Raw genomic sequence first — 143,387 nt, 5'->3', positions numbered from 1 at the left:
CGATGGGTGAAGGTGAACTTTGGAAAAAAAGGTCTTTCTAAATCTATTTTGTAAAAATGGACATTTATTTGAATTTTAGGATTTCATTATTTGGTTTGATGAATCAAAAAAACACAGAAGGAATGAGGAGAACAAATGCCAACTGTTCTGTTCATGTTCTTAGGCAGCACAGAATTACAAACATTCAAAATAAAATAAAAAAACAGTTTCATTTCTGGCACACAAGACTTACTGCTGGAGAGCATTTCTAAACACGGTCACGCTGTTGCCTTCTCCATTTTCAAGTTCATTTAGATAATTTAAAATGTCCTGAGATTAAATTAGCCATTGGAAATTATCTGGACTTTCTGACTTCCTTTTAGTCCTTAGGTCAAAAGGCGATATGTTGATTTCATTAAAGTGTCAAAAGAAACCAATAATGGAGACTAAATTGTGACTAGAAAATGCTGCCTTCCAGATGTTTTTTTTTTGGTGTGACAAGCAATTTGTCTAAAAATAAAAATCAGTAAACATAAATATTTTTTTAGATTAAAAAAAGCATGTTATTTTTGTATTTATTTCCTCATGATCTCAATTCTTAGGCCGTTTTTCCATAAAGTATAGAGTAACAAAAGAACAGAAAAGGGCTGACAAACCCTGATTTGTACAGATAATTTTTATTTGGTGTATTTACAAACAAGCACATGCAGGAAGTGGACAGTGACTCACACTGGCAACTATATGCAACAGTATATAGGCTACATGACACACCAAAGAGAGGAGGAGGAAGATGTCCACAACTCATGGCTAACCACACACACGGTGGAAGTGCAGACACGCACACCTCTCTGCTTTTAGCATGCTCACACTGCCACGTGTGCACACTCACACTTCCTTTAAAACCTCATTAGAAGGAGAGATAGCATACCCGCTAGATTTAGGAGCCTCCAAGCAATCATGTATGTACTGTAAAAAAACGGGTAGCACTCATTCACTAACATTATTTTCTTTGCCCTATTTCCTATTACGGTCAATATGATTTCACCATGATCGTTTCTTACGGATTCACTGCTACTGAACTATTGCCATAGTGCTAGTTATCTCATGCTTCATGGCACAACAACACAAACAAATCTGTTAAGTTTCCCTGAACTCTTGCCCTGATCAGCATCAATGATTCTAATCACTCAAATGGATGATTCTTTTTTTTTTTTAATGTGTTCATTTTTTATGCCTAATATGTCCATCAAACTGAAATATTGACTTAATGACATAAACATTTGAACATTTTTATCCATATGCATAGTAAAAAAAACAGAAATTAAACTGAGAAATAGATGACACAAAGAAGCACATTTTCAATATCATTACTACCAATATTTAGTTATTTATGATGGGACGACATGAAAGGAAACACAAAAGCTGAGATATGAGGTGAACCACCAAATCCACGGGCGAGTAGGAGTTACATCCATATGGGATTATCACATTAAAAAGGATTAAAAAGCTAGGTACAGTTTTCTTAGGTTTTCAATAACAAGATTAGCTGTAGATTTCATTTTTTTTGGCTTTATCTTCAGACAGGCTCTGACTGATTATGTGTATTTAGTCATTTATGGTAACTAAAACTCAAAGTGGAACTCTTTCTACTATTGTTTTGAATTTTGGGCAGTTAGGAGGGATGATAGCGAGTTTTTGTACATACTTTAAAAACATTTACTTATGCATGTATGAAACCCACTTGGGTGAGGCCACTTACACACACACACACACACACACATATATATATAGGGATCAATCCTCTTATCAGTCGCTTCAGACCTATGGCCAGTTTTCCACATCTCCTTACATCATCTGCGTACTCCCATCTTTTCCACCAGTCGTGACAATATGTATTTATATATCTATACATATATTTTATATATTTTTAAAGATGTATGTATATATATATTTATACAGGTAAATATATAGGCAGAAACACACATGAACCAGGCGAAAAGGAATGAGAGGTCAGTAAAGGTGAAAGGTCATTGAAACACAGATGTACACAGCTACAGTTCACTACATCAACTCCCAGGAGCTCAGGCTCACTACTCCAAAATGTTTTCTTCCCTTGATGAACTGCTAAGTACAACATTAAGGAATACAGAGCAGCTGATCTGAAAGAGCTCCAATCTGATGGAAGGAATCTGGTGGTAGAAACTGAGAAAAAAAAACACACAAAGGGATAATTCACTCATAGATCTGAAGGCTTCAAGTAGTCCATATGACTCAGGACATAATTCATATACTTTATATACCACCATCTGCTGCATTTTGACAGCTCCTCTGCTGAATGCTACCAGACTGGATTGGGATGGGAAAAATGCCCATGCAGTATTAAGAGGAGAGGGATGCAGATCGCTCCTGAGGAAGAAGAGCAGATGGCGTGATGTACCCAACTCCAACTGTAATCAAGCCTGAGTGAAATATCTCCTTTGGAGTAGTGCAGCCTTTCTGCTAACTCTCCGCAATCCCCTAAATATATATTTATACTCTTCATATGAATTAATTTTTTTTGTTTGTTTGTTTTTTCATTCATTTATTTAAGTACTGATTAAGTGCAGCAGTTATGGTACCAGTGTCACATTATAAGGGAGGTGTAGCCGATTGGTACCAGCCCTTCTCTGTCTCCTTGGCGACAACGAATCCAGTCTTGATCCACGCCACCCAACACCACCAGTTCCTCCCCTTTGCAGAAGCTGAGCTCCGACCCATTTCCAGTGTGGTCGCAGAGCGCTCGAACAGACCTGAGGAAGAAGGTCAGCAGCTCTTAGCAATCATTACAGCAGCCACTAGCACATCTGTCTGCAGGGGACGTAGGTGTGGATAAGTCACAATAAGTATCAATAACATTCAGACTGGTGAGTCCACGGTTATAGTATTCCAAAGTAAAATAAGAAAAGCTATTCTAGTCTGTTAACCCCCACTGGGGCTCCAAAAGGACCACATGCCCCAATTTACCATCACTTTCATTTTCTCCAAGTTATTAAAAAGTAGTGCTGTCAAAAGTATCAAAATACTCAAATATTGGCGATCTGTTCCAGAAAATTCAAGTACATGTATTTGTGATGTCCAAGATCGCCGATTCGCAATCTTTATAAATTTGGTAGTGTCAAAAATAGACCTCCAGCAATGTAATTATCTCTCTAAAGTGCAGAATAGTGTTGGATTTTAAGGATATAAACCAAAAAAAACAAATGTGCTACCATCACTGGAAGTAAAACAAATCTTCAAAGTAAAGTGTTGGTGAAGTTTCTCATTTTCCAAGTAAAACTATCCATTGTTTTTCTGAATTAGGTTCAGTTTCCTGAAATAGGGTCTGAAAAAACGACTTTGTTTTAAACGTAGTCGACTATTTGAATGAATAAATCTATAAAATTCGTGCAGCGGTAGGGCGGTCGACCCATGATCGGATGTTTACAGGTTTGATCCCCGCCTTGCACGCCCATGTGTCGAAGTGTCCTTGGGCAAGACACTGAACCCCACCTTGCCTCTGGTGGGAGGTTGGCTCCAGTGTTCAGCAGCGGAGCCGCCATCAGTGTATATATAAGTATACACCATAATTCACCATAAAATTAGGAACATTTGGTGATCACATTTATGTGACATCATGTGACTTGTCAGCTATCATGGCAGAGAAGCAGTTCCAGAAAAATGTTCATATAAATTTTGGTATTTTTTTGGTATTTCCACTGAAGGTGAAAAAAAGGAATTTATAAAACATGTTTGTTTGAAAAACTGTTGTCTGTTTAGATTACAGGACTGTGAGTGTTTGACATTTATGTTTAGTTCACTGCTGAAGTTGACAGAAAAACGTTTGAGAGTGACTTTGTTAAAAGTGGTAAATACTATTTCTTTCTTTCAAAGTCTGTTTTTATCTGTTATGTTTTGTTGATTCTGATCTAAATAAAAGTATCAATGATCGTGTTTAAATACATACTATGTTAACTGTCATTCATCTAGTAAAAAGACACACATATAGCAATCGTGGTTTGATCTCTTATCTTGATTCGTGAATCAGATGGGATCGCCACCTAAAGATCCACTGTCCTAGTCCCAATCTGTATGTCAAACAAAAACATTGGGACAAATGTTCCTCCATATTTACTTGTTTCTTCGTCTTTTAATACCTGAGCGGTCTGGGTTTGTCCTGCCTCTCTTGGGCGTCGGCATCCTTCTCTGGCGTGGGCGTTCTTTCCTCCAGAGGCTCGGGCGTCCGTCGCAGCATTGGGGTGGAGTTGCTGCTCACCATCCTGGTGAAAGCTGTGACACCAGGAGCCAACCACTGAGAGGGGCGTCTGGGGGGGAATGAGGAATTTTACAAACTCACACATAATTCCGGGTTAGCTTTAAAGCAAACCTGCGAGAATAAGCCAAATGTTCTGATTGATTTAGCTACAAAACGTGGCTACTTAGACTCTTTCTTAAAGCTAAACTCACACATCATGTGTTCACTGCTTTTAGGATAAAGCCACGCATGCGCAATTGCATTCTTAAACACCCATTTAGTCCATGGTGTTTCCACTGGACAAGCAGGGAGGAGCATCTTCTTTTTCTACAGTTCATCAGCGCATGTCCGCCACCCACAGTTAGAAGAGTCTTGGTGTGAATGTTGAACTAGTGCAAATCTGGTGAATCTTGCTCCAGGCTTTTTCTTTCACTGTTCTGACATATGAAAGACCTAATGTCATACATTTCTGGGCACAAACAGCAATGATTCATTTCTCCTTTATGATCAATTTTCAAACGGTTGGCACTTTTGTGAATTAAAAGTGTCGCCATCCAACGCACTAACAAAGCTGATTGATTAAATTTGGACCTATTTTAACTCTCAATGTAGTTCAATGGTTGGTTGTTTTGCACGTAGAGCCAGAAAACGGTCATAGAAACGTGCGTAGCTCCGCATGAATGTGGTTTTAAACGTGGAAGCCAAAAGCTCACGTTTATGCGCATTTCCTTAGACTTTTCTTTGGAAGTGGCCACTTGAATGTGCATTGACGAAGGCTCTGTGAGCGTAGCTTCAGGATTGAATATTCACAAAGAGGTGATATCATTTCAGTGATGCTGCACACAAGTCAGTGGCTGACCTGGTTGGGACTGTGTGACCGGTAGGGCTGCTTGGGCTTTTAGATGCTCCAAAGAGTCGTCCCAGGCCCCAGGGAACCTGAGCACCACTGCCAACAGGAGTGAAGTCCCCTCCAGCCTGAATGTCTGGGAGGTCAGTCTTCATCTCCTCCTTCTTCACCGGTGACAGGCTCAGGTCAGCTAGGTTTTGGCTCAGCTTGCCTCCCCAGCGCATCACAGTGCCCCACCCCTGCTGAATCACCTTTGAGGCAACAACATTATTGTTGTAAGTTCTTCCAATTATGACTCAATGGAGGTTAAAAGCAACAAAACATCCACGAATACCTGTCCTGCCTGTTGAGTGAAGCTATCTTCGTCAATATTAGGAGGGGGTAAATCTTCGATTTCCTTTGTCTGAACCCACAGCAGCTGAGGACTTGTGTGTGAGACCTCCACAGCTTCATCGGTGTGTGCAGACGTTCCTGACCCTTTATTCTCTAGATCAGCCAGAGATAAAGGCTCTGTCTCTTTAGTTGCTGGACTTTTTGAACTTCCAAAGTCCACTCCTGAGAGGCTCTCCATGTGTCTGTAGCCCCTGGTTTTGGTCTGGCTCTGCGCTGACAGCTGGATTCCTTCCTCCCTAAAGGGAGGGCTGGGGATCTGCGGCCTGTGACTGTCTGCATCTACATGATGGTGCTGGAAGAGCAAGTCCATGTTAAAGGTGAGCAGGCTGAGAGGTTGCAACACGAGAAGGAGCTCCTTGAACAGGGGCTGGCAGGCGGTAACTGACAGGCGCATAAAAGAGGTGGGGTAGTAATACATGTCCAGAACATCTGAGATGAGGAGAAAACACAATTAACAACACTTACAAGCCCACCGCTAAGCATTGAAAGAGCTGCAAACCTACCACTGCGAGACTGAAGATGAGACAACCAGAAATCAAGATGCTTGATGCTGAAAGAAAGAACAGAAGATAAATCAAAGTTCTATTGTTGTAAAATGACTGTGCTATTAAAGAAAATGAACCATTCTTACTTCAGCAGACCAAGGATGAAAGCATTGAATCTGTGTTTGCTTTGTTTGAGTTGAGGCAGTTCGCTGACACGGACTTGAAGGTTGTACAGGGCTTGAGTTTTAGGCGCTTCAACATTTGTTTGGAGGAAAACAGATATAAAGGGAGAAAATGAGCCGATAGAAGCAAGTGAAGAAGTACCGTAAAGCTTTGGACTTATCCGGCATTCCATATCTGCACTCTGTTGACTAACTGCACTTTTGATACTAAAATCCATAAATATAAATCGATGTGGGGGAGACTGCAAGCCACAGATTTACGGGGTTTATCAGTATCAGTAAAATCTACAAAAATGACAACATCCGCACCTTTAAATTCAAGCCTTTTATGTGTTTTATGGTACCTGGTCTCGTTGTGGCATGCACAAGACTCCAGGCAGAGTTTGGTCTCCTGCCTGCAATCAGATCGCTCTGGTGAGGTTTCAAGCCATCGATCAGCAAACTGTGGAGGGCAGGGCAGAGGCACTGCAGCACCAGACGACCCAGCGATGGATTTACAGTGCTGTCGCCTGATAAGGTCTGGGAAGCAGAAAGGACGGGGAGAGGAAAGAGGAAAGAGGAGAAGACGATGTGGTGAGGAAGAAAGACATGCAGTGATTGGGAGAGTTAAAGGATGACTCAGAGGAGAGGGATTGAAGGAAAGTCAGACAAGTAAGACAAGAGTATTTAGGGGAAAAGATGAGCAACAGAGTTGATGTCAGAAGATCAGGGAAATTTTGAGGGTGGGGTGTTTGTGTTAGTTTCCAGTTAAACTCTTTTGACTAAGAGATTAAATTTTATTGTACCTCCTTAACTAAAAATGACTGAGGAGACAAGAAAATGTATAGAGATTAAAAACAAGACAGGAAAAAAAGATTTAAAAAGACTGGCAGTAAATTTAAGGTAAAAAAATTACATCCTATTTCTTCTCAAATACAAAAAAAAACAAAGTAAAGTTTTCAGTCACTCAATGAACAGTCATCCATTAACTTATGTTCGCTCAGCAGAGACTAACCTTCTGCACTACGGTCCGAGAGGAACTAAACTGAGCTAAGATGGCCTCCACTGCCACGCTGACCGCACTGACCAGCGCTGTCGAGACAAAAAAGACAAGGAAGTATAAGGGCTAGACATGCTGAGAGGAAAAGAAAAAAAAACACTCACCTTTCTTTTCCTGCAGACACTGAGAGGACAGGTCACCTCTCAGCAGATACTTCACATCCTCGCCCATCCAGAGGACCTCGGTTTTCTGGACGGAGCCGCCAAATGAGACGCTGCGCACAGCTGACGATGGCGAAAGAAGTGATTAGTGATGGCACAAGGTACTCCTTCAGCAGGAGCTTGAGGCATCATTGCTGTAATGGTGCAGCAAATTAACTAATGTTATTAGTAGAAGTAAACAGGTGAAGCAGATGGGGCTAAAAAACAAGAAAGCGGCAAAGAAGCGCATCCTGTGAGGCTGGCTATGCAGGGGTGAGATGTTCATACCTGGGTCTGCAATGACATGGCTTAAGTGCAGAACAGCTAATGTTAAAGGTGATAAATACATTTCTTTTTTTGAATAACTCAGGAAAAAAAAGCTTTTTAAGAAAGGCGAACAATGCTATATTATTATCATTCTATCAGATATTTGGATTGCTTAATATGTGCAGCAAAATTCTGAATCTGACTACGATTGCATAGTTTTTTAAGTGTTTTTTGTCGTATTTCAGTACCACAGATGCTTTGAACAATTTAAAAGGATTTAAAGAAATTCAATATTTGAGGGGAAAAAACAAAATAAGTTTCCAAAAAGATTTTTTTAATACACGTAAAACAGACCTTTTAAAACAAGTTTTCAAGGTTTTAACTAAATTGTTTTTTGTCTTTTACCTGTGACATCAAATTACAATTTTAGGGATTTGGCACAGATAGATCCACGTACTTACAATACGCATAAGTGAAGTGGAGCAGTAGAGCTGGAATCAATACAATCTTTCAAAGAGGTAACAAACACACACAAAGTAGAGGTGTTCATATACGCAAGGTTTCTATAAACCTCCAAAGTACATCCAACATGAGTAAAAGACTGACTGTAGAAAGGTAGAGATTTTTTCACATAACTACAACTTGGGTTGTTGTGCATTGCATGAAAATCATGTGTCCATTTGTAAATCCCATGCACAAAAAAAGAGAAAAAAAAAACCAAGACACAGCAGACAAGACGGACACAAACACAGATGGAGGAAGACAGTGATGAGAGTGACTCCTGATGTCGTGAGACTAAAAACAGCTGTTTCCCGTCTGAAGGCCCTTTGCAGATTTAAAAGGACAGTGCAGATATGTTGACCTACACATGTGACAGCACCTGATATGGGAAAAATAACAGCTAAGGTTCATCAAATCACTGAAAAAGGCCAAGCTTTCCAGAGCTAAGAATGTGAGAGAAATGAAGACTCAGAGACAAACGTGCAAGCCAAAGATGTAAGACAAAGAGAAAGCATGTAAGATGTAGTGAAAGAGAGAAATCTTACTCGCCGCACGTGACTTTGGAGGAGCCTGGAAGAGTTTTGGGGGCAGGGGAGGTGCCCGGGGTGGAACGGGGGGGTACAGGTTGGGATAATAGAGGGGAGCAGCTAAAGCAGGCAAGGTGTGAGAGCGGGGGAAAAGTGGGGAGCTGAGGCCAGATCCAGCTACACCTGGAGGGGGGCCTCCGCAGCGCTGGGGTGGGGACAGCGCTCCGATGGGGGACAGGCGAGGAGGTGCACCTCGATGAAGAGGGCAGTTCTTCGGGTGGTGCAGGTAGTAGGTGGGAAGCGGGGGGAGTTCTTTGGATGTTCTGGCCTTAGTGCTGCTTTCATCCACATGTGCACACTTCTCTGAGTACAGAGAATCCACAGCACTCATGCTCTCTGAGTGTGCCATCATAACATCGATGTTCTTGTACGGCGTGGTGCAACATGACGCCTCCGTGGTGCTACTAACAGGTATGTCAGACTTTGTGTGAGTGTCAGAACTAATGCAGCAAAGAGAGTCGAGATTGGGGAATGAGTCAGACACAAAGTCCCCTCTGGTTGTTTTGGAGTCATTGTTCCATCCATACGCCAAGTGTGTGTTGTGCATAAGATCATCTGCAAAGTTAGAACGGTTTGCACCAAAATCAGCCAGAGAATCAGGATTAAATCCAGAGTTTTCAACAGAGCTGAAGTCATTTCTGTGGATGCAGGGGGAGCTGGCAGCAGAAGGTCCCCGTGTCTCTTTGCCAACATGGCTGTGTGGCCTGGGATCTGCAAGCGGTTGTGAGTTACAGAAGCCAGGGCGAAAGCGGGGAAGGGAAGGGTGCAGGAAATAAGGTTGGGAGGGTCGGGCAAGGGAGAGTGGGGGTGAGGAAACTGTTACGTTCAAGGGCCGAGGCAGAAAAGCAAAAAACGCTTATCAGGTGTGGGGTGGAGAGGGCAGACATATATGGGCAAGGTGAAGCAGAACCGTGGACAAAGGACGGAACAGCCCAGTGGGATGGATTGAAGGAAAAACAACAAAGCGGTTGGAAAAAACAAATGTGGCAAAAAGAATTGAGGAAGAGAAAGAGACGTGGAAAATGTTAGTGTCCATTAAAAAAACATCATCATTGTGTCACAGCATTGCTGAGAGCACATGTCTGTCAGACTGTTATTCATACATGACCTAGACATTCATGAACATTTTTTTTTTTACTTTCATAGGTTGTTTTGGAAACAATAAACACTTCTGTAACTATAAAGTGCACTTTCAGCCAAAGCCAAAAAACCTGTGTCGTTTTCTTGCAAGTAGCTTCTGCAGGGCAGCAGAAGTTCATTATGGGCTGGACTGTTGGCACGGGGCAACCCCACCCCCACTTCCCGTCACCCATCTGTTTACACTCTCCCACTAGCCTACAGCTCGTCACAACCCCAACCTAACATTACATGCTACAGAAATGTGAGCAATTTTGGAGCTTTTCGGCTGTACAGTTTTGAGCCGGCTTGGACGAGGAAAACAAATAAGAACATCGTCCAGTCGTCTGCAAATGAATGCAGCAGAATGGAGCGGAGAGGGGAGCTTGTGGCCCACTCAGCGTATTTTCTAATTCACAAATATGCTCTTTTTCAAAATGCACTGCACTGCTCCTGATCCACAACAATTTGAAAAAAAGAAATACTCATAAAAGCTATTTTAAAAACAAGATTTTCATTAGAGTGGGTCTTTAAACCTAACTTCTACCTTGAACCGAGCATGAGTCAAGTTTGCTTCCTTTGTATTTTGGAGTTTGAATGTTTATCTATCAGCCTCCCAATGGGAGAGCAGAGTTTGTAGGTCACATACACTGGTGGCTTTAAGTTTCATTATCAATAGAAGACGAACCGTTACTACAGCTGTTTACGTTTTATACGCTCTGTCGGGGGTAAACGTTGTCGGGCTACAGACCTCCAGCCTTTAGTTTACTGGTGTATGTCATCACCACCTCTGGATCACCTTCCCACTCTCATTTCTCTCCTGTTTCTTCCCCCCTCTGTCAGTTTAATGCTGAGTCAGCTGGCCGACACCAGAGCTTTTTCTGGAACTGCTTAGTCACCGTGCCCGGCCCTATCAACAGTAGTTTTCTAGGAGTCTATGGTCTAAAAAGAACCAGAGTAGAACCATACCTTCGATAGACTTCAGCTGTCTCTGTATTGTACTCAGTATTGATACTTCCTACTTCTATGGCACGAACTGTCAACTATTGGCCCGTTTTGCTAGGATCCTCCTCCTGAAGTCTTAAAGGTATACACACCCTTTCTTGGCTCAGTCCTCATTGCAGCAAATTTGGAATTTAGTTATTAAATTATTGCTATGTTTCAGAAGCAGAATACAGAATACATAATGTAAGTACATTTATTCAAATGCATTCTATAACTCTTTACCTAACTCTTAACCTACACTTTCTGGACCTGCACAACCTGATCTGGAGCTTCTTTACTGCCTACTGCTGCATCCCCATTAAATACGTAACTTGATCTGATCTGTCAGTGCTGCTCCAGAGCGGTGAAGCAGGGAGGAACCAGCGTAGGCAGAAAGCACATAAACATCCTGAGTTGACAGGATTTTAAACCAATAAATAGGCAGAGAGGCGGATAAGGGATGAAGCTCAGGACTAAAGTGAGGAAAAATAAATACAAAGAAAGAAACATTTAGGAAGTAGGAAAAATTAGACTGGCTCTTTGTGTACTTTAAAATTAGCCTGGATAAATAATTGAATAAGGTTATGATGGCATCACCATTTGATAACCAATGCAGGAAAGCCCTATTTTGTGTCCTTTTAATCCCTCCTCTATCCTCACTCTGTTTGTTTTCCTTCATATAGCATTCATCATCCTTCTCTCTGACTCATGCTCCATCTCTTTAATGCCACATATCATTACCGTTAATGAGTCTCCATTTCCACCCTTTTTGGTTTAACTTCTTCCAGCTGCATTATCAAAAGGGTATTACTTGCCTGAGTAAGTGAGTAAGTGTACTATATTTCTGTCTCATACCCAGCTGTTTGTCAGAGGCAAACAACATGTTCTTACAAAGATCTGCTCACCTGTAGTTCTTGATTCGACAGTTCTTCCTCCATCTGCCCTTCCTCTAACCTCCACATCCTTTCCACCTTGTTCCTTCCCTTCCTTGTCTTCATGTTTGTCTTCCTTCTTCTCCCACTGTCTTCCTGTGGTCAGCAGGTTGCTGTCACTGACCGAGAAGCCAATCTTGGGTGATGGGCACAGCTCTAGCTGTCCACCTTCCTTGTCAGCTCTCTGCAGCATCTCCTGCAGGGCAGCCATGGAGGTAAGAGCTGGTGGAGGCTGCATGAAGAGGGCCTGAGCCTGCGAGGTGTACTCCCATTGACTGCCATCGCTGCCAGCCTTTTCTTTTCTCCACTTCAGGTTGTACAGAATGTCTGGATCAGGAGTGATGACTGTGGGGTCGGGATCGGGTTCAGTGATTAATTTAGTTGGAGGAGAGGTGTTCTTGTTGCGGAAACGCAGCTCCTTAAAGGTTGTGACCTTTGGAGCGGACCCAGGAGATGAACCCGATGAGCTGGACTTCTTTGATGTGTCCACGTGAGATTTTGTTTCCAGCAACACATGCGGTGGAGCTTCGCATTCAGGTGTGAAAGCTATGAGCCAATCGAAACGCTCAGGTTGTTTGGAGTTGGCAGGCAGAGTGCTGACTTTAACAGGGGGCAAAGAAGGTGGTATTGGTGGTAAAGGTCGAGGAGGAGGAGGGGGTGGAGGTGAATCTGCTAACTCAGAAGGATAATGGAAAGCCTTAATGTTGGTGTTTCTTGAGACAGTTTCATGAAGGTTGCTAACAGGGGCCTGGAAGTACAGGTTAGATGTTTTCTTCCTTCTTCTTGCCATTTCAGTAAAGGTGGTGGTTCTGTGTTTCTCTTTGTTCTCGTCTTTGTTTCGGGCTTCCTTGGCTGCATCTGAATCTTCATCTCTTTCTGCCTTTCTTGTCCAGCTGATTTCATCTCTAGTTGTTTCAGACTTTTTGTCCTTCTCCCTGTCTTGCAGTCTAAACTCCTGCAACTCCTCCTGCTCGTCCTCCAACCCCCCAACGCAGACGCCCAGCTCTGGGCTGAGTTTGAGGAGCTCTGCTTGGGTCAGTCCTGCAAGCATGAGCAGCTTACGTATCTCTACATCGAGTGCATGGAATGAAGGGGGCGGAGGGAGAGTGGGTGGAGGTGGTATGGCAGGTGGAGAGGATGTAATTGAGATAACAGGGGGAGGCGGCAAGGGCGGAGGGCGTGATGTAGGCGGCGGAAGAGACAGTGGGGTTTTCTCTTGTTCAGCCTGAAGGGCGGCGAGACGCTGGGCTTCTTTTCTGGCGAGGTGTCGCCTTCGGGGGGGAGGGATAGGTGGAGTTGGGGTGGGGGCGGATGGCGGTGGACTGGGAGTGGTATACAGCGAAAGGTAAGGGATCGGCTTAGAGGTGGGGAGAGGAGGGACGGATGGTGGAGACAGTGGGAGGGGCTTCTCACATCTGAATGTGGTAAATGTGGGGGAGGTGGAATTTGGGGAGAAAGTGGACAGTGTTGGTGAGGTGGTGACAGCCATTGAGGTGGTCTCCCTGGAGATGTTTATGTAGGTGTGGAGGTCAGAGTTCACACTCTCGTGGCGTGCTGGAGGCTTGGGAGGTCTTGGTGGGGGCTCGATGGAGGATGGAGGGAGAGAATCTGGCAGAAAAGGTTCGTCAATGTCTGACAGAGCAGTGAGGTCGACCCCTGCATCAGAAAACTCCTGAGACTCCCCCATCGTTCCATCCTGGGTTTTATACAACTTCCATGAAACATCTATGTTCCCCATTTCATCCATGATATCCGTGAGGTTTTGCTCCTCCAAATCTCCAAGATCATAGCCTTTGTCGTGAAGTCTAGCAATATAAGCCAATTTGACCTCCCTGTTCACCTTTTCAAGGCGATCCAGGTGATCTAACCGATAGCGCAAAACATCCCAGTGTTGTTCCCCTTCTAGATCCCATCGAGCCACTTGAATCACCTGGCTGAAGCGCTCCATTTTTCCAAATTCCCCCACAGACTCTAGAAAGTCAAGGAGGTCAAGTTTGGCAACTTCAGAGTCACCTTTAACTCCCAAGTAGTCGGGAGAAGGAGAGTCGAGTGCGGAGGGGAAGCCTTCATCTGGGGAACAGAGAGCCACGTTTGATGGAAAGGAAAAGGGGTTTTTGCTGACAGGACGAGACGGAGGTGACCGTGTGGGTGGCTGGCATTCAGGTGCCTGTGTAAAAGAGGGGTCTTTGAGGGAATAAGCCAGAGACAGGCTGTCCTGGTCTTCGGTGGAACAGATAGAGGAACACTGATTCGTGCAGTCAGACTCCAGGTCAGAGCAGGAGCTTATGGAAGTGGAGGATGAGGAGGTAGAGGAGGAGAGTGAAAAATCCAGGAAGGATGGGGGACAGCCACAAGAGGATGGCACCAGGGTGTCATCATCCTCGCTGTCATCATCATCGTCGTCCTCATCGTCGTCCTCTTCAAAATCATCATCACTATCGGTATCTATGTTACTCACTTCTTCTGCATCGTTCTGCTTCCCTTCTTCCTTATTTTCTAGATTGACAGCAACATTTTCATCTGCACTCCTTTCTGCAGCTCCCAGATTGGCAGCAGGGTGGAGAGAAGGCTGCATCTGGACCTGTGCTTGGGATGGAGTCTGCTCCTTGGCTCCAGTCCCATCATGCTTCTGGGTTGATGGAGCTGGTGGAGGCGGTAGCTGCAACTGTTGCTTGAGAGAGATGGTGTTGTTGTTGTTGTGGTTATGGTTGAACATGCTGTTGTTGTCCTGTGGCGAGCGCCCATCACAGCACAGGCATGGAAGGCTCGGCTCATTGCAGTTTGGATCAAGAGGGAGAACATTCGGCAGAGGAGGAGGAGGAGGAGCTGCTGCAGTCGTGTTTGCTGTTGCGGCACTAGCACCTTTAGGTTTCGGTTTGGCCGATTTGCTGATGCTGGAGCCTGGTTTTTGGGAGCTCAGCCTGGACTGGATTGTTGGAGCTCGAGGCTGGATGCCAGGTTTGATCCTGGAGGGAGCAGCGGGACCTTTGGTCACCCGCCGTTGGGAGGACGCAGTGATGGTATTCATATTTTTGTCCTCCCTCTGAAAACCATTGGCACGAGGCTTTGGTCCAGCAGAGGTATTGGTCCGCCTGCTAAGGTCTACACGCCGCGGCTTTGAAGCCAGAGATGAGGACTGCATCGTGGGAATGGAGCTTTCCAGTGAATTTTTCTGTTGCTATGGTAACGAGTATTGTAGAGATAGGACCTATCCAAACTATGACGCACCGTGACAGTCACATCTTGGCTTGACTCCCAAGATCCTGCAACATCAAAGGAAACACACAGAGAGTAAAGACTAAGAAAGCCGTGGTGATTAAGAATCGGGTTCCTGGTTTACATATTAGTTTAGTCTTTAAAACTCAAATTAATCATGTTTTTTTCTGTTTTATATGTTACAAATCTTAGAAGATTGACATTAATGCTGTAGTCCTGTAGGTTTGGCTAAAAAAAAACATTGGAAACTATTCATAAGTAGAACACATATGTGTAATTTCTTAGATTATTAGCCATCATAGTACAGTTTACTCAGTAACGAGGATAAAATCTTTAAATTCCCACTCGGATTACCTTTTGATATATTTTAAAAGTGTTCCCAGTGGTCTTTTTTAATAACGGTTAAGTCATTTTTAGCTAAAATGAAAAAACTTCTAGGACGGAAGGAGTTCATCAGAAAGTTGTGGGCGTGGGTGTTGGCATGGAGTAAGCCTGTGCTCATTTCCCATCACGCCTTTGTTTACATTCTCTACCTTTAGCTCACAGCCCCTCAAATCCCAACCTTATATTATCTAAAAATGACAAGCAACACTTGAGCTATCCAGCCGTACCATTTTGAACCAGATACCAGCTCAGATGGGGAAAATGAAGACGTACATGAATCTATTTGTCTGCAAGTTGATGCATTGGAATAGAGCAGAGGAGGGAGATTGTGGCTTGCTGACAGTGGCACCTATGCCACTGCTATAAGCTTTTTCCAACAGAATTTTGTCATTTGATTTGAATAAATAAACACTCAAAATGCAATTTTAAGATTCTATTTCTTTACACTGTTCTCTATCATAAGTAAAATGCCACAAGAAGACGTTTAAAACAACAAAAACACCATTTCCATAAAAGTGGGTCCTTAAGGGGACATGTTTAGCCTGGTAAATGGGATTTGTCCCATTCCAACTTAAACCGCCACACCTGGCGTAGTCCTCTGTGTTAAAAACTGTCTGCTACTTTACAGCTGTCACTAATCATCTGTTCGCTCAGCTTTACATTTGTCTGGCTGACTCCATCTGTGCCAGTCCCGTCTTTATGATCAGACAAAAGGCGGTAAGATCTACAAAAAGCGGAAGGAAAGAAGGAGCCTCAGTACCCAGAGTGAAGACATTTAACTGGAGCATGAAATAATGAGCAGAGAACAGTGAGTGTGCCCGTTTTTAAAGCCCTTCCAGCAAGGGCATTTCCATTCGTCCACTGACTGAGAGCCAGCTTTGAATTCCTGTTTACAGTTAAAACATTAATGGAAAAGGAGCGCATCTTTGTGTAAATTTGAACTGCTGGCAGAGCTGTATTGATCCCACAGAGAGGATGGAGATAGGGGTGGATGGGTGGAGGGGGGAGGGGGGCAGCTCCAACCGCATATACAGGCCTTCACGCCCCATTTATAACACATTTACAAAAATATTATCAATAACCCACTAATGATAACAGCTGTTTTACATATCAACGCTCCAGTATAAGCCATTGTTAAATGTAATTACACGGTAATTAGACGACGAACAGGAATGCAGAAAATGTATCTTTTATTTTTTTTTCTCAAAGTAAACGGCTCGTTCAAGGTTCGAATAAAAAATATATGTAATTAGTCATAAACGATAAAGCTTTTTCATTTGGACTTACGGTCGGATTCGGGAAAAGATGGATGAAGGTCTCCATCACCTCGGGCTCTCCCCACATCTCAGTCTGTGGAAGGATGTGGGTCTTCACGACGTGAACAGCCGCAGCCTCTGTCTTCTCGCGAGAATACCACCCAACCGTCCTACCACGCCCCCTTTCACCCATCAATTCTTTCAAATTGGCATCAGTCTGTTGGTAATGTCAATGTCCCCAACTGTATGGCTCACAGCTGATATGTGTGGGCTCGTGCGCAGAATAGAATAAAACTTTATTGATCCATGTAAGGGGAAATTGCCTTTTTTACAATGGCTCTATTAAAAACAGCATAGATAATAACCCCAAAACACGCCTAAAAAGGCGATTATTTAAAAATTAAATGATTAAAAGTGTATGTTTACACAGAATTGCACCAAAAGTTAGTATGAAGTGTGAATTTATGGCATAACTTGAGTTTATTTTCCGTCATCTTTCTTATAATTATTGTTTCGTTACAAATGCATTGATATTTATCCTGAACATCAAAGTTATCTTCTTCATTCTCAGCTGCTCAACAGGACAAGTGGGGTAAAAATTAACATTTTTTTAGATCATTTTCATTCTTTATTTTTAATTTTCTCTTTTCTTGAATGATTTATTTTTGCTCTTTGCTTATAGCAAATACCCACTGTGTGCAGTGTGTTGGATTTACTTTATTACCAACATATTAAGCTTTTTAATTGCAAAAAGAATAACTTGCATAAACTTTAAAGTAGTTATATTTCTTTTGTTTAAGTTGTTTTGCTGTAGTGTAAATGTGCAAATGCATGATCTACCAGTCAAATCATGTAAATTCAGGCAATGAGCATCATACATTTAAAAAGGTTGTGAGTTATCATAATTTGGAGTGATGCACAAAATAGCAGGACAAATGAAAATGTCATAAATTATTTATTAGGAGGAGTAAAATCTAGACCGGAAAATACCCTATTACGCCAATGCAAAATGAAACGGTCTTAAATAATTAACAAGAATGCATTTATTTACACACTTTTACAAACCCTATTTTTGTCCAGGATACATTTTAACAAGTGCTTTAGTAAACAAATCAAACCATTTACCTGTTGAGCCCAGGTAAGTACAATCAGTCGATATAAACAATACACCAGCTTCAATAATCAGCAGACAATTCAAACTGCACACCCCTGTAGGACTCTGTGGCTTTGCAACATCTTACAATATTTCAAATGGACTCTCGTTGTGGACAGTCTAGCAAGCCATCACTTGTTTCTTTTGTATATCTTGTTTGCAAAATTTAGGAAAACTGTGCTGGGAAGGGTGACAGCGCAACGAGCGATGAGCTTCTGCAGCCGCTGATAGCTCTCTTCTTCGTATTTGTGATAGAGGGTTTGCATTTGCAGAGATTTGTAGAGGGCTTTGACCTTCTCCACACTGGCGTCATCTTTGCGTCCGTAACAAGCCTAAAGAAGACATGTAAAAATAAATGAACAAATAAAGTGCAATTAATCTGCTTCTGGCACAGCAGTGGGGCTAAAGAACAGTAGTTTTGAAAAAGGGGGAATCAAAGGATTTCAAGCAGTGACAAATTACCATGCATCTACTGTTCCATCTTTACAAAAAAAAAAAAAGTCATTATTTTTCTAAGTAAAAACAAGTAATTACTAGTAACTTTTCAATAGATTATTTTTGTGCAGTCAGGTTAGTGACTCACAGAGGTCTTATTGAAGTCAACTGGATTTTTTTTTACATAAAAAAAATGTTGATTCAACTTCCATCTAACAGACTATTGTTATGCAAGAAGCATGAAATGCCAAATATATTTGCTTTTTAATTTAAAAAAAAAACTATTTTTACAGTGTAATTACAGATTTAATTATCTTTTCTTCCTCTCCTGTTAAGCAAATTCGTCAATTTGGGGATATGGAAACAACAAACTCAAAGCAGACTAATTCCATATACAGAAATACTAATAAATGTACAATGTGAACTACAGATGAACATCGAAGCCATTAAAAATATTTTTACAACTGTAGAAAGGACAGTGATGAAAAGGAGAAAAGATGGTTTCTTGCAGCATCACCCAAAAAATCTTTGACAAAGCTCTACTACGGTGTAGTAACTGCTCCCCTGAGTACCACAGTTGTCACAGACGTGTAACACGGAATGTGAGAAAATGTCAGTCATGTATTTCTGTCAACATGCACGTCTCTGTGTGAAAGTCACTCTTTCAGCAGCTCAGAGTGGGGCCTGTTGAACTGATGAAAACCTATGCTAAGAAACAAGCAGAGGTGAGATTCTTTTAATGAATGGGCTAAAACTTAAAGACCCAATCTGATGAAAATCCTGTTTTGGGTGTTTTTAACATGTTCTTGTGGCACTTTTCTCATGATGTGGGAAAATTTAGCTTAAGATTAAATTTCTGAGTATTTCCTCATTGTAATGAATCTGTTAGAGTTTATGTAGTTGTCATTTGCCCACATGCTGTCATCACCCCAATATGATTATATCTCAATTCTGTCTTTCAGTGAGGAAACACTGACGTGCAAAGTCCTGACTACAGAAGATATGATGTTCCTGTTCTGCCTGATTGAATGACCCACTTTCATGTAATCAACCATAGCCAACAAATAAAAACTGACTGCATACACTGGGAAGACAGAGCTCCTCTGATGCAGTTTGCGCAGTGACAGACAGGCTTCTCCTTCTGCAGAAGTCTAACAAAAATTCTTGTTTCCCTTGTGGTTCTTCTCTTTGTTAAGAAATAGTCAAAACCCTGACAGAATCAGGAGCAGAGGAAAAAAATGCAGTTGGAAAAAAATCTAATTTGTGACGCAGAAAATACAGGGGGCTCCCTGCTCCGGGGAAGGGGGTTGATCCATGCCAACATTCCTGTCCAAAACTCAGAGGCAAAAAGTAGATATTTTTTCAATGATCTACTGCCGCTTTGCTGATACTATGTCCTAGAAAACTACACCTTTTTTATTTTGACTAAAAACAGCATAATTGTTATAAAAAGACCACTTGGAACACTTTTTCAATAGATGAAAAGATGATCAGAGTTTGTCTTTAAGGTCTTGAGATGAGATTAACCATCAACAAAACAGTTAACATTCAGCATATAAAAAAGCTAGTCACAGATGTGTTCTTTAGTTTGTATCCTCCTGCTGGGGCAATTTCTGGTTAGGAAGCTTTAAGAGTCTTACCTCCAGAACTGCTCTCTGCTCAGGAGACATGACCTCCAGAGCTTTCACTACCAACCAGCTGCACTTGTTATCCTGGATGTCTGTACCAATCTTTCCAGTCACTGCAGGGTCACCGAAACAGTCCAAAAAGTCATCCTGTGAACAAAAACAAAACGGCTGAGCTTCTGCTACAACAGAGTAATCTTAAATGGACTTAATAAAATGTAAGACAATTGGAAATGTTAATACTACTCAGATTTTAATGTTAAATATCCTACCTGACACACTGGACTGTCACATAAACCGACAAACTCTGTGTTTTTCACCATAATCAACAACAATTTTACATTCCAGTCGCTAATAACAATAATAATAAGAAGAGGAATCCTTACCTGTATTTGGAAAAACTCTCCCATTTCAAGTAAGATTTCTTTGGCGTGATTGTGCTCCACTTCATTAGTAATTCCTGCCTGCAAAAAAGCTCAACATGTTTTGTCTTGCTGTTCCGTTTCTGTCAAATCTGTGCCATACAGAGAAAAGTTACAATTCCATCTCACCATGTACATTGCTGCTGCCACTGGGAGGTAGAACGAGTAATACGCAGTCTTGTATTTCACTATGGTTTTATACCTGAAAGACAAAATCATTTTTGGTTTTTTTACAATTTTATTTTGTGTTGAAACAGTTTTTCTATAACTCTCTGTTTGGAGGGCTAAATGTAGGGTTAGGGAGAAGTTGTAGGGGTAGGAGAAAATTTGGATTCAGCATAAGTGTCTTTTTTCAGCTTGAATTTTCTTCTTACTTTTCCATGCTAAACCTGCTGAGGTCAACATCTCCAGGCGGAGCCGTCATAAGATCCAGAGTTTGCCCAAGCACCGTTTGAAAGGTGGTCTGGACAAAAGACATGCAATAACCCAGTTAATGTTAAAGACAGGGCAGTTGGAAAACTCCTTTTTTTTTTTTTTACAAAACCAGTTTTAAAAGAAATACCATCATAAGTTGTTGGTTGTTTTAAAAAATAAACTCAGAGAAAGCATGTTTAATATGGCAACTTGGGTGTAGAGTAGCTTGATTGGCACTTTCTCTTTTTGCCATAATGTGTCCACATGAGACTTTTTCAAGCTTTCGTTGGATTTGTTTGTGCGCTGCCAACTGTCATGTGGCATATTTCCCAGTTTAGGGAAAATCAAATGCATGGTTTCTTTGGACATAAAGGAGACACAACGTCTATTTTTGCTACTCCACTAAGCTCACCACTTTGCTTTTTTCCTGTTTCAGGCAGGTCTAAAGATACAGCACAAATGCTTAAATATAAAAAGCGTGAAAACTTGACATTTGATTTTGTGGAGTTTGGTTGTACAAATGAAAGAAAAAAAATTTTTTTAAAAAGGGTTTTAGCAAAACTACACCTGCCTTAAAAGTAGGTGTGGTGTCAAAAGTCAAGACTAAAACCTGAAAAACCCCAAAAAACAACTTTACATGGCTTCACACTGATGATGATGATGTTACCTCTGTGAAGATTTCCAACAAATGGACATAGTAGGGCTGATCTCTGCAATATTTTCTAAGTAGCCTGTAGAGTGCTGATTCCAAGAAAAACGAATCATTGATGGCATCTAGCCCAACTCCCTCCTATGAAAATAAAAAGAAATGCCACTGTTTACAATCCTCTATCAACCTTTAAAATAACATTTAAAATGACATTTTTTTTTTCAAGTCACACCTTCCTGAACCAGCATGGCTGCCCTCTGCGGGTCACAGATGCATCCATGATGTCGTCTGCCACCAGGAAAAACGCCTGAAGCTGCAAGATGCAGAGAAAAAAAGAACAAGAAAAAAAAAACACCAGTCATTTGTTAATTAAAATCATTTCAATTACCGCATTTTTCAGAGTAAAAGTCACTGTTTTTTTGCGTAGTTTGAGTGCGGCGTATACTCAGATAAGACATAGGTGGGATTTTTTAAAAAGAAGTTGCAACAACCACTAGAGGGCACTGTAGGCGTGTGTCAGTATTTGCTACTGACAGCAACACAGAAGAAGAGCCGCTCAGTCATACACAGGGGCCCTATGACTATGACACAGACCATGAAGAATTTAACGGATTTAGGGATTTAAAATGATATATAGAGAGTAGTCCACTTGTTAGCACGTATCTTTATCTTAATATTTATTCATATACTACTCTAATATACTCAATTGCGCCTATATGTCGTGAAGCTATATAAGCATTAATGTTTTACAGTAGTGAAGCGTGCAGATATTCAGTCTATTATTGTTATTTATTCCGTTATTATAATTTGCCTTTCAAGAGAAAATGTCAGGTTTTGCTCCTTTATTTTGTTATTGGATACATTTCTCCAAAAAGTGCGACTTTTACTCCGACATTTATATGGTACATACTGAATTTATCTGATCCAGCTACCATTTGTGCAATCAAAATACACACCTTTAGATATATTTGACTCAAAATCAACAATTACACATTTATAACTTTATTATACATCAAATCGTTGAAATTCTATTTCCAGACCGATTTGGTTTGGTGTCAAAAAGAGTTTTGATGTAGACAGAGACTTTAACTGAACAAAGCTTCAACTTTTCATTATCATGAAGACTGACACTAAACCATACAACAGAAAATCTTTTTTCCCCATCTAAGATAAAAAAAGAAAAGAGAGAAAGCACTCTAAAAGATAATTAATAATTGGATTTGATTAGTTGACATTTGATTTTCTAAAAGAAAATTGAGTCAAGTCACTTTTTAAAAAATAAACTCAGCCCTACACTTGACCCCAACCCTTTTTCTGCACACACAGGCACAGTGCAAACCGATGGAGCTGCAGCTCTCATTAAAAAAAGTGATTAAAATGCTGTGATTCATGTTAAAGTCCCACACCAGTCATCTCTGGATCCCTTTTAAAGCATTCCCAGTGGTCTTTTAATCATGGCTATGCTGTTTTTGGGCTAAACCAAACCATTTTCTAGGACATTGTTTCTGCAGAGCGGCAGGAGTTTAACATAAATTTGCCTTTGTGTTGTGGGTGGGACTGTTAGCACAGAGTAAGCCTGCCCTCATTCCCCATCATCCCTTTCTCTACACTCTTCTTTCTATATGTCTTCCATAATCAGGAAAATGCTCCAAGAACACCCCAAAAACACCCCAAAACTCATTTTGTTACGGCGGGTCTTTAAAACGAGTTTGATGCCTGTAACTTTTTCATTTTGTTGTTTTTTAAAATGCATTTTGCGTTTGCTTGGAAATAATTCTTACCAACTCAATGCACCAGCCCACCACCAGAGCTCTTTGCACCACATCCTGGGTGAGCTGAGAGGGTGGGAGAAGCTCCCTCAAGGAGCCAATCACAGAAAGTCCTCTGTTCTTCTTACCCCCAGGAACATTGTAGACCAAAACCTAGAGTTAAATTTAAAAAAAAAAAAAGTCCAGTTAACTGCTGCACTTGACGCTAGAACCATGTCAGAGAGAGAAGTCTGCTGATCCATCTTACCTCTCTGTGTCTGTTCAGAGCATCAACCAGACCTGGATCCTTTAGATCTCGCTCGATCAACTCTGCCACCAGTTCGTCGAACTTTGCTTCAAACAGCTGAGAGTCTGACAGTAACGCCTTTTTGTTGTGTGTCCCGTTTGACATAATACTGTCCGCCTGAAAGGTAGACGTGCACAACATCAGAATGCGGCGTTTTACTCCAAACGGGGACACGTCGAAGCACATGGTTTGGAGAATTTTAGGGCCGTTGAGCTTGAGGACACAGTTTAGCAAGCGCCTCATCGCCGATCAACACTCCAAATCTCAACACAAACCAACTACACTCATGCTAATCTAGCTCTAGCTCAGCTGCAGATGATGCGAGGTCACTTTACAGAGGAAAGCTTCACGTCTGGCTAAGTTCATGGTCTCGTCGTTAAACTTAGCCTCAGCTCGAGGGCGCAAGGGAGCGAATCCCTTCATTGAAACGACGCATTAGCCAACGTTAACCTATATATCTTTCTTTCAGTCTTCCACTACAATCGTTTTAGCACGTCAAATAAACACATCTATTCACAAATCTTTACATACCATTCTGCCAATATCCTGCTCCGGTATGCTCTGTAAAAAATATTGTAAAGAAAACAACACTTTCTGTAAATCCTTTCAACTGTTAAATTAAGTCTTTGAACGTTTCCTCAAACCAGGATATGTAAATTGTAGTTTACTATTAGGCTCCTGTCGTTTTATACTTGGCTACTGAACTATATGTCCCAACATTCATTGTAAGTAGGCGGTGCTTAGGAAGGCTCCATTTGACATTGAGCTTTTTAATTGGTTACTCACATCGAACCAGGATGGGCTCTCCTGGTGGTTAACCAATAGGATATGGTGGAAGGCGGAGTTTAAATCGGGTGGTGAGATTAAATTAAAGAACCCACGTTAGCTGCTTTTTGTTTTTCTTTTTCGAAATTGTTTTTAGATTAAACAAGTAAAACGACTTTTTTTTTATTAATTAAAGTTTTCCCCACGATGCCATTGTTTGAAGGTGTACCGTAGAAAATCTTAACATTTGTGTTGCACTCAGCATTCTTGGAAGGGACGAGACTTAAGATAAACCATAAATGCACAAAGTATTTAATGAGAATAAAATGCATTTTTGGAAGAAAAAAAGTAACGTTATAATCCAAATGGAAGCATATTTAAATTTTTCCTTTCTTTTAATTTTTGTTGCAAGTTATAAATAATGAATATAATGCAATAATGACTTATTTTAGTTTAGTCATAAAAAAGTAATGCCACATTATGCCGTTTTTACATTTTAACACTTTTGCAACACATCAAATACTTTTTTTTTGTTTAAATATGTCTTCATGCTTGTTTTATTTCAGTTAACTGGACCTTTTAGCACACTATCCTTTAAGACTTTTGTACATCAGCACCTTGAGGGATGTTTTTTTTATTTATATATATTTCATTCGTTTATTTCACATATTGAAATACATATCTTGCCCTGAAACTTTTGCTATTAACAAGTTTTTTTTATAACATTGCTAGTTCATGACGTGTAGTTCAATTGGAATAAGCCTAATGAATATGTAAATCAAGACAGGAGGTAGAAAACAAAGCTCAGTGCCCGTACCCCTTGTGCTATCCTAGGCACTGTACCATTGGGAGTTGGGTCATCTAGACCCACTAGACAGTGCGCTGAACCTTTTTTCTTCAATGATTTGTGAACCTCACTGGTGTCCATGGATTACATGAAATCTTTCCACCTTTATCCACCTTTGTCATGGTAGGGATAACACGTCAATGTAAGGATGGGGTCATCTTAGATAGCACAAGGGTTAAGGATGAGTGCCTGATCTGCCAGTGATTACAGACTATGTGTAAGTGTGTAAAAAGAAAAAAAAAGACAAAAGACAGTTGACATTTTTAATCTACAGCTGCCACCTAATGTCAAATGGTGCAGTCCTATCACCATTACCAGTGCATCTTGAAGATCTTATTCCATTTTAAACATACCCAAATGTGCACATGTGCTAACACACAGTGTAAGACCCGACTTCATCATAAGCTTAACTTTACATTTACTGACATATTCACAAGAGTCATAGTGCGGCGTGCACCTCTTATCGTACAAGTACCAGACTGTTTTAGCCAAAGATTGTTGCAGGTTCAGATACAGAATTATTCTCGGAGCCACCAGGCATCTCCGACCTTGGTTGTTAGCTAGTAATTACCTATCACATGGCTACTATCTTAAGTCATTTGTGCAAGAAAAATGAAAAGAAGCAAACATGCAGGTCAAGACGTTCTGAGCACTTGTAGGTTGGACAGACGAGCAGACTTGAATGAACAGAGTTCCTGCTGCATCCCATCTGTAGCAGAACATGCACCATGTTCAAAGGAAATCATGGAGGCCATAAATGAAAAAACACATTTCCAAGGCTCAACCTATCTGTGGTGTGCAACAATGTCCATGTTAGCAATGCTGGCAGCTCTGTACGGCAGCATTAGAGGAGACAATACAACTCATTAAGAGATCTGCTTCGCTTTATTCTCATTAGATCTTCTAATGCTGCCCACCCTTACGCATTTGTTCTTGAGAATGGAAGACAAAAGATAACCACTTCATTTAAGCAATCTTGTCAATGAGCACAGGTGAGCCTTTGGCTTTTGTCCAAGGGCAACCATGTAAATCCATGATAGCAAAATTATTCAGGTAGACTGAAGAAGAAGAGACGAGTTTCCAGATGAACCGATGGAGGTCAAGAGTGGAGATTGTTTTTATCAGTTGTGACTTTGTTTTTTGGTTGCAAGAGGTTATCAGGTTGTAGCATACTGTAGTTTGAGTAAGGTTGCACTATTTGTTGGTGAAAAATGAGCAAACTCTTGAGTGATGTTCAGAAGCACCACGAATAAGGCTGTCTGCACAGTTCGCTTCAGCATCCAGAGGTGGCAGGAAATAAGGAGGGAAGACTTTTGCAATCTGCAATCTGACTTGATTTTCATCTTCTCTTCATTTTTGTCTCATCCCCCTTGTTTCCTTCCTTACAGAGCAGACTCAGAATACAGAGTCCCTGATGACCCATGCGGTGGATGATGAGGGACAAGTCGACGTAGAGATGCAGAGGAGGAGGAGCTTAAATCTCCACAGCTGCGCAGGTGGATGCCCTCTGGCGCCCGGCTGCTCTGGTGCCGATTGTGGCGACTGTCACTTTGGGAATGATGATGTCCACGGTGATGAGAATGATGGGAGTGACCGGTGGGGTGTCCTCGGCTGGAGCCCCAAGTGTTCCGCAACATCTGAGTGTAAATAAGTTGAGTAAATATTGAGTATTCGTCATTGTAGATACAAAAAGGGATTCGATCTTGCTGACATACTTGTTCCAAGGCCATGTGGTTGGCGGCAGCAGCCTCAGTTCCACTCTTCCTTTTTGTTGCCTGGGCGGGGCTCCCAGCAGGCTCGGAGGATGGCGCCAGATTACGTTTTGAGCGATGCAGGAAGCGAGCCACCAGAACTCGAGTTACCTGAAGGACCGGAATATAATAATTAAGATAACAGAACTGTGTCCTTTAAAAATCCTTCAGAATGTGTCAAGCATGTTTACCTTAAGATCAGCAAGAGAACGGTGGCAGTCTTTGGGTAATCGGAGTGGGGAGGTGGCTGCAGGCTTGGGGGGCACCTCTATCCCTGTGGTTGCTGATTTTATGCTGCTTTTTGTGGACAGCACTGCAGCGTGAGGCAGGGATGTTTGAGGCAGCAGGCATGCCTCAGACGATGGACCTTTAAATCAGAAAATAGAATGAAAGTGATTTATACTATTACAACTTGTCTACATAGAAAATGTCAAATAAATATTTTGAAACCCCTGTTTACCATATTTTGTGCCGCACTCCACTTAGGCACATCCTTTTAAAAATTACAGATGGATAACACGACACACTGCAAAAACAGGCCCCTTGGAGCATCCAAAATTTCTACTGCATCAGCAGATTTTCTAAAAAAAAATCTGTTTTTCTCAAACTGAGATCATTATTGAAAAATATTGTAAAATGATTTGTCTTGCAAGAAAGAAATTAAGATAATTTATCCTAAAACAAGGGTCTTTTCACTTTCTTTAAATTTAGTTTTTGCTGTGCATAAAAGAGAGAAACAGCAAAAAATATAAAAGTAGAAAAGCACTATTGGTGACGAGCACAATTTGTTTCTCAGTACTCTAAGCTACAACGGTGCTCAGACTAAAAAATACATTTCTCAACTTAAAAAAAAGAATACATGAAGGAAGTTAATACATATGAAGAGGGAAATCACAGTGTTCATTGTTTATGTAACATAAGGAATATTGTCGTCCTTTCTTTAGCACAGACTTGTTAAAAAATAGGTAGGTTTCGGGTGATCAGATGAAAGTAACAAGCATTTGTCACATAGACCAAGACACATCATTTTACATATTTTTGAGTGTTGTTTACTTACTTTGGCTTAAAAATCGTCTTGTTACAACCTTTAGAACACAACTTTTGAATTTCAGTGTGGTTTCACAATAGAAATGAAGTGCTACTAGTGTTTGTGATCAGGCAACATGATCAATATGTCAGAGCTGTCTGTCTAATTTATGTCAGATTGCAAAGAACTTAGCAGATACGAGGAAGTAACGGTCTGAACAATAATTTACTATTTTTATTACCAACTATTACTGTCAGCAATCTGTTCATATATTGTTATTTATTTATTTCAACAGAAGGGTTTAGATTTATAATGTGTTAAGAAAGTGTCACATCAAAACAGCGTTTGTGTTTAGTTTTACCTGTGTCCATAGATGCTTTACTCCCGCCAGAGCCAAAGTCCACTAGAAAACAGCATCGATGCACAGATTGATCAGTGTACAACTGATGAAAGAGCTGCTTTCCTGCCAGAACCCGACTCACCCGTGTCTGTCGAGGAGCTGAGCCCTGGTTCACTGTGTGATCTCATGAGGCGCAAAAAGCCTTCGCTGTGTCTTCTCGCAGTCTCTCCATCCTTTTCACTTCTTCCGGCTCTTTGCCGAAGGGAGAGGGGCTGGAGAGGAAGGAGGTGCCCGTGATCATGTTCACTGGCAGCTGAGAAGGAGGGAGGAGGGACGGGAGAGGAACCCATTGCAACTCCACGGCTTGAGGCAAAGGAAGGTTGAAACCGAATCTCTGGGATGGAGAACGACTGTTGATTACTGGCGCCACCTATGGCTTCTAGCTGGGAACAGCTACGGGCTAGCACAGCTTGGCGAAGAAGCACTGGGGACCTTGTTGACAGACCAGAAGACAAAAGTTTTTTTTTTTTTTTTTATAAATTATGGCTTTAACTTAAAGGTTTTGTTTACCTATAAGTAGTGTTGGTGGTGGTGCTCGGAGAGGAACAGGAGTTGGACCTCTCTCCTCTGAGAACTCTTTTGGCTCTTGGCCCCCCTGCCAAAGGACTTTCGGGCGTCTGACACCTCTGACCACGGAGATTGATGCTCTCCCCTGCATCTCCGCCCTCACTGGGAGCCCTGTTGCGTCTCTCCCCCTGGTTTCTTAGCCCGATCTCCATGAGACAGGAGTCCTCAGAAGGAGAGGAATCATCAGGGATGTCCACAATTTCTGACATCAACAGAGACCCACTGTCCATGGAGACTGAAAAAGAGGATTTCTTCATCATCTATGGAACAATGATATTTTTTCAGTAATATCTTTCACTTATGCATTCTTTAGCTTGAATTGATTTGGAATAAAAACTTTGAAGTGATTATTTAGAGACTGTGACATGTTTTCCTTCATTGTCTAATCCAGTGGTGTCAAACTCCAGGCTACGAGGACTGGTGTCCAACATGTTTTCCTACCAAACTGCCTTTGAAGTTCCTAATTGGCTAAACACATCTGATCCAGGTAATCAGCAGCAGATAAGACAGGATTTTTGAAAAACCAGCAGGTGGTCGGCCTATGTGGCAAGGAGTTTGACACCCGCGGTCCAGTCATTTCATATCGGATTGATCCCTATCAACCATTTACTCTTCCTTATACGTGACCCAATCATATAAAGAGAATCTGCACCTTCGCCACTGAAGGCCATTGAAGTTCCCCGTTCTCCAGACAGCTCAGTGCCGACAGGATCAAACACTGTTGCCTTGACAGTCAGGACAGATAAAAAGATCAGTCAGGTCATTCCAAGCACCACAGATACTTCAAAGTTGACGTACAGGAACAAAGTTACTTCCCATCTTTTTTTCGTTTTGTTCTTTTTAGACAACATTTGATTATTTTTATAACAGTTTCAGAGCACAGAAAGCACAGAAAAGATTGGCTTGACATACAGCATTTGCAAGTTACATCTAAATCACAAAACACTTCACCACACCTGAAAGCAGCTGCCTTGCATCATACACGAAAAACAATGGCAAAGTATATTTTTGTACTTTATGCTTTAGTTTTAATTTAATTACAATTAATTAAAATTTAATTTAGATTCAAATTCAGATTCTTGTCTGTAATAAATCATCATGCACTGATAGACTTTTTCATTGATGAAGACTGCAAGTTCAGTGCCTAGACACACATGCTCACCTGGCTGGCAATTCTCTGTCCCATCACAGCTTCATAAGGAGGGGGGCAGTCAGTAGGGTACAAGGGGACAGGACTCTCCATGGAGCCATTATATGTAATGCTGTAGTGATAAAACCATGCACATGAGCCTACAAATGGGCATCGATGATATTTGCTGTTATAGGAAGTAATACCCATACATGGTAAGACAACACTGGTACCTTTGAGCGTCCGTCTCTGAGCTGCAGGTGTACTCAGGAGGGTAGTAAGGGGGTGGAGGGATGGGTGGGACAAACTCCTCAAAGTCCATGATGTTTGTCAGGAAGGCATCCTGAGGGGTGATGCACTCTGGATTAACGGAGCGGGAGCGATGCGGCGCCAGCTGGGTGGGAACCGTGTGACATGAGTGAAGCCCCCACGGTAAATAAACTTAAAAAAGACTTTTAACATGGACATTCTGATCTATCTGGGCTGCACTTTAGCTGAACTGCATGTCCTGTGAAGAAACCAGCAGCTTGGAGGAGAAGGATATTTAGCCTCACCAGGTGCACGAGGTCCAGAGAGAATATGTGAATGCTGCATGTCACGGTCGACAGTGTACAAATGATGGTGGACAGAATGCTGAGTCCACACGCACTGAACAAAAGGTCCTGCAGGAAATTGTGCATTCCAAGAAATGTTAACTTGTGAAATATGTTAAAAGAATTCATGTTTAAAATGATCGCAGTGACAGACAACATGTACTTACTTTAAGCTGATGCCTGACTGAATGACAATCAACATTCAGGTTCAGGACAAGTGTGTCCTCCCCATCTATAGAGCAAGACTGAAGGGGTGCACAACACAAACACCGCCCACTCTCCACCTAGCCATGATGAAAGGCAAAGTCGGTTTACAAAAGATTTTCCAAACTATTTCTAGCGCATCGTTTCAGCGTGTAGCAAAGGACAAAGCTTGCACACCTTGCAGGTAAGCATTGACTTGACCATCTGTGCGTTCTGGCAGGACAGCATTGAGCCGGCCAGGCTGAGGATCACACACACTGCAGAGAGCAGCATGAACAGTGACACCTGTGAAGGGATGCAGAGGGGAGACTTGATTTAGAGCAGGGGGTGTCTGAAAGTGTTTTTAAAACAGATTAGAGGCAGATTTCTATTCTCTAGAGAGCTGCTCCGATCATTTTGATGTATTGTAAAAGCGTTTCCAGAGGTCCGTTCATTATGTTATGCTGTTTTTAGCCAAAGTAAAAAAATAAAAAACTGCAGTTTTCTGTTACTTAGTTTCTGCTGAGCGGCAATAGTTAATTAGAAATTCACCTCTGAGTTGTGGGTGGGACTGTTGCTGTGAAGTAAGCCCACCCTCACTTCCCATCACCCATTTGTTTACACGCTCTCCTGCTAGTTTATAACCCCTTACAGTTTTGACCTAGATGCCAGATCAGATGAGGAAAACAAAGACGTGCATGGACCTATTTGTCTGCAAGTGGATGCATCAGAATAGAGTGGAGCAGGGAGCTTGTGGCCTGCTGTCGCTTCTATGTCACACATACAAGCTTCTTCCAATGGCATGTTTTTATCCTCTCCTGATTTGCAAAAATTTGAATAAAGAAACACTCAGAAAAGATTAATTTTCTTTATATATATAATCTGAGAAAAGTGCCACAGGAACATATTAAAAACACCAAAAACAACCCACAATTTTCATCAGTGTGTCTTTAAACAAAAAGAACCAGCAATGAAGAGTGCAAGAGTATGTACCACTAGTGTTAGAGGTCTCCTCCATGAGATTATTCCTACTATCCCTGACGCCACCACCTGGATACAAACAGGACATACACCAGAAATCACCCCACTATAGTTGTTTGTTTTATTCTGAAAGTCATATATCTTCCCCTATGTTCATACTTACAAAGAAACCAGCCCAGAATGGACAGGATTGCCTTACACGGGTAGATAGGGTGAAGGCCATGCTGGTAAAGGAGAAGGCCAGGACCATGGCTCCGAGACCAAGGTGGCACAAGCCTAAATACAGGAGCAGCCGGGCCCCACCGGGCCCCCGGCCGGACATGCCTCTGCGGCTGTCAGACCAGCCGCGAGATCCAGTGGCTGAAGCCACACTGCTGGAGTCTGAAGGTGAAGGCATGTTTGTTTTATATTCCTGGGATTGTGACTGTGTAGGGGGACGCTGGGTGAGGTTTCAGGCTTCCTTGGAGTTCATGTAGCAGGTTGTGTGGGTAGCAGCTCAGCAGAGCAGAGGAGAGAGATAAATAAATGCTGGCATCAGAGCTCCAGTCTGTCAGAATTATGCACCAAACTCACTGCTGGCAGGTACTTCAGCTCCTGCGCAGTGTCCCATGGCGAGCACTACAGTTCAGGCAAGAACTTTGTCAGCAAAAACAACTAAAAGGCCTAAAAGTCAATGTACTCACCTTAATGACACATTAGCCATCTTTAGAATGTTTCTTAAATCAAGTATTTCTTTTTGGCCCATGCTCCTCATCACTCTCTGCTCATAAAGGACAGCTTGTGCCTTTCATTCCTTCTGTTCCAAGGAATCCCAAATGCTCCAGCACTGGAGCTAGAATTTTCGGCTTTACAAACTTACAGTCTGGGAGATTTGTTTTTATAGCCTCCACCTCTCCATCTTCTGTCCTCCGTCTCTCCCCCTCCTGGCCCATGAGGCACTGCAGCAACCGGAGATGCGAGCAGGCCGCAGTTCCTATAGCATCCCGAGAAAAGCAGCTGATCGCTCCTCGATTTCCCTCCCAGCTGACTGGCCTCAGTCCGGGCGTCCGGCCAGAAGAAACAGCGTCCGAGCGTGTGCGTTCCCCGCTCACGACCTTATGTCCGGTCCTCGTCCTGACGCGGAGGAGACGAGGCAGCGAGAAGAGCAAAGCGGGCTGACATCACCAGGTCCGGACACACAAACGGAAATCACCACAGAACACGTTTTCCCACAATAAAAATTGAGTTCCTGCTTTTGAAAACTCCACCTCAGAGCTTTTGCGGCGGTCCACGGACACCTACACCTCCTCCCCTCTCCTCCTCCGCCCCTTTCCTCCCTGCAGTCACGCGGGCATCCCGTTCCGCTCACAGATATAGACGTTTGCCTCTCCACGGCACGTGCACGTGACACAGCTCATTTTAAAATGTGGGACACGCTGCTCTAAAGTAAATCCGACTTCCTCATTGCTGCCTCCACGACAGGAACTCTGGCACCGACCGAGAGGAAAGTCTTTGCCTACCCTGCGTGATTACAAGGCACGCAAAACGTGCAGACAACCAAGAGATGCGGCAGGCCGCGCGCGCACAAGCCTGGTGCTGATGCTGGGAAGAAAGGGGCTGTTGCCTGGTGACAGGCTCTTGCTGCAGCAAAACAGTAGCAACGGAGTTACAATCAGGCAGCAGGGGTCCCTGTTGTGATAAGGAGTGTTGGGGAACCTAAAGTGTGGTCATCACGAGGACAAAAATACCAAACGATGAACCATTTGATTATTTATTTTGTAAAGTGTTCAGCTAAATATGTTTAAAATAGCCAACTTTAACATCTTCCCTTGATACTTTCAATTTTTAAATGAATGTCTATTATAGTGTAAAGTTTAAACTTTACACCTAAACTTAATTTCAGCTCCATTATTTAAAACATTTTGTACATTTAAACACTAAGTTTTATTTTAATATTTATATTTTTAAAGTGATTTTCATCCTGTCAACTTGCTTCACTTTTGTAAACAGTTTTTCTGATCTGAGTTCCTGTTGCTTTTGTCTGTGCAATAACAAGAATGTGTTAAAATATTCCATAATTAAAAAAAAAATAAATACAAATTTTGAAAAGGAACATTATGGAAACTTGAGAAGCCGAATGGGACAATGCACTGACAATCTTGACTTCATGATGTTGTTTTGGTACTGTGATGCTTTTTTCTTTCATTCTTTTGGGTCTAATTGAAAAATAATTTTATGTTTAACATGTACAAATGCATGCATAAGAAATTGTAAGATTGGGGATGGAACTTAATAAGATTTTTCGTTAACCCACTCCTTTTAAAAAAAAAAAACGTTATCACCTTCTGTTTATTACGTTTCAACCAATCAAAATATGTATATTTTTAGGCAAATTTTTAATAATGGGCCAAAACAATCAAATTTCCCAGGTATTATTAGGTAAGACATACATTTTTGGCTTCTTTTTTATTAGACTTAAAGTTTTCAAATTCCATACATTTTTGTCAGGAAAGAAAAGAAAGGTACTGGAGGACCAAAGAAAAAAAAGTCACAAAAAACACTCCGTCTCCGTTTGCAGGAGAGGCTTCTGTCATGAGCAGATCTTTAACCAGAGGGGGAATTCTAGATGATCTGAAAACCTGCCTGCGACAGACTGGCGACCTGTTCAGGGCGTGCCCTGCCTTCGCCCATAAGGGGCCGGGATAGGCTCAGGCAGCCCCGTGACCCGAAAGGGAACAAACGGAAGAAGATGAATAAATGAATGAAAAACTGCCTGAGCGCATACACAGACATGTCAGATGTAAGGTGTGGCAGTCTACAGGCACTTTAGATAAAAGGCTATCCCACCAAACGGATTCAGCGGTAGGGACATGTATGCACATCTGCCTCCTGGGCTCTCACATCCTGCCATTCAATCGCTTCACCCATTCTTCTTTCCTCTTTCCACTCAACTTCTCATATTGCACATTCATCTTCTTTGCTTTCCACATTCCTAATCCATTTCTTGTAAGAAAAAAAAAAAAAAAGCTTTGTTTCTTACAAAAAAGTTTGTCTGGATTCCACTCGGGGTAATTGCTCATTTATCAGAACGGAAAGTTTTGTTTTCTTTAAAAAGATTGAACAGAAGATTTGACTTATTACAGTCATTGGCTGCTGCTTAAGTAGATCCTTTTGAAATATCAGACAAAAATCAAATGTGCAATGCCCAATAAGTAGCATTTTATTATATGTGCAAATGTCTCTGAAGCACATGCAAACAAGCCCACAGTCTTCTTTTTTTATTCTGATATACAAATCCTTGATTTTTGGCAATCTCTTTTTATTAAAAAACTTGATCTTAAAGTATTTTTCTTGTTTTAACATCTGAGTTTGAGTTGCCCAAAGCTCAGAGACTGGGGGGTGGGTAACAATTGAATGGATCAAATTTAGTTGTTGTTTGGAAATCTTCCCAAAAAAACACTGGGGGAAATTCACTCCATTTGAAGAAAATGTGGCTTCCAAATGATAAAAGCTAGGGAAAAAAATGAACAAAGAAAACCAAAGAGCTATTCAGGCCTTTTGTAGTATACATCACAGTAGAAATCACAGAGAATACGAAAAGTTTCAGGTTACAGGTACTATTTCAAGGTACAAACTCCACGGGTCTCCTGCAAATCTTGTGGGACAACAAGTTCCAAAACCAGTACAGTACTGAGATTGTTCGTCCACTAGATGGAGACAGAAACCCTGCTGCATTTTGTTCAAAAATAGCACTACATTTTGTCCTGTCTGTTTCGTCTATAGTAGGACACACTTTGAGGACTTTTGCTGTGTGTTGCTGGTGATTTTCACTTCTCGGCCAGTAGGGCCCTGTAGAACATGGATAGACAGAAAAAAAGACAAAAGTTAAGATTTACAGATTTACAATCCTCTTTTCTTTAAGACTCACTCGGCTAAAAATGGTGATATTAGTCACTTTAACATGTTCTTGTGGCATTTTTCTAACAATGGCAATCTTATATAACGGAAATTAAGCTTCAAATTGCATTTCTGTTAATCTGTTTTTATTAAAGTCATTGTGAACCAGGAGCAGATGAAAAAATGCAGTTGGAAAAAAGCATGTAGCTGTGACAAGCAAGCTGCTACGCCAAGCAACAAGCTCCCTGCACCGCTCCATTCTGATGCATACTTGCAGACAAATAGATCTATGTACACCTTAGTTTTCCTCGTCTTTACTGTTATCTGGCTCAAAACTGTACAGCAGGACAGCTCAGATATTGCTCGCCATATTTGTTACGACTGTAATTTTAGATTGGTGTTGTGAAGGGTTGTAAGTTAGCGGGAGAGCAAGTAAACAGATGGGTGACGGTGACGGGAAGTGGGGGTGGGCTTACTCCGGTACAACAGTTTTTCCCTCAACTCAGAGGTGAATTTCTAATTAACTATTCCTGCTCTGCAGATACTATGTCCAAGAAAACAGGAACGACCACTTGGAACGCTTTAAAATCAAGAGATTATCGGAGCGGGTCTTTAAAGTGACAAATGCATTGCTTAACTACACAGAACATGCTTTCTTCTGACTCACCGACTTCTTGGTGGATTTCTGCAATATGTCTCGTGCTAAAGCCTGAAATGACTGCAAGACAAATGGAAGGAGAGAAGATGAGAGTTGAAGTTCTCTTTGTGTAGAAAATTTGGACAGTTCACATTCAATCAATCATTCACAGAGCAGACTCCACAGGAACATGAAGTCGTTCGTCAGTGTTTGTCATGGCTCACCTCCTCCACATTAATGCTCGACTTTGCACTGGTCTCGAAGAATCTGATGGCGTGCTCTTTTGCCAGCTGTCAACAGAAGGAAAGCTTGTCACACAGGGTCAGGATGAGGGTAAACAACATTTCCCGCAGCTAATCTTAAACAAATACAAAACCAGTGGAACAACAAACCTCCTCGTCCATCCTGCAAAAAATGAATCCCTCAACACAATCGTGTGTTTTCCTTACAATAATTTTGTCAGACAATTTCCTGAATGATGAGTGCTGTTGCGACGTCTTCATCGTATCTAAATTAAATTTTTACAAGTCTGACATTCAGCTGACTTTTGTAAGAATCCCTTTACCGTTTCTCCTGTCTCTTTGGAAACTTTCCTCTTTGCCTCAACGTCACACTTATTACCCAGCAGCATCCGAGTGACTCCAGCTGATGCATTCTGGGAAAGAGAGGATCCAGTTAACTGACACACAGATTGTAAACATTTGTCTTCGACTGGAGCAAAAGATCTGGTTCAAAACGTCAGAAATGCTTTAGCAGTGATGGCCATTAATTCTGAAAACTCTGAACAATGTTTATTTTATGCTAAGTTGACTCTACTTGGAAGATAAAGACGCGAGCTGGCTGGCCTATCTCCGATCAGCAGCAACTACTGAGACGCAAAACCACATTAAACAGCAGCAAACAACCTGATAGAGCGTGCCAAAAACTCAGTCAGCTTGTAAACATCCCTGTTGGAGTGACAGTCTTCTCTCTGGGAGGGATGTTGCTCAACCAGGTTTTTTGTTTTTACAGAACCCCTAGAAAATGCATTCGCTCATAAATTATAGAAAGTCCACAGAAACGCCTGTAACTGCAAAGGGGAGAAATAAAAAAAAAAAGGGTGTGTTAGCTAATCCTGCAAGAGAACAGATAGGCAAGTTTTTTCTAAAACAAATCTCTACTTGGAAACGTACTGGGTGTGGTAAGAAATACAAGCCTGAATATGAGTGGTAAAGCAGCAAATTACATTAAATATAAAGGTAACACATCGAAACAGTCTATTCATCCATTTTATACAATTAATTTCTAAAAACAAATGGGAAATCAAATTGTAAAAATTACCAGAGTCTGTGTATTATTATTATCTTTTATCTTGATTTTAACATTAGTTCTAATGATTAGTTTCTAATGATTATTAGCATCAGAACTAATATTAAAGATATTAGGAAAGTTAAGATTAAAGTTGCATTTCTGAGTACCGGTATTTCTTTATTCAAATCATTGTGAGTCAGGTGCAGACGGAAAAAGGCTGCATGAAAAAGCTTATGGTTGTGACGTAGAAGCCACAATCAGCAGGCCACAAGCTCCCTGCTCCCCTCTATTCTGATGCATCCACTTATAGACGACTAGATCCATGCACGCCTTTGTTATCCTCGTCTGAGCTGGTATCTGGCTAAAAACTGGGTAGCACCGCTATCGCTCGCCATTTTTTTTGCACTGCTGGGTTATGTTGGAGGTGTAAGGGGCTGTAAGCTAGTGGGAGAGAGTGTAAACAGAGAGATGATGGGAAGTCCGTGCCCACAACTCAGAGGCGTATTTTTGATGAACTCATGAATATCTGCGAGAACTGTGTGCTAGAAAATGACAGTTTTTTATGTTTTATTATTTTGGCTAAAAACAGCCTAATGACAATTCAAAGACCACTAGAAATGCTTTGAAAATGGATCAAAAGATGATCGGAGTGGGTCTTCACAAACTAAAAAACTAAACTAAAAAAAAAAGAATAAAATATTTAAAAAGTGTTGTCATGACATCGAGATCTCCTCTGTCTTATAACATATTAGGTGAATTATAATTTGCAGGCATTAAATTGAAAGGATCTTTTATAGGTTAAAATTCCTTTTAGTGGTTTTCTGTTTAATGTTGCATATCAAAATTATAAATTCTTTCAAAAATAATGGTATTTCTTTGTTTTTTTAAGCTACAAAGAATAATAAAGCCAGCTTTCTTTTCTCAACTGGTCTGGGTGACGAGCAGCTCCTACATAACCACAGCTTTGAAAGGAAGCATTGATAAAGTAAAACCAAAGCGAAAATTCCGAACTAACCCCTGCAGGTGTCTGTGTGTGAAAATCAGCTTTGTGTAGAAGCTGGTATGTGTGCCATGTGTTGTCCCTTGTCCTAACTAAATGCATGTAGGTGCAATAAGCTAAGTTATTAAGACGCCCCTGTTCATGTCTCAGTGGATTTTCTTACTTACATTTATAAAGGCAAAATGTAGGATTTGATATGTTAACATGGAACATGGAAAAAAATATTTTGTGATTCAAATAAAGACAATTACAAGAAAATGACTGTTTTTGCTTTTGTTCAGAAAGAATAAATGACTAAACTCCCAACTTTTAGTGCAAATTAAGAAAATTATTGTATTATCAAGTGAAAAAAGGAGGATTATTTGCTTCAATTGTGAACGGAAAAACAAACAAACATGGGTGCTATATAATTGAACCAAAGAGCCTCACTTCTCTGATGCTCTTCATCCAGTTCTGGATATTTTCAAAGGACTTCTCATCTGTGATGTCATAAACAAGGATGATCCCCTGATGTGGAGACATCAGAAAGTTAGTGAAGAGTTGACATTTTGGAAGAGCACTGCATACTGCAGATGTCCTACCATGGCTCCTCTGTAGTAAGCAGTAGTGATGGTTTTGAACCGTTCTTGCCCTGCCGTGTCCCTGCATAAACACAAAAGTTTGTATATGCATAAAAACACACATTCTTTTCAGCCTGATGTCACAATAAGGCCTTTATTTAAATCTGTAGCAGGCGGAGGGAGGTTCCTCTTTGCTCTTCGGGAAATACATAAAAGATCTACTTCACCAAATCCCCAAACGGCTGCTGTTTCTTACCACACTTGTAGCTTCACTTTCTTTCCATCCACTTCAATGGTTTTCACTTTAAAGTCAATGCCTGGGAGATAACAGGATGACAGGAAAGGGCAGAGGAAGGAGAAAAAAATGAGCTGGTGATAAGAACTAAAAAAACAACACAAAACATGAGGGGCACAATGCAGGATATGTGGGTCAGGCTGAGGCCTTTTGTCATTTGCAGCAAAGGGACAGGCATGCTTTTATTCAGCTGACAGGACAGGCACACTGACAGACAGGTAGACAGACAGACAGACAGACAGATAGACAGACAGGGGAGGAGTGCGCATACCAGAAAGCCAACCATTCCTCTGGGAACGCAGAGATGGTAAAACAGATAGGAATGAGGGTGGGTGGACCTTCAGCAGAAGAGGAAGGGATCCCAGAGAAAGATGGAGGAAAAGCTCAAAAAAAAAAAAAAAAGACAGGACGTTTGAGGAGAAAAGAGAGGGTGGAAAAAAAGGAGGCCAGTTGAGGCACGAATGAGAAACCTGTTTACAAAGAACCGTGCGTCAGAAGGAGTTTTGGACCTGGAAAAGCTCGAAAAGGCTGTGGTTAAAACCTGACGTACCAATGGTGGATATGTATGTAGTGTTGTAATTGTCTTCAGCAAAACGAATGATCAGACACGTTTTGCCCACTCCGCTGTCCCCGATGAGCAACAGTTTAAAGAGGAAATCGTACTTTTTCGCCATAGTTGGTGTCGTTTTTTTGCGCTTCAGGGATGACCTTCACTCCAGCATTCCTCTCATTGACAGATACAACTTTAAATCTCGTCCTTCACACTTTATTTTGAAGCTTTTAGCAGATTGGCCCGTCCTTCTTTTCCTCCTTCAGAGTTTCCACCGGTAAATTCCGATCACCGTCAGCCTCGGTTCTGTTTGGACTGCGCTGACAAACTCCATCCAAAAGTAGAACCGTTGGACGTATCGGGTCAAACTCCTGCTCTCCGCCAGATAAGCCGAATGTTTATGCTGCTGTCCTCCGGCTATCAATATCTATCCAGTTATAAAACATACCGACGTGGCCGCTGCGTTTGTCAGCCTATGAAGAAAGTTGTGGTCGGCCAGAAGCCCACACCGGAGTGTGGGAGTGATTCATGGGAGTCGACGGCTCAGACATGCAGCTGCGCCACACAGACGCTAGATGGCGACATTGGACAGGATTTGAGCTTTTTGTGCAGTTCTTTCTTCAAAATGTCATTGGCTATGTATGAATTCCCTCCTTACTTCTTAACTACTAAAAAACGATAGACTGTAGTGCGGAACTATAAAGTACCGTGAATTTTAAACGCAATTCGAACACCATGCATGCTCAGTACTTTAAAACAAAAGACTTATTTCTGCACAACTGCTTCACTGGTTCAATGCAGACTCGTGGGTCAAATGTCACTTCACTAGTAAACATGTTTGCTAAACACAGGGCAGCTAGTTGCTTAGAGCATAATTTTGCAGTGACATGTTATCTAGTTTGCTTTTTTCTTTTGGCTGAACAAGTTCGCATGTAAAGCTCTAAATGCTTCAGCCAGCAAACAAAAAACATGTTTCAAATAACTAGTAAACTAGTAAGATCTTTGGGTCTCACTAGTTAGGGTTAGGGCCAGTAAAAAATGAGTATCTTTGTAAAAGCTCTTCTGTACATTTCCACACATGATGATAAACTAAAAATTGTAATCTGATAAAGGAATCTGCAGATTGTCCTTGTCAAATTGCAAAAACATAAAAAAGCATAAAAATTAGTTTTTTTTCTAAAAAATAGTAGTGATGGAGATTCGTTTATTTGTATTTTGCATGTTTTAAACTTTGCATTATCTAGAATTTCATGAATATAGTACTTTAAAAGTTAATTCAATTCAATTCAATTTTATTTATGTAGCCCTATATCACAATTATAGTCGACTCAATTGACTTCGTACCAGAAATTGTACAGTAAACATAAAAACATAAGGATCATGAATACATAGAATTCAATGAGTACCTTCAATAGGTACCTGCTCACCAGCCACGGGATAAAAGACTTTCTCATCAACCAGCCACAACAAGTCAGACTTTGTCTCCTCTTCTCCTCCACTATCTTACTCAGTACCGGCTCTCCCCAGATTTGGGTTCTCAGCTCCCTTCTGTTATCCCTATACACATTTACCTGCACTGCTTCCCACACCTCCAATGCAATTTTCAAATTTACAGATGACACCACTGTCTTGGGCCTAATCTCAAAGGGTGATGAGACATTCCATGTTCCAAAAATCAGATTCATTAACTAGAGTTTGGGCTGTCTTGATACATCTGCCTTTGACCATTGTCCAGACCACATTGCACCTGCCCTTTTTGAGCTATTTATGGTGGGTCCACAAATTAATGACCACACCATCTCTTTGATGTGGCCCAACCGAGGCCCTACTGAGGAGACCCACCCATAGGCCAGGTTCCAGGTTTGGGCCCCAGGGGTACCAGTTTGGGCGACATAATTGAATCTTGGTGTTGCTGACTCTTAAAGGGGGTTCTGAACCGCTCTTAGTCTGGCGTGTCACCTAGGACCTGTCTGCCATGGGACCTCACCACAAGGATTTACCCAGACAAATCCTAGCACAGGTCCTAGGATCACTCGGGCATGCAAATCCCTCCTCCACATTAAGGTGGCGATTCACCGAGGGGATTTTTTAAAAATCTTTTTATTCTTTTTTTGTTTCGTTTTTTACTGTTTTCTAGAACTAGAACAAATCAACTACAAAAACTACAAACTATTTGTTCATTCAAATTGTTAGCATTTCTCTTCTAAGCCAAAGAGCAGCAGTTGGAGTATCTTTTGAGGACCATGGCTGGAGAACACTGCTTTTAGTGATAGAAAGATTATAAAACCTCTTTGCATGAAATCCAACCAGTTCTAGACTCGCAGGTAATGCCAAGTTTGATTTCCTTCTGCAATTTGTTACATCCAGTTAGTGTGACTTGATGCTTGTACTGACATCCCTTGTTCACTGGGAGGTGCAGCTGCTCTGTGTTTGGTCTGATGTTCAGAGTTTGAACTCCATGTGTTTGGAATTTAAAGAGGAGTATTTTAGTTTGTAGGATGTGTTTGTAGTTTTGTATAAGGACAATTTCCAAATTTTAAACTACTTTTTATAAGTTCAGGTTGTGTCGGATTTGTATAGCATGCTTTAATTAAAAAAGTGTCTAACATTTTTGGGTGATACTCATTGTGATTTAAAAATGACTTTAAAGCCTCTTTTTAAGATGATTGTTTGCCACTCAAAAGTTCCATCCATCCATCCATCATCCATCCATCCACTTATCCATTTTCTGAACCGGCTGAATCCCTTTGGGGTTATTGGAGCTTATCCCTGCTACTGCAAGACAAAGGTGACATACACCCTGAAGAGGTTAACAGTGTGCTGCAAGGCAACAGAACGACACCTAAGTGACAGTCTAGAGATTTCAGTCAACCTACGATGCATGTTTTTGGATCGTGGGAGGAAACTGGAGTTCCCGGAGAAAACCCATACATGCACAATTCTATGAGTTTATGCTCTTTATGATTTATATTTATTACACAATTACAGGTATGAAGCCCACTAAGATGATTATTGTTGTAAATATTGGGCTTTATAAATAAAATTGAATTGAACTGAATTGAAATGCACAAGGAGAACACACATATTCAAAGTAAAAATCATGAAAGTTGAGCAAAACCCCTTCGCAAATGTGGCTGAACTGTTAAACGTTGTTGAAAGATATTTTGGTAGTTGCTGATCAGATGCGTCACTTTCTTGGTGTGGAATGCTGCACACGTACTCTAAGTCTAGATTCTCAATCTGCCCTGAAGCTGCCCAGTGTGACAAAACTCCTAAGGAGAATCAGACATACTGCTGTATTTTTACTGCAGATAAATATGCCAAACACCAGATGGTAGAGAACCAGAAGCTGCTCAATATACCAAGTCACAAATTAAACACTGACCACAACACTCAGAGGAACAGTCTATGAAATGGTCAGTATGTTTTTTTGAACAGCAGCCTGTGATCTGAGCCACTCTACTGTCGAGTCAGACATTTATGACTCTCAGTGCAGAAGACGTCTCAATGCAGAAGATTTGATGAAGCTCTGGGTTGAGTTCTCTGTGTTATAAAGGTATTATATGAAAAAAAAACTGTATTGTTGCTTTTATTGATTTTTTTTTACAAATCAGAAACAACTTTTACAAATCAATAGTGAGGATATCCTCGAAGTATTTCTTCCACCCCCCAACAGTGTCCCCAGTGTTGCAGTCAACATCTGCACTGAAAACAGTGCCCGGAGAAAATAGTGCTTGCTTTCACCTCCTGAAGCACCAAATGGTTTTCCTGTATTTCTTTGAGGCCTCACGGAAACTCGTACCGGGCAGTTTTTACTTCCACAACCGACCGGGCCGCAGTTCATTGAGATTGCCGGTGCCTGTCAGCTTTCTCTGGAGTCCCAAAAGCCAGCCAGGCTTGGTAGGACTCCTTCAGTTTGACAGAAATGTCCATACAGACATGTAGTGGCCATCTACTTGTCTATTTCTTTTTAAACCTTTTTCCTATTGGCCCTCACATGCTGAATTTTTTTTAGAGGAAAACGCTTTATTATCAGTTCAACTACAATAACTGAATAAATATTTGATTAATTTTCCTTGAACTTAACAAATAATATCTATCAATATAGATATATTACAGTAAGTGGGATTAATACTTTAAATAAATAAATGTGACCGCAGATAAAGATACTTATCAAATAATGTTAATTCCAGCTGGTCTTAAGAAATATTAAGACGTAAAGGTGTCATTGCAATTTTCAGAAAAAAGGGCTAATTTTCCTAAATTTTTTCACCTTCACCACAAGAATAATCTTCCTTAATCGCAGTTGAAACCCAAAGTTAATTTCTTAGACATACAGGGGTACACTTTCCTTTAGGTCCGTGGGGTCTCCTGCAGATAAGAATGATCAATCTTTCTTGTACAGCTTGCATTTGTTATATGAGAAAGTTTCATTCATTTTTTTCCAGCATAAAAGATAACCAAACTGTCAAATTTAAACTTTTTTTTTTGGCTGTGGAAAAAGATGATAGTTTACTCTAAAAAAAAAAAAACAATTTTCTCTGGTTTTCTTTGTATTTAATATAAATAAAAAAGAAACCCATGCCACACTATTTCATTTTATGAACGCATTGTATTTAATTTTATTCCGGGTCATTCTTGCATATCACTTTAAATTATGGAGAGGAAAAAAAAAGTCCCTACTTCCTGTCGACGAGCAGGCAGTTTCCGGCACGTGACTGAGGGTTTTTTCTTTTCGGAGAGACTTTGCACGCAGACATGCCCGTAAGTAAACGCCATACGATTGCAGTAGTTATCAGTTCCTAAAAAGTTTTATTTTGTCAAGCTATCACAATAACACGATGTTTGTCCGTGATTAGTTCGTGTAGGGATTAAGCCTGTTTACTGATTTCAATGTAAATATTGGAAAACTCAAACGAGCCAATATGGCGAAACACGTGGAGGCGAGAACAGCGCACGCGGCAGTTGGTTAGTAGAAAAACACGACGGAAATGTATTTTTTGACAACCGAAATCCGTACCTTTTGTAATAAATCTCTTTTGCTATAATTTATGAAAGTCGAATTGTACAAATAAACAAATAAGCTGTTTTGACTTTTATTTCAACCTAATATTGATTTCCAGCACCGTTTTCGACGAGTGGGGGCAGGCCGGGGCTGCGTAATCACCACGTTTTCCTCTAAATGTTTACATTTCCGACATAAAATAAAAATCAAAACTACAGGCTTTAGGTTGCCTAAATTGCAGCTTTTTTACATGAAGACAGTATTATTGTTAAATGTTGTGTGTCCCCCCCCCCCTCTCTTATTTATGTTAGCTCGCAAAAGATTTGTTGCATCCCACTCCGGAGGTGGAAAGGAGGAGACACAAGAAAAAACGTCTTGTTCAGAGTCCTAATTCCTATTTTATGGATGTGAAATGTCCAGGTTAGTTTTATTTCATTTCGATTTTTTTCTGTTGAATTTTTCCATACATTTGCATTGCTACTCAAACTGTTTTTGCCTTTATGTGTTGCCCATTCATCTCTTCTGTGGTGACTGGGGTGTCAAATAAGGCAAACAGCCACAGCTGTAGTTGTTTGTGAAATGAGATTTTTCAGTTGCTCATCTTAAAACAGCTGCAAGGACACATCAATAATAAGTGTTCATACCTGAGCTGTCCTGCTTTATGAGCTTTCCACCTTCTCCTGGCACATTTTGATCGTTTTTCTTTCTTTCTTTGTGTGTGCTGCCGTTTGTGTTGTAGGTTGTTACAAGATCACCACCGTGTTCAGCCATGCTCAGACTGTGGTTCTGTGTGTCGGGTGCTCTACTGTCCTGTGCCAGCCAACAGGAGGGAAGGCTCGTTTGACAGAAGGTACAAAAACATTAAATTAAGTAAAACGTGTCTTATCTATTCGGACACAGAAACGGCCACAGAATGTTGTATTACCCTGTTGGTCTGTTACTCCTGTTGAGTTAGGCCGCAAATATAGACATGACTGCTCCATCATAAACTAAGAGAAGGTTTGGGAAAATAAAAACCTAAACTTTGTGTAGACAAGACACAAAGAATCTCAAATATTTGTATGCATGTTCTGTATTGTTAGTATAAGGGAGCTTAAAATGATAAAAGCATAATATTGTCTTTTTAAATCTTTCCTCAGAAAAAAGTGATTTTCTGTTTTGTTAATCTGTCTTTTTTTAAAGATCACATCCTTTGTCTTAGGTTATATATTTTAAATTGCATTCAGTGTGAGCACAAACACACAAACCCTGAATGTTGGTACTCTGCAGACAAAAGGATATTCTTGTAGTTGATGCTGTCTGCATGAAAAACTCAATTCATTGATGTTTTAGTGTTTTACCTCCAACAACCCGCTCTTATTTCTGATACAAAGAATAAAAGGCATTGTCAAAACGCCCACAAAACTGTCTGGATTTAAGTTTCTTGTTTGTTTGTGTTCAATGACTCTTTTTCTAACAATGTGTCATTTAAGCTCCCTTTAAACATCAAGTAAAAGCCTTTTTTTTCTTTTTTTATACTGCTTCTGTATAACTTGTGATACGACTGATAAAGCAGACTTAGCTTAAAATTGCATCTTCAGCGTGGAAGATGGTTGTGAATTCTGTTCTGTCTTCCTGGGTTGCTTTAAGTGTTGCCCACGAGGCCTGACCAGAGCTCTTCTAGGGCCGGCGTCTGGGGGTGGGGGCCTGGGCTTGCTCCGGGGGGGGGCGACGCTTTCTGGCTCCTCTCTCTCTGTGTGGGGTGGGTGGTGCCGGGCCTGGGGTGTCGGCGCCTCCGGGGGTGGGCCCCTGGGCTGGGTGGCCCTGGCCCCTTTGCTGGGGGTGGGCTGGGGGACGGCTGTTTGACCACCGGGGGACAGTCTACCAGCTGTCCCCAACTTACCCCCTTCCTTATATAACCTCATATTAGGGTGAGGGGGTGGGGGGTTTAGCCTGCGATGCGCCTTGGGGGGGGGCTACTTGGGAGTGGCCCCCCTCCTATGGTTGCCGTATGGAGTGGGCCCCCCCTCTTTCGGTTTTATTTGCACCTTAGACACGTAGGGTCCTTGGTAGGGGGGGTGCTTGGACATCACTGCAAGCAAGCAGCAGATGTCCTCCTGGCACCCTACCCGCCAATTTTAACCGCACCTTAGACATTTAGGGCCCCTTGGTGTGGAGGGTGAGGGGACATCACTGTGAGTAATCAGGAGATGTCCCCTTAGTGCCCTACTCGCCAATTTTAACTGCACCCCCCTTAGTACACACACCCCTCCCCCTTCAATATATACATTCAAACATAAACACACACACATGCACACAAACACCCTCTCAAACACCCATACACGCACACACATTTTACAAGGAAGGTGGGACCTGGGTCCATCTGTCCCCTACCCCGTCCCTGGTGGGGGGTGCGGGCCTCTTGGCGATGGCGGCCGTGTCCCTTGGGTGCCGGCTCCCTGGGCCCGGCGGTGCTCTCTCCGCGCGGTGGGGGGGTTCATATTACACCTGAGCCGGGGGTGTTCGTGTCCCTGGGGGGTGGGTCCTGGTCCTTGCCCCTGGGCGCTGGGCCCCGCCAAACTTCCAACATGGCCGAGCCTGGTCGGGCCATATTTATAACATCCCTTATGGGCCGCCCTTTTTTCCCCGGGGTTCCCCCCTCCTGGGCGGGGGCGGCGGGCCCCTGCCTTGCTCCTACCTGGACCAACCGTGGGCCGGGTGGGTGGCTGCCTGGAGTGCGGAGCGGGTCTCCCTTGGGGGGTCCTGGCTCGTACCTGGGGTTGGGGCGGGGGGATGCCCGGAACTCCTGGGTGGTGGTGGGGTGCTCGTCTGGGGCTGTGGGCGTCCCTCTCCGGTGGGGCCCTGCGTTGGGCTCTTCCGGCGCGGCGGGGGGCTGCTTTCCTGGCTGGGCTGGGGCGGCGCTCTCTTTCCCTCTGCGCCTCCCTGCTCTCTGGCTCTGGGGGCCTCGCGGCGGTCCTGCTGGCCCTGGCCTGGGTGGCGGTCTTGGTCGCCCGGGGGGCGGTTGTTCCCTGCCTGTTCCCGTGTGGCGCTGGGGGAATTCCGGCTGCCGCTGCTGCTGCGGCGGGGGTATGGGTGTGGGGGTGGCTGGGCGCTCCTCCTCCTTCTTTTCACATTCCACCATCCATTTTAGAAGAACATAAACACTCACCTGAGCACAGGTGTTAGCTCACCTTTGCACTAATAGTTTGCATGATTGAATGAATGAAAAATTTCACACTAGTTGGTTTAAAGGCATAGGTATGCGTTCGTGAACACTATCTGTTTTGTGTGCATGTTGACATGTGGACATTTCTGCGGCTAGCAGGTGTGTTGATAATATTTGAGTGTGTGTGAACAGGCCCCGCCCTTTTTGTACTACATTTGAACCGTACCGTAACGATAAACAACCAGTAAACCTGTCTGCTCTATGCTGCTTCATGGTCTTACCCCCCTTCCCCTCCTATTATCACCCTCCTACCCCCCCCTCTCTCTAACGTCCCTCTCTCTTGTTCCCCTCTTTCCTTTTCCGTCCGGTCCAACACCAAAGATTTTCAAACATGATTGAAATTAATAAAGTTTGGCCTCAATTACAAAAGGGGTTTATTCAGACATACCTTTGGTTTGTCTGAAGATGAATAACCCCTCTTGTTAGAATAAAATATGTCCAACACAAGAGGCCCTCAGCTCTCATCTGTTTGCCTAGCTGTTGGACAGGACAAGTTGAAAAAAAAAAAAAAAAAAAAAAAAAAAAAAAAAAAAAAAAAAAAAAAAAAAAAAAAAAAAAAAAAAAAAAAAAAAAAGTGTTGCCCACGGACACTTTTAGTTTAACATGAATGTGCAGCTGGCTTCGTGTTACAGAGTAAACAGAGAATAAGTACAGCCTCCGACAGAAACCTCAGTACTTCACCTGAGGCGGATGCTTCTGCCACTGGGTGTCCTGACGGCTTGTCTGCATGTGGAGGCAGGCAGCACAGCTCGTGGCGACTCCTCCACATGTGCCTTTGTGTTGCCCTTTCATGCTTTTTCTTCATGAACAGGGTGTCTATTAAGGCATAACAGTGACTCCTGCAGTTGTGATAGAAATGAACCTTCATTGATCTGTTTCTGCACAAACGGACTGCAAGCACAAATTTGTTATTTGTTGTACGCACCTTTAAAAAAGAAATGGCAGCTTCAGGTATGCATTAAGTCAGCACAATAACTACTTCAATCAGATTGCACTGAAGAACTGAGTTTACTGTTTTATGGCCGTGGATAGTTTAAATTTAATGTCAAGGTCCGTTTTTGCTGTCCCACCCACTCCATTCTGTGTTCTGCTGCCGTGGTAACCAATCCCTTTTCAGTTCAGTGAGCCGAGTTACTATGGGTGCACTAAACCCACACGAGCTTCATTGAGCTTTTGTAAAGATAGATGTGAAGTTTAGTGTCTCTGTTATCTATCATATCAGTTTATAATGCAGCTCTGACGCACAGACTGTAGCTTATTGCCTGCAAATGAGAGGGATGGTAGTTGGTCAACGTTCAGATTCAATAAAAAGTTGCCATCAAAATGTAATTACTGTAGTTGTCCATTATTTCAGCTTGCCAAGGCCCTTTTATTAATGGTTTATTCCAATGACTGTGTAGTTAAGGTATCAACATTTGTGTTTCCTGTGTTGACTGCTTTGTGAAGGTGGGGGTTTAACATCCACAGAGATGAAAAACTGGTTTTAAATGACCCCAAAACAAACCAGTTGGTCTCACCATAGTTTGTTTACTTTCAGTATGTCTGTGGTTGTAGTCAGCCATATAACAACACCAGAAACTGCATCACTTACTGTATTTATAACATGGATAAGAGGGCACAATTCCAGTCACCACCTCTAACAGTCATATCCAGAGCTGATAAAGTTACAGATACGGACAGAGTGTCAAACATTAGCTCTTCCTATGAACCATAACTGTCCACTCAAAGAAAGCTACTGGAAATAGGAGTGTGACCGAAGCTTTTCTACTTTTTTTTTTCTTTCTTTTTTTGGTCAGATTTTACTGCAACGTTTGAAACGCAGCAATTGACCTGGAAGTTCGATCATAAAATGTTTATATAAAAAACGTTTCCCTAAGTTGTAATTTTCTGATAAACAAAATCTAAATTTTTTCTCTGGATTAGTCGGTACACTGTAAAATAGACTTCATTTTATTTAACTTCTCTTAAAGTCTTGTCCATTTGGTTGTTTTGCTAATTGTTTATGTACTGCAAGTTATATCATCATCGCGATATTGGTCACTAATATCGCATGTTTTCTGCATATCGTGCAGCCCTCCTATTAACATATGAAGCATGTTTTTCATGGGGAGAACATGCTAACTGTGCACAGTCGGGATTCTAACCAGGCCTTTTTTTGAGTGCTAACTATAAATCACCAGGCAGTCCACATCTGGTTGTACTGTTCAAAAACAACATAGGGGTTAAAACTAGTAATTTAATTTACTTATTTTTGCTGAAGTGTTTTTTTTTTCCCCTCAGGATGCTCCTTCAGGAGGAAACAGCATTAGATGGAGAGGACTGTGGCTGCACGTGACGTAGAACTCAATGGACATCAGTGACGCCACCAAAGTCGTGATGCAGAAAGATGACTTGGGGAGTGTGTGGGGGGGTGAAGTGTGGGGTATTCATCTGTACAACTTTAAGAGGTTTTCCTGGTCATGTTGATACTCCCACACTTCACATCTTTTAATTATTCTCTTAAATAAATCTGGGGTTCTCCTGATGAAACACTTGCTCATATTTGCTTACAGTTTTTTTCTTTGTAAAACAAAGATTACTGGATCTAATTTGGCTGATAGAAGGCATCAATCACCTTAAAGTGGCTTTGTGATGAAAGATGTATTCAGTTGGCAAAGAGCAGAGCTTTTGTGCTTTACACTCAAGAGTGATTAACATTTGCAGGAAGTTGATGGCCAAAAAAAAAGCTGATCAGCCCGAAAGATGTGCGCAAAATGATCGTTGACACTAAATCATTTGCAAGACAGAAGATGAATGTTGGCTTTTGTTTTAATGTGTATTCTCAATATGAAAAATCTGTATGTTTTTGTTGGATGCCACACCCCTCCAGAGTGCAGCGTAGTCTCAGAAGAGCCGTTGCGTCTCTGCTTGCAGTTCTCGTGGGTGTGACTTCATGATAATCAAGCCCAGTTATGAATATGCCAGTTCCTGCAAACTTCCTGTGGAACTGACGACGTGGGATGGATTCCTGTAAAGCTGCAAAAACAATGTGTTGCTTATGAAAAGGAAAGTGGAGGAATGTGAATAATTGAGGTTGTGTGGCCTGCAGTCAGTCTCTCACACCTTGTGTTTGGGCATGTGGGCCATCTGCACCCTGTGTTTGCCACAGGTGTAAGCAGACTCTTCAGAAGAAGGAATCTAATTTTAACTCTTCTGTCTTTTATCTGAAACACAACTTGAAAAATAAAGTGATTTAAACTGCAAAGTTTTTTTCTGAAGTATTTATTGCTTCATCCTAAATACTGAAATGTAATAAAACACAGTGAAAATTACATCCAGCAAGTGAAATGTTAATATTTTCTTTGGAATATTTTTATGTGATAGTAAACTTTAAACAATATTTCTTGTAATATCAGACTTTTCTTACAGATAACTGTTGTGAAGCTTAGTGTTAGGCTGTGTTGTCTACACACACGTGGCGTTGCAAATTTTTTTTTTTTTAGCACTTAAGCTTCTTTGGTTTAAAGTCCCCCACTGACCATCTTTTGATCGGTTCTGAAAGAGTTTCCAGTCCTTTAATTATGATAATGTAATTTTATAGCCAAAATTTAAAGAACTGTGTTTTTCTTGGACATAATTTCTGCAGAGCAGCATCAGAAATTCCCCTCGGAGTTGCGAGTGGAACTGTTGGCATGAAGTAAGCCCACTCCCATTTCCCATCATCCATGTGTTATGCTCTCGTTGGCTTACATCGCCTCACAATCCTAACCAACAATACTGGTGCAACAAAAATCACGATCAATTTTAGAGCCATACAGCTGCACAGTTTTAATCCAGATAACAGCTCAGACGAGGAAAACAAAGATGTAAATGGATCCATTTGTCTGCAAGTGGATACATCGGCATGAAACGGAGCAGGAAGCTCAAGGCTTTCTGAGGTGGAGTGTTTTTGAAACACGTCTACGTGACATACTTTTGTTTATATATGCACTAATTTTCTTTATGTCCTCGATCATGGGAAAAATGCCTCAATAACATGGTAAAAAAACCAAAAACACAATTTTCATCAGTGGGTTTTTAAAGTTAAAACCCCATTCTACTACTAAATAAATACGCTAGAACATGTTTAACAATCGAATTGCTTTATTCAAGTTATTAATAAACCTGGAGAAATTTCAGGTAGTGGATAACAATCATTTTCCTTTTTTTTTATAACTTGGAGTAAAAAATAGGCTTTTTGTGTCATCCAACAATGGAGTTTAAGACAAATATTAAAAACTACTTTGTTGCACTTTAGCAGAATTACATTCCAGAGGTAAATACACTGAGAGAAGTAACTTTGCAAAGAAAAGCAGCACTTTTTTGACCTAAAATAAAGAGCATAAATATGCTCTTATGAATCTAAATCTTTCTAAGAAGTTCTAGAAGCTTACAGTGCATAGTTGATTAGTAAAGGAGCAAGTCTTTAGGGTTTTCCACGTTGAGGATTTGTTGGGGGATTGCTGCCACAGAAGACGTCCAGCAGGCACAGCTGCATCTCTGGACATCAGCTGGGAGAGAGATGAGAGCGACTCCTGGATGAGCCTCAGATGCAGAGGGCAAAGGGAGCAGCTGGTTACCAACTACACAAACCTACACAAACCTTTTTGTACACCTGCAGGGAAGAGGGGATACTGGAGCAGAACATGAAGTCCTTGCTCATTTTCGGTCAAATGTAAAAGATTTAGTTGTCACAAGGGGGTGCTAAGATGCAGATCAAAAAGGATGGCTTTCAGACTTCTTATTTTAGTTTGGAAAAGAGTCAAACTCTGTTCATTTTCTCAAATAATTTGGGTTTTCTCCCAAATCCTTTTATTTTAAAGATCTTTACATTTTGCTCAACAATTTGACAAGTCAGCACAATGTTAAGTCTCCTATCTTAATATAAATTTGTCTCCCTGTATCACCAAGGGAGGTGTTAGTGGGGATGATTTCCAACTATGCCGTGTATAATAAAGTTGGGACGCTAAATTGTGTGAGTGGGAGGCAGAGGAGCAGATGCTACAAAAGGATTGATCACAAAGAGTAGAAAATCTTTCAAAGACACGGCGTCTGAGTTTAAAGCGCATTGATTGAAGCAGTTTTTCATTCTTTTCCCACCGTTTAATCTGGCAAAATGAGAGCTGCGGAATGAAAACGAAACAAGGCTATCGAAGGAGACAAAGCTACAGCCGAGACTGTGCCAGCAAGACATGTCAAGAATGCACAAGTAACTGTGGAGAAATGTTTTATGCATGGAGCTTAGTTGACAATGTTGCTGCTAAATAGTGCCTTTCGCCTAAAAGAATACTTGCTGAGTGAGTCCTCCAGCACTGTATCAGAAAAAAGAAAAACACTTGTGGGAAAGATGTGTTCTTGTTCTTGCTGGACTTTCTGCTCTGCCCAAGGACAGTCATTACACTTCATTTGTATCTAGTGCATGATTAACTACCTGAGGATGACTGAGCGGGATTTGACTTGACCCTACATGTTTCCATGGCAACAACCTCCAGCAGAGCAGAGCTCCTGTCAGCCTCCCCTGAGAGCCCACAGTGATAAGCTGTGTCCTGTCACATGCACACACAGACACAAGGCGCAGTGGTCAGGACAGATGGCATCTCTGGAAGAAAAGGCAACAACACACAGCAGCCGTGTCAAACTCAATTTTCTTTTCCGTTTCTTTTGTAAAGTTTGTGTACTTAGTTCTGGACCTCTCCACAGCCACAGGTATAGAAAGAAAGATGGTAAAGCTGTATTATATTAATGTGTGTTTAGATCGTAGCTTGTTTGTCTACTTGTCATGCATACCTGCACACAAACACACATCATGAGTGTGTCAGATTTAAGTCGGGTATGAATTATACTAATTACTTAGGAGAAAAGAATCTGACCAACCAACACAGAAAACTTATTCTTACAGCTGAATTTGCATAAAAATACAGAAAACAATTGTTTTAAATGCATGAACCATTGTTAGCTATGAAATCCAATCTTAGTTTGTAGAGTAAATATTCAGAACAGCATTCACCCTTGTGCTATCCTAGGCACTTTAACATGGGAGTGGGGTCATCTAGACCCCGCAAGACAGTGAGCTGAACCTTTTTTCTTCAATGATTTGTGATCTTCACTGGTGTCCATGGATTACATGAAATCTTTCCACCTTTATCCACCTTTGTCATGTTAGGGAGAACACGTCAATGCAAGGATCGGGTAATCTGGACCCCATAGGATAGCACAAGGGTTAAAGATGAAGAGCAATTGATTAAAATGACACTTTTACATAATGATTACATGTTTGTGAGGTTGTGAGGGCTGTAAAAACAGTTTTTTCTTCAATTTTGTAAATATAAACATGATATGAAATTGCTCCATTTGAATGTGTTATGTATAATGAGATGTTTTAGCTTAATTTTAATTACACTCAAAAGCACTGTGTTTTTACACATAATTGTATCTCTATTGATTCACCTACATTACAACCTTCTCAGGCAATTAGATATGTATTTTTTTTATTGGTCAACTCTGCTGAACAGCCTTTTTTTTTTTACTGCAGCTGTGCGAACCGTCACCTTGCACACATGCGCGCACACAGCGCGGATCACTGTGATGGATGCTCCTCCTGAGTGGCCGTGAGCATTAAAAGTCCGGTGTCCTGCTAAAACAATCAGTCATGTCACTTTGCCAGAACCTTAAATTAATCATTCCTGCATCAGTGAGCAGTCCCTGCATTCATTATTCTGTCGGTGCCATGTATGGAGCCTTCACGCCCTAAAGTCTCTGCCAGCAATGTGCGTGAAACAACACTCCGGAACTCTATGAATCACAGTTTTGAGGAGTTGGAGAGGTCGTCCTCTGGTCACATGCTGCTGACTCCAGTTCTGAACTGATTACACGACACACAGAGCCTGTTTACATCATAACGAAAATCTGATGACTGGGAGTAATCAGATAACTGCTATAATCAGATCTGATGTGTTTACCTGCACTTCAGAAATCTGATAACTCAAAAATCCTGGTTTACATCCATTATCAGACTCCTTGTTGACCTCACCTGGTCTCACGTTGTTGAAATGAGCCATATCAACTATCTTAACTCATAAGAGCACATGGTGATCTTAGAAAAACATCAGAAATGTGTTCTTTGGTCCACTTGATTTGTTCTATATCCCACATAATCTAATTTTTAAAGAAAAATGGGTCTTCTTATGGCTTAAAACTGTTCCACAGATCCCTTATCTTTGTTCCCACTTTCTAGGATGTAAAAGAAAGTAGCAAAACATCTATAAATGAAGGAAGAAACCTGTTCATTCATAACTGCTGCAATCAGATAATGGACATCAGATTATTCTGTTTACACAGTCACTTCAAGAATCTGATAACTCACAAAATCAGATATGTTATGTGTGCATGTAGACAGAATCATTGAACAAATTTTGGGGGGTGTTTTTAGCATATTCTTGTTGCATTTTTCCATGGTGAAGGAGAAAATCAAGTTTAAAATTGCATTTCTTAGTGTTTAGTGTCTTTATTCAAATCCTTGTGAATCAGGAGCAGATGAAAGAATGCCGTTGGAAAAAGCTTGTAGATTGTAGAAAAGCCAAAAGCTTCCTGCTCCACTCCACTCTGATGCATCCACTTGTGGACGAATAGATCCATGTGCGTCTTTGTTTTCCTCATCTGAGCTGGCATCTGGCTCAAAACTGTACGACTGGATAGCTCCAATATTACTTGCTCTTTTTTTTGCCCTGGTAATGTTAGGTTAGGGGTCAATTAGAGAGACTGTAAGCTAGAGGGAGGATGTAGTGTGGGCTTACTCCGGGCCAACTTCCCCATCCACAACTCGGAGATGAATTTGAAATGAATTTCTGCCGCTCTGCAGACACAGAGACACATAAATGGGACAATTTAGAAATAGACTGATAAGTTCACATGATTTTTTTGTATAGAAGGGTGAACCTTTCATCTGGATCATTTTGCAAAAGTGTTAAAGAAATGAATAGCAGACGGAGAAAAAGAGTACCAGTAGCTGATTCTGGGAGGTAACAAAACGTTTTCAACTTCTGAAAGTACAGATCATCGTGTTGCATTTTTCATAAAACAAACAGAAAACCTCTGCATTTTTCCAATAAAAATTAAAATGTGCAAGCATGTGGAAATTATTCCATGTTATGTTGCTGATGATTCAGAACTGATGCTGCATGGGTTTGTTCATTCCACGATCCTTTTTATTCATGGCATATGGATGAATGAATGGCCAGTAGTTTATAGACTCAGATCTATTTACATGCAGGTGTGTGATGAAGCAAACAGACAGCCCAGACAAAAAAGAAAACCAAAAAAAGCACTACAGGCAATTCACAGTCCCAGACTACCTGACCTACATTCTTCTGAGAAGTGCAACAGCACTGCAGCAGGATTCATACACGCCAGCATTTCAATTGGCACTTGAAGTCTGTACACAAGACTTCTTGTGATAAAATATATTTTTGTTGTCTTTTTAACAAGCAGGAGAAACATGCAATTAACCACATCCAAAAAGGGAGAAAAGGCAGAAAAACCTACAATAAACAAATTAATTAAAGAAATTAATTAATGCGTCAGCCCATGGAAAACCTAATTCATCTATTTGTGCTGTAGATATATGCAAAGTCAATGAACCATGAGATAATAAAGAGTCACAATACCTTTAATATAATTGCTTTATTGTTCGTCCACTCTGAAGTGGGGGCTAAAAGATAATCTCCCCAATATTTCTGCTCATAAACAATCCGTCCTAATCACATAAAAATTTTACCCAAACATCTCATAAACAATGAAGACTTTAAAAACATATGCAGCTTTTACTAATATAGGTCAGCTGTCCAATTTAAGCAGACTGCAAAAAATAGAAATAAGTCAAAAATTCTTACTCCATTGACAGATTTTCTTTAAATAAACAAAAAAGAAAAATAATTAAATAAAGAGATATTTTCAGAAAAACATTCTAGTCACTTTACATATTTTCTCAAACCAAGATTATTTTGCCATCGAAAGTCTTGATAAGATTTTTTTCTTGCAAAACAGTAAGTAAGAAAATTTTTCTTGATACAGGTCTTTTGACTTTTTTCAGTCTCAGTGTGTAAGTATTGTTCTCCAGCTCATTCCTTCTCTATGTCTTTCAAAACTAAGACTTGTCAATTTCAGGGTATCAGATATAAATTCTCTTTTAAAATTGTTATGTTTTTTTAGCATGTTTTTGCGATCTTTGCACTAAATTCACTAAAATCTGACTGTCCTGCCTTTTCTAAAACATGTCTGTTAATCGGACATTTCACAGTTGCATGCATGCCTGCTCAGCATCCTTTCCAGTCCCTATTCGGGAACTCCCCTCTAATGCAACCATGGATGATTGCTATAGCAACCAACATCCCTTTCTCAGCCAAAGTAAGTGGAGAGGGATAAAAGGGGACATCAAGAGGAGGTAGTGCAGAGTTCAAATGGAGATCGAAATTCTAACGTAATCCTGTGTGTGTGTGTGCCTGTGTGTGTTCATGCATGTAGCCTAGCAGTGAGTTCCTAAAAGTGATAAGCAGAGGGAGGTATAAGACTCAAAGCAGGGAGGTAACTTGGAGAAGAAATTAATTTGAATGAAGAATGCTGTGTTTTCTCTGAACTAGAACGGAGGGCAGGTTTAGGGGTCCTAAAGGGTTAGAAGGATATAAAGAATGAGACTAAATGAAAATGGAAAAAGTGCTGAATCTTCTTTTTTCTCTCCCTCTGATGACTTTTGTGTTTAATCCTGATAAACATAAATTGCTGGACTTTCTCAGTGAGTACAAGTGTAATTCTTTGAATATCTCTTTTGATGTGAATTACAGTCCACATTGAGGCCAGAGCCAGATGGACAGATGTCGCTGTTTTCTGTGCTCCATCTTCATCCTTTATTTGCTAAGGGTTACATCAAATACAGCGAGGCATGTCTGAGAAGAAAAAAAAGGTGACAGAACTGGTCCACCACTGGAACTCATAACAAACACATAATTGACACGGAGCCCTAAATGTACCTGTAACCCTTGTGCTATCCTAGGCACTTTAACATTAAACACTGTCTAGTGGGTCATCTTAACCCACTAGACAGTGTTGCTGAACCATTTTTCTTCAATGATTTGTGATCTTCACTGGTGTCCATGGATTACATGAAATCTTTCCACCTTTATCCACCTTTGTCATGGTAGGGAGAACACGTCAATGTAAAGGGTGGGGTCATCTAAGATAGCACAAGGGTTAATATGCGCATAAGTCCCTTTTTTATGCTAGTGATGTAAAAAACAGTCCTATCAGGGGGAAAATCAAGGCTAAAAATCCCCTGTGGTATCAATAAAAACATCATCTGCCTCCTTCATCCTGATAAACAGCCTGAAAGAGGTTTATGTGCAGCCTCTTCCATACACACACACACACACACACACACACACACACACACACACATATGCAGACATGCATGTACCACAACATGCAGCCTTAAGGGGAGAGTGGGTGGTCATTGTTGCCATGGAACTAATGCTGTATCAGTCTGGTTAAGGTGACAAATTCTTGCTCTTACTGCTGCTACCTGCACGCGAGAACATCAGTGTATGTTCCAATTTCCCTTCTAGGAAAAGGATTTAGCCACATTTAAACTGTGCTGTTCTTTGCTGAAGAAAATCATCCCGTTTGACTAAATCCCTGGTGGTAAAAGCAATCCACATGTTTTCATGGATGTTTGGTTTTGAGAGTAACCAATTTTTTAGTCTTGGCATTAATACCACATCAAATTAAATAGTAAACTGTAAAGCACTTCAGTCTGGGGGTAAATACTCACAGTTCTGACTGTACTCTCAGCTAAAGTTTTGACAAGATAGATTTTTAAGAAGCTGTGCGTAAATCCATTGCTCCAACACAATATCTTAGTATCATTAAAAGCTTTGCTTGAACAGTGTTGCAGAACACACTGATCTAGTTATATCCCTAATGGACTCAGAAAAGAACAAACAAACATCAGACGCTGAAAGCACCCAATCCCATATTAACTGTGTACATTAAATAGAAATGTCCATGCGTCTGTGGGAGTAAAAGAGTGAGAGGTTGTGTGCACTAATGGAAGATGCTAAAGTGCTTGGAATTAAGGCGATATCAGGGGGTGTGGAGGCAAAGAAAGAAAGAATGCAAACAGGGACAGGCGATGAGGATTGTGAGAAATCCATGCATCCAAAAAACAAACTCTTCAACATGTGCTATGGAAGTTGAAAACTTTATAAAAGGTGACCGGCCTGTTAAAGGAATCCAAGCACACTTAACAAGAGGTTAAGTGTATCAGCTTTTTCAAAGATTTCTTTACTACTGAACTTCTCTCATTGTCTCCATGGCAACACTATTTTGTGAGCTTTCACCCATGAACTCATTGACTTGTTTTTGTGAATTGATCAAACTCTCTGCTCTCCTGCAAATATGAAGGCACATGCAAACACACATAAAGGATCAAAAGAAAGGTCGGTACACTGCAGTTTAGGTACACAGACATAAGATGTGGTTGTGCGTCAGTCTGCCCCTTGATTGCAAGAACGATGAAATTGAATGTGACAGGTAAACCAAACGATCAATCACTGGCACAGACAGGATGGTGGTGGTCAGGCTCCAGTGCCAAAACCTCATGGAAAGGTCATACGTGTCTGCACAAAAAAATCAAGAGCAGGTTAGATGGTGCATACAAGCGTGAAAGAAATGGATAATCTGATTGGAAAATGATCTAAAAACTGCTATAAAGTGAAAGACTTTCCCCAAAACATATTGGACGTTTGATAAAAAAACAAAACATAAAAAACATAAAAAAAATTAAGTCCATCGTAGTCTTATCATGCTTGCATAAAACAGAAGGTATGAAAAGATTTTTAAAAAGAATCGCACAAACATGCCAGACCTAAAATAGAAATTAAAATTATAAACTTTATGAAAGAATTTAAAATGTTTTCATGGAGATACAGATTTTAAAAACATTTAGGGTTTAAATGTCTTTAGGTTTGTAACCTTTAACTTCAAATTTTCCAGTTTCTTACAGACCAAAACCCAACAATAGCCTCAAAGTCCCACTACACAGTTGGGAAAAATACACTTTATTTATGTCTATTCAGCAATTCATTTATAAAAGGTAGCTTTTACATATTGATGATAATTGAATGACAATTTTCATTTAATTATTTTTACATATAAGTTCCTTTCAAAATAAAATTCAACCTGTGTCAAATAAGATCCTGTTTTTGCAGGAGATTTAGTTCAGTTACAAGTATGCCTAATCAAACATAGCATTTATTATCATTCGAGTGTAATAATAGATTGGATTTTTCTGCACTTTTCCAGACGCTCAAAGCACTTACAGTGTGTCCATTATTCATTCATTCATTCCTCATTCATACTTGGTGATGGTAAGCTACTGTTGTAGCCACAGCTGCCCTGTGGCAGACTGACAGAGGCGTGGCTGCCAGTTCACGCCTACGGCCCCCTGGCCATCACTGGAATCATTTAGTCCTTTTACTATCAAATATAAACTTGACCACATTGGTGTAGAATCCAATTTCTTTAGAAAATCTGAAGGTTACATATAAATGCAATTAATTTTGCCTCTGAATAGCAGCTTGACACAAGTCTGCCGCAGAAGATCATTTTTCTAATGACAAACCTTTCTGACAGTCGATTACATTTTTTACCATCAATTTGCTCAGTTATCTAACATGTTAATTATCTTAATTTAAATGATGAAACTGAAAAGAAATTAACCAAAACTACAAAACCATTAATTATTTAAATTATTTCAGTTTTCTTCAAAGTCAAAGAGCCATAATAGGAGGGATAAAAGAGCCACATGCCTAATGAGAAATTTAAACAAAGTGGTTGGATCCAATTGTTAGGCTAGGAGGTGGATTTTGAGATTTACTTCTGAAAGTCTGATGTTTATTCCTGCATGTGCAACAGCTCCTGAAGTCGGATCCGAGTTTAGATAGAAAGGGTTGAACGAACTGGTTGAGGTAAGTAAGCAAGAGTGAGCACGTAGGAGCTAGAAACGGAAATGTTGAGGAGGTGTTGGGTCGTTGTGATGTCGAGAAAAGGTGTGTGGAAGGACAGACAGTGGGAGGGAAAGAGATGGCGGTGGAAACGTGCTTAATATATGAGAAACAGTGGGGTTACAACATGAGAAAACACAGGTGTAAGACGTGGACCTTTTTGAAGCACATGTAAGATTATGAAAAGCTGGAATGTATCAAGGAAATAAATAATAAAGCAGGGGGTTGCAGATATCTCTATATAGAGAAAATTGAACTACGAGATTGTAAAGAAAAAGAATAGCAAAAACACTGAGAAACAAAAAAGAAGTGAGGATAGAAAAATAACCCTTTAAGGCTGGAATAACTTGAATGATGAGAAAGACCAAAAGATCAAGCAAAAGTCGATGATCAGGACTGGAAAAGAGATTGAAGCGCATGTTTTTCTAAATGTGCACAATGACTTAAATAGCTAATAAAGAAAGAAAATGAGTGTGATAGACCTATAACATAAAATTAGAGAATTGAGAAATGAGGAAGAAGTTATGCCAATTGTGAAGCAGATGAAAAGTGGACAACAAATGGTCCAGATGACCGATCGGTTGAAGTCTAGAAGGAATGCATGTCTAGAAGGAAGTGCAGAGGGCTTTTAAATCACATCTTATGTTAAGATTTTTTGAGGATGAACAGCTGCCCGAGGGCTTTGGAAGAAGCATGGTGTGGGAAACGAGTGCTGTGCACAGTTGTAATAACTACAGAGTTATAAAAGGTTATTAGATCAGTCGATCCCGAAGGAAACAGAATTGTTTCTGGAGGGCACGAGTGATTCGATTTGGACTAAATGACTTACACATATGTTAAAAGTCCACTTTTCCTGTGCCAAACAGAATGATTACATTTTAATGTCAAATAATGTACCAATGGTGAGATCTGCTGCTGCAGTGGCAAGGTGGGGGTGGATTACATTGGGGACTGGCTTGGAGCCCCTTATCCTTCTCCATGTTGATGGACTGGTTGAAAGATATGGTTGGGCAGGAGCCTCCACGGACAAGGACGTGAGCATGTGACATTGTGATTTGTAATAAAAGACAGATGCGCCCGGGTGAGAGCCTGGAGAACACTACATGTGTGTGTGAAGGAGACGAGGGCAGGTGGAACAGTGACGTTCCAAAAAATTCTGGGTGTCAGCCATCCATGGTCAAGAAGATCCAGGAGGAGAATACTTAAATCTCTGTAATGGTTAGAAAGAGCAGAGTGGAAAAGAAAAGACAAACAAGTAGATTTAGAAAGAAAAGGAACCCTTGGATTTTTTTGGATTAGTAGAAAAAAGATACTTGAAGGTCCTGGGTGAGAAGAAAAAAAGATGCCGAGATAGTTTATGATGTGGGGAACCAGCTGCATTTACGCAAATTAAGTCACCTTCATCAGAGGTGAACTAGAATAGGGGGAGTGCACCTGATTATCACCTCAGGGCTCAACTGAGTAGAACAGACTTCTGGAGAAGGGAGGTAGATTGGACTCTATGCTGTTTAGAGAAGAAACCATTTTCAAGGTTAATGGGAAATCCATTTAACCATTTTTGTACAATTGTTGCTGAAATTTTATCATTTTTCAAAAGACCAATCATGTTATGTTTTTTTTTTTATTTCCCAAAACAAAATCAATGGTTTTATGTTAATGATCTTAGTGTGTATAAAGCTGTATGTCAAGTGTTGAAACCCAGCACAAGTCACAGTCAGGGGTGGACAATAACAAAAGAACAAAAGAAGTATCGAGTACCTAAACAAGCAAGACTTTCAGTTAAACCGTGCTTCATTTAAAACACAAAAAAATGTTTTAATTTCACTAAATTTATTACAATGTTTGAATCTGTCTTACGGTCATCCATCTTCAGAACCTGCTGAATCACTTTAGGGGTCACTGGGCTTCTGGAGCCAATACTGTTGGGGGAAGGCTGGGTACACCCTGAACAGTCCTTTGAAGGGTCACACTCTCATGCACCAATGTTAAGATATAATTGGATTTCAACTTTTGGTTGCACTGGAGCAGTATTTTACCATATATATTGCACTGCACATTCCTCATGGGTAAAACAGAAAAGATGCAAAGATTCTGTATTAGTGATGGATGAGGAGAAGTATGGTGTCTAAAAGGCTCTTCCTAACCAGACCTTTTATTTTTCATGTCAACATGGCCATTGACAGATGTAACATCTGATGTTCCCATTCAAAGCTATTTGTGGTGTTTGTAAATGGATTGCATTCATGTTGTGCTTTTACCCAAAGTGCTCCACATGTTATCTTTCCTTCACCCGGAGCATCCTTTGACAACAAGCCACTTGAGGTTTGTTGTCACATGCATCATGTTACATTAGCCATAAACTTTGGGGTTGCTGCACAAACATTCCCATTTGCTCTGCAACAGCTGTGAATGTTAAACATTGAATACACACTTCTATTTTGAAAGTGATCAAATGTATCATTTCTTCTTCCTCCACTCTGTTAATGTGCTCTCCCAAGTGTCATATCCTTGGCTACTCCTTGCTTCCGTTTTCATTAAAACTTTATTGGGTAATAAAATGATCCTTCAGACGTTCCCTCATTATGTTTTGGCTGGTATGGGAACAAATGTACCCTACTATTTATAATCTGTATTCCTTGGTCGCCTTGTCTGAGACAGCAATCCCCCTCAACAAAATGGGTTTCCCAAAAAATGGACAGAGGCTCTGAGACCTACATTGCAGACGATACCTTGGGCTTGAAATTATGAAACACAATCATGAAAATTCACATGGTCTGATAAGAGATGATGAATGCCCCGGGGGCGACAGAGCCCGCCAGTAAATAACACAGATGACAAGCACATCTTATCTGGGTATGTGCTGTGCTCTGGGCAGAGCACCGCCTCAGGCTCCTGAGCTTTCACACCTCCCTCAGTCTGTTTTATTTTTAATCCCAGCTAAGAACCCAGTAAGATATGTTTATGTGAATAGGCTTTCATTAAAAAAACAACCAAAAAAAAAAAACAGTGAATTTCGAGGATATGTGGCAGAAATGTGATGACACTATGTGTATTTTCACAGTTGATTTGTTGTAACCTTTGGTGCCTCTTGGATGGTTTTGAAAAATATTCAAACTTTTTACCTGCAACTTGATCAAGAAAGAAAGTCTTTTAGGTTTGATTTATTTTTGATGTTGCGGTTTCAGCAAACTGAGGACGTGATGAGTAAGCAGCTATAAATGAATGTAATGATGAAATTAAGTTATGGACGAAAAAAAGAAAAGAGCATGATTCGGAAAAAAAGATGTGGACAAACACAATTTTTCCATTTTGGCAGATTTCTCCGTCAAAAGGTCATATGAAATTGAAAACAAAAAAATCCCACAAAACCCCCCAGTACCTTTTAAATCAAGTCACAGAAGAAACACAGCTGAAACAGTGAATGCTCCCACATTAGATCCACTTTAAGCCGTTTCTATAGCCACATACCCTCTTAAGAAATAACATGCGCTTTGTGTTAAATCTACTTTAGTTCTTATGTCAAAAGTAAATCATTTTAAGCCCCCTGCATTTAGGAACGATAAAGCTTTTGCTGTAAAATCAAGATGATTTTAAGCTCAGGACTAACTGGCACATTACATCATTGTTTTATCTTCACTGTTTTTATCTCAGCTGCTATGATTTAAAGCTGCTGCCATTACAAAACTGATCATAATCTCTTTTTTACAACTGCAATATTTTTCATCAAATCAGAAAACTGTACTATTACTGCAGTATACAATAGAAACTGTAAAAAAAAATTTTTTTAATTTAAAGCTAATAAACTTTTTCAAATATGTTTCTGACTATTTTTATAAAGAAAAAAAACTAACAAAACAAGAACAACGCCATTTGGCGTTAACAAACATTTTTGCGTGAAGCGCGTGCCACCAAAATACCAAGAAAAAAAAAGAAGGCATAACTCGGGAATTCTAAATTCCATGGTAACCCTGGTAACTGTTAGCGCTCGAGCCATTTTGTAGTTTCCAGAAAGAACAGAAATAAATGCGACAAACAACATTTACAAACAAATGATTTAATAACTGCGACCCAGAAATCATGGAAGCTTTGATGTTATATATATATACTTTATTAGTTCTCTCTGATAAAATAAAATTACAAAATAATTTCAACCTTAAACGGCACTTTCCGTATTCATAAATTTACTTATTAATAATACATATATCATAATTGTAATGACGAATGAGAATAATACTATACTTTAATAATGTAAGATATCAGCTGTAACTGCGTTTAATCGTTATGGTAAAAAAGACTAAGCATTACAAAGCTAGGTTTCGTTAAGAGCAGACTGTACAATTTTCCAAGCGCATGTAGTTCAGTATTCCGGCCACAGCATGTCGCTATAACATAGTTTTCGGTATTGTTTTCAAAGCAAAAGTAGGCTCGTCTCTTTCCTCGAGCTATTAAAATTCCTGTCAGATATATATTTTTTATGTCATGCACAGCTGTTCCTTCATGGCCATTGATCCTTTGTAAGGTTTATTTGTGTTCCCTTATTTTATCCACATTCCACCTTCTTCTACAGCAAGGCGCTGCACTTTAACAAGTGCAGACCCGCATTTTTTTTCACAGTTATTCCCTCAGATATATTGTCAAAAATATCTGCAACGCCTTCTCCTGCCATCTTTTCTCCCCTGTGACAGCAGTGTTCCCTGCCTCCTATTGAAGTCCATTTAAGAGAGAGCACTTTGGTTGTAGAGTTAAGTGAATGTGTGTGTATCTGTGTGTGTATGTGGCAGTTGGCGATTCCACCAGTAAGGGTGTAATTCTCTTTACATAAAATACATTCATGATAACATGGAGCTGTTTTGGGACTGCGAGTCTGACATAAATAGGCAGTGAAGAAATTTTAATGGAAATATCCATGCATGGAAAAAATATTAAAAGCCTATGGTCAGACACCAAAACCATATATTAATGTCAGGGGACATTAATAAATGTCTTAAATGTCTTTTAAAAGAACAATTTTTAAGAACATTAAAAAAAAAATAGATTACTGATCACTGTCAATCTGGCTTCTAGACAAGTAAAGACATTTGCATTTTTAAATGAAGTTTTATTATTATATTTAATTACGGTATGTTTGATTTGAACCTTAATATTATATTAGATAAACTTGCGTTAAAGACCCACTCCAATGAAAATTGTGTTTTTACCATGTTTTGGTAGTATTTTTCTGACAATGGAGGGAATATTAGGATTAAAGATGTCTTGAATATTGGTATTTCTTTATTCAAATCATTATGAATGAGGAGAAGATGAAAAAAAAAGCCCTTTGAAAACGCTTGTAGTAGTAACGGATAAACTACAATCAACAGGCCACAAGCTCCCTGCTTCGCTCTAATCTGATGCATTCGGTTGCAGACAAATAGATCCACGTACATCTCGTCTGAGCTGGCATCTGACTCAAAACTGTACAGCTGGATAACTTTAATATTACTCGCCACTTTTGCTGCACCGGTAATGTTAGGTTGAGGTTGTGAGGGGCTGTAAGTCAAGAGTGTAAACAAAGAGTTGATGGGAAATGAAGGCAGACTCACTCCGTGCTCACAGTGCCGACCACAACGCAGAGGCGGATTTCTGATGAACTCCTGCCGCTCTGCATAAACTATTTCCTAAAAAAACAACAGTCTTTTAAAAATGTAGCCTAAATGGGGCATAATCAAAATTAAAAGACCACTGGGAACACTTTTAAGATAGATGAAAAGATGATTGGAGTGGGACTTTAAATGTGGGGTTTCATGCATGTGCAAAAAAGCTGACTTTTGGATCCAGTGTATATAATTATTGTAATCTTTAAAATTAATTAAGAGATTTAAAATCCGATTAAACCAAAGTTTGCGTTTGTTCACACAGTCATAATCAAAAAATTAAATTACATCTTGTACATAGTAAAGGTCCTTTTGTGTCAGCAGAGAACAGTATCGCAGCCTCATCTCAAGAGCACAAAGCTAAAGTTTCACAAAATTATTACTTAAATCCAATCTGCTTTTAAGATGTAGAAATGAATTCCTGCTGTTGTTGTATTGTCGTATTATAAACACTAAGGGGACTCATGCCCTGCTTATCTCAGCTTCATTTGTAATTTGTGGAGCTCAATATCTGCTTACAATTCTCTTGCCTGAGTTGTTAAAATGTCACAACTGTGCGTCGCAACCAAAACGTGTGGCATGAGCTCCCAAATGAAGAAGAGAAATTGTTGAGATGAACGTTTCTTATTACAGTCTGTCTATATTGTTTGGCAGTGCTTCAATATGGAGATAGACAGTGCATCAAATGTTTGGCAGTATAGGCTTTAGGGTTGTCATGTAGGCTAGTGCATTCAATTTATTATTGTGTGTAGTACAGCCTGCATTTTAAAGGATTGTATGATCATGTCAGAAACATGTGTTGAGTGTGCGTGTGTGTGTGTGTGTTGCATGCTGCTAGACTTTTTTTTTTAATACCACGGTCATATTGATCAAACCTTCTGTTAAAGGGATGCTTGTTAACACACAATTAGCATTCAGATAGAAAATACATCATAAGGATAAAAAGTCATGGACATTAATTCCTGATGAAGGGAGCAAAAGATTCCAAAAATGAGAAGAAAAAAGAGGAGAAAGAGATCCAGAGAATATAAAAGGCCTTTTGGAACAATTTGAGAGGATCCCATTTAGGAGTTTGCGTAATTATTCTTAGAAACTCCTTCCCCCTCCTCTCATTTCTCACCCTCTTGTCATCTTACCTCCCCCTCACACCTTTTAGAGTCTCCATTTATCTTCTCCTTCCTTCATTAAGAAAGCACCCCCTAAGTCCTGAACATATCTCATTGCTCTGACTGGCCCTCCATCTTAATCCCATTAGTTTATCTTTGTCTCATCTTCGTGGAGTGATGATTTCAGAGGATCTCCAAAAATTTCCTTTCTCCCTCATTTCTCTCCTGTAGTCTGATGTTAGCAAATGGGAACAGCCTCTCTGTTCTCCATAATCTTCTGCTCCCATGTTTGTCCTTTATTGGTCCTAAGAGCTGTCCTCAGCAGCTAGAGGTGCAGGAGTTGGGTTTGGGACTGGCCTCCAGGCTCCCGTCCGGGCTTAAGGGTGGCGGTGGTGACAAAGGGGACTCTAATGATAAAGCAGAGACCTGTGCAAGTGGTGGTGCGGGAGCTGCAACCTGGACTGGAGACGCTGTTGTTGGTGCAGTAGTTACAGATGCAGCTGGGGACAGCGGAAGCACTGCACCACCCCCTCTACTATCCCTTGCATCCCTTTCTCGGAGCAGCTGGACCAGGGCGGCATGCTGGGCGCTGAGGGTTGCAGAGAGGTGTGCAGGAAGGGCGTTAAAGCCTGCAGTGAGCTGCTCCACCCGCTGCTCCAGGGACAGCATCTGTCGCTCCAAGTCCTCACTGCGATCATTGAGCTCTGACATGAGCTCATACATGACACTCTGCATCTGTGGGATGAGACATGGAAACATCTCAGTGCAGCAAAGAAGCTTTGGAGATCCGAATTACACATCAATACCAAACCTTAGCTTCTTGTGGCCAAATGTAGTAATAAAAACAAAAAAAAAGTTAGCCAAAGATGACGCAGCCTGGACAAAACAAAGAAAAAGATATTGCAAAAGCAATGCTTTCATTTTTAAAAATGTATTTTCTTTGATTCACTGTTGGAGATTCCACTTACGCACAGATATTTTATCATGCTGTCACTGACCTTCATTTATATTCTTTAGAGAGCAAACCTCCACCTCTCTAGATATCCCTCCACCTGCTCCCTCTTCTCATTACAGATCACAATGTCATCTGCAAACAGCAAAGTCCACAGAGATTCCTATCTGTCCATCACCACAGCAAACAGAAAGGGCTGGTCCTTGGTGTAGCCTCACCTTCATCTTGAATTACTCCATCACACCTTCTTCCAATGCCATCACTGTCTGATGCTACGTTCACACTGGGCACGTGTCACGCAAAGTTCAATTGGTTTAACTTCTAATATACGTTCAATGGATGTGCGTGTTGTACATAGAGCCCGAAAACAGATTTAAATCCTGCGTAGCAATGCATGAACTCCAGAGTTTTGAACACAGAAGCCCAAAACCTGCATATACGCCTTTTTACATAGACTTTTCATTGGAAGTGGTTGCTTAAACGTGGCTTGCAGAAGGTGGAGTGAATGTAGCATTACAGCTCTCATGCATGTTCTGCACAATTTGAATGTACTCCAGACTTCTCTGCATCCTACACCATCTTCAAAACAAATATTGTATCTGTGGTTCTCTTTCTCTGCGTGACATCATACCTTAGCACCGACTTTAGTCTATCTTCCACCACTATTTCTCATAACTTCATTGTGTAACAGATCAGCTATATTTCGTTGTAGTTTCCATAAGTCTGCATCCCCCCTCTGTTTTTAAAAAAGGACACCAGAACAATTCTCCTCCTTTTGTCAGGCATCCTCTCACCCTTCAAGATCTTGTCAAACAGTTCAGTCAACAACTTCACCTCTCCTAAACACTTCCATTTCATCCACAGGTATGTTGTCAGGACCAACTGCCTTTCCACCCTTCATCCTTTCAATGTCTTCCTCACTTCATCCTTACCAATTGTTGCTATTTCCTGCTCCACAACAGCCTTCTCCTCTACTCTGTGGTTTTCCTCATTCATCAGCTCTGCAAAGTTCTCCTTCCATCCCACTTGTGGAGCCTGTCAATACATTTCTATCCCTGTCCTTGATCACCACAACTTGCCAAACATCCTTCCCATTACTGTCTCATAGATCTGCCTCTCCATCTTTTATGTCCAACCTGTTACATAGTTCTCATACATCCTTTTTTGGCCTTTACCACATCCACCTTTACCTTGTGCTCCGTCTCCCTGTTCTCCTGTCCACTTTTTCTTAACCGAACGTAGACTCTTGACACAATCCTGAACGTCTTCATTTCACCACAAAGTCCTCTCCCTATCTGCTTTCCTCATTCCAGATGACACACAAACTACCTTATGTTCAGTCTCCCTGATCAGTGATCAGGAAAACCTCCTGATCTCCCAAAGCATGTGCAACACAGCAGTCTTCCTTTTTTAACTTCCACCACTTGGTTCTCTTTTCTGCCTTTGTCTTCTTCATCTTCTTCACCACTAGAGTCTTCCTACACACCACCATCCTATACTGTCTGGCCATGACTTTGAAGTCACCGATCTTTTTAAGGGTACAAAACAAGCTATTAGGGGTGTGGATTGGCAGGAGTCTGACGATGGCAAAGTATCACGAGTTCCCCCAAGACAGCACCAGACAATATTTTACAAGTTAAAAAAAAAAGTAAAACTTAGAAAAATCTTTTTCTGAATATGAATACACATTTAACACGAATAAAATGGTAAAATACCAATACATTTTATTTAATTATCAAAACATCAAGCAGTGCAACTGCATCCTATATTCAAGTTGTATCTATCCAAGCAAATTCAATGATGCTTTTCTTTGGGTAAATTAAGAAATATCTTTTTTAACTATCAATGTTGTCTGATTTTCACAACAACATATTTTTCAGTATATGAAAAGCAAAACAAAGAATAAACGTGTATTAACCCATGAGGTATACAAGTATGGTTGAAAAAATAAAGTGCTTAGGTGCTGTTTATGTCCTATATTGCTAAATGTAGCTAAACCAGTTTTTAAAAAAAGGTTGAGGTTCCTAAACGGTGCGTCAACAGCTGCTTGAAAAATAATTAGAACAAAAAAAAAACAACTCACCAGTTCTTTCCAGAAACATTTAAGTGTGATGAAGCAGCATGACAGGGTAAAGCAGAACACTTGAATATGGCTATACTTTATTTCCTTGACAGTCTGCTCTGCATCTCTGTTTTCCCATATGTTGAAGTAAAGACATATTTCCCCGCTCACCCCCACAATGACTGTCTTTTTTCAGAGCACTGCACACGTAACTCTGATCCATCAGGTCGCTAGATTAGACTCTCTTACTGTGAAGTATAAACAAACTTGCGCTCACTTTGCCTTCAGCATTATGACTGAAGCTCAGTGCCGTGTGCACTGCACGACTACATGGCCTCACTCGTTATTTGAGCCCACCTCGAAGCACTGAAATAGAGTTTTTATCTAGTACCTGTAACAACTTGGCACAGAGTTTCAGTTAAAACTAAGTTGTACATGCCTCATTGAGCCCCGAAGGAACCAAAACTGCGGGGCTAATGAGTAAACATCTAACACAATCGTCTTGGCAGGATTTTAAATCGATACAAGTATTGCCAAATGAAATATTGCGATCTTTCACTGAACCGATTTTTTCCTTCCAAGAACTTATCAACTTGTGTTCTCATTCCTCCACTCTTATATCCTCATATGCTTCTGTCCTTTTTGAAAAAATATATTTACCATTGAGATTATGTTCTTTTAGTAAAGTCAACCACTATTTATTTCTCTACATTCCTGCTATAAACCCCGCCCCCCAATCCCTTCACCTACATGTCTGTTAAAATCTGCACCAATCACCATTCTCTCTCCTTTAGGGATACCCTGGTTCACCTCTTCCATCTCCCTTCAGACTTTCTCCAACTCCTCTTGCTTACATCCTGCCTGGGGGTATAACAACTGACAACATTCAACATCACACCTTCAACTTCCAGCTTCAGACTCATCACAATATCTGACAGTCTCTCCATCTCTAGAACATTCTTAGTAAACTCTTCTTTCAGGATCACTCCCACTCCATTTCTCTTTCCATCCACTCTTTGATATAACAGCTTGAACTTGCTCTCAGACCACAAGCTTTGCTCCCTTGCCGTCTGGTCTCTTGAATGCCCAGAATATTCAACTTCCACTCCCTCGTGTCGGCCAACTCCACAGCTATCCCTGTCAAAGTCCCTACACGTCTTCATTCTGAGCTTTTTCTTCTCAGTCAATCACCATATTTTAACTACTAGATTCATGGATGTTTGCTTCTCTGCATTCCAGACGGTTTCATCGGCCCACCTCCACCCGTCCTCCACCAACAACGATCCTTCGGCATGAAGTGGCCCTTAACCTCCATCAGTGTCTACGCTCCGGGGTTTAGTCATCTACGGTCTGAGCTTATCCCACGCATGCAAGATGTCATCGGCCTGGAGGCTCACCGCCAAAGACTTACGGACTTATTTGTCTGCACATCTTTTTGTATCGCTCGTTATTTCTAAGATCTCTCTTTATTGAAATGGCTTCTGTGACTTAATTTTATGAATTCAAGATACTTACATTCTTTCAATGGCTTGCATTGCATTGAACAGTAATTTATCATAATTTAGAAAATTAAACTTCTTCGTGTTAAACACTGGTTATCAACATGTGATATTTTGGAACAAACAGGTGACACTGTGTGCAAACAATCAATTGCAATTTTATACTATTTTTTGGACTAATCAAGTAAACCTTGTGGACTTTCATTGGCTGGACTTGAAAAGTCCAGCCAATGAAAGTACTGTAACGTCCAGCTGGACGTAATGAAACATTGGAGACGGTCGTTTCCAGCCTTCAATGTATCTTAAATGGTCGCTACAGTACATTTGTGGATCTGTTCATCATTATTTCCCCTTTTTTCTTCAACAATTTCTCATCCTTGCACGTTTATCCACCTTCCATTAATCAGCGTATGCTTTCTCCAAATGCTTCTCACTGACTGACAAATTGGAATGCATAACTCACGAATATCTGAAGATAAAGTATTTTCACTGGGGCATAACAATGAGAAAGATTTTAGCTGAAGCATTTCAACTTTTATGTAAAACTTCAACATGGAATAGAAGCCTCTCGTATGAATTAAAGTCATGAAAGGATCTGAACATTTCTATCAATGTTGAGCAGTGAAAAGGGTTAGCGTGACATTGAGCAAAAAGAAAAAAATTACAATCCCATTGGGAGTAGGCGCTGGCATGAAGGAGAGGCTTGGTGTTACTGCAATGTGAAGCTAAAAGAGTTGGAAGAAAAGATAGAGGACAGAGCCATCGCATTGTTCCTGTCGTATTTATTCTGGTCCCTGTAACTATGATAAATGCTGAAGTGGCTAGTCGAGATGTACTTACCCAGATGGCTTTAAGTGCCAAATATTTGTTGATGGAAGGCATTGCAAAGTGTACAGTGTTTGCCCTTCATCTCCCTCACTCCTCTGGATTTCTTCATGTACATTCTTAAACACCCACACAGTGACAGAAAGAAACGTGCACTCCTCTCCCTCCTCTAATTTTCCCTCCTGCTCCCTCTCACTCAGTCATCTCTGTTTTAATACTTGGTCTGGTTGCTTGGACACGCAAAGCCGTAGAAATGAGCAGGTCAGCATGGAAACAGAGGAACGCCGGGGGGGGGGGGGGGGGGGGGGGGTGTTCTTTTAGGGGCAGAGGCCCGTGTGGAAAACTTTCCACGCATCAACCTGAGTCTCACCTTAGAGAGGTCCACTAGTGTGTTGGCCTGATCGCTGAGCTTCCTCTGCTCCATTTTCACACTGCGTAATCTGCAAACAGATACACATGGAAAATACACAGAGCTGAAAAACAATACACAGTGGTCAGCCTGCAGAGTTAATCCCTCAGGGTCACCTTGCCCCGTTCTGCTTCATTTCCACCTGCGGCGTGTTGCTGGATTTGAATGGACAAACACAGCAAGCACACAGAGCGCTCTGAAATGGCAAATTATTTGACTGCTTCATGTTTTTAAGCTATTAAGATGGAAACAAAGAGACAGACTAAGGCCTTGACCTCTGGAATGAGTTGCAGGTAATGTAAAATCCTAAAAGGAAAAACGTCTTCATGAAAAATAACTATAGGGAATGAAATTAAACAAATCATCTGACCTCGGCCCAATTAAAGCTAGGACTGGCATAACTCTGAAAACACAGTACAATATTTAGTGACTCATTCTATGTTTTCATCAACCCTAGTGCCCGCCCCCCCAACTCCATTATAATTACGTGAGAAGTGAATTTATAAGGCTGCCCCCAGATGAACTTGTCTAAGCTGCAGTGACAGGTTCAAACCTGAAAATGGACTTAATTTTATGCATTCCCCCCAAAAGCAGATCACAGCTGCTCCTCTCCTGGAGTTCGCTTCCCATCTGAAGTCCACATGTGTCAGGCTCAGCCTTTGTAGGCTATAATTAAAAGAGGATTGTGTCTCTCGACTCTGGCTTTTAAAAGGCACTTGTTCGTGCTTTCAAACTGTTAGGGATCAAAGCAACAGGAAACTTTAAAGCAATACATCAATTAGATGCACCTTTTTATAGCAAAACACAACTACAACAACGGTGATTGGAGAAGTAGAATGTGTGATTAAGCCCCGCTATGCGCAATTGTCATCAGCCATCATTGTAAAAAATGACATAATAGTTAGAGTGCCTCTATTGTACACAAAGCAGTGGTCATCTCGTCCCACACTGTGTCAGTTTAGGGGGAATTCACTCTTAAGTAGATAATGAACAATGGTGTGTGGATTAGTGCACTTCATGTGATTGTCAGTGTGGATTCAAAAAGTGGGTGGAAGATTTCCAGAGGTTTCATGGGTCCAGCTGACAGGCAACTGTGTGGATGTGGAGAGGGGGTGTGGGCTCACTGATGAATAGCCTGCAGGAACTTCCGCTGGTGTTTGCGGACCCTCGAGTGGTCGATCTTCTTCATCAGCTTGGTGTGCTTGTAGATGAGCCAGGTCTCCCTCAGCACATTTGCTGCAGCGTTCTTTATCTGTCTCCAAACAACAAACACATGCAGACTTTGTTAGCAACAGGTTGCAGATTGAAGAAGGTAACAGGTGTGCCCACCCTGACTCCTCTTTACCCCTCTTTTCTCTGGTGTTTAAAAGAAAAATCTTTTTGTTGTTCTCTGAGGTTGCCCTGATTCTCTTTGTCTCATCTACACGCTGACTTGCTTGCCAGTACTTTTCACTTCCTCAGTTTAAATCCTGAGGGAGGCTGGCAATGAAAACACACAAGAACCCTCCCCTCACACACTCTACTATTTTTTTTGTCCTGCTATGTCTACATTTTACATCATTTACAATAATTTAAACGAACCACATTATCCTAGCTGGATATGGTAATTCACCACAGCCTATTATACTCAGTGAAACTCCATTTAATTTAGGCACCAACAGAAGAAACAAATGTGGGTTAACTGAACTGTGGAGGAGACTTCTCATCTTGACAGAGAACCATTAAGGAAAACACTAGCTAAAGTAGTGCTCATATGGAAATCTAGCAAAAGAAGGCTATTTTTATAGTTTTTATTGCATTTAGCTTAAACCATTAAAATAACAAATTCTGACTGAATAAAATATTCCCTAAAATTCTCAGCCTTTAGGCAGTTTGTGGAAAAAGATCAGGTCCCCCCCTATACACAGTCACTTTATTTGCTTCTGTAGATTAAAAAACATCAAAAGAGGTAAATATCAGTGTACAGACAAGCTAAAAAGGAAGTGTAAAACAGGCTTTAAGGAGATGTTGCACAGTGAATAAAGAACAATTATAACCCATACTAAGGAGCACAAAAGACCCCGGCAGCTTGGCTAATCAGCACCCGTCCAGCGCAGTCAAGGACTGCTCGCTCACAAGGACGCCTACACATAAACACATCCAGACTTCTAAACTGTTTTACACAGACGGAGGGAGAGAAACACTTTGCTTCTTGCAGATGTGGCTTTCAAAAAGCAAAAAGGGAGTCAAACCACTAAGGGATGTCCTCTGACAGTAAGTGTTTAAAATTTTATTCATGTTATTAAAAAAATTCTAGAAAAAATGTACAGCTTATTCCAGTATCGGACAATAGAAAAGAAATGTGTTCAAATTTAGGAGTCAACACTTAACCCATTGACGTATATTCCTCAAATATGCATCATTCAGTTCCAATTTTACTTTAATTTAGCATCTACTTGAAAGCAACATATGTGATAATTTTTTATACAGCTAGAAATAATTTTCAAAGGGTTAAGTGAATAACTTTTGCCAATATATATATATATATTCCTCAGGTGGGATGTATGAAGCAGATTTTTTTACTTATTTTCCAGGCACAATAAGAACAACATTTAGGCTGTTTCAATGCTGTAAGAAACAAGGGGCCAAACAAGATGCTGTTGCTGTGACAATAGGTGGGAAAAATAAGCCATAAAACAAACAGAATATATTAGAGAAGATTTAATTTAGAAGCAGCAAATTAACAGCAAAGATTTAATAAGTAAAGTAAAACTTTTGTTATTAAAATGGAGCAACATCGAATTTTAAGAGCAAAACAGACAGCTAAGAGCAGCCCCTCACTAAAGAAAACATTAAAAACGTTGAAGCAGGATTTGAGAAAAAAGATTTTGTCAGAGAGAAGAGCTTACATGAGCAGTTTTCAATAACGAATGAGCTAATTGGATCTTTTTATGTTGGAGATGGACGGAAAACTTATGTGCAAACTTACTTTTTTCCAAGCACCAAGACATGTTAACACAATTTCACTTCATGCAGAACATTCTTCCTTCTCTGTCCGGCTAACAAGCCAACATGTCCATAAAGACATGACCTAAGGTTTTTCAAACATTGTAGATTTACAGTAGGAAAAAGTATTTGCACACTAAAATTAACGTGTGTTGATCAGATATAACTGATCAGAAAGTCAGTAACTGAAATACATGGAAGACTAAAGCCAGATGACTGGTTTTACTGTTTGATAGATTAAATTCGATGTTTTATAAAACTATTTGGAAAAATACATCACTAATAGAATGAATCCAGATGAATGCAATATGCCCGATATCTGTGCATGTGGTGGAGGACAAAATTAAATTCAAAAAAGAAATATGATCTACACACACAACTTATTTTCGACAAAGTTGTGTTGATAAGACAGAAATCCCAATGTTGTGCTGTCCCAACATCCTTACATCATTTTTGCATATTTCTGAGAAATCTTAACAGAAGGTATAAAACCCAAACAACAGCAAAGAGTGAAATCCCTTTGAGCATAAATACAAAACAGCTCTGTTAGTCTTAATTGCGAGTCAGGTTAGTAAAAAGCACATTTAGCGCTGCTCTTTTTTTTCTAAACAAATCTGTCAAATCGGATTTATCAGCTGAGTGATCACTGCAGGGTTAGTGAAAAATGATGAACGATGACACGCTCCACGTGCATGTAAGAGGAACTAACATTGCCACACTGTTTTCATCTTCCAGATACCCCCAACCGCTGTTTCTGCCTCTGCTGCTCGCTCAGTTTCATCCCTCCTCCCGGGAGCGAATGAAGACACTGCGTCAAGGATGGCAGCTTCGTTTGCGAAAATAAAAGACTCGACATGATTTGCTAAGGAAACCCTGCGAGAAACCAAACGGCAGCGGCAGCAATTCTTACACCATATGGGCTGTATTTGGGCAGTCGTGTTGCAGGCCATATGGTTAGTGTGGGTCAAAGAGCTGTTGTTGGTGCTCCCCTACATGGCCCACCTTATGGCAGGTACATGCGAAAGCTGTTAATCCAAGGAGTTCCCAATTCGCAGCATGCTAGACATCTAATGACAAATGGTGATCTATGACTTAATAAGTCGGGATATCTCTTAATTTATCAATTTCTAAAGAGATTTTAGGCACCTGTACCAATAGTTTTGTGATAAATTCATGTTTTCCAGCACATAGCACATAGCAAATTTTACTAGTATTTATGCAATTTTACCTTAAAAAAGTTTTGTAACAAAAGTTACAAAACACACAAGAACACTAGATTTGCTAGAAGCCCTGAAAGGCCTAATGGTTTGTACATGCAATTACCAATTAGCTAGTGTGGTGCTGGGGTCAGTGATGCTTTCTATGAGAGCAGGAAACATAAACCATCAGGCCATTTGCTGTGGAAACAGCCTTGTCCGTTGGGCCATGGTGACAAATTGGCCTCACCTGCTCTGAACTTCCCCTCATGGACATGCTGATAAAAAGGAGAGCCAGGTCTCAAAAGCCTTTGGAAGTCAAAAGCAGTCACATACCCATTCATGTAAATGCAGACAGAATATCTTAGAGTTGGAGGAAAATGCCAAAGGAGTGTCTGAATAAAAGTGAAAGAAAGGAGGATTTAGTTTAAATAAAATGCTATGTAAAAAAAAAAAAGGGATTACACATAACTTGAAAAGCTAAAAACTGGAGCTGATATTAGAATTTGTGAATTCACAGAGCATCACAATACACCTGTGCGACTGATGCTCCATCTGGTTTGCAAGTGAAAAAAGGCTATTGATGTGCAAGCAAGCTCAAGAGAAATCTTTAGGGGTTAGGCTGCTCCCGTTTGGCTTGTGCTTGTGCTTGAGCTTGTGCAAACATTGGAAAGCATTTTGGCACTTTCAGTGTTGGCCAAAGCCCAGATTGTACAACTCCAGAGAGGGGGAAAATCCAAAAGGGTGTCAAAATTTCTTTGACAATGGCTCATACAAAAGTGAAGAACACAATGTGTGTACTCTGGAGAAGACCAAAAACCAGCTTGACCACAACATAGAGCCCCTCCGATCAAAATTGTATTTTGGGTGTTTTTAACATGTCCTTGTGGCATTTTTCTAATGATGCTCTACATATATATATACATCTCATTCATTCATCTTCTTTACCGTTTATTCCCTATCAGGGTCACAGGGTTGCTGGAGCCTATCCCGGCCACTTGGGCGTAGACAAGGGATGCCCTGGACTGGTTGCCAGTCTGTCGCAGGGTAGAAAATCTTCAACCACACATCCATTCACTCTCACGGACAATTTACAGTTGCCAATCAACCTATGAAGCATGTTTTTGGACGGTGGGAGGAAGCTGGAGATCCCGGAGAAAACCCACGCATGCACAAGGAGAACATGCAAACTCCACACAGAAAGGTCCCCCATTGATGTAGTTTTTCATGTCCCCCAGCCGGGACTTGAACCAGGGGCCTTCTTGCTGTGAGGCAAGAGCGCTAACCACTGCGCCACCGTGCAGCCCATATATATCTAGATAGATATATATATATATCTAGATAGATATATATATAGATATAATCTTAAAATATAATACATAATCTTAAAATTACATTTCTGTGTATTTCTTCACTTTATACTGTTGTGAATCAGGAGCAGACAAAAGAATGATGTTGGAAAAAGCTTGGAGGTGTGGCGTACAAGCTATTATGGCAAGCCACCAGCTTCCTGCTCCGCTCCATCTTGATGCATTCACTTGTAAAGAATAGATCCATGTACGTCTTTTTTTCCTCAACTGAGCTGGCATCTGGCTCAAAACTGTACAGCTAAATCGCACCAAAATTGCTTTCCATTTTTGTTGCACTGCCAATTTTAAGTTGGATGATGGGGAGAGAGGGTTTGCCACATGCCAACAGCCCACAACTCCGAGGTGAATTACAGCTGCTCTGCAGAAACTATGTCCTACTTGTTTTTGAATTTTTTTTAAATCATAATTTAAAGACCAACGGGAATGAATTTAAAATAGATCAAAAGATGATTGGAGTGGGACTTTAAGGGGATATGCAATCCCAGGCAGATTCAGTCAGTCGGTTAGTCGCTTACATGTCAAAAGTAGTTCAAGTTCAGTTTTTTTTCTTCCAACGTGGATCAAGATCTGTGGATGTCTAGGATGATGCTCTGAGCAGATGGATTTTCAGCAGCGTCCGGAGATACCAAAAACAGCTTTAGGCTCAGTGCCAGGCTTTTAACTGCATCTTAAACACTCACCGACAAGAAAACTAGCCTCATAATCAAACATGAGCACTTCACACCTCACAGCCTCGCAGACTGCATTAGCCCTTATTTAATTAACATTGTTTTAATCCTATCAAAGAGAGTGACTTTGCTTCACAGAGCACTGAATGAAAATTAACCCTACACACTGGAGTTTGAATGGCGAATCATCCTTTCTGATCAGATTTCAGTCCAGACAAGATTTTAGGATTTACAGTAAAAATTTAAAATAAAAGAAAAAAGAAAACAATTTTGACGTTTCAGGCTCTATATTGCAGTGATTTCCTTAGTAGGTAAATGTCTAAGAAAATGGCTTGCTGCCATTTCAGTACTTGTACACAACCACACCCAAGACTCATTACACAACAGCCATGTTAAGATCAGCTGAGCGTATCCGTCTTTGACATTTAAATGACATTCTTGTTAATCCTTCAAAGGAAATGAGGAGCTGTTCCATTGAACAGAAAGTCCCTGTGTGTGCTTTCCCATCTGCGAGTGCGTGTGTGTGTACATACATTTGATGATGGCAGGATGTAGAATCTATTGTTGTATTATTCATTACAATGCTCTAACTGATTGTGTTCCCTTTTAATGACGAATGGCTCTGTCCATGTTTAACAATGAGAGCGCAACAGCTTCATTCTCTGCCTTGTGAGTGATGGAAGGACAGATAATTACAGCTGCACAGAAAGTAAACCTTTCGGTGGATCTCTCACCAAGGAGTGCACTGAACTGTGTTATATGAAACTGATACATGACATTTCACAGAATTAATGAGAAGCTTTGTTAAGATTGTGTGAAGAGCAGATTCTGTCTTTGTTTTATGTCTAAACATTTTGTCAAGAGCCGCCTGGTTCAGAACATACAAGGGTTATTTGTCAAATAGAGGCTGTGTGGTACGATCTCTGGCCTCTTCCATCAATGCTGTTTGTCAAAAAGTGTTTGGTTGAAACCATAGACACATCATGAAAAAAAATATGATGTCCATAAAAGGATATGAAGAGAAAAAATAAAACCCGACTGGAGTTTATGTCTCTCAGCTCAACAACAATCTAAAAATGAGCATGTGGGCAGGACAAAGTATGACTGCTGAGTCCACCCACTGGTCCACCCACCTGCCAATCAAGAAGACATGCCCCTAATTATGTAAAAACATAAACTCTAGAAGACAAAACAGCCAGTTGAGGAAAATATTCACTTGACCTACAGTATTAGTAAAATAATATAAAGCAATATATATATATATATATATATATATATATATATTTAAAAAAACTAACTAAAAAAAACCCTGTTTGTGTCAAAAATTTGATTCTAAGAGCCACTGCTTTCTGACATTGACTGTATATAGTACTGGACAGAGTGACCCCTCTCCCCTCATGTTCAAAAGAGGAAGTATCCACTCGTTCCAAGAAGCCAAAATCAGATAGACTTCTACTGAGAAACAAACAGCTATTAATCAGCCAATATACCATGGTCCGGTTGAATACTCGTTTCTGATTGGCTGCTGGGTGTGCATTAAAACCTGATAACCGCACGGTGAAAAAAGAAGTTCCGGTCACCTAGCTTAAATGTTTTGTATCACTGCGCCGGCTTCTTTAAAACAACCTTTTGCTTCATCATTTGGACAAAAACAAGCGGTAAGAGATGAACTTTGAACTGATGCTTTATTCCAGTGTTTTTCAACCAGTGTGCCGCGGCAGAAAAAAAAACAAGAATTAAGGACTAAAAACTGGTTACAATGTTTTGCTTTTGTAAGTGACCATGGTATAAGCGGGTTAATGGCCTTCGAAGTGTGCGTTATTACTTTTTAAACGCACTTCGCGGAAGCAACCGGTTCAGGCTTCCACGGCGTGCGTTAAAAAGTAATAACGCACACTTCGTCGGCCATTAACCCTGACTTATGTTTTTCAGAATAACCACTCTTGCTCTACAACCTTCTTCTAAACATAATTTTGCTGATTACAATTTTTAAATGATATTTTTTCATTTCAAAGTTATTCAAGTAATGAATGGACCAATCTGATGCTTCAATTAAAGCATGTGGTGCCTGCTGGCCCCCACCTCAATGTTTATTTGTCAGATTCCCCTGCATCCGGTTTCAGTGGAAGGGGGGTGGAATTCAAACAAGCTTACCCCCGATTGGTGACAGTAGTTGCCCTGGAAACGTTGACTCAGACTACTTGGACCAATCACTGTTGTCTGGCTCCAAATGGTGGCGCCAGTATCACAAAAAAAATTGTGACTGAATTGGCTTTGTTTCACAGGAGCTGGAAGTAAGGCATTTCTTTTGGGTGACGTCACAGCTGCTCTGTCCAGTTCTAAATACGCCCAAGGATTTCTCATCTCATCCTGCCAGGATATGACATAACTACATCATGCTCTTTTCCTAATTTCACGAAAAAGTCAGGACAAAAAAAGCATGACAGCTAAAACTTAAAATAGGCTTCAAGTAATTAAACATAATTTTCCCTGATTTCAATTCAGTCTCATTCATACGACGGAGTTTTAGGGCCACCTACATTAATTAGACATTAATTAGATTGAATCGTACATTCAATCTAATTAATGTAATTCAATTTAATTTTGATTAAAATAATTTGATTAAACTGAATTCAAATTAGTTAGACATCTTGTTATGAGGTTAACGTTAATTAAACTTGAGAAGCTTTAGTGGACATAACCTGAACTGAAAGGACAGTTTTTTCCTACTAAATCGTCAAAATAAAAAGAAATAATCGGTTTTAAATAACTACACAATAGAAATGCCTTCTTTAGCTTAAAAAAAGGTGTGGTTGACAAAAAAGCTAAAAATAAAATATACTTGTCAAAAACGTACAACACTAAACTCTATTTAACATGTAGGAATGTAGAGAACATCAAGCCGAGGTTACTGCTTTCTAATAGTTACCAAAACAGGATGTGAAAAAGGTTTCCTCCAAAGAAATGACCAACAAAGTGATTAGCTGAGGTGCAATGTAATGTAAGTCTAATGTTCCTCCCTTCAGTCAAATATAATGACTTCTGTTGGATTTACATACATGTGATTGAGCGACCATGTTTCACGCCTGAGAGGTAATACAGATTCTTCCAGCACTGATAAATGGCTGCTTAGAAAGAAAGAAATTCCAATTGTGATTTTAAAAATCATTAAAGAGTCAGCAATCTTTTAAATACAAGTTTGTCCTTACAGTGAAGGAGGGTCTAAGGGCAGGGATGTCCATTTTAGTCTGTTCAGTTAGTTCAGTTTATTTTTTCCTATTGAATTCTTTGTGTTCATGATCCTTATGATTTTATGTTTACTTTATAATTACCTGTACGAAACCCATTGAGACGACTGTTGTGATTTTGGGCTATACATATACAATACATACATAAGTTTTGTTTGGGTCATTTTCAGCAGGAATGGTAGGAAGGTGCAACAAGAGTTCAGCTTCATAGACACAAAGTGAGTTCAATGCCTTTGTCAATATTTTACCCACGGGCAAAGTATTGATCACCCAACCCTACTCAGTCACCCAGATAACCCTGCTGCCATAATGTACCCTACATATTTGATATGGGAGCTATTTTTAAGACTTGGGTCTTTCAGCTGTATGAAAAATTGAAAAGGAGTGGAGGACGGAGGGAGTGAGAGATGGAGGAGGCGAGTCAGGGAGGGGATAAGAAAAGAAGAGGACAGAGGGTGGTGGGGAGGGAGAGAAAAGGATTTACTGTAGGAGAGACAAATGTCAAAGGAAAAAGGGGAGGGCGGAGGGACGGCCATGTGGGAGGAAAAAGATCGGATATGGTAAGAAGAGAGATGGTAAGCGAAAAAAGAGTAAAGAAAAAGCCGGATAGAGATGACCTTTTATTGCGTCCACTCACTCAAATAATGTGGTACTTTGTCAAAATAAAAGGGAGGGGAGTTGCTTCACAGAAAGTGGTCAAAAAGACCACCTTCTGGTAAATCAGAGCGCCAAACAAAACGACAAAAAATTCTGCCGTTGTGCAACACTCATCACATCACAGACAGCGCAAAGCCTACAAACCCTTTTGGTGAGTTGTGTGTCCATCATGAAGTTGTGCACATGCTTCTCAGCCTTGGTCAGCTCCAGCTTCCTGGCTACCACGGCAACCACCAGAGCTGTACAGCCTGCACCCTGGGACAGAGAAGGGAGGCAGAAAAACGGAATCAGTCATTCAGAGTCAGACAGAGCAGATGAAGGAAATCATTGGCTTTTGGATTTGGAATTTGCTCAGATGATTGAGTAAAGCAAGGAGGAAAAAAAAATGAGGATGAGAGCGAAATGACAGAAGGAGATGTGAATGGGGGAGACGAAAGGATTAGGAGGCACGGCTCTGTTCCAGATCCACAATTCTTCATATTTTGAGGGAAGCCAAGTCTATTTTCACTTACAATCCATCTGTTGTGAGATGTATAGCCTCTATATGTAGCTGAAAAATGTGCCCCTTCCCCTTCTAGATTTAAAGAAATCCAAAGATTGACACCAAATACTCTCATTTAATTACATGCTGTCAATCTGAATTACATGTGTCAGTTTTCTCCTCACACAGGAGACTTGAGGCCTGCTGAAAATTTAAAAGTGTAGAACACGGACCAGTTTGTTTCCACTCCAGCTCAACCCACACGGGACACACGGCAAATTCATTTGGGAGAGAGTGACAGCAGTCCCTCAACCAGAAAGACATGCTCGAGAGGAAAAGAGAAGCAGGAACACAAGAAGGGAGAAAGACTTAATTAACTTTCAGATTAGACTGTTTTTGAACAGGGCTGCTGAGTGCTCACAGGTTCCTCTGAAGGGGCAGGCACCTAGAGAAAAGAAAGGGAGAAGGGAAGAGAAGATAAAGCCAGCGAAGAGCCATGAATACACATAAATAGGGAAGGAAGGAGGCAGCGATGAATGCAGGAGGCAAGGGTGTGTGCATGCAAACAGGAGAAGAGAAAGATGAGGAAGCAGGCAATGTTAATGAGGTCACATATCTCCTGATAGGCAATAAATTAAGATTAAGAGTGTTTAATGAAAGTGCACGTGTCTCCCTTCATGCTTGTGAATGCTTACCCACAGAGGTAGAGAAACAGATAGAGGATAAATAAAGAAGTTGGCGCTTGAGGGAACATGCAGCATTCCTGAAATGTGTAGGACAGAGCCAACAGTCCAGTGTGCACACTCTTAAAAGGGAAGATGGATGTGCCAAAAATAAGTTTGGCTGGGTTCAGTGGGATGCAACGTACAAATGGGCATTAATGCCCACGTCTATACACTCATCCACTCTATTTGTGTTCATAAAAAATATGAATAAAACATGATGGGAGCCAAAGGGAAAACCCTCAGAGCATTCATACACGTCTGTGCTTGAGGAAAAAGAAGGCCTCAATGAACGAGTAGTACAGTTTGTGCAGACATGTGCGCGGTCACGGTGTGCCTGTGTGGGTTTGAACAGCAGGGAAGCGTTTGGTTCGTCAGAACTGATTGTGTTTTAGAAGTGCGTGTGCCGGTGTGTTTGACAGTTTTTATGCATGCATTTGATTGCAGCCAGGGTTGCCTGTTTCCACAGACTGACACAGTGGATGAGAACTGTGCTGTTATGATTTGTTTTATATGCCTGCCTGGGTGTTTCCCCTGCTTCCTAACTACAGCGCAGTAGTCGTCCTAGCTGTCAGAACAGGGGGGGAATCCTTCGTCTGTGAAGTTTCTGCATATTTCAAACACACACACACACACACACACCCACACACGCACACACACACACACACACAAAACGTTGCAAACTTTTGCTTCAAGCAAAACAAGCCAGGGTAGCACAGCAGCTGTGAATAATTCACACAAATACAGCATATTTTAACTGTATCTTGTGTTTTCTGTTAAGTGTTTCCTCCCATAAAGACTCATGCATTTCTTTTTGCTCAAACCCATGTTATTTGTGGGACCATTAAGGGCATGCACTGTCTTCTTGACACATGCCTTGATGCGTGGCAGAGCTGGAAGTCAAACCACAGAACTTTTTGATGGAAGGACTATCAAACACTTCTGTTCACACAGCTGACCCCACCAGGGGAAAGAAAGGGAGGAGGATGCTCAACTCCAAATGCAGTTCCTCCATAGAACATACACAATGCAAGCACCCACAGGCGGAAAGAAAGCAAAAAACATTTGAAATGCAACTGCTCTATTCAACCTATGAATTACATAATATAAAGATTATATTATAGATACTTTAAAGCTATAGGAAATAGAAGGCAGGAAAAATACATCAAAGCAACATGATAGATTTGGGTCTCTGAACTATAGAAAAGGCAAAAATGCTCCTGACCTGCTATCCTACTAAAAGCCGGCAGGAGGAGAGAAGGTACCTGATGAAAAATGACCCCCTTTTGACACCTAATGTGTTTCCCCATTGAACATTTTATAGTGGGTTTTATGGTCACGATCACTACTCTTCCGTGTGATATTGTAGTTCTGTGAATGATGGGTCTTGTTGGAGGAAAACAGATATACGTTTTGTGATGGTATCACTTTGTGGTTGCCTCAACTCCTATCATGTTCACCGTTTCTTGCAGTTTCACAGTCACTCACCTGTTACCAAACTCTAAAATGTTTTACAAAACAATTATTTCAAAAACAGTGGTGGTTAAAGCCTATAAATGGAGCACACAAGTTAATACAGAACAAAAGTAATTTCAGGTAACTTGGAAGATTTATCCCCTCTGTGTTTTTACGAGCGTTGTGAGTACAACCAGACAAAAATCCTGTGAAGGTATGTCGTCCTTTAGGGAGCTATCCAGTCTCCATAATCACCAGTGAGCCATTTAAGCAAGTGCTAGGGAGATGACCTTGCCTTTCGGAAGGATTACTGTTACACATCTCCACTCCAGGCTGGCTGCAGCTGTCCTGTCCATTCCAGCAACAAACAAATCAAGCTTTCACTTGTGTTTGAACATGAGAAGACTTGTGCTGACTGGAAGACAAAGTTTTTATGTACCAAACACTTTCAATCATTTTCTAATGTTAACTGTAACCTGAGCTGCAATGTCATTCAAAAATATTGAGTGGTACTTCCCTGTGCAAAAAAATATTAAATTTAATGAATCTTCATCTGATAGATTATAGACAAGATTATTTAAAGAATGAAAATGGTGTTTTTGGTGTTTTTAACATGTTCTTGTAACGTTTTTTTTCACGATAAAGGACATCATTAAGAAAACTAGGCTTTTATTTGCAATTCTGAGTATTTCTTTATTCAAATCGTTGTGAATCAGGAGCAGACAAAAAATGTAGTTTGAAAAAGCTTGTAGCAGTGACATAGGTTTAGGGGGGACACAAGCTCCATGGTTATGGACAAAGGGATAATGGGAAATGGGGGTGGGCTTTTTCCATGCCAACAGTCCAGCCCTCAGCGCTAATTAACTCCTGCTGTCTGCATAAAATATGTCCTATAAAACGACACATGTTTTTGGATTTTGTCTAAAAATGGCATAATCATAATTAAAAGACCACTAGGAACACTTTTACAACAGATCAAAAGATGATCAGAGTGGGACTTTAGTATACTGTACATTGGCACAAGCTTTAAATGAAAAGAGCAAAGAACTGGCTACAGTTCACAAACTCATTAGCGCTATATTGAGATGATGCAGCTCAGCGTTGTACCACGATTTGCTCAGCTGTGATTCTTGTGCTGGAAATGAATCTGGAAGTGTTAAAAACATTGGAAATACAGCAAACATGCTTTGCGAAAAAAACTAGTCAAAACCACTGACTTTTTAAATAATCTTTGCTGTATACAATCTGCAACATTTCAGTGCATGTAGGCAATTTTTGGAATATACTACTAATCTAAAAAAAAAAACTCTAAAATAAGCAATATTTCTGTTTTCCATATTTCTTTTTGCTTAGATTTAAATATTAACTGGTGTGGCCAGAATACTATCAATCCTTCCATGCCTTTTCTAATCCTAGTTGTCACTAACAGTGTTAATATGCCAACATATTTAGAATAAAGTCTACATATCCCATCTGTGTTAATACAGATTATGCTTTTAATTATTCCCCTTTTTTGTTTTATGATAATTCGATTCTAAGTAGAACTTTAAACTCCTTTTAAGTATATTATTTGTGCTAATTTATGCATAGACAGTTATTAATAAACTTTATAAAATATACTATCAATATTTCTACACATCTTTAGAAGTGACATTTTTTCCATAAACCTTTTCTTAAAGTTGTGTGTGGCTGTGGTGAAGCGGATGAGGAGCCAACACTGATCAGAGGATCACAGGTTCACTTTCTGCCCAGCCTGCCCGTGTTTCAAAGTGTACTTGGGTAAGACACTAAGCCCAACATTACTTCTGGTGATCACAGGTTGCCAGCATGCATGGCAATGGAGCCGCAATCAGCGTGTGTGTTCACAGGCACTAGATAAGTTCACACTAATTACTTAGCCTAACTTCTGTTTTTGCAGGTTTTCTTTCTTATATTTTAAACTAAATTAAGGGAAGTGTCTTTATTTTACACATTTAGGCATAAAACCTCAATAGCTGCATTTCCATTACTCATGTCCGCAAAATTTTATAACAAACAGTTTCATTAAAATCATAATTATGCGATTAACACAAACCAACTCACGTGATAAGTCATTCAAAAACATGGCGTCAGATGTGAACAATACTAGAGCAGCTAAATTTAATTTCTGCCACGGCACCAAGGGTTCATCATCTTCTATCAAGGGAGATATCAATGTTTTATTCAGGCCATGGAGCGGCAAGCTTCTTACACGTGGGAGCAGCTACGGATGAAGCGATTTCGGGAAATTTTGGTTGGTCATTTTACAGAGGAGCTGTAGATCCAAAAATTCTGCATGGCACGCTCAACTTTTGATGAATTGTGTGATGATGTGGGACCTCTTGTGGTGCCTGCTGTGCCCAAGGCACCCAGTTCCTACCAGTAAGTGCATTGCCATCGCTATCTACTGGCTACCTGGGCAGAGTTATTGGTCACATAACTCTTTGATTTGAAAAAAGTGTCTCCTTTGCAGTTTTGCTAAATATGTCAAATTTGATATGCCTCTAAAACACCTCCTCCAAGCACCAAAACTTTTTTTTTTCCGAAATTGTGGTGTTTCCATTAGGCAAATTTATTATTGCAAATCCAATTTGTGCAATTTCATAGTCAATGAAAACACAGCTATATACTGTTTCTTTCCTTTCATAAATGAAGACTTGAATTTGACCGTAAATGTATAAATCTTATACAAAAACATTGATCTTTAAAATATTTAATCCTTTTTTGGACATATACTAAAGGTAAAGGAGGGCTTTAAAATGGCCCCTCAGTATTTTTGATTCCTAGAAATCACACTGTGCATCCTGGTCTTACAGACATTTGAGCATTCCTTTTTTACCTTATTTTTTAAGTGTATATAAACTCGCTCTGCTAAAAATATATTAATATTGGGATTACCAATTTTGAAACTTAAGCTTTAGTAAATACAGAAAGAAAACATGAGATGGAAAAATGTTAAAACAAATTTTTCATGGAATTTGTTTTTGAAGAGGACACATATATCATTGCAGAGCATGGATGGTGAACACATAGGCCGTTTTATTAGTCTTTTATTAAAGTACTGGCAACTATTAATAGATATTTACCAATAAAAAAACGATCCTCTAGCACAATCTTTAATAAACACAATCATGAGGTCCACTTTTTCAGATTTTATGTTTTGCTGATAACTGCACAACACATTATCCACCATGACTCAATTTTGGCTAGAGAGCTATAAAGGATAAAAGCTGTGTTAACAGCTTTTGATAGCACTCTACTGTTCCACCATCCACCCATTGGCAACAATACACACCCACACGCGCAGAACAACACCTGAAACACCCCCAGTAGGCTTCAGGACAGTGGTATATTCCAATATTGTTGGCCCTTCACATGTTGTCATAGTAACATCAGTGAGATATTCTTATATAGAAAACTCATTACAGTAATTCTCAATGAAGCACAAAAAAAGTCACATCATGTTTTCTGCCTCAACCTGTCATCCTAGCGGCCCCCTTCTCACTCCCTAAAGTCCCCTCCACGCTGTTTTCCAAACTGCTGCATCTTGTCTCTCACAGGTAGAAGACGCATCTTTTACTGTCTACCCCTATGCCCACTAACAGCATGACGAGCATAAAAATAAAAAAAAACAACCCTGACCACTCTGAGGAGAGCATGTTTGTGCGTGTGGCAGGAAAGGAGAGGGTGTGTGGGAGTCTTGAGTGAGTGTGTGTGTGTGTCAGGTTCTGCGCCGGTGTTGTGTGGGGGATGCAGTCTGTTGAAATGGGTTTGAGATAATCTGTATCCACCCCTTGTTTTATGTCTGTCTACGTGTGTTTTTGTGAGTGTGTGTGGGCGGGGGTGTATGTGAGCACTTTACAGGAAGAGTTGTACTCTTTCTTGAACTTCCATTGGATGATTCAACAGGTGAATAAAAGGTTGCGTGTGTCTTTGAAAGTGTGTTTATCCTCACATTTACTGGACCACACAGAGAGAAAAGCAGGTGAGAGAATGGACAGTGAGATTTTGGTAGATATAGGGTTGGGAATACACATCAATCATTTATTGCACATCAAAAGAAACAATTACAAAAAAATCATTAAAAAAATAAAAGAAAGTTCCTTTGAGATTTTTTCTATTTAAATCAAATCATAATTAAATTGCTTTTTCAAAGAATGTGTGCCTCTAAAAGACCCACTTCTATGAAAATTGTGTTTTTAGTGTTTTTAACATGTTCTTGTAGCATTTCTCTAAAGATGGAGGACCTATGTAAAGAAAATTAAGCTAAAAAGTGCAAATTGTGAATCAAGAGCCGACGAAAAAATGCTATTTGAAAAAGCTTGTAGTTTTGATGTAGAAGCTACAATCGGCAAGTCACAAGCACCCTTCTCTGCTCCATTCTGATGCTAATATTGCCATTTCTGTTGTACTGTAATGTTAGGTTGGGGGTGTGAGGAGCTGTAAGTCAGCAGGAGAGGGTGTTAACACATTGACAAACAGAAATGCGGGCGGGCTTACTCTGCGCCAACAGTCCTGCCCACAACTCATAGGCAAATTTCTGATGAACAACTGACGCTCTGCAGAAGCTGCATGTATGTCCTAAAAAAACGACGTGTTTTTAGATTTTTGCGAAAAACGGCATAATCGTTATTAAAAGCCCACTGGAAACGCTTTTACAATAGATCTAAAGATGATTGGAGTGGGTCTTTAAATACTTTTTAAGCATATTTTTTGTGCACATAAATTCAGACTTAGAACAAGAATGTGGACGTTTTTAAAAGGTTTGAAATTGCAGCACAGGAAAAATGTCTATTCATGTTCCCTTTCTTTTTTTTTCGTATTTATCTTAAAATGTAATTTATGAGGGCTTAACAACTATAAAACAGAATCCTATCTCTATTGTGATAGATCAAAACCCCTAACCAATTTGTGCTGCACTGACCTCTACCCTCAGTTTGATTACATTGCTTAAAGAGGTGCTGAAAAGATGTTTTTAAAGAAAAGCCTCAAACGCTAAGCTGAGGGCAGCAGCTGGACGACCCTATTAAGAGGAATTATGTGACGACAATGGCAGAAAAATGCAGAGATGGCATTATCGGTTTGCACCTTTGTATGCAGAGTTTAGCATAGCTGCAGGATTGTCTTTAGGTCGTCATTTAGTCGGCCTTACCACAGCTCACTAAAGGACGAGAATCCATTTATTGTATGTACCACACATATAGGTGTGACACCCCATCAGGTGACGAACAAACAAATGAGTTGTGGCAAATTGTTTTGTCCAGAAGTGGTGCTGACAATCTTGTGTCTCTGCATTTTTGGATTTGAGCTATTTTTTTAACATTTAAAGCATGCTGTCCTTTGAATTCTGCTTTTACTGCCTACTAAAGGCTCCTTTGACCTAGATTGATCTGAAACCGTGCAGCATGCAAAACATGCCGTGGCCAGCGGAGCTTACACTGAACAGAATTAATAAATGAGGAAGTGATTTGACTCGTAACCACATTAGTGGTTATGAGGCTGACCATAACCATGCAGAAGTTCATTTTTCATGTTTACTTGCATTCACAGTGTTTTTTTCTTTATTAAAAAGAGGACAAGTATTTCTCGGTTTTAACCTCAATCACAAATTAACATTTTTGAACACATTACGAGCCGCACCTCGTCCACTTGTAATTTAACATCAATTATCGCACTACCTTACTGTAGCTTAGCAGCACACCATGTAGTTTTTTTAAAAACCTTTTGTAAATGTAATCTGGCATTTTATCAAAGTACTAAAAAAGAATAACATGTCTAGATTTTTGCTGCATGTGAATAGTTTTTAGCACGGTCCTTTGGAATGTATGCATGCATTTTTTTAAATGCAAACAATTGTGCAAAGCAGATTTTCTTGTAGAGCAGTTATAACATTGAGTCTATAGTTGCAAAAAATGTTTTCAATTTTACTTTCTTGATCCAAAAATGCCTAGAAATGTACATCTAATTGTGAAGGGTTGGAAACATAAATGAGAATATGACATTTCCAGTGAACAATCCATCTGCGTTTTTTATCTGCTAACACACATGTTGTATGCATGTAACACTACAATGGTGTGCACGAACACTTATGCAGCCTAAACCGTTTTTTTCTGGTTTAATTCAAAAGGAACATTTAGCAAAATTTCAGATTTTTTATATTTAGGATATTTAGTAGACTTTAAGAAAATCTTTGCAACAAGTTTTTCATCTGCCTAAAATGCATACCGTTCAAATAGTTTCTTCAAACATAAAAATATACAGGACTGATGTAAAATCAATGGTTGCTGAGGCAACAGTAAACGGACGAATGACAGTATTTCTTTTGAATTCCCCTTTTTTTTTTATTTGACTTCATTTATAAAAAAAGTCACCTTTATCCAAGCAAGTAAGTTGTTTTTTGCAAGGAATGTAAAAAATGGAACAAAGTAACCTTGAGTCAAAGAGTTGCAAAAAATGAAAATAAAGTCAGTATAGCATTACTTGAACAGTTGCAAACCTTTGTTTTCTCTTTAAATATTTTACCCTCTCACTTTTCTCCCTTGTGGCATCTTCACACATGAGCCACATCGAGTGAGACTGGGATTCCAAGACAGCATGACATTATGGAGCTCCAATCTTTTCATTTTGATTGTAAAAACATGAAGAAAAAGCTGGCACAGTCACAGACACGTTTAATTCTGAGGTTGTGTGACATTTAGCTGAACTACTTTCTTGCATTTTCAAAGTCCCACTCTCATCATTTTTTAATCAATGGTAAAAAAAACATTCCCAGTGGTCTTTTATTTATGATTATGCATTTTTTTGCTCGAATAAAAAAGAAAAGTGTTGCATTCTAGGACATAGTTTCTGCAGAGCGGCAGGAGTTCATCAGAAATTCGCCTCTGAGTTGCAGGAGGGACTGTTGTCGCAGAGTAATCCCACCTCTACTTCCTGTCATCCATATGTTCTCTCCTGCTAGTTGACAGCTCCACACAACCCCAGCCTAACATTACCAGTGCAACAAAAATGTGCATTGGAATGGAGTGGAGCAGGGACCTTGTGGCCCTCTCAGCGTATTCTCTACATCACAAATGAAATCTTTTCTAAATTGCATTTTTTTCGCCTGCTCCTGGTTCACAAAGATTTGAATAAAGGAACAACTAAAAATGCAAATATGAGCCTAATTTTCTTTATATGTGTCCTCCATAATCAGAAAAGTGACTTGTTAAAAACACCAAAAACGTTGGAGCGGGTCTTCAAATAACTCTGAATGAAAGAAAAGGGTATGGGAACATAGATGTAAAACAGACTAAAAGCTGAGGGCAGATATTAGATGAAAAAACAATTTTTGGGGAAGGAGAGAACCCTTTGCATTGTAAAGAAAGCAGAAAAATTCAGTGGCTTAAACACTCACACTAGCAGATGGATGGCGGATAGAAATAAATGCGTGGCCTCAGGGAAACGGGAGACAGACAGAGAGAAGGAAAAGATGGAGGAACAGAAAGAATTTGATAAAATGTGAGAGTAAGGAAAAAGAGAAAGAAAAAAAGGACCGACAAATTGAGAAGGCGAGAGTGGGAGGACATGGCACATTGAAAGGTAGGACCTTCATTATGCAACAAGGACAGACGAGGGAATAACACACACTGAAATACACTCAGAGCCCTAACATGCTCTTGTTTGCACGCCTACGTACCCAAAACACACAAGCACAGATGTAGGCTAATTCAGAGAGGATTGCCCACGTTACGCAGGCAGATTTTTTTCCCCTCTCGCTCACAAATGACAGCATCAACTCTAATCTGTTGACCTTTGAACAGAACAAGGACACTGCCTCAGGGAGGGTGAAACGAAGGCAGAAAGAGGAAGGACAGGAAATGTACTGACCATAATGCCTGTTAGCAAACAAACTCCTTTGCCACAGTAGGTATGTGGAACCATGTCTCCATATCCAATAGATAGAAAAGTGATTGAGATAAGCCACATGGCTCCCAGGAAGTTGCTGGTCACATCCTGTGCATCGTGATACCTGGGGAGAAACGGATAAAGTCAGCCAACAGAAAACGATTTCATAATAAGGGAAAACATGGCTGGCCTGGGTTCGTCTGCAAATATGGGTGTCATGACTAAAAGATGAGTCCTGCAATTTTTGTCTGATATGGAACATAATTCATCACAATTTCTCCTACCCTACCATTTCTGGCTCACTTACAACAGTTGCCCTGGCAATCAAACCAGCTGCAGCTTTTTCAACAAAATAGCTAAGGAATTTTGCCTATAATGTTTGCAGCAGATACATTGAATGTGGGTTTTATACCATGCCACTGAACTTCAGATCTTTTTTTTAAAGCCCTGCATGAAACTCTTTCATCTTTTCTCATGATAATTTAAAAATCGGATTTAGAAAGTCAAAGAAATGCTTTTCAACAGCCAGCCCATAACCTTTTATCTCCTATCTGAAAAAAGAATCCCTAAATCATTCATTTCACATCGTATAAAAAGATAAAGTAACTCTAAAAATGAATGATCAGTCTTTGAATATGAAATACAAGAAATAATATCTCATTTTCAGTGTCTTAACATTTATCTTAAAAATGTTTCAGAGCCTTATTTGGTGAAATCCCGTCTGCTGTGACAGCTGAAGTCGTAATGTAACATATTACAGGAGCAGCATGGCTTTTTTTAAGAGTCAAGCCAGCTATGAGTTGAGAAGGAGTGAAGAGAAGAGAGCAGAGCACAGCAGGTGTGTGTATGACTCGGTGTTTTGTGTGTTTGTGTATGTGAGAACGGGTCCAGACAGAACGAGGAAGTGTGTAGAGCAGTAAGTGTAGTGGGCAGACGGCAAGCCACAAAAATGAAAACTCCTCAACTTCCAGGCTGAGTGCAGCATCTCCCTCCTATTGAAGGGAAAACCAACGCATGGCTTTAAGAAACCTGACCACCCTGCACAGCTGCATGTGTGGTTTGGTTATTGTCGCATTTACATTCAATTCCTTTTAGTGTTAAATTTATGTGCAAAAACAATCACTGACTTATTTATATCAGATGGAGAGATACAGAGTTAATTTTAACTGCAAATTCTATGAAAATCGGAAGATATTTTGCATTTTTTAAAGTCACTTTTACTTCTGCATTAGTGAAAAAAAGGAAAAATACAAAAGAATAACTGCAATTTATCACTTAAACAAATATTTTTCCACATTAGTTAATTCCACCACTAGTTTTTCACTCTAGAGCTGTGAGCAGCAATGAGCAAATCTGTTTACAAGGGATTAATTTACAATAATGTCCTAGGATTTTCTATAAACAACTTGAGAAATTATCTCACATATTTGGGATCCACTAAGACAGAAATTACTCCTCCACCATCCCCTGATTAACACAATGACCACAGGAAGAGCATCCGGCGTGAAAAATCTCTGCCGAACCAGAAGTGCGAATCAGTGGAAGCTGATTCGCTCTGGAGACCCCTAACAGGGTAAGCCGAAAGGTGAACAACAACATAATAAAAAAGGGAAATCAAACTAGAAAAAGATGGTAATTTTATTGAAGAAAATTGACCTTTTCAGTATGGGAGTAATAGGATTTTGCTCCCTTTAGAAACCAGCCTCCAGAGCAGGGGTCTGCAACCTTTGACGCTAAAAAAAAAACATTTGGGCCAGTTTTTTACTGAACAAAACCCAATGAGAGCTGCGAAGCTCATTTTAATTTTTGTGTCCATTAAGCCTTTTTCAATTTATTTTCACTGAACAAACATAAACTTGGATCAATTAACAAAAGAATTGTTACATTTAAATTGATCCGTCTGTATCAAATTAAAATTGTGAGATAATGGTTAACTCAACTCAAAAATTTGATTTGATTTAAACTAATAATTTTAAACTTGACAGATTGCAGAACTTTTGTTAAGTGATCCAGTATTTCACTTTTTAAGCAAGACATTTCAAATTAAAGTACATCCTGTCTTAAATAACTACTAAACTATTTTTTTCCAAACCACTTTTTTTAAAGCCAAACACCCACAATGGAGGGATTAAAGAGCAGCACGTGGCTAATAGAACCACACGTGGCTCCACAGCCTAGTAGCAGACCCCTGCTCTACAGGTTATTTGAGGAACTGCAAAATTTGATCTTTGAAGGTTTTTTGAAACTCAGGAACAAAATATGGAGGTTTGGTTTACCTTCATCACAAATAAAGAACTTTTCTGGTATTTTTGTTGGACTTTTTTGTAGTGGATCCTCTAAATTAAATTTATATTACACAGAGAGGATTAAGAATACAGATTTTATGTATAGGTTATAGGAATTGTGATTACCGTACATTCCTCTTAGTCTCACATCTTTTTACTTGTATAAAGTAGAATACAGAAATGCAGTTTTAATTCGTTTTTTAACCAGATTTTCCATTTCTAAAGAACTTGTCGTCTTTTTTTGTAAAAGAGTCCCAAACCAGAGTTTGTTAAATTCAAAGGCTAACATGCCTTCACCCTTTTAACTCAAAACACTTGAATGGATTTTCTTATGCACTCACCTCTCACACACACGCACGGTCCAGGCAGCAATAATCCAAAGAGAGATGCTGAATACCAGCAGCACCGTCCCAGGGCAAATGGTCATGAGGGTTTTCATTACAAACCGTGTGTTAAAATGGACCTGAAACAAAAACACACAGAAGCAAACTATCATTTAAGATGTAAATAACCCTTTATCTTGTGTATGTTGTTGAACAGTTCCAAACAAATTCAGTTCTCACTGTTGTTCATTTGTTTCCAAAAGGAAGGAGTCTCAACTGAAAGCTAAACTGGCCTGGACTTTGTCAAACAGGGATGATGTGGGAGAGCTTTTTGATTGGCTGCGAACTATCCAAACAATTTTATCCATAATTTTACTTTGGCTCACATGACCTATGCTTGGCTCCTCTTTCAAGCTGCTGTTAAATAATCCAAAAGGTCCTGCAAAAAGATGTATTTCTGGTCCTCAACCACTTCACAGAAAATGAGACAACACTGAAGTTGCCTGTGGCAAAGTTTATGCTCAAATATGTGAGACAGGCAGCAGAGTTAAAGGCACAAGGGGAAAAAAACACAATCTGTAACACTATTGCCCACCACAATGTTAACAAAACACAGTTGACATGATGAGGTTGATGATGACAGGATGCTTTTTTGGTCATATTAACTGAAAAATATTGTCAAATGATCTAATTTACTTAAATACTGCCTGTGAAGTGTTGTAGATGTTCTCCATGGAAGCTGCATAGGAGGTTTTGATTGGATGATGATTTTTAAATAAAAATAATGTTAAAATTTTAAAGAAGAGGGAAAGAATAAGGATGTTTTGTGGTGGAGACTGTGGTGAAGAGCTGATTGTACAATCACCCAGCTTTTGCAGGGGCTGCGGCCTCAAGCCTAAAAGACTATATAGTGCAGGACTATGTAGTGCCCTGGATCTTAAAAGCAATTCGGACACCATGCTCATTACGTCTTCTTTTTTTTTAAACGGCGAATATGACGTCATCGATTTTATGCAGTTCAAATCTAATTGAAATGAGCATTTTGCGATGATCATATATGAATCCACTGTCTTCTGAAGACAAAAAGGTTGATGGTTATTAAAAAATTTTCATTTAAATACATTTTTTTGCAATGCATTGTGGTCTTTATTCGCCAATCTAGTGAGCATCAATACACACTGGTTTTTCACAGAGACTTCTGGGAAATTTCTAGGGCACTCAATTTTGGAATTGTAGATTTGGACAACACAACAGAATGGCGAACGCACTTTGTACTATATAGTCCGGACTATATAGTGAGTAGGGAATTCTGACACAACCATATTGTCTATCAGAAGATTTTCTATGCCAAATGACTTCCGGTTGAATAGGTGAACATTGTCAGATGTCAGAGCTCTGTCTCCCCCTCTGGTCATCGGTGGAGAGTTAAAATTGCACTACATCTCCCAGCAACCCCACCGTGCAGTTTCTGAGTGCTGCACACCTGACTCTCATTTGCCAAATCAATCACAGCATACTTAAGCACTGCACTGAGCCTCGCTCAGTGTGAAGTATTGTTTGTGTCACTCTGCCTGCATTACTGAGTGTTATAGCCAGATAGGATCTTCTGCTTTCCTCACCGGTTTTGTCTCTGACTCTGTTTGCCTGCTACCTGCCCCGTGTCTCGCCTGGATCCTGACTACTCCTGTTTCTGCTCCGATGCTCCCATGCTCGTTATCGACCTCTGCCTGCTTGACCGTGATTTAGCTTTGTGGGCTTTTAGCTGTGCTAATAAAACCCGCTGCAATTAGAACCAGCCGTCTGCCTGTTTTGTGACAATCATCATCCAATCAGTGATGTCCCATTATGCCTACCTTTTCTGTTTTTTAAATTTTATTTTATTTTTTTGTTCTTTAACATTTCATTTTGAAGAACAAAATTTATTTTGTTCTTATTAAATGTTTTCAATGTTATGTTAAATTTTTTTGGATTTGTGTTTTGTTTTTGGCTGATGCTACATGTGACCAAGCACAGGAACAGATGGAAATTCATTTTGGCCATTTGGAATACGTGCAGCCAAGGTGCACATTGCTGCATTGCCCGCACATAAGTGTGTCCAAGGCTAAATATTGTTGTTGGTCGCATGTAATAACTTAACTGTCACCCTAACCCTTCCTCCGGGTCTGGGCAGGCAAGTAAAAAGTTCAGTACTGGCCGTACGAATTAGAAAATTACACGCGAAAAGTCACTTTGTATTCATTATTATTTGTTTTCTTTTAAATTGTTGTTGTGATCTTTAATGTTTTCACATTGAATGATTTGATGTGATTTGCATTTCAGGGCCACTGAATATCAGAGGTAAATCTGATTTAGGATTATTAAAACAAAAAAAAAAAAACTTTTCCTGCTTATAACAATTAGTCTTTGTAGTTCCTTCTGGTCATGGGAGTCCTCAAAGATTCTCACTGTGATTAGTGTCAATACTAGATCTCGACCTCTGACTCAGATTAAGTTATGTAGTGTCTTTAACTAATTAGCTTATTTCACAGTGGCTGTTACTCATAACTCAAATGTCACAAAGAGGCAGAGCATCAGGTTCTAGCACATGGATCATTTGGTGATTGAGCCCTGGAAGGGTGAACCAGATGATAAATGAGTTGTCATTTTAGAGCAGCACTTTAATGGCAGCTTCACCTCCTCTTCCTGTCACTTGGAGCCTGAGGGGTCAGAGGAATGCCATCGCCAATACTCTTCCAAACTGCTAAACCCCTCATCAAAAGTCTGCCCCATCTGTGGTGCTGCTCATCTCCTTTCCCACTGTTGGCATGTTTACATGCCATCTCTGCATCCTGATCATACAAAAATGTTAATTGTTGAACATCATTACCGTCTTGGCAGTCTTCTTGAATATTCCAATTTTATTCCCTTGTTTTCATTTCACGCTCCCACTGCATGTCATATAATCAAAGATTTGTCGCAACTTCCATCTTAGCTCTTTAATGGAGTAACACGGTGACTAGCAAGAGCAGAAAATATTTTCTAAGCTACAAATGGAGAGAAGGCAGGAAGATGGGCTCCTTGACTTTAATACCTTTACAGCACTCATTTTGCTCCAGCTAAGCCTTTGACTGGTGAATGGATGCTTTACAGAAGCAGAAGCCTCGCTGACCTTATTTAGGGCACCTATACTCCGTGAGGAGGCGTCGGTGAAGAGTTTGCTGTGTAGAAGCATGACTCTGGCAATGAGGTAAAGGCGCAGGAACATGGGCACACTCAGCACCATGTCCAGGTCCGCCTCGGCCTGCGAAGGCGCGTACGAGAAGGCCAGCCGTGCCCGCCACTGAAATTTAAAGTCCCCTGGCACTGGATGCACTGCAGACACCAGCAGCTCCAGAGCAATCAGCAGAACCCTCTCCATCGTCATGGCTATTCGCCAGTCGTCCGCTCCATTGTCGATGACGAAAAGCTGCAAGGACAAGAGGGACATACCCAGAGTAAACAAATCAATGACACATTTTATCAGCAGTGATATAATAATCGCAGGAAACAGCATCAAAAAATGTCCCTCCTCCAATTGTAAAAGGCACTTGTTCAACTAGCAGTTCAGCCTCTTTTCACTTTTGTCTTGCTCATTTCATTATACATTTGTAGAGCTTGTTTTGCTAATACTAAACCAGAGTTGCTGAGTCATCCAAACTCTGAAGGTTTGTAATGACTAAAACCGCATCATTTATTCCTTTAAAAGAAGGTCCCTGATCCACTAGTTCTTCCGCGTAATGGGTACAAGCCTTCCCTTCATTAGCAAAATTTAAGGTCGAGTCCCGGGTGGAATCGCATGAGTTCCTCCCATTATTAGAAAACGTTAGAAGCACAAAATAAATTTGTAATGCTGGGATAACATGCACTGAAAGAATTAGAGATAATCATTGCTGCAAAATGCTATTTTGAAGAACAATTCTTGCATCCCTTAGAACAACTCCGATGAAAATCTGTTTTTTTTTTGTATTTTTAACATGTTTATGTGTAATTTTTCTCACGAATGAGGATATTTATAAGGAAAATTAGGCTTCAACTGCATTTCTGAGTATTTCTTTATTCAAATCGTGAATCAGAAGCAGACGAAAAAATGCAATTGGAAAAAGCTTGGAGCAGATGTAGGACCTCAATTGCAGGCCACAAGCTCCCTGCTCCACTCCATTCTGATGCATACTTGCAGACAAATAGATCAATGTACGTCTTTGCTTTCCTCGTCTGAGCTGACATCTGGCTCCAAACTGTACAGCTGGAAAACTCCAATATTATTTGCCATTTTGCTGCTCCCATCATATTAGGTTGGGGTTGTATGGAGCTGTAAGCTAGCAGGAGAGAACGTAAACAGATAGATGTGGGAAAAGGGGACAGGCTTACTCTGCGCCAACAGTCTCGCCCACAACTCAAGTGAATTTATGATGAAAACCTGCTGCTCTGCAGAAAATATGTCCAAGAAAATGACACAGATTTATTTATTTGGGCTAAAAACCAAATACCACTGGGAATGCTTTTAAAATATATCAAAAGATGATCGGAGTGGGTCTTTACATGGTAAACCAATCTTGAACACAAAATCTGTAAAAGTGCATCATTGTTATGTAAATGTCACACAGACCAAATGGCATGCCTTCAACACTACATATGAAATGTAAAAATATCCAATAGATCTCTGTTTTGTTGTCTGACACTGTTGCTTGAATCTTGCAAACATATCACACGTGCTTACAATAGAGTTTTTTACCAACATTTATGCATTAGAGAGGAGAAAATTTAAGTTTTTGAAAAGAGCACTGATCAACACGATTTACTACCTGCGCACAATGTGCTGCTTGCATTTTAATGTGTTGTAGGTTGATGTATCAGATGAATCAGCCTGCTCTCTACAGCAGAGTGAGATAAACATTACTTTTGTTCAGATTCTCAGTTTGACCCTGAGCACTTTGTAAGTAGTCAAGATAGCATTGATCACATTACTGAGTGCACCAAGATGAAAATCTGAGAAGTGCAGGGAGAGTGAGGATGGAGACTGTGCCTATGGCTGTTAGGGGACCTCTTCCTGCTGCAATCTGATAGAAACTTGTTGACACAAGAGGTGCTGGCATCTGCAGAGGCTATTAATACAGAATGATAACTTCAAACATTTCTGAAACAAACAAGTTAATATTCAAGTGTTTTTCTGGTTCAGTTGATATTTGACAATTCTGGCTTGAATAGTTGAAATGGTTTTAAATTTAAAGACCCTCTCCAATCACCTCTTGTGTTTGTAAAGACGTTCCCAATGGTCTTCTATGTCATTTTCTAGGACATAGTTTCTGCAGAGTGGCAGAAGTTCAATAGAAATTCACTTGAGTTGTGGGCGGCACTGTTGATGCGGAGTTGTCCGTCCCCTTCCCATCATTCTTTTGTTTACATTCTCTCCCACTAGCTTACAGTCTCTTACATCCCCAACCTAACATTAAGGGTGCAACAAGATTGGTGAGTAATACTAAAGCTATCCAGTCGTACAGGTCGGAGAATGATGTCATTGCAAACATTCATTGTTTTTCTTATTGTTTTGGTCAAATAGCGACATGGCTCTTATTTATTCTTCCCATCCAATCAATGTCAGTTTTCTCTCTTTGAATTCATTGTTCGTCTCTCCACTTGTCAGGCTGTTATGCAAACCCTTTTCTACCCCCTTCTCCTTCACATTCTGGAAAACGGCCCGGAAAGCTGCTGATCAGGAGCAGAACCAGCTGATGGTGACACCCCAGAGATAGATTCTCACGGCGTTCATGGTTCTGCTCCTGATCATCAACTTTCCGGGCCGTTTTCCAGCTGCTCTTTAATATCACTCATTATCACATTGTTCAATATCATCACTCATCCTCAAGATTTCTGCTTTTCATAATTCAATTATGTCATTTTTACAAGAATTCAAAATAAAAACCTAAACTCAAACTTATGAGCTCTTGTTTCATTATGGCCTCATTCAGAAAAACTCAGCTGTTCAAGGTGGTCAACTGATTGCTCCAAAATAGGTGCTAATTTGCTGAAACACAGAACGCAGACATCATACAAAAAGTATCCCAGTACTGTAATCAAATCAAGACGTAAAACTTTCACATGCTTTTTATAAAGCTGACATTGGAACCTTTAACATGCATCTTTCACACTTTCCAAACCAGACAGGCCTTAGAGAACAGTGCTCCTTTGAAAGTAAGCCACACTTGCTGAGTTTTAATTACCCTGTCATGAACGGCAACATTTAGCATTCCAGTAAGGGTTTGTGGAGTCTGAAATGTTTACTGAGTATCAAACAGTCTCAGTTTTTTTAGTGGAATCTTCAGGGTTTCCCCTTATGTTAGCTCGCTAACAGGACGACTGGGATTTGCTTGGGTAAAAATTTCAGAAAAGTGACAAAATAGACATCAGAATGTGATATTCTGCACCAAATTTAAGTAAGTAATCCTTGACAACCCAGATAAGTGGACTTGTTTGTGACCAACCATATTCTTCCGGTTATTATAAAAGGAATCAGTGAAATCACTGATGATGTTTGAACACATGCTGCTGACAAACAAGCTACAACATCTGCTTTAATAGAGAATGTCACCTAATCAATCTCTTGATAAGAAGGACTTTGCTTATTTTCCCCTTCCTTCTTCTGGTTTAGGTTCACACCTTAAAGGGCCTCTGCACCCCTCCTGATACTTCTGAATTTAATTTAGTTAAAGGTGAGTTGATGAGAGGCAGCAAAATAGTGATAATACTGATGAATGTTTTATTACAAAACCTTAAACATGAGACTAGATCATAGTTATGAGGTGGGTCACAAGTTGTCAGTGTCTGGTCTGTTCAGGTTTGTTTTTTTAACCACTCTACTTCTTCAAAAGATCTGATGCAACCAAACTTTTCATGAGAAGTGAAAGGAGAGATCTAAGGGAAATATTAAATTCAGAATGTGATCTAAAAATCCTTTGTCTTAAACGTCAAGCTTGAAATGTTCCATCATCCCTCAGATTTTCTTTTTTGTGACATGTTTTTTCAACAACATTTTTTGCTTAAGGCATAATTCAGGAATCCTACACACTCCTAAAAATTAAATGACTAATATATATATATATATATATATATATATATATATATATATATATATATATATATATATATATATATATATATATATATACTTAATCCCATGTCTGTTATCCTTGCTCAAGTAATTTTAACCAGCTCAAAAAAGAAAATATATATATACGTGTATATTTTCTTTTTTGAGCTGGTTAAGATTACTTGAGCAAGGATAACAGACATGGGATTACGTTGTTTTGCCCAAGGACACATTAACTGTCAAAAACTCTGAGGGATTCACTAACTAAGACCTTAGTTACAACTGCCCTTAAGGGGGAAATGGGCTGTCTGAAGGCGAATAATGGGCAAACCTGTACGGGGGCACGCAGGTGGGCAAAAGGAAACATTAAAGTAGTAGACCACCCAGTGAGCCCAGTGAGAGCGAAAATGTTTGTGCATATTGTTTCAATGGCGTGCCGCGGACAACAGGTTATCGTAAACATTTGTACAACACGCAAGAGTAAAGTAAAGGTGAAGTAGGTGAGAAGCAGGACTTTTCATTTTTTCAATACCCCAAAATTCTGCACATTGCACCAGGGACCGTTAGTGCTGTTTATGTGATAAGTCTGCGCTCCTTACATGCAGCCTGACTGTTAGTATTTAGGAAATTAGACTATCAGAGCCTTTTTGTGTCAGCGTCCTACAAGCCTGCCCAGTGCATGCAGCATTTGCACACAGTCAGTAAGGCGCCATCTTACTAATACCTTATTGCCTGTACGCCATAAGCACATCTAACTTGCGTCATCCTTATGAATTTTCACAATACACTTACCAGACGCACAACAATGAAACCCTTAAGGTGGCCGCATGAGCCTCAAGGGAACTGCAAGGCACACCTGTGCTACCTTTGAGATACAACCTCACTGTTCTACGACCTTCGACGGGTCCGGACAACCTAAAAGCCTGCAGCACTTGTACGGGTCAACCCCTGTGTGAGTGCATGTGACTAAAGGCCCGTACACACCGGGACGAATATTCGCCAGGCGTTATTCGCCAGCGTTTTTCGCCACGTTTTTTGTGTTCACACCCAGGCGATTTTCGCTGACGTGGAGTGAACATGCAATTTCATTCCCTGACATTAGATGGCGCTTAATGTAAACAGAAATACTCCTGTACACAAGGTGGCGCTGCGCAACTTTACGCTTCTTAAAGTCGCTTTTCACTCAGAAGAAGAGAGCAAGTATTTACGCGCTTATCAGAATCAAACAAAGAAAACATGAACATTTCAAGCACCAGTAGCTCCAACTGGTGCTTGGTTCGGGGATATTTTAGAATGTCCGTCATTATTTCTTCGCGGCTGTGTAGACGCTACTTGGCGTCTATCTTCTTCGCTGGTATGTGTGCTCAGCAAGGCAGTTTTGTGTTTGAGCGCCCCCAAGTTGTGTTTTACTGTAACTTCAGAAGCTCCAGACACGTGAGCAAAAGCGCCATTCTCATTGGTCGAGTAGATTTCGACGCGACGCGTCGAAAAAAAAAAACGAACCCGAGGCGTTTTTTTTTTTTGACGCTTTAACGCGTGGCGTTTTTTCGCGTCGGTGTGCACACTCTCGTTGGTGCCCTCTGTTTAGTCACGAGGCGTTAAACGTCGGCGAAAATCGCCGGCGAAATTCGTCCCGGTGTGAACAGGCCTTAAGGCATACAAGATTATCCTGAGGAAAAGACTTCTATAAAAATTAAATGCATTTATGTGTGTTTGTTTCATGCTGCATGCAACTGGGAACTAGATGAAATGTTGATTTCTGTAAAATAAAAACAAAATCCGGCAAACATCTCCCTTTGACTCCTGTGAATCCCCTTCACGTGTCTATAACAGGGAAATTCTTTCAATATGCAGACAAAACTCTTACACCTCTTAATCTAAAATTGTCTAAAATGACTGGTTATTTCCTTCATTAATGACAAAACTATTTTTGGTGTTACCTGCAGTATCTGCCCTGGAGAAAACCTTCAGTTTATTGCTTATCTTCACCCTTGAGTACAACTGAATATCTGCCCTTGGTACCAGTGTTACTTTAATTGCTGTTTTCCCTCATTATCTGTGTTTGTCTTGTGTTGGTAATTGCTGTTGTTACTCTTTATTCTGTCACCGGAGCTGCAGCTACAAGAAAGTAGTAAGAGCAGGTTTCATTGCAGGGGCCCTCCTCCAGATGATCCTAATGGGAGCTGAGGGAGAAGGAGAGGGCGGCGGTGGGGCTGATTGAACCACGCAGAGATATATAAAGTGCAGTAAAGAGATAAACATGAGGAAAATTTCACAGATCTCTCATAGATCTTGAGACTTGAGAGGAATTTAACTCTTACAAGACATCAGAGGGATTCCGATTATGTGTGGAGCTGGCATGGAAATCTGCAGCTCTCTTAATTATTATACCTTTTTTTTATTTTTTTTTAAAGAACTTAAATTGTGAACTGTGTTGTCTTAACACCGTCCCACTCCGATAAATATCCAATTTTTAGCATATTTTTGTGACATTTTTCTAATGATGGAGGTCATAAATAAAGAAAATTAAGCTTAAAAATCTATTTTTGAGTACCGGTACTTTCTTTTTTCAAATTGTTGTGATTCAGGAGCAGATCAAATAATGTTGTTGGAAAAAGCGTGTAGCTGTGACAGAGGCCACAAGCTCCCTGCTCCTCTCCATGCTGATGCATTCACTTGTAGACATCCATGTATCTCTACATTTTCCTTGTTTGTTGCTCTGCTAATGGTAGGTTGGGGGTGTGAGGGGCTGTAAGCTAGCGGGAGAGAGTGTTAACAAAGGGATGATGGGATATAGGTGTGGGCTTACTCAACACCAACAGTCCCGCCCACAATTTAGAGGAGAATTTTTGGTGAACTACTGCCGGATTATATACTGTATGTCCTAGGAAACAACAGAGGTGTTTTGATTTTGACTGAAAACTGCATAATTCTAATTAAAAAACTACTGGAAACACTTTTGAAAATGATCAAATGATGATCGGAGTGGAACTTTAAGGTGAAAATTTAGTACAAAAGACGTTAGAAAAGACTCAGAGCCAGAATAGTGTGACTGCACAGAACAAACAGAAAGGTCAGGGCACAATGAGAGAAATGAGGAACTCCCTTGCAGTAGATCAGCTGAGTCTAGCAGATGGTGCTCTGGACAAGAGCCAATGATCCAACAATTGCTACTTAGCTCATGATCAATCTAAAGGGCTTTTAGCCCTGCAAACATTTATTTAGGAAAACAAAATCCACAGCAGCAAGTCAAGCACGGAGACTTAGCATGCATGACAGCTGCAGACCAACAGATTTCTTTAGCGAGGATGCCGGATTGAAGCTCTGCCTTCTTCCACCACCTGTGGATATGTTCACTGAAGAATTCATCATTATCTATATCTTGCATGGCGGGGTGTTTCTTCTTTTGTTGTTACTTGGGCGTGCATGCGGTGATGACAAGGACGAACAAACATGTTCAGCATCACTTGCACAACAACTAAGTCATTGTGTGAGCTGCCATTTGAACCGTGGGTCAAACACCGCCTTTATTCTTTAATGATTTCAGAAACACACATTTGCATGCGAGTGTGTGTACTGTACTCATGTGTTTGCATGTGCCTGAGTGAGTTTGAGAGAGAGTGTGCAGACCCAGCCTCGTCATGGTGACTGTTGCCAAGGCGACAACATCAAAGAGCAGCCAAGCCTAATTAGGATCCCCAGTGAGAGAGAAAGGGAGTCAAAAAGAGGGAAGTGCAAGGAGATCCGTAGAATCAAGGGAGAATAAGGAGGCACAAGAAAACACCTTTTGGCCATGGTTAGATTTATGAATGGTTAGAGATGTACTAGAGTGAATTTCAGTGGAAGTCCTCATTCTAAGTTTTACGCCCTTCAAACACACAAACACGTTTCTATGCATGCTTCGCTGAGCAGCAAATTCTCCTGGTCATGTACACTCTTCTTTTCTCTGTCCGTCTCTCTGTTTTCCCTCTTTCTAACATCCTTCACTCCAGTTCAAAGTCTTGCAAGAGGACATTTCTCCAAATCAAAACAGAGATGATTCCGTTTCCAGCACCACTGGAGGAAATGGGAGCTTCTCTCTTCCTTTTTTCCTTTTTTCCTTCCACCCCCCCACCCCCTCTGCTGTCCTCCTGCAAACTCCCGCTGCTGGTCTTTTCCTGGCTAAATCGCCACAAGGAAGGGATACATAATTAAATTCCATTAGGAGAGTAATCTGTCAATGGGGGTGAGTGAGTGCCATTGCCCCTACATGAAGAGGACAGAGGCAGGGGAAGACGGAGGAATATGCAGAGAAATAAGTCACAAGGAAATCTGTAAATAAAAAACATCAAAATACATACAATATGTTTATAGAGAAAGTGATTTAAATATACTTACACATAAGGAAAAGAAGTTTTGGTAAAAAAAATTCTATAGTGAGTTTTTCCTTGTTTTTACCTTCCATCCATATGGACAGGTTACCGAAATGCATTTAAATACCGTTGGAAAACTGGGACATCCTTGCCAGCTTTGATTTCAGATTTGATTTCTAACAGAAAAGGAACAAACAAACATGCAAAAACATTGAACCTTTCTATGATATAATCATAGTTTTTGAATTCTGTAAATATTTCAGCATTTTGTGATTTAGAAATGGATACTTTGACAGTATGGGACAGTATGAGATGACAGTATGGTCCTTTATGTTGAAAAAAACCCCAAGCAATTTAAGCACAAAATAGCAGAATTTCTTATGGGTACATAGCTAAATCTTGGTATTCAAATAGGAAAAGAAGAGGAATGTAAATACTAGATTTGCTCTGATTTTATGCTCATAGAACACACATTCATTACACGAATATTTTAAAAGCCTAAAAATATTGCAGGAGCAAAAATCAAACAAAATATTAAAGCAGAAAATCTAGATAATTTGAAAATGTGGAGGTATTCTGGGTAAAACACTTTTTCCTGTGAGGATTAAACAATTCAACAAAGTTGTGTTTTGAATATTTAAAATATTAACTTTTAATTTCTTGCTTACAGGTCCTAAAATGTGTTTTTTGGTGTTTTTAACATGTGCTTGTGGCTTTGTTGTGATGATGAGGACGTATATAAGAAAACTAAGCTTAAAATTGCTTTTCTGAGTACTCTGACATGTACATAAGTTTAAGTGTTGATATTTAGATCTGTTTCTCTCTACAAATGTGGCATGAGGTCTGTGTGTTTACATCAGCGATGCTTGGTGCCGGAATGCCAGAGTGGTCTATCAACACTGCTCCCCCCTGGCTGAGTTTATGATCGTTAAATGCCGGCCATTCTACCTGCCGAGAGAATTTAGCTCCATACTGCTGGTAGCAGCATACATCCCTCCCAGCTCCACCACCAACAGGAGTGAGGCTCTGTATGAACTACACCAGCACATCAGTGAGCAGCAGACAGCTCACCCTGATGCCTTCCTCATCCTGGCCGGGGACTTCAACCATGCAAACCCTAAGAGCGTGTTTCCACAACTCCATGGACATATCAACTTCCCCACAAGAGGTAAAAACATCTTGGACAATGTTTACACCGCACACAAAGGAGCCTACAAAGCCCTTCCCCTCGCCCACCTGGGCGCCTCAGACCACACCACTGTCATGCTAATGCCAGCATACAGGCCAAAGGTCAAAGCCATCTGACCAGCTGAAAAGGTGGTTCGGGTGTGGCCTGAGGGATCTACTGAGGCTCTACAGGACTGCTTTGCCACCACTGACTGGAGTATATTCAAACAAGCAGCCACCTACAATGACATCACTGATCTCCAGGAGTACACGGAGACTGTCACATCCTACATGAGGAAGTGCATGGATGATGTCACAGTCACCAAAACCATCACCCTTCGAGCCAACCAAAAGCCATGGCTGACAGGAGACGTCCACAGACTCTGGAGGGAACGGAACGCTGCCTTCAGAGCTGGGAATGAAGCTGGTCTGAGAACAGCCAGGGCCAACCTGTCACGAGGCATCAGGGTGGCCAAGAGGGAGCACTCCAGGAAGGTGGCTGACCGATTCAGCGACAGTGGTGACACCAGGAACCTGTGGCGGGGCATCCAGACCATCACGGATTACAAGCCCGCCCCACAGGCCTGCGACTACTCTACCCCTCTGCTGGACCAGCTAAATACCTTCTTTGCCCGCTTTGAGGCAGACAACAGCATCCCGGCACAGAAGACTCTTCCCCCTCCCAGTGACCTAGTGCTGATGCTATCACGTGACAGCGTGAGGCGCTCACTGGGAAGCATTAAGCCACAGAGAGCCCCAGGACCTGACAACATTCCTGGCTGTGTCCTGAGGAACTGTGCTGATGAGCTGACAGATGTCATCACCGACATCTTCAACCTCTCACTGAGCCAGGCTGTTGTCCCCTCATGCTTCAAAGCCACCACCATCATCCCGGTCCCAAAGAAGTCCTCTCCCTCCTGCTACAATGACTACCGCCCGATCGCTCTCACCCCCATTCTCATGAAGTGCTTTGAGCAGCTGGTCATGCAGCACATCAAGTCTACCTTCCCCCCCACTCTGGACCCCTACCAGTTTGCATACCGGTCAAACCGTTCGACCGATGATGCCATCTCAACAGCCGTCCACTCAGCCCTCACTCACCTGGAAACAAAAGACTCTCATGTCAGAATGCTATTCATTGACTTCAGCTCCGCCTTCAATAAAGTCATCCCCCAGCAGCTCATCCACAAGCTAGACCAGCTAGGACTCAACACCTCCCTGTGTAACTGGCTTCTGGACTTTCTGACAGGGAGACCACAGGCAGTTCGTGTCGGCAACAACACCTCCAGCACCATTACAATTAACACAGGGGTCCCCAAGGATGTGTGCGGAGCCCCCTTCTCTTCACTCTGCTGACCCACGACTGCACCCCAACATCAAGCTCCAACCTCTTCATCAAGTTTGCGGATGACACAACAGTGGTGGGTCTCATCAACAACAACGATGAGACCCCCTACAGAAGGGAGGTGAGCAGGCTGGCTCTGTGGTGCAAAGACGATAATCTCCACCTGAATGTGGAGAAGACAAAGGAGATGGTTGTGGACTTCCGGAGAACTCCCACCCAGCACGCTCCACTGATCGTCAATGGTGCTGCTGTGGAAAGGGTGAGCTGCACCAAGTTCCTGGGGGTGCACATCTCCGACGACCTGTCTTGGAACCAAAACACTGCATCACTCGCCAAGAAAGCCCAACAACGCCTGTACTTCCTCCGCAAACTGAAGAGGGCCAGAGCTCCTCCCCCCATCATGCAGACCTTCTACAGGGGGGCCATCGAGAGCATCCTGACCAGCTGCATCACCGTGTGGTACGGAGCCTGCAACGCGTCCTGCCGGAAGACTCTGCAGCACATTGTGAGAACAGCTGAGAAGATCGTTGGTGTCCCTCTTACTGGCCTCTCGGACATTTACCGCTCCCGCCTCACCCGCAAAGCCATCAGGATTGCAGGGGACCCCTCACACCCATCCCAGAGACACTTCAACCTGCTGCCATCAGGGAGGAGGCTGCAAAGTCTGCAGGCCAGAACCAGCAGACTAAAAGACAGTTTCCTCCATCAGGCGATAAGGACACTCAACTCCCTCCCTGCCCTCCCCCCTCTGGCCCCTCTGGTCCTACAAGCCCACACTGAAAACTTTCACAACAGTTCAGATCACCACTTTCACCAAAGACTGCCATCACTAACTCATCCACTTACTGTTCTCAGCACTGTTGTCACTTTAAACTGCCACTTTAACCATCTCATTGCTCTCTGCACTGTTTAGACTACTGTTATTCTTCTTATTATTGCTGTCTTTTTATCTATTTTTTAAGTCGTTTATTTATTTATTTTTTATATGATGCTTGCACTGTGGGGTGAGAGGAAAGCAATTTCATCTGTGCTGTATGTCTTTATGGATGCAGTACATTTGACAACAAAGCCAACTTTGACTTTGACTTTGATGAGCAGTCAAAAAGTCTGCTGAAGTTTTAAATCAATGTGTACACAAGTGCTATCAGTTAACAAAGAGAAACAAATGTTGAAATACAGTTAAATTAACTTTGACGTGAAAAACAAGCCCACAGGGAAGGATGAACAAGTTCATGGGGAAAAAGTGTGTCCTGTGTTGTGGTCCTAACAAACATTGACATCACGGGGCAGAGGGCTAGAGACGAGGGGAGGCAATGGAAAGCAGACAGGACAGAAGGAGGTCAAAGTGAGTGAGACAGACCGGCAGGAGAAAACGAGGCACAATTTAAAAGGGAAAATGTGTGAAAAATCTTTGTGTTGAAGATATTTGGAGTCTGTCAGGGATGGACAGCCTACCTGGGATAGACACCAGCACCCCTGCACAGGACAAAGCAGGAATAGAAGAGGGATGGAAGACTGGTGGATAAGTGTGCACATGCAGGTGAAGGTGTCTATAATCCCCTGTTTTCTGACCCTAAATGACCCTTTTTGCTTTCCAACCAACAGTCCATAAAATCTTTCCTGGTTCCACAGTATTTCCGCCGTCATGCTGAGCTACTAATTGCACTTGTCTCGTATCATAAAGCCAGAAGCGGGGCTGGCTACTTGCAGTCAAGTGAGACATGCAGCGACAGTTTGCACATGATAGCACACACAGGCACAGAAAGCCCCTTAGAGACTCTGAAAGGTAAATCTGGGCAAATCAGCCTCAAGTCTCCATTTCTTACAGCAGTGAGAAGACTAAACTTAAGGTTGGGAAAAAATAAAAAAGACGACCCTTATTGCTGAAGGAGAAAGAGCATGAAAAGCATTCACACATACTTTAACAGACATATTCACAACTCTAGGGAACGTCTGGATCTTGCATAACAAAAAAGCCTTGAAGAGGTAGGGAATTAAGTGGGGTGAGCCAAGTGCACACACACAAGCACACCCCGATGTATGTGGATATTCAGACAGGATAACATGCCTTTTTTGACTGTAATTGCACCTCAGAGGAAACACCTCTGTCGCTGTTTCTACTCCTAAGGAAGAGGAAGGGGTAAATGAAGTGCAAAGGAAGTGTTGCAGAGAGTGAGAGAAGTGCCATGCTTCACGGCTGGGATGTGTGCATGTGTTATGCAGCCTAGTTTGCTTCTAGGAAGTCTAAAAACGGTAACTAGGAGAGTCTAAAGAGAGGTTTCCACTACTGGTGTCTGGAGACGAGGAATTTCCTTCAGTCAGAGCAAATATGAAAAAAACGTTGCGTTACTAAATATGGCAATAGGCTAGTGAGACACGGATGACATGTGCATAATGAACATTTCTTGGAAAGGAGATGATGTAATGCTTTTTTTTAAGACTAAAGCAGAAGTTGCAGCTCTTATCTGGCTTTGCATTATCATTCCCGATGTGGATTTTGCAGACATTCTGCAGAGCCTGACATCATTTTATGACCATCCAAGTATCAGACGTTTTCAGACTGGAGTACACTTTAAATGAGAAAAGACACGCCTCCTGAAGGGCTAGAGCTCACTTTATATTCCTAATGCCATCTTCTCTGCTCTGAGTAGCTTTGAGTGCCAAGCTGGTGTCTTCTTGATCAATAGAATGCCTCTAAAACTCTGCAAAAAGAAACTGAATAACATAGGTCTCTAATGTTTGAAGTGCTCTAATGGACAAGTAAAACATCCCTTTCTCACGCACTCCCTCAGAGTTTTTATTTGATTGTTTTCAACAGCAATTTAATTTTTGGCTTTCAAATAGGAATTTATCTCAGGTGTGGGAAAAAAGGGCATTTCTTTTAAGTTTTGTGTTTCTAGATGCACGAGTTTGAGAGAAATCCAGAGTCAGCTCAGAAATAAATGAATCCTAAAAAGGAGCACACAGATTTATGGAATATACATTCATGGAAATCTGTGGCAGTTGGACAAAACAGTATTAAAAATAATGTGTATTATTATTCCCATCACCCCATTTGTGACAGACAGGGGTAACTTTAGCTCAGTGGGTTGAGAAACTGCTTGCCACTCATTGCATAGGGGTGGGTTTACGGCTCAGGCTCAGCTGTCACTGTGTCCTAAAACAAAACATCTAACCCCCCACCATGCCACCAACCGGAAGAAATAGGAAGATCTGCTAAATGCTTTCACAGCAATTGTTATTTTTGAGTTTTAGAATCCAGTCTTTTCTGTTTTGCAGATAACTGGATAACTTCTGGTTTCATCAGGCCATGACCTCCAGCTCATGCTGGTGGAGTTTGAAGCTGCTGAGAAGAGGCCGTGGTTCTCACTCAGAAAAAGATCAAATGCTTTCTCCAAGATATGAATGAGTCACACGCCCAAGCAGACCAGTTTAAGCCTCTTGGCGTTCTGTTTGAAAGCGAGTGACTGACAGAGCAGAAGACAACAGATGGATGGTGGATCTGTGGTAATGCTGACTGCGTGCTGGTCTATTGTAGAAAAGGGAGTGAAATGAAAAGGTGAGGCTCGCATGTTTTCACCCTCAGACCTGTGGTCTGTGGACAATTTTTAAAATGGATACAGTGGATGGAAATGAGCTTCCTTTCCTTGGAAGCCACTGAGAGGAATCAAGAGTGCTGTTTTTTTTATGGTGCGGTCTGTTGGGGCAAAAGCATCACAGCGAGGGACAGTAATCGGCTGGACAAATTGATTAAGAAGTGTGTTTTCTGTGCTGGGTGGGGGGTTCACTCTGTAGGGTCTCTGTTGGAGGACTGAATGGGGAGCAGAATGCAGACTGTCCTCAGTGACAGGAATCTCACTGCGCGGCAGAACTGAGAGGTTCCACAGATCTTTTATCCCAGCTGCTATAAGAGTTTATAATAAATAATCAGATTTCATTATATCTTTTAGGAAGTATTTAAAGTATTTATTTATTTTAATTTACTTTCAATTTGAATTGATGTGTAAGTGATGGGTGCTGGACAACTGAATTTCTCCTGATGGGGATGAATTATTAAAAAAGCTGAAGTGGTTTAGACGTGTTGGAATGCCACCTAGAGATTTCCTGGAGAGGCGTGTCCAGCCAGGACCCCAGACCCACACTGGAACAGTTAGCCGACCTGGGAATGCCTGGTTTCAGTTATCTCAGAGCATCCTCACTTTTAACTACATAAACTCTCCATAGACACTGACTCCAGCTCATAACCTATTGCTCAGCATATCAATATTCAAAATATAAACCAGACTCACAGGAGCCCATTTGTTAAAAACAAAAAGTAATGTGTAGAAATGTAATGTCAAGAAGAGCAAACCCTGAAAACTCTTGCTTTTAATTACAATGTTTCAGTCAGACGGCAGATAAAAAGATATTGTTCTCAGAAATGAACATGTTGAGCTTTTCCAAGATGCAGCAGATAATGATTTGTCACATTGCTGTTACCATGGTAACCTCACTGTGATAGTCCTTTGTGTTGCTGCGTAAATGTAAATTAATTCAGAAATCATCATAAATAATGATAGAGCATTTCAGAAATTACCATGGAAGATCACATAACTCTGGAGTCAATTCTTTGGGCCACTAATGGAACAACACGCCACAATTTTCTCTTCCTTTTTAAAGGTGACGTCTTGTCTTCATGTGCCTTTTCAAGAACAGAGACTTAAATACACAGGTTGACATGAAAAGCTATAAAGAAATGTGCAAATGATTATTTTTTTCATATAAAAGTAACTAAGTTTATGTATTTTACAAGAAAACAAGAAAAACTCACAAAGCAAAGAACCTTGATATCATGGTGTGTTTTTAAATTCCTAATACCACCTAAAAAAACTAAATTGGTGAGGAAGCGTGTGCAACACTTGACTAATTATACAGTCAAATGTACTGGAACTATAGTTTTTCAAAGCTCAGAAACGATTCCATAACTTTCTCAAGCATTCAGAGTCAGCAGTGTCCGACCGCCACTTGAAGTTCAATCTTGTGCTTTTATGCAAATCATAGAGCAGGGCTGGAAATACCAGAATTGACACACAAATAACCATCTGCACAAGCACTTAGGCACTATATACATTTTCAAAGGGATTATTTGGACAGAAAGAGGACAGCAGAGAACAAATACGCTGATTTATTCCCATATATATGCAAAACTGGTGTCCTCCAATACGAGTGCTTTGTGTCAGATATTGCTTTGTCTTGCCTTGCTATTACTTACAAGGATTTACTCCTGCTTACGTCTGACTCCCTCATCTTAAAGTTGACTTCTATTTGTTCCGCAAAAGTCATTTTCTGATTTTTGAATTTTATCTCTGTGATAACTCAATACTGGCTGTTGGTGTGGCAATCTACCTCACAGGTATTCTTAAATGTAATGTTTGCCCAAAGACAGGGATTAAATAGTTAATGGCAAAAAAGGTAAAAGGTCAAAATCAAACAAGCCAAAGCTGTTAGTATTGTTAGGCTTGGGTGTCCTTCTGCACTCGAATTGATTCAGTGCAGAAGGATTCAGTTAATTCATGATTTTATAAAAGTCAAAGATTAATATAAGCAATTTCTGGTGGATTTATTCCTCAAATCCTAATACTTTTCAACCAGGCGACCTTTGAGCATCTGATGTGGGGAAACAACGTGGCTAACATTGGAGAAAGATGTCAAGTAGGTCGTCTCGGCCTGTTGTGACTCCAATCAAGACAAGTTATCTCATCAACCACCTTCAGGTCAGTTGTCACCACTTCCTATACTCTTCTTAGACCTCAGTCTTGCCTAAGCTTCCCTCAGCTAAAGCAACTGTTACTGTACACTAAAACATGTTTTTGGGATTCACAGCAGACCAAGAGACATCAGTTCTGATCCGATATTCACTGCCTAGTTCTTTGCAGAGTTTTGTAGGCTGCTTATGATCAATCTGTCCTATGTTTTTCATGCTCAATTCAATGGCCAAAGAAACCACGTCAACCAAGTGTTGGAGGCAAGTTTGCAAATCCTGTGAATACATCACACCTCATAGTCTCAAAATCTTGTCATGGCAGCCTATGGCGAGAACTCTACCATCTTCTGCCACAGGCCTATGACCTTTTAAAGTGCTTCATGGTTATCATGTAGCAATAATTACTAGTTTGATGTTATCATGTGTTCTAATGATAATCAATTATTATTACATATCGGTATCGTTCCTGTTTACTGATATCATGAATGAATGTTTTCTGAAGATCATCAATCATTTCTAGGCACTGGATTTTGTTACTTGGAGAGAATCTATCTGATCAGAACCGGATTTAAAAACACTGTTAAACTATCAAATGAATGAACTCAGTAGGGGTGCGATTATATAAGCTTGCTTCTTCCCACTCCTTTTCAAGCAATAAATCAAACTCTACTTATACCTCAGTTAATTATCACTGTATTTAATTAAGCATATATGATTTAAGTGACATTTTTGTTTTGTTTTCTGTCTTTTTAATCTATGCATTTCATCATTTCTGTAATGAGTTTGATAAATATGTGTAAATTCTTTGTTGCTTTCACTACAATACTTGAAATAAATCAATAAAATCAAGATCAAATCAAAAAATCATCTACCTCTTTTTGACTACAGGAGAGCTCTTTCTGCCACTTCCTCTGCCTAACGCTGTCATAAGGCTTGCGTAAAGGCCAGACAACTGCTCTTGAGAACTCTTGGTTTCTAAGAAGCAGGCTGATAATTGATTTGGTGACTGTGGGTCAACCTGTTAGGTTTGACTAAAGCAGTTCCTCCCTAACAGCTGGAGAGTCACCAGTTGGCTCCTTGAATTGTAGCGCCATTTCTGAGTCCTGTAGCAGTGAGATTTTAACTTTCCAAACCGTAGAGGACCCATCTTACATTTCATTTGTCCTTGGTCATGAGCTTGGATGTTTATGAGTAAAGAGGAGTGGGTTTTTCTGAAACTTTAAAAGGAGTGATTTACATCATCTGGTTAAAGGCTTTCCCCCACCTCCAATGGGAGACTCATCCCGCACCACCCAGTTCTGAGGCCACACCATGAAAACTCTGGATCTGTTTGTGTATTGGACTACTACAGAGAGTGAAGGACAGTCTTTAAAGCCTTCTTTGGGAAACTGGTTGGCTTCTGCTAACTTGTCGCTCTCCATCTAGAACTGGTCCCTACTGACTTTCACTAGTGGGGAAGGGTCCTGTGCTGCTCAGCCTGTTCAAGCTCTACTTTCCAGCAGTAAACTTTTCATTTGAGATGAGGTTCAACATCACGGATGCACAATACAACTAGCTTCAAAGCATTGAATAAACAAAAAAAAAGTCTTTGACAAAACATGTTTATCACTGAAGCAATACATCTGTGATGGACTGGTGTCCCGTTGTTTCACACGTGAAGCGGAACAGGAGGAAGGAGCTGCAGTAAATGTATGTATGGATGCAATCAGTAATTACCACTCCATTCATTATTCCATGTTTATCTTCTCTCCTGACAGCTTGCACTACACAACAAAGAAAATGAGGAAAGCAGGAAAAAAGGAGAACATTTGAAAAGAAGATGATGGAAATAAAGGAAGCCATATCACCATGGCAGAGAGAGACGAGGTTGAATCAGAGAGACGTTTGGTGAGGCAGAACCAACAGAGTCCGGGATAAAGCATGAGAAGCTCAACAAAAAAAAACCTGAAACGTCACACAATGGGGGGAAGAAAAGATATTTGGAGGAAAAAGTATTTTTACCACTGTCAAAGCAGCAGGTAACAAAAAATCAGACACATGCTTTTGTTAGTGCCCAAAAAGCCCAAACTCCAGGAAAGATAAACGTAACAGACAAAATAATATTTCAAAGACAACTGAAAAGAAGTAAGATTTAAATATAGAGAAATTCAATAAAATAGTAAAATTGTTGATTTGATCAATTTGATCATACTGCACTAAAAGTTACAGTATTTACGCATCATGTGTGCGATTTGTCTTTTGTCAGTGTGCTCGGGTTGGATCCTTTATTTTTTAGGCCATTTCTTCTTTCAAGGTGCATATATTATCAGTCGTCCAACAGCAGCCATCTATGAAAAGGGACACTAATGTTATTCATAGATATTAGTGAGGCGTGGTGACAGCAGCCTGCAGTTAAATGATCAACATGCATGAAAAATGCATGGATTTACATATACATGTATAACATTTTATTTAAGTCCCTGCCAAAGCAGCAGATCTGTGATGTATAAGGTTTTGTGAAGAGTATAGGTCTCAAACAACACCAGTGTAATCTACTGTAGTATGTCCTTTTTATACATAATTGCATACATTTTAAATAGCTTTTGTTCAAATTCATTTGATGTGCACTAAAATAGAAGTTCTACTTGCCTCTTTTTATGATGTATTTTTCAACAATACTCTTTTGCCTAAATCCTAATTGTCCAGCTCTTCTTTAAGGTCCCGTACACCCTCACCAACCCCATATTTCCGTCCAACATCTGTGCCAGCTTTGTCCTAATTAGGGTCACAAGGTTAACTGGAGAACATCCCAGCTAACGATGGGTGAAGGCAAACCCTTCAGAGGTGGTATACTCGCAGGAGGAGCACACATCATAATCTTCTTTGTCCCTGCTGCCCTAACAAGAGCTTCGCATACTGCTGCAAATTTACCAAATGTTTGCAGTGATAATATCTGCAACCTTGTTGTGGATCATTCCATAACTTAATCTTTAAAATATTGTACCCCAAAACTCCCCACTTCACATGAGCCTAACCCCCAGGTTGCAACAATATTTTGACTGATACCGATGGTTAAGAGGAAACACTGGATTTTATTCATTGGTTGTTGAGAAGCAAAACTTGCCCCCCTCTCATTAACCACCAATGGCACCTTGCCAAACACAGCAAAATCAAAATAGACACTAGTGACAATTAAGTCAATCTCAAAAAAACTCTGAGTCGGATCTTTGAGGTGAACAATCAGAGCTGGTTTCTGTCTGAAAACCACAACTTCTGTCGGTTTATTTGTTGCTTAATGACTGTAGTTGCAGTAGCTGCGTCTGTGTTTTTGCACAATCTATTGAAAGCAGAAGCGGTTTGGGAACTGAGAACTGTTGCAACATCCGACCTATGACAGAATCCTTTGATAAAGCGGATGACAATCAAAGAGAAAAGAGAACAGATCAGTGCTTTGAAAATTTTTCACAAGGCAGTCTTACTTATTATTTTTTATTAGGTTTGTATTCATTTATTGTCAATAGTTAGACATTGACAAATGTAAAATCAGAAGTATATTTGTCAAAGTTTTTACAATTTCATTTACTGTAAATTACTCTTTTTATTTTTTAATTTTTTTTTATTTTTATTTTTATTTTTATTTTTATTTTTTTTATTTTCTATTTTTTAAACTTTAAATTTAATGTTTTGCAGTTTCTATATCACATTCATAATTTATCTAACACATGTTATATGAAAAATATTTTGTTTTGTAAATCAGAAAATTTACATCAGAAAGAATTTATGTACATATTTAAAAAAGATTCTTTGTACGTTCTTTGTATTTGACAACTGACTTGGGAGTAAAATTAATCTAAAAAATTGGTTCAAGATAAAAATAAGGAATAAAAATAAAACTTTTGACTTGCTCTGGAATCTATCTGGTCTCCTTTATGTACACTAAAATTCAGTTGGTTTAGTGACTCCAAGTTTATCCCAAAGGGAAATTATGTTATGGACCAAACTAGAAACTTGTTTTCTTCATTTACTTTGCCAAAAAATAAAAAAATAAAAAAACATAAAGATTTCTGACCAAGGACAGTCCACAATAACAACAGATCTTCAGCAATGAAGGGCTGCACCATCAGGATTTGAGTGGCTAGTAAAACACAGCCGCACACAAAGCACAATTTTTAAATTGAAATAGTTATGAAAGTTCAGCGCCTACCCTTGAACGCTAAAAAAGTTGCTTCAGTAACATTAAGCCAAAAACTGCCTTCACGATGATTTAAGTGGCAATATCTTTTTCAAATATGGTCGATATGTTAAAATATTAATGCAAAAGAATTATTCCATCCAGCTGTCATCTGCTACTGAAATGTAAAAATTAAAAATCACATATCATCACCTTCCTTTATGAAGCTGTCATTGAAAGTGACTTTGGCTGAACTGCAAGATTGCACCTCCCCCAGACAGCTGGGATTCCCAGCATACCTTGACAGCATCATCCCCAAACTCCTAACTTCATTTAATCAAACGGAATTATTTTTCAGGTAGATTAGCGGCTGGGTCGTTTTATCTCTCACATGCTCTCAATCTCCTGTCGGTATTAGCGCTCACGTGTGTCAGCAACCGTGCGAGTGGGCGGATGACTGACTTTGGACGTGACTGTGACATCAAACTTGATGAGCAGAGATGAGAGCACCTTATCGATGAATTTTTAAACCATTTATGCAAATATACACTTGCATGTGCGCACACTGAAATGGCTCATTTTCTGTCATAAAGCCTAACATTCAAAACGGCTCCACTGCTACAAACTTAAAAGGTTTCTGTGACAGAAGAAAATCGCCATAGTTGTTGATGGAAAACAAAACAGTAAACTAGCATTTGGTTAGACAGATGAGTGTGGTTCAGCGGTTTGGCTGGGGGGAGTGCTCATCAGATCCTGCAAAGCTCCCATAAATAGTCAATGTTCTTCGGGTGCAAATGACTGGAATGCAGCGCAGTTGCATTAGTCAAATGACAAACGGCAAAACATATAATGAAGCCTGAAAGGACTCCTGATTGGTTCTTTCAGCCTTACAAACGATCGGGTCCGTGTGTGATTACAGGTTTAGGTGTGCCTCATGTGCGTCTTTTGAATGACAGCTTTATTATGTCCTCACTCTTTAACATTCGGTGTGCATTTGTTGCAAAGCCATATAGACTGCTTTGTCAGTCCCATTTAGACCTTCGTCATTGTCATTAATTGGGTTGAGCTGGCACACCTGGGGCCCTGACTTTATCGGACGAGTCTAAAGGACAACAGCAGGAGGCTCAACAACAGCAGCTCAGATGGACCTCAGAGGGGACTGGATTCTAAGCAAACACCAAAACATAAAAATAAAAAAAAACCAGTATTGTTTAGCAAATTTATGCAAAAAGGTAGTTAAGAAGAAACAACTTTTATAACAGATGGTAGGCTTTGCATCTTGCCCAATCCAAACTTATAAAGCAGAGAAAGTTAAGAGCCTTTTATGCAGAAATGTTGCCAATAGCCTGCCTTATAACTGATAGAAGTCTTTTTCCATTTGTAAGGACAAATAACAATGCTTCTGCTTTTATATTTCTGTTTGCTAAAGAAACATTTGTGTTTATTTTTTACATAAAACCAAAAAAATTGGGTTTTAACATAGGATTTCCAAATTCAGGAACCAAATACAGAGAACATATTTATGATTTTCCTTTTTAACTGCTACTGATATTTTTACTATCAATGAGATGTAAAAGGATTTCTAATTTTTTTTAAGCAACAAACACGGCAGCTATGAAAAAGTGTAGAATATAGTTTAGAATGGCACACTTGGCTACAAACTGTGCAACTCTACACATTATATTCAAGGATATGTACAGTAAGGAATGAGATGCTTACTTTGTAGTTCGCTCTGAATGGCATAAGGTCAAAGGTTAAATAAATAAAGATAGGGTAGGATGTTTACAGGATATCTGAAACATTCACACCAAATATAAAATATAACTTTGCATCAGAAAATGACTAAAGTAATATACCTATATTGTTGCCAAACCACCATTAAAATGTGTAACTTATTTAATAAATTTGATTTCATTTCAAAAAGTTTGTTCTGATTGTGTTTTTGCAAAAATAAAAGTATCATTTTAATATGAAACATTTATAATCATCCTTACTTGCTTGAACTTTGACAACAGCACAGAATGTTGCGTTTTATAACCCCAATCTTTTATTGCAACCTCCAAATTCAGACCAGGATTACAACTTATGTTTCATAGGAACCGTTTTATGGTGGTATAAAAGTGAAACTTTGTGTGTATTTACCCAGAGTTATAAGAGAGATGTCATTAAACTTAAGAAAGGTGGACATTTACTTCATGCAGATCAGTCACTTCTCCGTATATTTAACAGCTCAACATCAGCAGGGTCATGCTCCAACAACCAACTGCGTTCAGGAGAGAAACACTTGTGTTGTGTGTAAATCATTTGCCCCTGCCACAGTAGATCTGCTTGTTTTGCTACGGTACACTCATTTGCCCTGCACTTGATAGATTGGGCAGGTCATTATTGGAAAGATCTAATTACATCTTTGTTCCTGGATGAGAGAAACATTAAAGCCCACTACTGAAGTGCGACTACACTAATCTAGAATCTAGCAGGTATAATAAATCTGGGCCCTGATGTAGTAAAAGCCAGCGAATGCAAGTACAGGTGTTTTACCTGAACCTCTCGTGCGTGGTAGGCTATGATGAGTCCCAGCAAGATGACTGTGGAGAGGCTGATCAAGCACTTCAGGGCCAGAGAATACATGGAGCTCTGTTGAGAGAAAACAGACGTAAGGCTTCACAAAAACACATTTCAGATCCTCTTTGCTGTTAGGAAAGCGTGCTGAAAAAAGAAGCTACAGAATCTTTTAAAATGCTTTCTCTAATCCAACATTAGTCTGCTTTAATTTTCCAAAGGCTGCACCCACCGTCGTCTTTGTTATTGCACTGCTCTAATTGCACAAGTGTCTGCACAACCCGGGCAAAGAAAAAGCAAACTGATATTTACAAAAACAGTTTAAAGCGGTGAGCAGAAGCGGGAGTGCGTTTCACCCGTCAATATCTGTCTAGAGTCGAGCTTTAAATCCTTTGCTTGCCTGGTTTGATGGAGCTTATAATCAATGTGCTGGGGGAACTTCCAATCAATGCAGCTCATAGCACTTCAGTGGATTTTTTAACCCTTTCACCTCTTACACAGCAGCTTAGATACACTTGTTGAAGTCAGAAGTCACACATGTGCTCATGTACAGAAACCCATCGGAGGTGAATGAAAACAGAAAAAAGGTTTTAATGTTTATCTATGAGCAATTTCCCCAAAGAACATAGCAGATGAATGAATGAATCCAGTTTAGAAACAAGATTTTCTGTTATAGGAAATTATACTCATGGCCTGTTTTACACTTTTGAAAGGTAGACAGATGTTCATTAAAAAGCCAATTACAGTCCTTGTTCGTGGTTTATTGTCTGTTTCAAATCAGTGCCAACGCAATAATAAACTGCAGCTAAATGATGCCGAAGGTTTCCCCGTTTTTGATCATTTCATCTCAGGGGAAATGTGCAAACCTTTTTAGCACTTTTTTCCTAATGTTTTTGTCATTTGAAACCAGTTTCAACAGGAAATGTTTTTGGGGGAAAGTCATGCCACTCCACTTCACCTCTGTCCCTCTGCTCGAGTCATTCATTTTTCGTCAAGCATCAGAAAGTCTGGAAATGTCCTTGAGGCATTTCCATTCCTGAATTCATGTTGCCTCTCAATCTGTCTGTCTGCTGGTTCCACACAGTAACAATATCACTGCTGCGCCAGGAAAAAGGAATAACCTCGTCTTTTTTACCTAAAATTCAAGCTCTGTCATCTAAAGACAATTAAATTAAACATTAGAAAAAATTAAACAAAAATTGTAAACACTAGGAACAAGACAAACATTTAACGTGACTCTTTAAAAATATAGCAATTATTGGTCAAAACTTTTTTCAAAATTATAATCTGTCTAATAATAATAGATTTAGTACTGATTTTTGGGAGGAGAAAGTAATTTTTAAGCTTTTTATCCTAGAATTAAACCTCGCTGAATGTGATGCCATGAACTTTAAGAGTTTTTTTATTCAGATTTTGAGAACTTTAGAGAATTTTTTGGTTTATATTTGTATTGCACCAGTAAAATGGTAACAACTACAATATATTTTTATAAAAAGTACATTGTGGGGAATTCAAGAAATTCTAATTATCTATGACCCATATACAGATCAGATAATATTATGCATTATTTTTCCAAATAAAAACATGTACCGGTAGTTCTTCTTCAATATTCTAAAATGTACAAAAGGGAAAATAAAAAGGAAATAAAAATGACACAAAAACATCTAAAACAAATTAACATGTAGATTTTTTATTGTTTTTCTTTAGCCTAAATTAGTATTTTGCTCACTCTGTTTATTTTTTCTTAGAAATACACAATACATCATAGTTCAGTCATCTAAATTGAATTTTATCATCAAGTGAAAATCTTTATATTCTATTTTTATTTTAAATTAATGAATGAAATGTGATGGATGTTGCCAAATAATTCTATTAAAAATCTTAAAACATAAAACCTATTTTAGCATTAGATTATAGGTTAAACATTTTAAGACGTTTTTTTGTCCAAGTTTCAAAACATAAATCCAAAGTTGTTATTTTGCTTCATCCAGAACTATGTGGCACTTTGACACAAACTCAGATGCAAAATAATAATATTAAAATAATAATAATTCTCAAGCAAAATCCCAGAGGTGTAAGTTTATGCTTGTAGAATTTGTTCCTTAACATTTATCTGTGAATTTATTTGTGAATTACACACTAGGAAAAAGGGAATTGTAAACTGTCATTATTCTTGCTTCAGCTTTCTGACAGCTCCTTGGATTTTATATTAGAAATTTCTAAAACAACCAACTCCGTACTCTGGCATTTTATCAACAACAGAAAACGAAGCTGGTTGCTTTTCATATTTGGGCTTTTTTGTCAGCCGAGCTGAGAGTTCATGTGAAACAAACTCGTTTGTCCACATCAGCTCAAGGACGATGGTTTGAATAACAAAGCAAAGTACAAAAGCAAACACACAAAACGTGGCATATGTATGCTAAAACTTCAAGGTAGATTTATTTTGGCATCCAGCAAGGTCTCATGATGGGCACAGCTGTCTGGTGCTCACCACAGGAAAAAAGCTGAGACTCATCAAGACCTCTGCATTGGAGATCAGATATGTCTGCAGTTGAGTAGCGAGCTGTTAAGCATTCATCAGCGAACACTCTCATAACCCGAGTCTGCACTCTGATCTCCGACACACACCACTCAAGTTTTCACACAGTCGCATGGAGTAGAATCTACTCAATATTTAGAAATTAATAATGTACAGATCTTCATGGGATGTAGAGCAAATGTAGTATAGACTATCGTTTGGCCTTTATAGGCTTAGAATTGCATTATTCAGACATCAACACAAAGTCAGGTTTGTCTACAACAATGTTTTACATCAGAAAATTAATATTCTGCCCACACTTTTACTGAAATTCAAACATGCACAAACCTATGCTCACATTCGTGTCACATATCGGTGTGGCAGTGGGCCACTGCACAGCAAAAATACCATCGAGCTTCGACTGTTACTCACTTCTGGTTTGCCCAGATCTGTTTAATATTATCGTGTCTCAATCTCGCTCCCTCTGCTCAAATGTCATCTGCGGTCACCAAAGGACACGATGTGCAAGGGGAAGTCAGATCATCAAAAACATGTAGCTTTTGATTTTACCTCTCTGCTTGGTTAACATATATAATCAAAGTTTATGTTTAACACACCTCCTTTCTCTGCCAACACAATGTGACAAACATTTTCTCTTTATTTTATTTTGAAAAATTCCTTAACTATCCACAGCTTAAACATTCTCACTTTTTTAATAACTTGATTGGTCATTAGCGTCCAACAGCAAACTTAGCATCCCATAATAATGCATCACCACTGAACTCTTAATATTTTATGTACTACAGACATATGCAAACAAATTAAGTGTAAACAAACCTAGGCATGTGTCCTAAAAAAGCACATATATTTCTATAAATGTCACACTCCAGCCTGCAGCAGTAAAAATTCTGTTGCTTGATTACACTTTACAAAGACCAATAGAGTTTTTGTTTGCTCTACTGGCAGAACAGGTGAGTAGGTTACCACTAAAGTGAAAGCATAGGGGGGAAGCAGCTGTTTTCCTCTGTGCAAAGTTCAAAAACCTGTCTTCTACCAGCACCTCTGAAGTCCCCTAATTGATGACAGCTTGTGGTTTTCACAGATAAATAAAGAGCAGGAAATTCCTTTTTACATCAAGTGTTTACCTTTAGACTGCAACCCACAGTTTCAAATATTTATTCAATTTTATGAACTTAAGTCTAATAATGTCTGTGATCTCGAAAATGGCTAAAAGCCTCGGATTCATCATAAAAGACTTCATAAAGTTACAGAAGCAAAAACTGGATTTTAAAAGAGACAGAGAGTTAAAAAGTAAAAATGCTAAAAATGTATCAGTGAAAACTGGAAATGTCTATGGAATTTATGTTTAACTGAACCATGAAAAATCCACTCCAATTGTCTTTTTGATCTACTGTCAAAGCGTTTCCAGTACTCTTTTAATAACAATTATGCCATTTTTAGGCTAAATCAAAAAACCTCTGACTTTTTCTATTTTCTGCAGAGCAGCAGTAGTTCATTAGAAATTCGTCTCTGAATTGTGGGCAGGACTTTTGTAAGTAAGCCTGTCCCTACTTCACATTTTCCATTTGTTTACACTCTCTCCCGGTAGCTTACAGCCCCTCACACTCCCAACCTAACATCAGCAACGAACGGAGCGAAGCGGGGAGCCTGCAGGCAACCGATTGTAGTTTGTACACAACAACTACCAGTTTTTAAGGCTGCATTTTCTTTTCTGCTCCTGATTTATCCCGATTTGGATAAAGAAATACTCAGAAATGCAGTTTTATCTTATTTGTCTTAATCTACCGGTATGTCCCATATATCATCAGAAAAATGTAACAAGAACATGTTAAAAACACAATGTCCATCGTAGTAGGTCTTTAAAAACAACATAAAAGGCTAAAGCAACAAGATGGGCAAAAATGACTGAATGACTTTTGAACGTAGTGATTATTAAAAGAAGACAGCCTGATTATCATCACTTGTTCCCACAAAGCTGTAATCAGTCAGGCTGCTTATAAAGGGTGACAATCACCGTGCTGTCTGGTGACATGGTGTGTGTCACACTAAACACGGAGCACTGAAAGTAAAGGAGAGAGTTTCTGAGGAGATCAGACAGAAAGTCATAGATGAGCGTATTAAAGGTAAAGACTTGAAGACCATCTCTGAGCAGCTAAATGTTATTGTGACTATAGCTGCATGGTATTCAGAAGTTTAAGCTCCATGCGACTGTGACCAGGACGTGGCTGCAAGAAGAAAAGCTGATGAGAAGCTCAAAGTTGGATAAATTGACTGATAACCAAAGAGTCCCACCTAAAACAGGATTAAAGATGAATTTCAAGGTCAATGTCTATCACAGTCCAAACCTGAAAATGGAATGTTTAGCGAAAGGAACAAAAAAAACCTCCTCCCCAGCAGTAGCTGGCATACGCCTCACGTTTTTTTATTCCTAGTTACAAACTAAATGTCAGCAAAGACGTCCCATGGGGCAAAGTGAAAGGGATAATTAATGACAGACAGGCAGATCACACAGCCAACACAAATTCTTGTTTAGTATTTCAGGTGTGATTTTTGGGTGGGATTTATTAATTTATTAATTTACACGATTAAAGCAATCATGTAAATAAAACTCACACATAAAGTAAAATTGACAAAATACTAATATTCGGCTACAAATAAAACATGTCCTCTTAAAATACTGTCACTGTTCCCTGTCACTGTTCACTAAAATACAACTAATGTGATCAGTCTTTAAATTGTGGACATAGACAAGGAGACCAACATTTGTTGGGCTACCAAAATAAAGGCATTTTACTATGGTGGACACCCCAGCCCTATTTCTGGGTGTTGCTGTTGGATTGTCCGAGGGGGGGGGGGGGGGGGGGGGGGGGGGGTTTGGGTTGTGTGTAGAGTTGGTTGCCATGACTGCAATTGCTGCTGTGGGCTCTGTGATTGTGGGGTGGGGGGAATCCCATCTTTAGTTCCACATTCCTGTATATAATTGTAATATTTTAGTAAAGCTTTAGTAAAGTGTTTACTAAAAGAGCTGTTAAAAACTGTAACAAATGCAAAAGCAGTTAATAGAAATAAGTGCCTTGCATTTATAGAAATGACATAACTTTAGTTGTAACAAAAAATAAAGAAATCTGTCCAAACTAAGAAAGTCTTTGTTCCAATTAAATTTTCCTGTTTTACTGGACAGAATAGGTTAAGAATAAAGTACCAAAAAAATCTTTAAATAATCGAAAAAAAAAAAAAAAAGGTCATTAGATATGAATTTATATGAGTTAAAATTTGGAAATGCTGAGTCAGAGATAAGCGGAGGTACAGTGCCCCTTCTGAACACACACTCATGGAGTATCAGCTTCTGCATAAGAAAAAGCATACAAATTCTGGGATTTTTCCAGATGAACAAACTGAGCCGTATTTGTGTCTCTGCGCGGTTGCTAAGCAACCAGCAGAGTACAAGTACAGGTGTTATTCATAAAATACATGATAAATGACTGAAATTGATTTACTTGCTTCAGCTTCAAGGTCTTGTTATTGCAGAATCACACTCATACTGTCACAATGGGGCAGCAAAATGCAGAGAAATCTTTGGTAATGATATTAGCGACATGTGTTTGAGTGTCTGCAGCGAAGACGGGCTTTCAGGAGGATGAGAACCTGATCCTCCAGGTACCTGCACTCTCCCCAACCTTTCAAATTGCGGTCCCAACCTTTGCTGGTTGAATGTGGATTAAAAGATCAAAATTAACTTTGGCAATGTTTGGCACAACCTTGCAGCATACACCCCTGCAATCTATCACTATGTGCACAAAAAAGCAACACGTCTTTAGATTCGATCGATGTGAAGCATTTTAAGGTAGAATCTTCCCAGCGGGATCAATCAATGCTGACAGCAATCACTGCAAATGACAAAAATTCAGACAATGAAGCATTTTAACTACGCACTTTACCTTAGATTACAGATAAAACTTCAGCACTGGCTTTAAATCCAATGTGATTTATAAGTCACAGCAAATGCTTGAGCGTTTGCAATAAGAAAACCTTGTAAGTGCATGAATGCGTGGGTGGAACAAGAGGAAAAATCCAGGATAAAAGTGGGTTAGACCTGTTTTAGGGTTAGGTGACAAGGAAAGAGGCGTTCTTTAAAGGGCATCATTGTAGCAAGGGAAGCTACTGCTCTCTCAAACACTTCTTTCACCACTGTGAAAGTGCAAGCAGCACATGTTTTAACAGGGACTGCCCTTCTTGTATAGAAGGCCGAAGCTTAACCCCTGAGGTTAAAAAGAAGCACAAACTTAACTCAATGACTTTGGGTGGATTTGTCTGGAGCTTCGGTGACAGAAACCAAAGCCTCCCTGAAAGCCACCAGCAGTGGATTGTGTCAGATTTTGACAGGTGCATGTAGAATACAGTCAGCAATGGAAAAACATCAATTTTTCCCAAAATAAAAATAGTTTTCTGCAGGACAACATGTGTTTATTACAACAAAAATGTGCACATGAAAATAAAACAAATAAAAACTCTAAACTGAAACCGTTCTCAATAAACCTTTTACAGTTGGCCTAAATCCTAACCAAGTATAGCAAATATTGGTGCATTTCTAAAAGGTTTCACCCTCAAATTCACAAGTTTTAAGAGAATGATTTATTTTTATAACACTACATACAAACTATATAATTTCTGCAGTAGTTTAAATTTGTGGTATGGCGTACGGGAAAAACTAGGAGCAACATTTATCGGATGTATTTTATTAATTTTCTTACATTTTTATACTCTTAATATTTTATTAAATGGGTCTCTTGATTTTTGAACTAATATCAATCCAATAACATTATATCTAATATTAATTTACAAATGTTTAATGATGCTACTCAATTCAGTTGATTTTATTTTGTATTAGTGATTTATCTTTGCTCATTTTGTATTTATCTTTTAAGAAAAAAGTTACATACCCTTTGCATCATGTCTGCAAACTCTAAAGAAAAAAAATTTTTGTGTCTCTTATTTACGGTTCAGTTGAACGACCTATAAATGCCAGAAAAAGAAAGAAGAAGACAACCTCACAAAGGGAATAACTACATGGCCTTCAAGCCTGAAAACATTTCTTTGCGCCCTGGAAACAAAACTTCCAACTTTTGTTCCAGACCTGTTGTGGGATTTTGTGACATCAGAGATTGTTCCATCCATGAAGAATTCATCCTGCATCTCCCCTTAAAAGGAGATCAGAGACTGCCTTCGTCAAAATCCACTTTAAAGTGTCCATATAACCTGAACAACACCTAGAGTCTTGCTACTCTTTTTTTCCCTGCAGGTTCACTGATCTGTGAATATTTGTTTGCTTAGCTTGCATTGTAAAACCTTACAGGCCATTTATGGATATAGCAATAAAACTGCATTTATCTGCAGTGCTTTGTGGATGTTTCACTGAGTACTTTTCCCAATTCAATTATGTTTTTTTTAATACGCTTAAAGCCTCACAATCAGCTCATTTATTCTTCATGAATTCATTTTTTAGCTTTTTCTCTCAACATTTGGCTGCAGTCACGCTGGTAGCTGGAAACTCGGGATTAGGAAGAAACATGAACAACAAGCTAACATCAAATTAAAGCAGGGAGCCATCCAGGTGGCATTCTCTCCACATTTCCAAACCATCTAAGCTGGCTCTGCTCCATGTGGAGGAGATGCAGCTCTCCTGCTCCTTTGCCACCTGTATCCGGAATCGTAACCATTCTTCTACATCCCACAGCTCATGGCCAAAAGTGAAGGCAGGAATACAATCTACTGCTATGTTCTCTTTTTGCCACAACTGACCGGTAGAACCGCTGCACTACTGCAGACCCTGCACTGACCTGTCAGTCAATGTCACACTTTTTCCTTTCCCCCCACTTCAAAGCTGTACACCCAAATACTCAAACTCCGCCGCCTGGGAAAGTGAATCATTCCTAACCTGGATGTGGCATTCTACCTTTAAACCCCAGAGAACCTTGGCCTAAAACCTGAAGGTGCTAACTCTCATTCCAACTGCTTCACACTCAGCTGCAAACCCCTTTAGTGAGAGCTGGAGGTCATGGCTTTAAGAAGCCAAAAGAACCACGTTATCTGCAAACAACAGAGGTGGGATTCTGAGTCTCCCAAAGCCAAACCCTTCAGGCATTTGGCTGCACAGAGAAATTCCGTCCATGTTCAGAAACAAAGGGACAAACTTGCAAAATTGCTGTTCATGGTGATGAATCCTTTTTCTTTAACATGTTTTTAACTTTTAAAAACACATTTGCATCAACAACTATAGGGTCGGTGCAGATGAATTAACTTATGCACTTATAACAGTCAGGATTGTTCACTACTATCCCCTATTTTCTGGTCTTAAAGAACCACTCTTATGAAAATCGTGTTTTTAACATGTTTTTTGTTGCATTTTTCTGATGATGGAGGACAAATAAAAAGAAAATTAAAACTGACCTTTTGAGTATTTCTTTATTCGTGTAGTTGTGAATCAGGAGCAGACAAAAAATGTTGAAAATGAGAAAGCTAGTGGAATCTACCACGACAAGCCTCCAGCTGCCTGCTCCACTTCATTCCGATGCATCCTCTTGCAGTGAACTGTACGGCTGAATAGCATCAATACTGCTCACTTTTTTGTTGCACCACTAATGTTAGGTTGGGGTTATGAGGAGCTGTAAGCTAGCAGGAGAGAGTGTAAACAAAGCGTTAATGAGAAATGAGGACAGGCTTACTTTTTTTTCCAATTTGGTCAAACAACGGCATAATGATAATTTGAAGACCAGTAGAAATGCTTTCACAATAGATCAAAAGATGCTCAGTGTGGGACTTACCGGTATCTCATTTTTGTGCAGAATTAACCAGCATGCTTTTTGAGTAGTACCAAAAAGAAAAAGTACATCCCATCACTTCTGAAGTGTGCACCAGTTCCTAGTCACCTTGAGGAGCAATTTCCAGATTATTTTATTAGATTAAAAATGTTTTAATGATCTTTGGCCTTGTCTTTTAATTGCATTTACCATACGAACCTCACAGTTCAAGAGTCTGGACAAAAACCTCACACGGCCTGGTTCCAAATTTACAGGCATCTCCTAATGAAAAGCTTTCCAAAGGATGTGAGGAATTCATCTCCTGTGGAGAACTTTAAAAAAAGCTATCTTTGAATCTTGCATTTAATTGAAATATTGTTTTCTATTAAATCTTCTTAGGTTTTATTCATTTATTTTGTGCGTTGATGTGTAGATTTTAATAGTTTTATGCTCTTGTTGGAACATGTTACGTAAAAGTATTATTTTTCCAACAATAATTGGAATGTCAGAATAATTGCATAAATTAGGTAATTTCTTTTGCATCCATCTTCTCCTGATTCATTCTGTGCAGGGTTATAGGATACTGCAGCCTATCCAAGCTACTGCGGGGCAAAGGCAGGGTTCATCATTTAGTTAATTTATTTATAAACAGTTTTAATTCAATAGAATGTCCTACTTGTTTTTTTGTTTGTTTTTTAACTCATGAATCTTCTCCAGTTTGACTGGGTTATATTTGTGGTCAAGCACTTTTTGATGCAAAATTGTATAAAAAGTGAAACAAAACTGGATTTGATTGGATCTGTTTGCACATTTAACCTGCTGTTTTTTTTTTTTTTTTGGACATATATATGTTTTTTTTCCCTTTATTGTTCTGCTCCTCTTAAGTGTTGTGTGCATTGATCAGAGACTGCTTAACCAGCATGCAGAGATAATGAGCTTTTTTAGCTTTCTTATTTCAGTTGGAAGGCAGCCACTCAGCCACCTACACAGAGAAGAAAAAAAAAACACCCACTTTCAAAATACACACACTCGTGTGCGCAGGTAGTAACTTGAGGGCTTTCCCCAGCTGTAACCACCTCACTCACACAGATGTAAAGACAAAAACGTGTTATCAAAATGTCACTCCTGCAGTTATGTCTCTTGCAGTATATTTAAAACAAATATAAATAAATAAAAACGTGTGTGTGCGCGTGAAAGAGTGTGTTCTAATGATTTAGCCTTGGAATTTTCTCCTGTCAAAGTGAAGCCTTTTTGCAATCAGTCTCCAGGGAAACAGGCAGTAGGCAGAGAAGCGATTTCACCTTACCAGGATAAACACACACACACACACACACTTGAATTCACACACCATTACAGTCACACACACTCAATTAAATCCAGACAAAGAGAGATGTGAACACACGCATTATCAGCTGCATTCATGGGCTTTGACAGACTAGAATGGCAGAAAGTCACACACTCTACACGTGTGTGCAACATAAAGGCTGCGTGCACTCAGCGACATGAATGCTTCTGTTGTTGCAGCATGATGCAAGTTTTGAAACATCCGTGGATACCACCAGACTCGGTATCGCTGAAGACTAAAACAAGCATATTTGTACCTGTCAGAGAAAAGGCTGATAGACTCCACAATCCTATAGAACAGTGATGAAGAGCAAGCAGTTGGAAGGAAAAAAAAGGTGGAGGAGGAAGTAGTCAGATGGCTGATTGCTCCTGTAGAGAATATAGATGCAGCTGGAGAGTCCCTGATCATCATCATGCACCTTATAAAAGCAGCATGATGCCACTGTAGGATTGCAGCTTCAGATGGATGCTATTCATTTCGGTTTAAAAAAAGTAAAAAATAAAAACAGGAAACGCATCGCTGACAACATCGCAAAGGCTTTTGCATTCATTTGAGTTGGTGTGTTGTGTAAAAATGCAGAAGGGAGCTCAAATTTGTGCAAATGATGCTAGAGAGTGCAGCACAATGATAGGGCATTCTACAAGTGGGTACTCCTTGGTACTTAATGGTGCGTGTGATGCACTGGTTCTGCTTTTTCCAAGTTTCTGCTAAAAAAAAATGGAAGAAAAGCAATCCTTTAATGCCTTGACCCTTCCCAGCACTATCACCCCCCCCGCAGCATTAGAAAAACATCACAACTCGCAGAAGAAGAGCGGTCACGTAAATAAGTGGTGGAGCAGAAAAAGGTCCAAAAAGGTCTACCAGTAAATGTTTCAGAGAAATGTCATAGATAGAGGAGACAAGGAGAGAGTGGGCATGTTTGAGGAAATGGAAATATATTTTAAGGCTCTCTGTGGGGAGGGACAAAAGGACACAAATCTTACCTCTAAGTGAGAAGGAGAAGAAAAAGAAGACTAGAACAGAGGAGTACTACTGAAAAGATAACCTGACATCAAAAATCTTGCGAGTAAAAAAGCAAAAAATATTTTGTCTCTTCTTTTCTTCCCAAATCAACCAACAAACACAATGGATTTCCCTTAAAAAGCCTAATTATAAAATGTACTACAAGAGCCGCCTGCACTTTAACAATATAAAACTGCAGTACTTAGACGCAAGAAATACAAATATTCTGAATTAAATACAATGTTCAAAAATGTCAGGAGTAATGGGCTGATTTAGCGCACCTGTTCACCTGCAGTTTTTTTTCCAGAATAAAGAAAACTTTATTTATAAAGTACTTCTCCTGAAAGTACTTTACATGATAAAATAAATTATTAAAACCATAGTTAAAAATAGCAACCGTACTAAAAAAATAACTAAAACCTAGTGCACATACACATCCCACAAAAACAATCAGTCAATAAAAACAAATTAAAGCATATAAAAACTACTTAAAAGCTTTGTTTTGCATGAGTTTTGTGTATGGAGAGGATGGGCAGGTCCAGGGATTTTTTTTATTTTGCTGCCTGCTACACTAAACACGTTCACCTGGATCGATTTAGGAACCCTTTAAAAATAGTTTTCTTGTAACAAATGTTTTATGCTCAAACACAAAAATTTTGCTGGCCTGTCATATCCTTGGATGTATGTATATTTCTTCACATGAAAAGCATTTAAAGAATGAGATTTCTTTAGCCTTTTAGAAAGAAAACAAGCACAGCACAGATTGTGTGTGCTTTAACAGAAACACAATTTCACAAACCTGGATCCACAATCTCCCTGTTTGCTTGACAGATGGCTGTGATCTCCGCAGAATATCCAACAATTTCCATCCATCTTTTGTGATGGTTTCTGCACTTAACTGCCCTGTCATCGGTCTGAAAGCCTGGCTCAGCCACACAGATGGCGATGAGTTCTGCTTTCAGGACCCAAGTTGTGTGAACATCCCTGCAATGATGTCACAGTCAAAACATAATAACTAACGCCTGTAAGGATTGGATGGGGAAACCTTACCAAAGTCCTCTGAAAAGGTGCATTTTACATAGAAACAAATCACCTTAATTCATTTATTTTTATACTCTTATTCCTGTCCAAGTCACAGGGTTGCTGTAATCTACCGAGGTACTGTTAGGTGAGAGCGGGGAACACCCCAGACAGCTCACCAGTCAATTGCAGGGCCACACAGAAACAGGCAATCACACCCCCACACACACACATTCACACCTAAGGGACAATATTAGAAACACCAATTAACCTGTGAAACTTGTTTTTGGACTGTGGGAGGAAGCCGGAGTGCCTGGAGAAAACCCACACATGCACAAGGAGAACATGCAAACTACACACACAAAGGGATTCGAACCAGGACCTTCATTTTTCTTTTTGCCCTGACAGGAATTACTATCAATGAAGTCATTTGGTGTCTCCTCAAATTGTTCCCTTAACTTTACGAATATATGCACTTTGTTGATTGAAGTTGCCAGCTCGGACTAAAGGAAAACAAAAACGTACATGGAGCTAGGACCTTGTTGCCCGTCGAGGGTACCCTCTACATAACAAGCATTTTGATTCACAACGTGAATTCACAACTATTTGAATAAAGAAACACTCAGAAATGCAATTTGATTATTTTCTTTATATATGCCCTGGATCATGAGAAAAATGTTACAAGAACATGGTAAAAACACCAATTTTTCATTGGTGTGGGTCTTTTAAGGTTATTGTCTAATGGTCAACAGTCCATTTAGACTTGTGGTTCTATAGAGAAACAGTTTTAGTAATAGGTCATTTATAAAAGACTTTAGACATCAACCACCTTTAACCAAATGTTCATATACTACTTTTTTAGTGACTTCTCTGCTTCTTTATGTTGGTGACATTGTTAGACCTTGTCTACATTTTGCAAAAAAAAAACTAAATTTATGAACAGACAGCTGCTTTAGTGCACACTCTTAGTTGATACCCCATCCTTCTGCATTACACATGTGTCAGCTGCATGTCAGGTGAATTTGACAGCAGCTGTGCATTCCCTCAGAACAGCTGCGTTGAGTCACAGGCCTAAAATATGGCATGGAGCACGGCCCAAGGGAGCCGCAAAGGCCTCTGTGAAATGATCCACTCATCTGACATTGACAGGCCACATGCTAAGGTCCCATGTGTCAAAGAACCTGTAGTTATTCTCAGTAAGGAAGGCACATCAGCACCGGCCACTTGACAAAAGGAACTGTTCCACTGCTGTTTAACAGTGATAAGGAGGAGTCCCAAAACATGTGAAAATACCTTTAAACTCCAAACACATACAACAAATATGAGGATTTCTAAAACATTTTACAAGCTATAGTTCTGTGAAAACTCCCTATTCTGCCTTAGAGCAAACTACTTTAGTTCTTATTAATAAATGATTTAATTAAGAAATACCCATTTTGCATAATTTAAGGATTTACAGTTAAGGGATTACCAGGCAGAATGCTTTTTACCTCGCACACATAACAGGTCTTAACCTGGTCTTTCCAGCGATCCGTATGAAAACTAAAGAGGTTGCCAAGGTCAAGTTGGGAATTTGCTGCTTTGAGTCTGTAATGTGTCGACCGAGTTTGGGAGTCAAGTTGGAGCGGTGTTCCTGCGCACCCATCTGCATGCTCCGTACCACAGAGTCACGAACACTATGTCCTCCTGTGTTAACCTCTCTCCCTTGAAACATCCCAACACAACAAAACAAAGTTGCTTCACACAAACCAACCCACCCCATCTGCTTCCATTGCTATTCTACATCTCTATTTTTGGGAACTGGATCGAGCAGCTGGACCTCCTTGAAGGAGCTTTGGTAGAGACAAACGCAGAGGCAGAGAAGCATTCTGCAACAAAGTTTACAGATATGAACCTACTAATTATCATCTTGCTGGTTTTAAAGATCCACTCTGATGAAAATTGTGTTTTAGGCGTTATGTACTGGTGGCAGTTCTCTCAAGGTGGAGGACATAAAGAAAATTAGGCGCAAAATTTGCATTTCTGTGTATTTTTTTATTCAAATTGTTGTGAATCAGGAGTAAATGAAAAATGCTGTGTATAAAAGTTTGTAGATGTGATGTAGGAGCTCCAATTGCAAGCCTTAAGCTTCCAGGTCCAGATTCCGATTCATCCATTTGCAGACAAACAGATCCATGTATGTCTTCATTTTTCTTGTCCGAGCTCAAAACTGCATTGCTGGATATCTCTGATATTACTCGCAATTTTTGTTGCACCGGTAATGTTAGGTTTGGGGACAACATGCAGGACAGTAAGCTAGCGGGACAGAGTGTAAAGAAACGGATGATGGGAAATGAGGACAGGCTTACACTGGGCCAACAGTCCCACCTTGAACTTAGAGGTGAACCTCTACTGAACTCCTGCCGCTCTGCCGAAATTATGTCCTAGAAAACGACGCAGGTATTTTCATTATGAATCCAAACAGCATAATCATAATTTGAAGAAAAAAAACCCACTGGGAATGATTTTATAATAGATAAAAATATGATCAGGGTGGGTGTTTAATAAAAAAAACAGTTATCATGCTTTTGATTTTGCAATCCACACAGAATGAAGTTTCTAAAAAGCTAAAATTAAAATTATCGCACCTCTTCATTGTTGTGACACAGTCGTTTTTGGGCGTTCAGAGGTGGACAGCACATTTGTAGGCGAGTGATGATCAGTAATCAATGGAAGAAATCAGTCAGAGGCTCCTCTTCTACACTTGTTTAATCCGCCACCGCTTGAAACTCTACCTTTCCCAGAGCTGTCCTCCCATTCATCTCTCCTTCCGACCTCTTTTTTATCTGCATGATCTCTATCCGTTTCATAACAGCTACCACTGGGTTTCTGTCCACCTCAGTTATCAAAGGAAGGGTTCGAGCAGTCTGAAGGGTCTTCAGTCCCTCTTGGTCTTTGTGCTTCCAGCAGTTGTTGAATCACGTTTATCTCCTTGGATCATCTATTTTTAAAGTGCAAGACTCTGAGATATTTATCCAATTTGTTATTCTCATACCCTGCATTAAAAATGTGCTATTGATTTCAGATGCTTAAGCACAAAGATCATTTCCTTCTGTGGATTAAAACCTTTTAATTTTGTTTTGATATGCAACCCGGTCCGTTTTCTACGACTGCAGCTGAACATAACTTGAGGACCTAAATCGGGCTTTTCATTATCGCCTTTAGTTTCTTCTCTCCTTCCACAGACTTTCATTCTCGCCCAGTCGCTTCTCTCTTCCGATCACACTCCCCCAGTTTTACGCCCACTGCAAGAGCAGAGGAGCTGAGGGAGTGATAAAGGGAAGGAGAAATTAATGAAAGGAAGACAGGAATAAGGAGAGCCGGATAAAAAGGCACACACAGAGTTAGAATTAAAAAAAAGGAGGAAACAGAAAAAGAGAACTTAAAAGTGTCGGCCATCTCCTTCAAGGAGGAGAATGGGCCAATAGAGGAGGGAAAAAAAATGGCTGGGGGGAACTAAAAGAGCAATTCAGACCATTTTCATTAATATAAAGCTGCTTCTGAAAGAGGTTTTCATTAAGTACCTGGTGGGAGACGGGGCAGACCTGGTAGCACTGTGCCAACCAATTCCTGCAGCAAAGACAGTGGCAGAAAGTGCACATTTCTATGGGATATGTGTATGTTTGTGCACCCCCATGAAACAATGTGCTCACTGACCAATGAGCAGCTACTGCATATAAGAAAGTAAACCCGATGGGATGAGGACAGGAGAACCTTTGCATTCAGGAGTTGAGAACAAGTACCCCTAAAGGTCTCCGGTTAACACACATACACACCCAAAATAAGCACAATATCAGCCAGGGGCCAGATCTGCTTATTACACTGCCCATTACAAAGACAAATGAGATCCTGGGCTCCTGCTGATAATCTGTCCCCCCCATACCCCCCAACGTCCTCTGCATCATTGCATTACATCACCCGGAAGCAACAACTTGTCAAGCTTGGTCATTGCATTTACCCCCCCCCCCCCCCCCCCCGCCCCTCTCCAAACAACACGTTGGTCGCAATGTTGGTCTCAAATACGACCAGCTGAGCTAAAAATGGGGTGTGGGTTGAGGGCTCAACAGAATAAACAGTTCATTTCTGCCTGGTGACCTTTGTTACAAGACCTCCATTCAACGTTTGTTGTCACCTGGCTGGCTACCAGCAGCAAAGAAACCAAAAGGAGAGCAAAAGTGAGGTAAAGTTAACGAGGCAGACTGCAGCAACGGAGCACCGAGCAGCAACCGTGGTTTGACAGCCAGGTGTGACATTTGTGAACTGGGCTGTCACATTAAAGAAGCTCTTCTGCAGTTCAGGATTATTCCTCCAGAAGGCTTGAAGGCATGTGAGAGACAGATTAAAGGAAAGAACAACAGAACAGACAGAAAGCCGGTCAAAATCAATGCTGCAGGAGGAAACACATACTGACTTTTAGTCTTCACACACAGAGCTATTTTGTTGTCTGAAAATGTTTTTTTTAAAGCACTTTGTTGTAATTGAACAATTTCCCATTCAGAGTGAAAACACAAATGCTAAAAACCATCATCAGTTTTATCTGAGCGTTGTTGAAATTCCTAACAGACATCTCTGTGTTTCAGGATCAGCTTCTGCCTAACTGTTGTAATATTTCAGTAGAAGTCAGAACTATTAAGGGAACTATTAAGGTATTTCTATTTAACTCTTTACAAGAGAAAAGGAAAAAAGAATGATCATAGACGGTCTTTTCACAAAATCCAAGTTGCAAACTTTGGTGCAGCTGTGGTTTATTTGCCTCTGCTTATGTGCAAAAAAAAACAACACTGCTGTTTTAGTGCAGTCTACTTCATTTCCCACACTCCAATGCTTCCTTGCAGGTTTACCCACCATATCCAAGTTGACTTAACTTCATCATCTTGGTAAAACTTGAAAATGTAGCCCCAAGCATAGCAGGTAAACCTCACCTTACTGTACACGCCCCAGGACAGCTCTGTCTCAATCACCATGACGACGATCCCAAACATCCCAAAGATGAGAGCGTAGTCGCTCAGCCTCTTCCTCTTCTCGAACAGCGCCCTGCGATGTCCCAGCTTGTAGCCAATGTTTTGGTTCTTTCGTTTGCTAGCCTTGGAGGTGCTCCCCCTGGCTCCAGTGCTCGCCGCCCCAACCCCTGCCTGCCTGCTGCCCCGTCCCGGCTGCACCCGCCTGCTCTCCACCAGGGCGTGGTTCTGGTGATAGATGGACATTTGGTTGGACGAGGAGTCAGTGATGTCATACCCTCCTCTGGGGTATGTTGAGTCTTCTTTGGATGAGATTACAATTTCTGGGGGGGTTTGAATAAGGAGTTGGTTGGTCGAGGACTGGGTCACTGAGCAGGCAGAAGGGGCGTCTCTCTGTCTGTCGTGTCCTCCGGCAACTGATAACCCAGCTACTGCCGAAACGGCGCCCTCTTTGGTTTCGCTGCTGCTTTCTGATTCTATAAGATTTCTGCGGGAGGCACTCAGGCGGCTCAGGGGCTTCATGACCCCGCCCGTGTACTTACAGGAGCTCATGGCGATCTCTGTGAAGGGGTTACTGTCCCTGCGGTGAACTAGAGGGCTGGCCTGTCTGTGTTTGCTCCCCCTGTCTCTGTCCCGCTCTCTGTCCTTCTCCCGCTCCATGGAGGGCGAGTGGGAGGAGTAAAACAGGGCGTTGTAAACTGGGGAGTTTTCTCCGCTCAGGCTGTGCTGCGAACCCAAGCAGGATGACAGCGGGGTGCTGGTGGGGTGCAGGGCATTGGGGATGGGCGTGGGCAGAGGCTGGGTTCCAGAGGAGGATAGGGGCAGCTTGGGGAGGGACGCTGGAGGCAAGCTGGGCGTGGCAGGAGACGGCGTTGGGGTGCTGCCATTTAGACGGTCGAGGCTGGAACCTCCCATGTGGTTGGAGTGGTTTGATCCTGGCTGGTTGCCGGTGGTGGAGGGATGGGATATGCCACCTAGGGGAAGAAGGAAGCGCTGATCCTCATCCTCACTGCCACCCAGCAGAGCCAAGCTCAAAGATGGGGGAGGCTCCATGGTCAGAGCTGCAGCACCTGTCTACAAATAAACACAAAGAAAGAGACAAACTGTGAGGAGTGAGAAAAAAAAAACACTTTTTCTCATCAGGGAAGCCAGGGGGAGCATGTGGAGCAACAGAGGCACCACAACTGGGGAATATGTTCCTCCTTGAGTCACATTTGAGTCAGATGTGACTCCCTCATTGCTCCTTCCTCTCCGTTTCCCAGTATCTTCTTGTTCTCTCACATCTCACAGCGCTTCAGGCAGTCTCTTCTGCAAAATGTCATCTGTGTTGGTCTGGATAGCCAAGAGGAGGGTGAACATCGCCTGGCATCACACCATGAGGATGCCATTCCTCATGGAGACTCAAGGAGAATCACTCTTTCAGTTGTGTCAGTGTGCATTATAGCTTCCGTCATTCACATGATGATTGATCCAAAACAATAACCTAATTTCAGCATGATATAACCACACTCCTCCAGCTCCTCATACCTACCTCCGACCTTTTCTCTCTGTTTCTGTCCCCAGGTTAATAGTCTTCAGTCACTGGCTAGTTGAAATCAGACCTCCAGACTTTTTTCTTTCTCATGTCTCCACATCCATCCCATTATCTTCTCTTCTCGTCTCCTTTTAGGTCCTCCACAGGTCCTCCTCCTCCTCCTCGCCCCCTCGGATTGGCGCGTCGCTGTCCACAGACGCCGCTCACACTCCAAACGATGAGTTCGTGTTTCCCTCAGTCATCGCTGTTTGGGTCGATGGGGCTTCGATCCGGTCAGGGACGATCGGCACCAGACGGGGAGGAAGCGTAATCCATGGTGACTGGGTTCTATCAGCCAACCTGTGGCTGCGCGCTCCAGAAAATCATGTGCAGCGGCATCAACGGCAGATTCAATCACAAATTATCATAAAAAAAGGAGCTTTCCGTGCGCGCGCGCGGTCTGAACAAACAGCAGAGAGGTGGGGGGGGAGTCAATGATTTCAAAAATAAGAACTAACAAAAATACATATATGAACCCATCAACTAACGCTGAATGTGCGCTTGTGTCTCCAAATCCGCGTCTCGCCCTCTCCTCCAACTTCTCTGCCTCCTTTCTCCGCCTTCAAACCCGCCGGCCGCTCCTATTGGCCGGCGCCCGGACGCCAAATCAGCTCCAAAACAGGTGGCAGGGTTCGCGCAGCCGCCAAAACGGAGATGTGGCATTTATTCGCCCTGGATTTTTTCTGCTTTTATTTATTAATAGAAAGCATCGGAAAGTAAATATATTTGTTAGTCAAAAACCTCCAAATCAAAGCATATGTTGTCTGAGGGCACTGCACGTGCAGAGGCCAATCCTATAATCCCACAGAAGACTATTCTACCTGGATTGATCAGATTTTCATCATGATTTGCTGGC

The 143,387-nt window shown here is 40.4% G+C and overlaps 6 protein-coding genes and 1 non-coding gene across 14 annotated transcripts; 2 read left to right on the top strand and 5 right to left on the bottom strand.

Moving 5' to 3' along the window:
• Positions 1 to 637: 637 nt before the first annotated feature.
• Positions 638 to 16,743, bottom strand: rusc1 (RUN and SH3 domain containing 1). 6 transcript variants are annotated; one of them, XM_023964391.2, is made up of 13 exons: positions 16,610 to 16,739; positions 11,696 to 14,985; positions 8,649 to 9,545; positions 7,300 to 7,419; positions 7,151 to 7,227; positions 6,942 to 6,959; positions 6,501 to 6,675; positions 6,121 to 6,226; positions 5,993 to 6,039; positions 5,431 to 5,918; positions 5,109 to 5,347; positions 4,152 to 4,319; positions 638 to 2,768 (listed from the first exon to the last, which is right to left on the bottom strand). In XM_023964391.2, the coding sequence occupies exons 2-13, from the start codon at positions 14,862 to 14,864 to the stop codon at positions 2,603 to 2,605; spliced, it is 5,670 nt and encodes a 1,889-aa protein (XP_023820159.1). In that variant the 5' UTR covers positions 14,865 to 14,985; positions 16,610 to 16,739; the 3' UTR covers positions 638 to 2,602. The 6 variants fall into 6 exon arrangements, with proteins under 6 accessions (XP_023820159.1, XP_023820162.1, XP_023820161.1 ...); XM_023964394.2 differs by having other exon boundaries at positions 8,649 to 9,506; XM_023964393.2 differs by lacking the exon at positions 6,942 to 6,959.
• A 771-nt stretch (positions 16,744 to 17,514) lies between these two features.
• fdps (farnesyl diphosphate synthase (farnesyl pyrophosphate synthetase, dimethylallyltranstransferase, geranyltranstransferase)) lies at positions 17,515 to 24,073 on the bottom strand. Of its 2 annotated transcripts, XM_011485312.4 has the most exons (10): positions 23,863 to 24,073; positions 23,293 to 23,448; positions 23,058 to 23,198; positions 21,509 to 21,589; positions 21,295 to 21,417; positions 20,588 to 20,676; positions 20,343 to 20,415; positions 20,178 to 20,255; positions 19,807 to 19,941; positions 17,515 to 18,063 (listed from the first exon to the last, which is right to left on the bottom strand). In XM_011485312.4, the coding sequence occupies exons 1-10, from the start codon at positions 23,863 to 23,865 to the stop codon at positions 17,863 to 17,865; spliced, it is 1,080 nt and encodes a 359-aa protein (XP_011483614.1). In that variant the 5' UTR covers positions 23,866 to 24,073; the 3' UTR covers positions 17,515 to 17,862. The 2 variants fall into 2 exon arrangements, with proteins under 2 accessions (XP_011483614.1, XP_078789279.1); XM_078933153.1 differs by lacking the exon at positions 23,863 to 24,073 and having other exon boundaries at positions 23,293 to 23,767.
• A 1,119-nt stretch (positions 24,074 to 25,192) lies between these two features.
• On the bottom strand, positions 25,193 to 33,158 carry fam189b (family with sequence similarity 189 member B). 2 transcript variants are annotated; one of them, XM_011485310.4, is made up of 14 exons: positions 31,738 to 33,158; positions 31,587 to 31,643; positions 30,792 to 30,899; positions 30,578 to 30,694; positions 30,372 to 30,479; positions 30,051 to 30,211; positions 29,851 to 29,950; positions 29,341 to 29,413; positions 28,632 to 28,923; positions 28,204 to 28,553; positions 28,083 to 28,124; positions 26,886 to 27,061; positions 26,659 to 26,805; positions 25,193 to 26,580 (listed from the first exon to the last, which is right to left on the bottom strand). In XM_011485310.4, exons 1-14 carry the CDS (start codon positions 31,969 to 31,971, stop codon positions 26,326 to 26,328), a joined length of 2,220 nt encoding a protein of 739 aa, XP_011483612.1. In that variant the 5' UTR covers positions 31,972 to 33,158; the 3' UTR covers positions 25,193 to 26,325. The 2 variants fall into 2 exon arrangements, with proteins under 2 accessions (XP_011483612.1, XP_078789277.1); XM_078933151.1 differs by having other exon boundaries at positions 30,051 to 30,160.
• Positions 33,159 to 34,004: 846 nt separating this feature from the next.
• Positions 34,005 to 40,338, bottom strand: rab13 (RAB13, member RAS oncogene family). The gene is made up of 8 exons (XM_004077906.5): positions 39,783 to 40,338; positions 39,194 to 39,254; positions 38,959 to 39,019; positions 38,807 to 38,884; positions 36,653 to 36,742; positions 36,312 to 36,377; positions 36,118 to 36,168; positions 34,005 to 35,402 (listed from the first exon to the last, which is right to left on the bottom strand). The coding sequence occupies exons 1-8, from the start codon at positions 39,904 to 39,906 to the stop codon at positions 35,331 to 35,333; spliced, it is 603 nt and encodes a 200-aa protein (XP_004077954.1). The 5' UTR covers positions 39,907 to 40,338; the 3' UTR covers positions 34,005 to 35,330.
• A 4,106-nt stretch (positions 40,339 to 44,444) lies between these two features.
• On the top strand, positions 44,445 to 51,236 carry rps27.2 (ribosomal protein S27, isoform 2). The gene is made up of 4 exons (XM_004077907.5): positions 44,445 to 44,546; positions 45,099 to 45,207; positions 45,527 to 45,637; positions 50,273 to 51,236. Exons 1-4 carry the CDS (start codon positions 44,541 to 44,543, stop codon positions 50,299 to 50,301), a joined length of 255 nt encoding a protein of 84 aa, XP_004077955.1. The 5' UTR covers positions 44,445 to 44,540; the 3' UTR covers positions 50,302 to 51,236.
• Positions 45,281 to 45,412, top strand: LOC111949019 (small nucleolar RNA SNORA13). Its single transcript, XR_002875041.1, has one exon. It is a non-coding gene; the product is annotated as a small nucleolar RNA SNORA13 (small nucleolar RNA).
• Positions 51,237 to 65,147: 13,911 nt separating the features above from the next.
• Positions 65,148 to 143,089, bottom strand: kcnn3 (potassium intermediate/small conductance calcium-activated channel, subfamily N, member 3). The gene is made up of 10 exons (XM_011485308.4): positions 142,490 to 143,089; positions 140,923 to 142,032; positions 123,238 to 123,333; positions 99,989 to 100,285; positions 96,859 to 96,980; positions 94,215 to 94,356; positions 83,817 to 83,927; positions 74,673 to 74,800; positions 73,510 to 73,579; positions 65,148 to 68,536 (listed from the first exon to the last, which is right to left on the bottom strand). Exons 2-10 carry the CDS (start codon positions 142,009 to 142,011, stop codon positions 68,120 to 68,122), a joined length of 2,472 nt encoding a protein of 823 aa, XP_011483610.1. The 5' UTR covers positions 142,012 to 142,032; positions 142,490 to 143,089; the 3' UTR covers positions 65,148 to 68,119.
• Positions 143,090 to 143,387: the final 298 nt, after the last annotated feature.

Source organism: Oryzias latipes, chromosome 16 (genome assembly GCF_053564925.1).
Source record: "Oryzias latipes strain Hd-rR chromosome 16, Olatipes_Hd-rR_3.1".
NCBI classification, from domain to species: domain Eukaryota; kingdom Metazoa; phylum Chordata; class Actinopteri; order Beloniformes; family Adrianichthyidae; genus Oryzias; species Oryzias latipes.
The sequence above is the reverse complement of the archived record's forward strand: the minus strand, read 5'-3'. Positions and strand labels throughout refer to the sequence as shown.

What these genes read in the sequence shown, in the direction of transcription:
- rusc1 (XM_023964391.2), bottom strand. Translation starts at nt 14,864, where the DNA reads ATGCAGTCCTCATCTCTGGCTTCAAAGCCGCGGCGTGTAGACCTTAGC. An exon ending in GTGTCTGCAGGAAAAGAAAG is followed by an intron (nt 7,228 to 7,299) that starts GTGAGTGTTTTT and finishes TTGTCTCGACAG; the next exon opens with CGCTGGTCAGTGCGGTCAGC. An exon ending in TCATCTTCAGTCTCGCAGTG is followed by an intron (nt 5,919 to 5,992) that starts GTAGGTTTGCAG and finishes TCCTCATCTCAG; the next exon opens with ATGTTCTGGACATGTATTAC.
- fdps (XM_078933153.1), bottom strand. Translation starts at nt 23,574, where the DNA reads ATGAGGCGCTTGCTAAACTGTGTCCTCAAGCTCAACGGCCCTAAAATT. An exon ending in TGTTGGAAATCTTCACAGAG is followed by an intron (nt 20,677 to 21,294) that starts GTAACATCATCA and finishes TCTTTTGTCCAG; the next exon opens with ACCACCTTTCAAACGGTGCT. An exon ending in GAGAGTTTTTCCAAATACAG is followed by an intron (nt 19,942 to 20,177) that starts GTAAGGATTCCT and finishes TTTTGTTCACAG; the next exon opens with GATGACTTTTTGGACTGTTT.
- fam189b (XM_011485310.4), bottom strand. Translation starts at nt 31,971, where the DNA reads ATGCCTTCACCTTCAGACTCCAGCAGTGTGGCTTCAGCCACTGGATCT. An exon ending in CATTCTGGGCTGGTTTCTTT is followed by an intron (nt 31,644 to 31,737) that starts GTAAGTATGAAC and finishes GTTTGTATCCAG; the next exon opens with GTGGTGGCGTCAGGGATAGT. An exon ending in CAGTCAGGCATCAGCTTAAA is followed by an intron (nt 30,480 to 30,577) that starts GTAAGTACATGT and finishes AATTTCCTGCAG; the next exon opens with GACCTTTTGTTCAGTGCGTG.
- rab13 (XM_004077906.5), bottom strand. Translation starts at nt 39,906, where the DNA reads ATGGCGAAAAAGTACGATTTCCTCTTTAAACTGTTGCTCATCGGGGAC. An exon ending in CCAAAGAGACAGGAGAAACG is followed by an intron (nt 36,378 to 36,652) that starts GTAAAGGGATTC and finishes TTCTGTTGACAG; the next exon opens with CTGGCAAAAGAGCACGCCAT. An exon ending in AGAAATCCACCAAGAAGTCG is followed by an intron (nt 35,403 to 36,117) that starts GTGAGTCAGAAG and finishes CATGTTCTACAG; the next exon opens with GGCCCTACTGGCCGAGAAGT.
- rps27.2 (XM_004077907.5), top strand. An exon ending in TATGGATGTGAAATGTCCAG is followed by an intron (nt 45,208 to 45,526) that starts GTTAGTTTTATT and finishes TTTGTGTTGTAG; the next exon opens with GTTGTTACAAGATCACCACC. An exon ending in GAAGGCTCGTTTGACAGAAG is followed by an intron (nt 45,638 to 50,272) that starts GTACAAAAACAT and finishes TTTTCCCCTCAG; the next exon opens with GATGCTCCTTCAGGAGGAAA.
- kcnn3 (XM_011485308.4), bottom strand. Translation starts at nt 142,011, where the DNA reads ATGGAGCCTCCCCCATCTTTGAGCTTGGCTCTGCTGGGTGGCAGTGAG. An exon ending in ACACACAACTCACCAAAAGG is followed by an intron (nt 74,801 to 83,816) that starts GTTTGTAGGCTT and finishes GTTTGGAGACAG; the next exon opens with ATAAAGAACGCTGCAGCAAA. An exon ending in CACTAGTGGACCTCTCTAAG is followed by an intron (nt 68,537 to 73,509) that starts GTGAGACTCAGG and finishes CTCATCCCACAG; the next exon opens with ATGCAGAGTGTCATGTATGA.